This window comes from Falco cherrug, chromosome 4 (assembly GCF_023634085.1).
Source record: "Falco cherrug isolate bFalChe1 chromosome 4, bFalChe1.pri, whole genome shotgun sequence".
Lineage (NCBI taxonomy): Eukaryota > Metazoa > Chordata > Aves > Falconiformes > Falconidae > Falco > Falco cherrug.
This window is the reverse complement of record NC_073700.1, coordinates 100,452,116-100,582,666: the sequence shown is the minus strand read 5'-3', so window position 1 is coordinate 100,582,666 and position 130,551 is coordinate 100,452,116. Positions and strand designations below refer to the sequence as shown.

Here is a 130,551-nt window from a genome sequence, read left to right as displayed (position 1 = left end):
ACCATCTTTTTTTAGTTCTCTGAGACATGCTTAATTCTTTATAAACCCAGGTATATTTATCCACTGTTATAACTGTTGGGATTTTTTTAGGGCATATTTATGCTTGCTACTGCTTATGATTAGGTTATTAGTTTTAGTATAATGATGAAAAATGAAATCATGAAATGCTCTAATATTCCTGCCTCAAATTCCTAAGTCTGCATGTGTAAGCTCAAATAGGACTAGAAAAGCCTGGGCAGTAATAATGGTAATAATAACAATTATTAAATTTATAGGCAGCCAGCCTTTCATCCTGTTTTGCACCAAGAGGAGCAGATATATTTTGGTAATAGTAGAAAAGGCACACAGACTCTGTAAAATGTCATTTAAAATGCTATTTATTATAGCTAACTCAATAAGGAGAGAGTAGTATAGATAATCATAGAATCACAGAATGGTTTGGGTTGGAAGGGACCTTAAAGATCATCCAGTTCCAATCCCCCTGCCATGGGCAGGGACACCTTCCACTAGACCAGGTTGCTCAAAGCCCCATCCAGCCTGGCCTGGAACACTGCCAGGGATGGGGCATCCACAGCTTCTCTGGGAAACCTGTTCCAGTGCGCTGCCACCCTCACAGGAAAGAATTTCTTCCCAATGTCTAATCTAAATCTACCTTCTTTTAGATAAAAACCATTACTCCTTGCCGTATTGCTACATGGCCTTGTAAAACAAGGCCCTGCACCTTTCTTGTAACCCCCGTTTTGGTACTGGAAGGCTGATATAAGGTCTCCCCACAGCCTTCTCATCTCCAGGCTGAACAACCCCAAGTCTCTCAGTCTGTCTTCATAGGAGAGATGCTCCAGCCCTCTGGTCATCTTTGTGGCCCTCCTCTAGACTTGCTCCAACAGGTCCATGTCCTTCTTATGCTGGGGGCTCCAGAGCTGAATATGGTACTCCAGCTGTGGTCTCACAAGAGCAGAGGAGAATCACCTCCCTCAACCTGCTGGCCACGCCTTTTGATGCAGCCCAGGGTACAGCTGACTTTCTGGGCTGCAAGTGCACATTGTTGGGACATGTTGAGCTTTTCATGCACTAGCACCCCCAAGTCCTCCTCAGGACTGCTCTCAGTCCATTCTGAACCCAGCCTGTATTAATATTGTGTTCTGTTAGCTGGTGGGAACCACAGGTGGTGTAGCATCAAATGGGCCTCCAACCCACGCGCAGCCTGTTGGGCAGACACCAGCAGAGGAGATGTTCTCCCCAATTCAGTCATTAAGAGATACTACAGGATTTTCTTGCAACAACTCTATTAATCATTTCCATTGCCAAACAGAAAGAAAGGATGTTCACATGAGAACTTGCTGCTGCACACCTAGATAATGGCAAGGACGTGCAGGAGGCCTAATCACCCATGCCGAGGGGGAGCTGCCTGCAGGCTCCTCCACTACAATCAACTGCAAAGTTTATCCTGTGGCCAAAGGATTTGTGTCACACAACTGCTGTGTGCATACAGCAAAGCGCAGCACCAAACAGGCTGGGCAACTGGGGACATGCAGCATGATGACAGTGGATCATGCAGAGACCAGGAATCAGATTTGTATTGTGATTCCAATGCATATTACTGTTGCGATACCATGCTTGTGTTGTGCCTTCAGTACATTGCTACTATCACTCTTCTAAATCAAAATCATGTGCAAAGCCAAATATATCAAAGAAGTCAATTTGATATTAAACATTAAACTCTCCTTGTGGAATATCTGAAGGAGCCAGGTCAGAGAATATTGGACTCTGACAGCATCATAGACAAAATCTCAATGTGTATATACGTTCTTTGCTGTAGGTGAAGTGTCTTCATGGGGTGCACACAGCAGTCAAAAGAGCTTAATGGCAGCATAATGGGGATGGTACAGAGGCTTTTTTCTGGCTCCCTGCACAAACTGAATTTCATCACTACTAAACTGTCTCATAATCAGCATATTTACACATATCACTTTTACAGCCAAGCCTTGGAAGGGCTTTCTGACCCAGATGTGAATTTGAAATTTCACATCTTTTTAGCAAGCTGTCAACCCATGGGCCACCTCCTGCAGGCCTCTCTGGACACTCCATCATGTTTCTAGCAGACCTTTAATACACACTAGGTATAACTTTGCAAGGCTTCTTGACAAATACATGAGGAAACTACGTGAATTAGGAGCTTTCAGGGTCAGAATTTAACAACTAACAAGAGTTAAAGACCAACCTATACACTCTGAGAAATGTAAGATTCACTTTTGCATTAATTTGTATCCATTTGCATGACTCTGCATAGATTTCTAGAATAATGTGACCTTATGAGGGAATTGCACCCATTCCTGCACATAGTCACAGGAAAAGTCCAGCAGAAGAATCATAGAATCATTTAGCTTGGAAAAGATCTTTAAGATCATGGAGTCTAATTGTTAACGCAGCACTGCCAAGCCCACCACTAAACCATGTTCCTTAGCGCCACATCTACACGTTTTTTAAATACTTCCAGGGATGGTGACTCAACCACTTCCCTGGGCAGCCTGTTCCAGCGCTTGACAACCCTTTTGGCAAAGAATTTTTTCCTAATATCCAATCTAAACCTCCCCTGGTGCAACTTGAGGCTATTTCCTCTTGTCCTGTTGCTTGTTACTTGGGAGAAGAGACTGACTCCCACGTTGCTACAACCTCCTTTCAGGTAGCTGTAGAGAGTGATCAGGTTCCCCCTCAGCCTCCTCCTCTCCAGGCTAAACACCCCCAGTTTCCTCAGCCACTCCTCATCAGACTTGTTTTCTAGACCCTTCACCAGCTTCATTGCCCATCTCTGGACACGCTCCACCACCCCAATGTCTTTCTTGTAGTGAGGGGCCCAAAATTTAACACAGTATATTTGAGGTGCAGCCTCACCAGTTAGTGCCACCTCATCCTAATTACAAACCCAAAAAATAATTAGAGCGAAAGTTCAAAGATTCAAGCAAAACCACAATGATTCCATTCTGGTCTCTTTCAAAAAAGGGGCCGCCTGCTGTCATTTTGGAAGGGTCAAAAATTAACAAACATTATACCTACTGCTGTCATGTCTGCCCACAGGAGTTATCCATGTTCCTGCTGCTAATCACCACAGATGACAGACTGGAAATTAAGGAACCACTCAAATGAAAAGTGCTCTCCTGAATTGCCAGGCTCCTCAGTGAGCTGTATTAAGACAGACACAAGGCAGCTTTCAGAAATGAGGCCAGCGGCAGTTCTCTATAGCTGACAAAATATGTATGTTTATTGAAGAAACAAGTGGGAATAGAAGAAGTACAGCATGCCCAGGGCAAAGAAAAGCATATTTCTGCTCAGCACAAGAGAGGGGTTACCAAAGAATTGTTCTGTGTGAACGTGACCTCTGTACTGCTGCCAAGGGCATTGAAACATGGTATTATGAGAAGCAGCTTTCGTTAAGCACCTCATATTTCTAAGATAAAAACAATAGAGTATATACAGCAAATTTGTTGCACTGAGTTATTTTGTCCCTTTGCCCTCCTATGTGTCATCTCATCTCTTTTACCTGGAGACATCCCAATACACTTTCTAAGTCAGAGGGGCAATGTTGCCTAATTCAGAGCTGGGTACATTCGCCCCACAATGAAACAGAAAATTCAGGTATAGAAAAATAAAATAAGAAAGTAATCTTTTTTTAAAATATAAGAAAATAATATTTTTTAAAAGCTTCTGCTAGAGTTTAAAGTTATTTTTGTTTTCCAGAACAAATGAAGTTGAATTTAGGAACTGACAGCCTGCTAACTGGTCTATTGAGGCCATAAGAGATACTTATTCTTTTGAGCTCAAATTCTCTGTTGGCTCAACTCCCCTGATTTAATTGAATTTTGCAGTAATAAATTTTGCAAAGCTAAACTTCACAGAAAAAATTAAAATTCACTCATTCTTTGCAGAATTTTTTCAAACATTGAAGCTAACAATGTGAACTGATTACTTCATGCAACAAATTCAAGTAACTTTTTCTTCAGTGATAGTTAAGGTTACTACAAAATACATTCTCTCATTCTACGCCTGCAAGTGAGACACAAAGGGAGAGTCTCATACATTCTTCACATCACTTGTAACATAAATAACGCACTGGGACTCTCCATAACTTGAAAATTTAGTTACTGACTAGGAAACCATTTTCTGCAGAGACTTCTAAAACCCTCCCCAACTAGAAGTGTTTTTAAAAATCAGTCTGCTGCTAGAAGATGAAAATTTGGCAACAGAATGGGTATTTTTGATCAAAATTTTCATTCCAAAGCAAAAATATCCATTTCAGCGCCAAATGACATTAAATCAGTCAACGGACACCATGGTGTAAATGTGAAAATGGGCTCAGGTCAACAGGAGAGACCAAAAATATTCCCTCAGCCTTTCCCTCACAGTAGTTTATTATCTGTTGGTCCCAACATGATTGCAGGAAACAGGAAATGTGTATGTGAATCCTGACTGGAGGAAGCATGAACTGGATCTGGGACTCTGATGTCATGGAAAGGAGCTTTTAACAGACCTTATTACTGGCAAAAAGGATAAAAGACCTTCCATTTGCTTATCTTCCAAAGGTGATTTTCCTCTGCCAGTTCCCAAAAAGGACCTTGACACCCACTTGCAGGAAAGAAGGACAAACTGCTCATCCTGAGTGGAACAAGGTGCTTCTCTGTGACATCAGGTAAGGCTATTCCCTCCCAAACACAAACAGGAATGAAGATTTACTCCACAGCATTTTCTCCTCCATTACTTGTGCCTGACATTTCTGAGAAGGATGTCATGAATCCCATTTGGAGGCACTTCTCTGCTTCCACGCACAACCTAGAGAGCCATAGGGACTAACTGACAGCTGCACACTTCACCAGGAGACAAATGCGTGGCAGATACCTCTATTCTCTACTGGGTCTGGACTTGTAACCTTAACCACCGACTGAGCAAGGACAGTAAATGTTGGCACACAGTATGCCCTCTCTGGATACATGTGGTAAGGAAATATCTACGGTAAAACCTCATTTCCTTCCCAGGGCAGGGCTTGTGGTCTAGGCTCTTGGGTTAGACTGGTTTTGCCAGCTAGTCCCATCCTGATAAGCAAGATAACATGGTCTGAGCAAAGAGGAAAAAACACCTATTTTTAAATAAGTGAAAAAGATTTTGTCTCCAGACAAATACTTGCCTTGTAAGCACTTATTCCCAGAGACTTTTTGTGAATGCCTTAGTTTTATATCTAGACTTTCAATAGAAGAGAAAAGTAGAAGGAAAAGAGAAGCACCCATGGGTTTTTCCTCTGCTCTAGTTCTCATTCCCTGTGCTTTTTAGATCCCATTCACCATATCTCTGTCTCCACACTCATCTCTCTGACCTGTGGCAGGGGGTCCTCCAGTGTGCCAGTTCGCTTATGAGGATTTAACTTTCATTCTCACTGCTATCTGGAAAACAGAGGGAGCAGTGCCCATGACATGCCAGCAGGTACTAAGAAGACCGGGAATAATATATGCAAAAGCTTGAAAAAGGAAGCAGATCGTACTTTGCAGTGGTCAACTAGCACAACAGAGGAATTGATCCAATTTAAAGATCCTTTTTTTTTTACCCTGCTGGAAAAACAGGGCAAAGAAAGCTACAGAAAGCAAAGAAGTAAAGTTAGAAAACACAACTAGAAGACAGAACAAAGGAAAAGAAGAAATATCTCTACTTGCAATGAAAGGTCTTAATAGAGAATTGCAGTCATTAGCTATCATGGAGCTCCTAGCAATGCCTCCTAGAAGTAAATTCTGCATTGGACTTATACGCAAAACTCTCAATTGATATTAAGCAACAGAGCAATCAGCAACTTCAGACCAGCACAGGCTCTGCCCCACATGGATCACAGACTGACTTTGAGAAATCATGTGCCACTCCAGGAAAGAGGCATTTTCCTTTGCATCAGTTGTGTGTTCCACCTAGAACCTTGTGTGCTCCTTGGACTTTGGGAGAGAGCTCCCTGCTGTCTGCTGAACTGTCAGAGCACAGCAGCAATGTTCAGGTCTAGCAAAGCACGGTGAATCAGTGGATCAGCCCTCTTTGCCTATGTTTATTTTTGCAATGTCTCATCTCTGCATTTTTGCAATATCTCAACTGTATTTGTGCGCTCATATCAGCACTGCAACCTCCTCTTAGCATAAGACCATATCAGATACAAAAAGCATCCCACAAGCTCTTGGAAGCTTCTGCTAACCTCATGCCAGTGGCACTTCAAAATATAAAACAAACCTACCCCTTCCAGGAAGCAAAAGGAGATTTAAATCAGAACAATAGCTGTGATGGGAGACAACATTGCATTATCACAGAGACAACTACTTAAGGTTTGGCAGCTTCTGATTAATACCAAGATTAGTCTACCTCCCAAGGAAGATATTTTCAAATTGACTTCTATAGGGTTTGGCTGAGGCCCACACAGCACATGCTGCAGACTATTCCTCTCATCCTTGGCTCTCAAAAGTACTAAAGAAATAGGAATGAAGTTAGAAGAAGGAAGAAAGGTCCCAGTTTTGCCCTCTTTTTGCATGGACAGGTTTAATAGGACTTTCAGAGGGTCAACTATCTGTTGTCTTTTAATTTGATGTCTTTTTTTACAGTTTTGATATTAGTATCAAGGTATAATTGCAACATCCATTCTCTCAAGCCTAACTGGCATGGTAATCATAAATAACAACATTGTTCCATTGAGAAGCAGTAAAAACATACAAAAGCTGCAATTTCTCTGATCACACACCCCTACTGTTAAAATACTGAAAAGACCAAAATCTGCTGCAGGGAAAAAAAAAAAATAATCTAGGTTTTCTGTATTGCTGCTGCTCACTGAAATTGCCTTCTGACACCAGTTCAATGCTAACAGCATTGAGCAATATGCTCCACAGGAAAAGGTAACAAAGAAATGATGTCTAAGCAATTTCAGGATCATCTCTGAATTTGATGTCCAGCTGATTATTTTATATCATAATGATTCCTCAGTCCTATTTTAAGCATCTTTGAGATGAACACTTTGTAACCCAGTTAAAATGCTTCCTCATCAGACAGAAATCAATATCCAACAAGACAGCAATGACCTCTCAAATTTTGTTATGCTCACTACAGGAGTGCTTAAAATATTAATCCCAGGGAACCTACTGCAAAACTGAACAGGTTTTAAATAATCCAGCACAGTAAAAGGAGCTTCTAACAATTCATCCAGACAAGAGAAGATTCTCTGCTCCTGAGAAGAGCCTGGGAAGAGAAGATAGCCTGTGCCTCCTTCCTTCACTGAGACTGACCAGGTCTGGGTGGCTGTGCCTATTTTACTTGATCTTGAGACAAGGCAACCCCCAATACCTGTGTGTCATGGACAGAGGGAAGGCAAACCACTCTTGAGAGCATATTTCCTGTGTGTCAATGCTACATAGTTTGGGATAGAAGGGATGAGGGAGTTCATTGCTCCATTGCCTTTAATTCTCCATAGTCCCTTTGACTTTCATGCAATTTGTTCTTGAAAATATGACAGAAAAGCTCATATATATCTGATACATATATATATGCGCATACATACATACACACACACACTTTTACATGTATGTATATTCTTCATATATATATATTCTTGTGTGCACTGGGTCTCTTCACCTGTGTTTCTGCAGTAGGGCTTACAAGACAGTGTTGTGCTGGATGCCACGTATGGCACATAGGCTTGAATCTTTGCTGTACTGGCTAGACATATTATTAATAGTTACAATAATATTAATACATACAGTCCAAGCTATCCAATTACTGCCCACTCCTATTAATTCTCGAGCTAAAATCATTATGCGCAGGCTTCCTGGTGTTCAGACCTTTCTCTGTTGTTAATGCTCTCTCTTTCCATGCTCTCCTGGGTCCTAGGGTTGACTGTGCCAGTCTTAAGAGGGAAGGTTCAAAGTGAGTCACCAGTGTGCCAAGTTTTTTCTTGGGAGGTACCTGCTCAATGTGTTCATGTGGGCAGGGGCACCTGTTCCTCCTTGGTTTGGTGTCCACTTAGCATTACTTTTACATGCTCTTCATTTTTTTGTGGTCATTCATTCTTCCCTCACTAGCTCACAAGTTAGTTACAATAACCCCTTAGTTTTGTTAAACTTCTGCTTAGTTTTGTTAGACTTCTGTCACAAATGGCCAAACCATACCACTGTAGAATCAGCATTAAGCTGTAGCAGAAGATGGTGTAATGGCACCTGATGCTTTCCTGATTCTTGAGCAATGTTTTGCAGTTAGAGCTGAACAGGTTCATAACCGCCCACAAAACTCCCGACAGGCTCAGAAGCCCAAGCTGTGATGTTAGAAGAAAACCCGTGGCCTGCTGCTAGCAATGGCCACTCCATAGTTACTGTGATTCAGAGGAACGTCTCTTGATCTCCTTGCCAGAGAGCCCTCCCAAGGCAAGGTAAGCTCTTGACCTTATGAAATAAGGTGTAAGTGTGAATGACATGTACAGTCTGTGCAATGCTTTCTTCCTCCTTTATGTCTACTCCCTTGACAAGGACCAAGGGTAAGAGTCAGAAGTATCATTATGCAGAGCTTGGATATGTAGCCATCTACAATGTAATATGAACGGCTACATCATCACAATGAAGGTTTCTGACAGAGAAAGAAATCAGCTTGCTAGAAGAGCCATATGGCATGGAGTGCAGTTGTGGATAAAGTTCTTCTATGCAGCCCCAGAAGTAGCACATGCTTACCAGTAAATCAAGACACCTTGAATGATGGCCAATACTAAGAATGAGGTACCAACAAGCAGCGTATCACACAGCTCTCTCAGATTAAATCATCCTTGACTTGATTTCATTCTTCATTATAATAATTTTTCTTAACATTTTGCTAAAGTCCACTCTGCTTCTGCATACAACTTTCTGACCTTCACATTAATGGCCATTTATCAGCTGGGGTTTTTTCAATTCAGAGCAGCTCTAGCTACCTCTGTTACACTCTGCAAATCTGCATTCTAACTTACCTATATTCTTATGTCCCTGGACTTCATTCGATACATGCCTCTTGCCTAGCTATATGTAAGAGTAGCTGGACCTAGAAAACTGTAGTGAAGTTGTGCTCCTACCTTCTGGGACCTTGTCTATAATACTGCAAAACACAATGTGTTCAGCCACTCAGAAAATTCCTCACTTTCCTTTTCTAATGCACCTGAATGGGGCACCAGCTGGCTATCAGATAATTTCCCAGTCCTAGCAAAAGCCAATATAGGAAAGAAAAATGAAGGCAAACTGGAATAGAGGGATCTGGTCTGAGTCAGGCATAAAGAAGCTTACAACAACTTGAAGAAGAATGCAAGAAATTACCTGCTTTGTTGATTTAATAGGTCAAAAATTATTAATCTGGAATGGTGTTTGCACAGGAAAGTGTTCACAAGGGGAACATTTCTCATACCCTCTCCCTCTCTAAACCAGAATGGATTGGCACACTCTCCTGCAAACACTGCAGGAACAAAAATGGGGTTCTCCTGTCCTGATCAGTCAAGAATACTTTATCTGTGGCAGCAGAACAAAATGAGTGCTGGAGAAAGTATCACACAAACTAGGACTTACGGGGCTTCACAATCACTCTAGTTTAGTACTGATTGTTTTAAATGATACATTGGATCACTACTGGAATACACTACACATCACTGATGGAATGGGGAATTCAAATGATGGTTAGCTCACTTGTCTGAGAGATAACAGGTACATAGATTCACCTATTTGGTATTCCAGGACAGGCACCGAGAAATTCTGTACTGCTTAAATTAGAAACAGACTCTGGTCTTTTTTCCTCAGTTGCAAGGGTGATTAAATTCTGAGCTAATTAAACTGGATAGTAATTACTTTGCTTGTTTTAACATGCCCTTTAGAAATTGTACCATTGTAGTCATCAGACTGGTGAGCGCTTATAAAATCCTTCTCTTTTTTTTGCTGTCGGTGGTCAGAGGGAACTCCTGGGGACTCCAACATTTGCATCCATCACTGCTCAGACCCACTCTGTCAGGAGCCAGATGTTCCTGGGCAAGACAGAAACAAAAAGCACCAGACATTCAGGAACAGAGAAACTGCAAGGAAATCTGAAGAGAAGGAAGGCCAGTGACCAAATAAAATTATCCTGTTCAGCTGGTGAATCTGGAATTAGCAAGACAAGAATATTGTCTCCAGGAGAAGGCAAGTATGCAAGTCCTGGTGTAAACTCAGCTTGTGGCTTCAACTGCCTGGCCCATGCAACTGCAGGGCTCACATGGGATTATTTGGATGGCACCGCTGGCCTTTGTACGTGCCTGGAGCAGGTGCCCAAGCAGGGGAGGATCATGGCTTGCCCCTGTCCTCCTCCTTGCCATCTCTGACCCAACTGATGACTGCAGTGATGGGAGGGCAGAGCGGGAGGATGCCAGCCACCTCCAGCGCATCACCCTCTTGCTCCTCTCGCAGGGACGCGAGTAATACTGCTTTCACACTCTCCCCAGCTTATACTTTGGCTTGTGCTTCCTCTGCAAGCCATCCCACACAAACCCAGCCTTTCCTCAGGTAACACCACTCTGCCTTCAGTGGGAGTTTGAGTGGAAATGGAGTAACAATCCGGATTTGGGTTATAGCTTGTGGGAAAACAATTTCATCCGCATGAGAGTTTGGTTATAAATGCATTTTCATATTAGCAAACTATTTAAAGCATAAGAGAAAACATCTCTCTTCTGCTCAGCTCTGGTATCTTAGTCTGTGTTCCAGCCAAGGAGTGCCTGATAAAGACTCAGTATTGTTCCATTAATTAAGATGCTTTAATTAGTTAGGACAGCTAATTTAAATTAGCTCTAGGAATAGTTATAGCCCTCAAGAGCAAAAGAAAATGACTGCACTTAACACAGAAGAGTCTGAGGGAAAGTTCTGCTTTAGGAAAGGCATTCAATCAGGTAGACCAAGGCATCATTGGATGCACAGCTGGTCATTTAAATGCATCTGTTTGTTTGGGGCTTTTTGGTGGGTTTTTTTGAGTCAGTGCTTGGTCTTTTCTGGAGTTACAGTCACAGGTATTTTCCCCCAGTGATGTGACCCCAGCTGGACTTTTGCCTGGACAAAAAGATACTTGTGAGAACCCTGTATTATCTTCATGCAACATGAGAACCAGCAAGAACACCCCCGCTGTGTCTTTCCAGTAATGGGTGTACTTCATTTCCTCTTGCCCTGACACAGTCGGGCAATTGGCAGTTCTTTCCATTACTGCCTTTCTTTCACCACACTGAGGGAGCACACCATGTGAAAAAACAACAAGCTGAGGGCATGTACCAGGGTTGGCTCACTCAACTTGTTAGCGTGTAAGAGCCGGGGTGGAAGATGAGATCAGAAGCCTACAAAGGAGCAGGAGATCCAAGGCTGATGCTGTAGATCACCTGGTTCCTGATTCAGAAATGGGCAAAGAGCCTTTCCAAGGAGGCAAGCTGGACTAGGGGTGCAGAAAACAAACAGATTGTATTTCTTGTTTGTACAAGCTCACTTCTATCCACAGAGGGAAATGGGGAAAACAAGGTGCAAATTTTGATCAGCCATTGTGATTATTCTAATAATAGCTTTGCATTTTAAACTCCCTGATGTGTTTATCACTGCAGGAAGAACTTGTTCTGCAGAACAGGTAGGATTCTCTGCAGGTGCAGGCAAATCTACAGGTTATTGGTCTCTATATTGAAATGTGGCAGTAGGCAGGCTTGTAGAAGGATTTTGACACTAGACATGGAAAAAAGAGTGAAATGTTCTAGCTAAACAAAACCTGCCAGAGCCAGGATAGAGTCCTTATCACTGGCACAGACATGCCTCCAAACCCAACAAAATGCATCAATTTTAGAAACAGCAGCAACTTCTCATCCTTGTACAAACAGCTGCAACCAGACATTATTGGAAAAGCCACAGCACATTTGCTTTTCCCCCATGCTGACATGAATCCTTCACATCAGATGTGAAGCAGAATCCCAAGCCAGCAACTTGGACTTCTTGAGACTATGCTTCTTTTTTCTCAGGAAACACCACTTTGAGCTTAACAAACGCATCACCCTGTCTTAACAGAAGCACAGGTTCCACAGGACATGCATGTAAAACGTAAAACAGCAGATTAAATTTTATTCTGCAGATCAGCTGATCCAATTTCCTTCAGGGAACACATCAAAACAGCGACATGAAAATACCCTTGCAAAAGTCTCCATGGGGTAACCACCCTACATTCAAATAAGGGTGTTGCATTTCCCACTCTCCACCCTGTCAAACATTGTAAATCCCTGTCAGCCCTATATGAGGTACCTCACTCACCACTTGAAGAACCCCAAAGAGCTGGCCAGCATCGATGCAAGGCTGACATTTCTCAACAGATTTTTCAGTTCATCATTTTTCCAGGAAATTTGGATTTGCTTGGGGGGTTCTGTGTTGGTTTTGGTGAGGGTTTTTTCCCCCCTCTCTTTTGTTTTAAAATTGTAATCCGTTGAAAAACCCAATTGCTACTAAATATACCAGGAAGGTCTCTTCAAGCAAACAATTAAACAATTACAATGGAAGATATTAAAATGAGGTTTCTGTGATATGATGGGATTGATTTAAGAGGCATACAAGAAGCTAGTCTGCTGTTCTGTGACAAATGGTTTCCCTGAGAAAACCCAGCAAGTGAAACATAATCACATAATGGAATTGGTCTTGAAATATCACTGGCTCCAGGGTGTGGAAATCAGCAAGCTCCCAGCGACCTTGTATTTAACATCTTTATTCATGATCTAGGAAAAGATAAGGTAAACAGCATAAAGGATAAACTAGTAGACACAAAGGGCCTTCAACTGAAGCAGAGGCTGGCAAGGTCAGGCTTGTTTAGTCCACAGGGAACTCAAATGGAAAGAGATCTGATTAGAGAACTCAAGTGGGTTGTTACAGGCTATAGCAAAAAAGTCTGAGTCATTTAAGGGCAGGACAAAATGGAGTGCTGCGGAAAGGAAGAGCAAGGGAAGCAGAAGCAGAGGAAAAACTGAGCTTATTCATGCAATTTAGGGTCACATGAGAAGTACACGTGGTGCCCACCTGACCATAAGATGTCTAGAAGCCCTTTGCTTCTCAAAACACTGTTGCACTCAAAAATCAGCCCAGATCACCACGATCAGAAAAGCAAGAGTAGAAGTGCAGACTGTGCCTTCCCACCCCCTTCACCTTGAAAAATAAGAACAGTTACTGCACCCCACCACGAGCTGTCCCCCAGGGCCACTGGTAACACCAGTCAGCCTTCAGGGCAACTCTTGTGGCAAGCATGTAGGAAAGCCCACTTCTCTCCAAGAAAACCGAAGTGTTCTTGGGGCCCCAGAGAGTCTGGCAGTGACTGTGGCTCCGGAAGGGATTGATTTCATTCACAAGTGAACATGAGGACCAAGAAATGCTGGGACTCTGTTCCCTAGGACACAGAAAATTGTGCCCAGAAGATGAGCAAAACCAGCGAGGCCATGTTGTGGAAAAACTTAGGCTTGAATTCCACGGCCAGAACTGAAGAGGTAACTTGTGCTTAAAGCAACTACAAAATCTGTTTGGTGCTAAATAACACCACAGGGTGTCCAGCCCTCCTGGAGGCGATGTGGGCTGGAGGAAGCACCCAACTTTTCCCATGTACAGCAGAATGAGGAGATGGTGAAGGAGGTCACAGCCTTATCAAGCAGCAGCTTTCCACCTACAGCCCTCCCTCCCTGCACAGAAACACTGCCAGCAAACCGAAACTTAGACCAGGGTAAGCGGTACCCACGATCTTCCAGCGTCGGGGGGGTTCCAAATGTCCCCCTTACTGGAGGGTGGGGAGCAGCTACTCTCCCAGCTAAAGCCAGTAGGAAATTGCAGCGATGGACAAAATGAGTGATGGCTGCCTGTTTGGGCTTCTCCGGCAAACAATGCCCGGCCTTAGAACTGCCCCGTATTCCCCGTGGAGCGAGAGTGGCACCTGGTGGTCACACCCCCCTTGCACTAGCCACAAACCGATTTTTCATTACTATTTTTTTGAATGCTTGGTACAGTGGAAATGACGGGGGAACACTTTGTATAAAGCAGTCCTGATTAACTAGCTCGGTGACAACTGCTGGCTGCAATTATTCCTGTAACTCACTATTTTTCGATGACTCTCATCATGCAAGTAGCATCAATTCACAATCTATCATTGCAGTGCACCAGCCTCCCTACCCACTCATTATGCTCCTGCGACTGGGAAGGAAGGAATTAAGACCTCTCCTAGCTTGCTAAAAACATGTTGGGTTTTTTTCCCGACTGCTTCAAAAAAAAATAAAAAAATTCAGGGCTTCCTATGCAGGCATAAATAAAATAAGCCTATTTCCAATCAGCTACTAACTGTGCATCTCTAGAGATGCTTAGGGCCACATGTACCTTGGAAGAAAAAGGTTGTTATTCTCCTCCTGTCTGAGACATTCTGTGCCTCGGCAGGACACAACTTCTGTAACTCCCTGCACTCTGCAAACCCTGTGAATAATAGATGCGCTATGAGGCAGACCTTCTGTCAGGGGTGCTCCTCACATCACTGACTTGTCTGGCAAGCTGAATTTTTGGTGCAGAGGGGCTCTTTCTGAGACATGAACAGAAAAACAAGCCCACACAAAGCACTGAACCTGATACAGCCTGTTTTCATTGAATTCAGATCTTGTCGCTGAGTGACTTCCATATGGCTGGAGTGTGTTTCACTAGAGATCAGAGACTGAGGGGCTGTCTGTCCCCTTACTTCTGACAAACATAAACTCCTACTGGATCTTTTTCTGCAGCTAGGACACTGTCTTGCTCCTGGGCAGGGTCTTTTCTAAAAGCAGCTGTACTCAGACTGCTCCCTTTTTGCTTAGATGCGCCCTTTCCTAAAACTCAAAGGAATGTATGGTCTCAGAGACTGGTACCCCTCTGCAGGCTTGGTTCCAGGAGCTGCCCAGCATGTTCAGCAGTCCCTAGGATGGGCAGTGAAGGATGTACACACAGTGGCACTGGCACACAATGTGATAGCACAAAATGTGCTTCCTTAGGAAAACAGACTACAAAATCTGGGGCTGCATGAAACAAAATCCAGCTCTCCACAGCTGTTGTTCTGCAAAGAAATTATGAGAGTGAAGATGAAGCAATTATACAGCAACTGCCACAATGCAAAATCCATCAGGGCTGGCTTTCCTATGTGCCAGGCTCACCTTCCCAAGCACCACAGCTGCACTCAGAGAGGGGTATCTCCCTGTTTGGCGTTGCACCAGCACAGGAAGTAACTGAAGAAAGGGTGACTTTAATGTGAGCACTGCAATCAATTTTAATGAAGACTGGAATCTGCAGGTACAGCCTGAAGACAGCTTCTCTGGCTTTTTTAACCAAGAAACCCTCCAGGTAACAGAAATGTGATAGTACATGATGCATCTCTGATGTATCCTGGAAGGTTCATCTGGTGAAGAAAGCAAAGAAGTGCCAGCACCCTTCCCACTGGCAAGTTTTTTCTCCTGTCGTGCTCCAAGGGTTGCAACCCTGATGCAATGGCAGTGACTGTAGAAGAAAGATTGTGGATGAGGGGAGAGAGATTGCAGGCAGAGCATTCCATCAATGGGAACAAGTGCTAAGAATACAGTCATTCAAAGACTGCAATGTAGGAGTGCAAGATGGAAAGAGAAACAGCTTTGAGGGACAAAGGATTTACTCTTCCTTGTTTCTCCTTGAGATGTGCCTGTAGATGGCATAGGAGCATTAATATTCTTGCCCTATCTTCTCTGGAGATACAGAGCTTGCCCTCAGCCTGCTCTCTTCCCTTCCTGGTTTTGCATCACACAGCCAGAGTGAGGAAGACACTGCCAACCCCTTAACCACAGGCAAGTATCATGCAGCTGTGCTGGACCAGGTTTTGTTGCTGGTTCAAAGATCTGCTTACACAGAAGAGCAGAGCAATGGTAAGCCACAGTGTGAGCTCAATCTGCTGTTGTCACAAGAAGCAATGCTTGAGGGTCAGCCTCTCTTTCTGATACACAGGGATTTTTCTGGTTTAGCTTATGTCGTGCTGAAATGAGTTTAAAACAAGTGAAAAAACAGTGCCATTTTTCCTCTACAACAAAAACATCCACACAGGCCACCAGCCTAGTGGAAGGATTGAATTAAATTTACTCATAACTGCTACAGCATTTCTGCCCAAAATCACTCAGTAGGGATTCATACCGTGTTTTGCAAGGTCTGTGCAGAACCAAGAGGAGCAGTACAGCCAGGGCCTGTTTTAGCATCCATGTCACATGCTTCTGCAACAATTCTAGCACTGCTTATGCAAACAGAGGAATGCTACTGCCTTTCTCCATCCCAACACCTCCCAGGCCATAGCTTCCCTCAGAGCTCAAGAAGGGCAATGGTGCTGCTTCTGGGAAAGCATGTGGCTGTGAGGAATGTTCCTGTGTGGTGGCTGGAGCTATGCGATGTCTTCCACAGGCTGAAGGTTAGCAGCACAGAAATGGCTACAGACATGGCAGTGCAAAAGAAGTACCAACCTACTTCATGTGAAATACACTGCAGGGTTCAAATGTAAAGCCATATGGTTAATAAGACAACTGGAAAATACCATCTGGAACTGAATTTATACAATACATTTCCTGTGTTGAAAGAGAACAAAGGGTGAAAGAAAACAAGAGTGCTCTCAGCATATGGAAGGTAAAAGGATGGGAAGAAAGCAAAGGAACATTAAACTGTAAATAATAATAAAAATTAAATATAATAAAAAAATAAGAAATAGGTTGTAAAATGCACACTACATAGCAGAGCTGCCTATAGACAGCAAGATACAGCCTTTTCATCTGCCAGTCTACATTCAATAGTCATAACTTTCATGGGGAAAAAAATTCTCAAGTACCCGACAGGCCCAAGAGACAACCTGCTTGGTATTTGGAGAGTCACAAGTCCCTGCCAGAGGTGGATGGCAATGCAAACTGGTCCTGTGAAAGAAGCAATCACTTCTGCGGTGGGAGATGCTAATGCACCTTGAGCCAACAGGCCACCGAAACGTCACACTGACAAACTCCTCTTGACACAGCAAACTAAAAGGTTTCAGTAACAAGGTAAACTATTTCAACAAAATCTCCTGTAACTGTTTGCTTTGTATAACTAGAGAATTGCTGTAATTCAGAAGAGCTTTACAATGAGGGAAGTAAAACACTAGGTCATAGGAAAGAAGTCAGATTTTGAACGTACTTACACAAAGACGAGCAGAAATCCAACATTAAGTTGTTCCCACTGCACATTCATATACAAGACAAAATACTGGGCCCCGAGTACAGCCTGCGCAGTATAACCCAGAATTCCTCCTTTGAAAATTGATGTAATATTTGGCAAGATTTTCAAACGAGTTGCTGAAGTCACACCTGCAAGTACTTGTAGGTCTGTGAGCAGAGCAGATGCCCTCACAAGCCAAACCTAAAGCCAGCTGCATGCCAGGACTGCAAGCACCAGGATCTGTTTGCGAAAGCTCTCTCCCACTTTTCAAGTGTCCAGATTTCATGTGCATCAAATTTTTAGCATTTTTTACAAATAGATCCTATATGTTTTTCCCTCCAAGAGTTAGAAAGAGCTCAGGCAGCAAGAAGCTCGTCATGGTCTGTCTGTACAGAACTGGGCTCTAGGAAGTGCAAGCAAAAGCACAACACACTTTCCTCCTTCCGATATCTGATCTGGAAGGGGGATTCACGTGGCTGGCTGTCCCTTCCCTTTGTCCTTTTCTCCACCCCAAATGGCACAGACCATGAAGTGACATCTCAGGACTACATTGAGTGCACAACAGCCAGGGAAAGCTTGGGGATGCCTCAAGAAGGGCCCAAAACTTGCTTTGGCATTGGACAAAGCCATAAAAAAAGGCAAGTGAATACATGCACAGGACACAGCCACTTTAATAGTTCACCTCTTCTAAATGATCACCCACGCTATTTGTGGAAACATGTAAAAACAGAACTGCAAAATGAACGATGGATATTGCTCCTGGTCAGCTGGGTTATGAGCCCTGTGTGTCGGTGGCTGTTCTGTCAGGAAGGGCAGGCAAGGAGGCTGGGTTTCTGCAGGACATTGTAGTCCCTGTTTTGTAGGGAAGGAACAAGCACAGCAACATCAGGACACCTTGTAAAATCATTTGCATTCATTTGCATGAACATGAAATCTCTGCAGACCCACAGACCTTGCACACTGTATTAAGACGCTATCACCAGCTGTAACCATCTTGCAGCAAAAAAGGTTTCATTTCAATGAAATACTAATTGCAAAGGACATCCTGCTAGGGCTCCTCAGGGAGGAGAGAAAAGCAGCGGGGAGGACTGCACACACGGTTCATTTGCATTAGTCGCCCTTATTATTCCTCCAGGTTCTCTTTTTTTTAAAAAATAAAATCAATTAAAGCTCACGCTGTGACAATCATGGGATGGAGAGGGAGTGATGGGGAGGCACACTGAGTGACTGGCAGACATTTCAGCAGGTTTAACTTACCCCACTACATCTTATTTTTTCCTAATTTCCTTTTTTCCCCCTCCTAAAAACTTAAGTAGGATATGCTGAGGACTATATTGCATCTAGGGATAAAAACCTGATGGAAACAAATTCCTGCTTTCTTTGCATAAATAACGCTGTTGATCTCCTCTGCAGACAATGCACAAATAGCTGTGGATATCCAGAGCTTTCCCCCATGTTTGGGAAGCTCCCAAAGAGAAGGCGTATTCCTGACTGCTTACTCTGCACAGGTTTTGTAGTTATATCCAAGGGGAACAATGCTGCCAAATTGTTTGGGGCTTCAAACTGGTTAACATAGGTCTCATGTCAGCAGCTCTGAAGATAGCTTTTGACTCCAGAACAGATTTAATTTTTAAAAAACAGGGTTTCATTTAACAAACTCCTCTCCAGGAGGGTTGATTTTCACCTGAAAAGGTCATGAACCAGTAGAAGTGTGAAATCTAGTAGCACCACCAAAGCTCTGCAGGTTTCTACTCAAATTGCCAGAGGAACCCCTCTTTTTCAATTGGAAACTTGGTTTCAAAGCATGGTCTGCCCATAGTGCCCAAGTATTTTCCTATGCACATACAGCCATTTGGCCGTGACTTGGAGATACATCAGCGGAAAGACATCCAAAGCTTTCCCTCTAGACCAAACTCACTTCCGTGCTGCCTCACCATCAGACTGGCCACACTGCACTACTGGCACCAGGGAGACCCAAGCTGGGGCCCCTCCTAGGGTCATACCTGCAGCATGCCTCAGCAGACCTACCCAGGGCTTTCTGTCCCTTTTCTGGCTCATAGCAGAAGTATTCTTCTTCCATCTCAGGCCTGAGAGTATGAAAACAAACAGCTGTGCCACCTCACAGTGCTGTGGTGAGAAGCTACAGACAATTCAGAAGCTGATTTCTAGTGAGCATGAACACTGGCCTTTGCACCTTTTTAGCAATAAAAAACTATTTTTTTCTTCTGACAGGTTTCAGAGTTAACATTTCTGCTTTAAAGTTTGCTTTGCATGCTCTGTAGGCTCAGGAGACCTCACCTCTATAAGCTGTTCAGTGCTCTCCAGAAGATATCGACCATCTCAATGCCGACTGGCTCAGAGCATGCAGTGCAAATTTGGGTGGTCTAATCAATTACAGCTTTAAGATTTTGTTAAAGAAGGGCTTAATAAAATATATTTTCCAGATAGTTTAAAGCCAAAGCTTACTGTGACACTGACTCACACCAGCAGTGTCAGCCCTTCCAATTCAGCTCTCATGTCTGTCACCCTCATGAATAGCTGAGAGGCTCAATGTGCTGTTTCTAAATTGCCATGGGCTGTGCTGGGGAAGAAATGGGCTGCAGAAGTGCAAAGTGATTGACTCAGTTCAATTAAAAAGTAATCTAAACACTATAAATCTAGGTCTTACCCCAACAGCATGTGATTTAGCATCATGCTGTATCTAGAATAAGCAAGACCAAGTTACACTACGCACACCAAAACTACACTCCTAGAAATACTGGCTACTGCTCCTGGGTCATAGAATAGGCTTGGTATTCAGTACAGGCTATAAAAAATAGAAATGTCAACACATTTTAATTTGAAAATGCTTTTTGGAGGGATTAAATACTTAGCCTTGCAAGTGACAGTGTTTTAAACTGACTCTCCTTCCATAAATTTGACTGTAATTTAGCTGACTACCTTTGCTAATGAAGGTTTTCACGTGCACAAGCCCAGCCGTGAGATCAGGGTCTTGGTCTTCTCATTTGTCAACCAACTGACTCTGTAATATTTAAGTAAGTCTTGCATGAAAAGGGACACAAGTTTTAGGAGAAAACTGCTTCTCTTTGTTCAAAATATACATGCTTTTTGAATGAAAAATCATCACAGTAATTCTTGAAACTCTGTTGAGAAAAACTGGCATATTTTGTGCAGAATGTTTTCAGTGATTTTAGAAGTGTTATGAAAGACTGGGTTGATTGGTTTTTTTAGAAGGTTGTTTTGAGATCGAAAAGTAGCAATTGCTACGGGCTTCCCTACAATTCCTACAAAAGATTTTTTTCTTTAGAAAGAAATATTCACCTCTGCTCACAAGGGGTAGCTTGCAGCAAACCCAAATGGGTAGCACAGCATGCACCAACATGCCTCTCCTGTGGTATCCCTGCTGCCTCACAGCCATCTCTGCCTCTTTTCTTCAGACCAGCGGAAACTTAGCTTTGAAACCTCTTTTTCCGGTTGAAATTAGCCCATGGTACAGAAGCTGCTGGAAGAGGAGAGACACTTCTGGTGGCGTCCACGTTTCCTCAGGGAAAGGGGATGAAAAGCATACACAGAAGCAGATTTTCAAAAGGTATGTTCAGCTACTAGTTGCTGTAAGGACTGAGAAAGTCTTGCTATATAATCCTATGACCTGTGTAACAAGTGAACACGACCCTTCCCTCTCACCCTAAAATATTTAGTCCTATGTAAGAAACCCCCTAAAAATGGAAAATTGCTAGTCAGGAAGGATCAGAACAACATTTATCACTTTATGTGTTTTATGATGAATCTGACTTTGCCCACATCTGCATTGGGAAAACTAAAGCAGGGACTGAAATGGAGCACTGCACACATCATGAAAGGAAGGTGCTGCTTCAGCTCACCTGCTTGTTGCTCTGCCCTCTGTACTGCATGGGTGATGATGTGCCCAGAGAGGCCAGCGCTGCACTGCCAAGGATCCTGTGTGGAATCCTGCACGAGCTGCCTCCCTTCAGGAAGCCAACATGGGCTAAGGGCTACTTTAACTGCATTAATGAACAGTGCCTCACCATTAATTGCTACACTATTCTTAACTCTGCCTTCCGTGGCTGTTTTACTGTATCATATGTATCTATACATTGCTTCAAGAGCGAGCGCATGGGGCAGCCAGCAGCAAGGCCTCCTCCTGCCCCATTCGAGCACCACCATGCCGGGGAGCAGGGGCACCGCCTTCACGCACAGCTGTGCCACCCTGCCAGCCCAATCTTCCCTACGCTCCCGGCCAGGGCAAGCTGCGCTATTTCACTCTCTTGGGACATATTTACAATTTGCCGCTGTTCACACTTCTCCCGGAGCCGGGCAAGATGCTCTGCAGCAAAATACACTGGCTGGAAGCCAGCAGGGCCCGCCCCCCTCGCCACCGCGCACACGGGGCCGCGGGCTCTGCTCGCTGGCGGCACCTCCCACCACGCCCCGGAGGCCGGCCCGGGGCGGCGGCTCCGCTCCCCGCCGCGAAACGCTCGCCCTGCGCGGCCGAACTGCGCGCGGCCCCGCTGCCGCCTCAGCACCCCGCTCTGCGTCGCACCCGCGTGACGCAGAGCCGCCCCGCCCCCCACGACACAGCACCACCGCAGCCCGCCTCCACGTGCGGCGGAAGTCGCGGAGGGGGCGCGGCGCGGGCACCGGCCAGTGGCGGGCGGCCCCACCCAGGCAGCCGCCGGCGGGCGTTAAAGCGGCGGCGGGGCCGGGCCGCGCTGCGCCGGTTGCGGGTCGATGGAGCCAGACGGCGGCTGCTTCCTGTACTATGGGTACGGCAGCAACTTGCTGCGGGAGCGGCTGCTGCTGAGCAACCCCTCGGCGGCGCTCTGCGCCGTGGCGCGCCTGCAGGTGCGTGTGGGGAGCGGGGCCTGTGGAAGGGCGCTTGCCCCGGTGCGGGGCCGCGCCTGGGCCGGGCTGTGCTGCCTGCGGCCGGTGCTGCAGGCCGACCCGTCCTCCTTACCGGTAGCGGGGGCGGCCGCAGCACGGATCAGGTGGGGGGGGTGCCGTCGTCCTTAACGCCGCGGCGTGTGCCGTGATGCCTCGGGCTGCCAGCACTCGGGGCCTGCCGCCGCAGGCGGGGCTGCCTTAGTCCCGGCGCGGCGGGTTTTCCCTTACTGGGCTTAACCAAGCCTGTACGGCTGCCAGCCAGCACCCCACGCGTGGCGCGTTATGAGCCTGGCGTTACGAGCGGGTGCTCAGTCGAGCTTACAGGACAAGTTTCTGGTAGTTCTAAAGGCACGGTGCTTCCCTAAAAATCAAAATTCCTCCTTCCCTTCTGCCACACTGGTTGCAAGCGAGGAGCCTTCCCCGTGCCGTGTGTCAGGCGGGATGCAGGGCACAACTGCAGCTGGCGCTCCCTGCATCCTGCCAGTTCTTCCCTGGTCTGGGGTTATTAAATGTTATAGTACTTCAACTTGGTCTTGATGCAGGCTTGGAAATATGAGCTTGTGCTCATTAAGCTGTGGACGTACAGATCGGTACAACTGCTCCTTGGAGGAGCAAAGCATAGACTGATGCCGCTTAAGGATGATGTGAAAGTTCTCTTGGGGTAACTGGCAGGAAAGGATTTACCATACAGTGTATGAAGAAGTTCCAAAAGCTTGTCATTAATAACCTCCCTATAGCCAGATACTTGGTGTCTCTTGGGACTATAAGTCTGGCAGCTGAAGCCTGCTCCTGTAAAGTGTGAGGCACTTACAGGTACCACTGAGGAGCTGAACATGCTGAGAGCATGGCACCTTGCAGGATCGGACCTTGGAGGCAAGGAGGAAAGCAGCAGTACTGTGTGCTTCTCTTTCAATAAAAGAAAGCCCTATGCTTCAGCTTTCCTTCTGGGCTTCAGGTAGATTTTCAGGTTTCACTGTAAACTTCTTTTGTCACGCTGCAGGTTCAAGAGCTGGCAGTCAGGCGCTAGGTTTTCTAGCTGGCCTTTGACTGGGCGCTGTGCTTCCCCCAACAGTGGCTGGCTTCACTCTCTTGCTTCAAGCTGGAAAATCACTGATGCATGGGAGTGAAGAGCACAAAGGCTGGAGCTGTTTTCTGTTAATTGCTCTATGGTAGTACCACGTTGGCTTAAAAAAGGAAAAATAGCTTGTAAGCAGAGTACTTTGGATGCTGAACTAGAGTATTAAATTAACCTCCCTCTGTTTTTACTTTTTTAAAGCTTTGTTAATATTTAGCCAAAAGCTGTGAGAAATGGGATGTGTAACAAGCATAGGAAGGCTATTACGCTGGTACTTAGAAGAAGGGCCAAAGGCCAAGCTCTTGAGTCAAGTATCTAGTGTGTTTGTTCCCCCTTCCCTGCAGTGCCTGCTGCAGTTGCTCACATTGCTTAGCATTGGGTTTCCTCCATCCAGAATTGGAGTTAACAGCACTATTTCTGTGCTGTCTCTTGCCCTTTCTGGGTGGTACCTGATGGTTTTACACACCTCCTTGCAGGTATTCAGTGCGAGTCAGGTCCAAGAAAATGTAACTGGAGCAGTAAAATAAAAACTGGTGCTTTTTTTTTCCCCTCTGCTAGCACTTGTCTACATCTGTAACCTCAGTCTGTAACTTGACTGGTCTGTTTACTTGTGTGCTAATTACTCAGGCTTGACTGTCTGCAGGGTCTAGTCCAGAGTCATCCTCATACAGTAATCCAGTAACTCTAATATTGCAAAGCCATTTTGCAGCAGTTTGATGAATGGTTGATGACTAGTGTGACTAAGTAAATATTTTTCTAGTGAAATTAGTTCAATGGAGGACACTTAATGGGAAAAGAAAATGACTATTGATGGAGTAAACAGTATAGTTTTGCCAGGCTGCTGGTTATCACTTACACATAGACAAAAATATTTGATCAGTGTTCTGATCAGTGCATTTGTTCTGTGTGTTAGCCTCCAACTGCTCAACTTCTGCAACCTTTTTCCTGTATCTGTTAGGTACATGTGTCTCAAAGTGAATATTTTTAATTTAATTAAAAATAAATTATTAATTTATTTTTATAAATAAAAATAATAAAATTTTAATTACAAAATAAAAAGTGAAAAGAAGGTCATGTGTCTCAAAGTGAATATTAATAAGTATGCACACATATATATTTCAAATCAAAATTATAGCTTAAAGCAGGTGATCATAAGAAATTAGCAAAGCTGTTGTATAGGTTTGGGGTTTATTTTTTTGTTCTTAATCCTTTTTGCGTTTGCCGGATTTTGTGGTTGTGATTAAGCAGGTAGTCTTCCTTCAAGTTTGTTGGGGTTTTTGTTATTTTTCTTTCCCTTCTCTGCTGCTAGGGAAGAAGCCACAAATTGGCTAACAAGTAGGAAAGGAAACCAAGTGTATGGAGTCAGATGGGAAATTAGACTAGAAAAATGCAAACGCCCATTATTGTCTTTTGCTTATACAGTAATATTTGATGTAACTTGTAAGAAAAGAGATACTTGATTTCTAAACAAATGTTTAAACTTGCAAACACTTGAGTAAGTTCACTCAAGGAGGCATATACCTTGACTTAAAAATACCTAAGACTGTTCCAGTTAAGTGATGAGATGGCAAAAAACACTGGAAAATACGCAGGATGGTATTTTATAATTGGGCAGTTCTATTAGTGCATGAGGACAAGACCCAAAGCTCACTGTTTTGTAGGCTTCTTTACCCTTGCTATTTTCCTGGACTTTGCATGGTAGCATTTAAGTCCTGTAACAGTACCAAGAGCTGCAAAGGAATGGGCACCAGGTAGGCATGTCTTCTGAGGAACAAGAAGATGGCAGTAGTCAGTTCCCTCCTTTGTGGCACACCCCATGCAAGCGCCCTTCAGATTGTCTAATGGGAGGCACATTAGCAATCCTTTCACTGCCAACTTGGACAAAAGTCAAGCTGACGTTTCTTCAGCACTGTTGTGTTTATGCAGAATTGGGTATGTGTGCTACCCTTGAAAAAGGGCTACCTCCACTTTCTTCTAGCTACCACCACTAGAAATTGTTAGCTAGTGTTTAGGCCAGACTGATAAGAGGTTTGGATGTTGATCCAGGTCTCTGCAGACCAAGACTCTTCACCAGTAGTGCTCTCTGCTGGACCTCTCTTCCCTTTGTCACAAGGCTGCCATTTCTCATGGGGAGGTGGAGAAGGCTGACTTCAGCCCCTCGTGAGAGAGAAGCTGTATCAGATCCTGCCTATCTGTTCTTCCTCCTGTGGCTCCAACTGACTACTTGCAGACTTTTAGCTGCCCCTTTCATGTCAAGAATAGCCAACAGCTCTTAAGTGGAAATTGATTCTCTGCATTGGTTTCATTTGCAGGATTTTAAGCTCGAATTTGGACATCATCAAGGCAGGACAAGTTCTGTCTGGCATGGAGGTACAGCTACCATTGTTCAGAGTCCTGGAGACGAAGTATGGGGAATAGTATGGAAAATGAACGCTAGCAATTTAAGTTCACTGGATAAGTAGGTGACTTAACTTTTGCTGTCTTCTACTACTTTAGAGAGCAACTGAAAAAGTAGTAGTTAATTTTTGGTAAAGAGCTTTGTGGAAGCTTTGGTGTTGGAATCAAGATGTTTTGGATTTTAATATGTGAATTTCACTTCACAGTATGTGTATTGACTTCTAATGCATTTGTGATTAAAATGTCTTTGTTTTCGAGCTAAAGCTACTTAGGGGTATTTTAATAAGGAGTGGATCTTGATTTGAAGCAGACACATTGGTCAGGCTCCTTTTTTTTAATTCCTGTCCCTTAAATGGCTCTAAACTCTGTATTTGTCCTGTGGCACTTTTCCCATTGCTTTAGGGAGAGTTTCCTTTGAGATTGACCTTGGGTTTGTCACCATACATCTGTAGATTCCAAACGTAGTGGAAAAGGAAGGAATGAGGACAAGACTTTACAGAAGAGAAGATCTTTAATACAGACAAAGGGTCCTTTTGGGGAGGTTATTTTGCATGTTGTCTAAGGATTCAAACTTTTGTGAACTTAAGGTAGATCCAAACAGGGAGCTGGGGTGGTGGTGGTTCTCCCTTTGACTGGGAGAGGCTGCCTGCACCGTTACAATGTATGGTGGAGAATGTTCTCCCTGTGCCTGGTAAGACAAGTCTAAGGCAACCTGAGCAAGTTGTTCCCAGGCTGAAGTCTGGAGGACCACCTAGGTAAACAAACTGAGGAGTAGCATAACTTCTTGCACAGTCTAAGGTAGACCTTAGACTAAGCTCTAAGGACTTAGAACTTAATCTCCAAAACTTTGGCTGGTATCATGTGCTTATTGCAGCTTTTGGGATGTACCTGCACAACATGGTACACAAGGATTGTTTGTTCAGAGCAATTAATCTCTGTCAATTAATTCCAGTAGAAATGTGGGCTAGTGAGGCTAAGGTGGCAGGGCATATTAAACCCACTGAAAGCACTGTAGTAATACAGTTCTCCTGCCACTGGTACTCTTACAATTTTGGTTATGGCTGCACCATGCTGCGTAGACATGTCCTTATAACCTTGGCCCTGAAACTTGGAAGTTCCAGCTTGCTTTTTATTGCCTATAGTGAACCTGAAATACAACAGAAACTGTTGCCCAAGTTCTGTTAGCACATCAGGGGAATACGTGCTAACAGAACTTTCATGTCCTGGTTGGGAGTGTTAGTCTGAAGCAGGAGGGGCATCTAGTTGGTATGCTTCTGGTTGAGGAAAGCTTCACTTGTCCCAGCTTTGTCATCTCCCGAGTTCCTCCTCTGTTGCTTACACTAGCACTTCCCTCCTGCCTCCCTTTCTGCTGACTTCTACTGAAATCTGATCTAGCATGCTTTCCTAAATCATAAACTTGACAAGTATAAAGATCCTGTCTTACAGCATCTGCTCTGATAGTAGCACTGTGTTTCTCCCCACTATGGGGACAGTGGTTTGTATTTTGATTTCCAGAAGTGCTGTTTACATGCTGTAGAATGATAAAGAAGTTTGTGCTTTGTTATCCAGAAGCAGAAAAGGGAATGTGTAATTGACACCTAATATAGTTAGTCAAAATACTAGTAAAAGTGTAGTATATGGGAGGGGAATCTTCTGCTTAGAGGACTGAACTCTGGCTTCAAATGCATTTTGGTGCTGTCTATTGGTCAGATATATTTTTTTTTCCCTCTGTACTTCACAAATCTAAGTTACAGACTAAATTGTGACTTTTCCTCAGATGTCCTAGCAATGATTGTTACTGAACTGTAACATTTTTCTTGCTGTCACACACCTATGTAATTTATTTTGCAGTCTGTTGGCCTTGAATCTGCAGTTAGCTTCCAGTCTCTACTTGCACTTACCTACTTATGTTAACATACTTACGTATGTTAAATAACTTGAAATGGCAGTAAGTTTTTGAAAGAAAGATAAGATGTCAAAATGGTATTTTGACAATTGGCATTAAACCCCATGTTATCACTCATATCTAAAGCACATCTGAAGTTGATTGTGCTATAAAGTCTGTCTTGTATCGCTTAAGCTTCTCATCTACTTCTTACTATTTCCTCAGACTTTTATTGGTGGCTAAATGCCAGTGGTTAAAGACAAGTAGCTTTGTTCTTGAGTTTGGTTTTGTTTTCCTAAGGCAGCATGATTTTGCTAATAAAAAAGTAACAAAATGTTCTTTGCCCTGATTTAGCTCATTGCTGCTGTACAACTCTTGTGCAAATTAAAGGATGTCTTGGATTATTCATTGGAATGTGCATCACAAGTGTTGTGCAGAGTTTCCCCTTATTCAAATTTAACACAGTGGGCAAGATAAAACTTCGATAGTTTCATTATCTGAGTGGAAGGTAACAAATGATATGTGCCTTGCTTGTTAATTCTGATAATCTTGGTTGTGTTTCTCTTGCAGATTACCAGACTTGCACAGTAATTAATTCATAAGGAATATTCTCTCTAATGTTGCAAGTTAACCACTAGTCATCTTTCTTACAGAGCTGAAATGACAAAAGTGAATGCTGCTGCTTCTTTAGAAACTTATTTTTGGATATGAAACAAGTTTGCACAAAAAGTACTGGAATATGTTTTGCTTTATTTGCTTTTCTTTAAGCTTATTAACAGCACAGACCAGTGCCCTGCCTTGAAATCTGTTATAATGAATGCATATGTTTAATTGCACAGTTTGTCTGAAAGATGTCAGCTATTTGGCATGAAAAGAATATATGTCCTTTACAGGCAAGAGGGAGTTGAAGATGGCATTTATGTCCCAATAGAAGTTAATGTCCATACTCAAGCAGGAGAGGTACTAGCCTGTCGAAGCTATCAGTTGAAGGACTATGTCTGTGGTCCCCCTTCTCCTCAGTATAAAAAGGTAGGTGTGTGTCGCTGTAATTTAGGAGGAATGAACAGAAATATATAATGCAGTACTTCTGTCCTATTTAATAATGCTTTGTTTACAGTGGATGGAAGGCATGACTAACTCTAATGTAAAGGTATAATAATGTGGTGTGTGGTACTGTAATGATGCTCACAGAAGATTTCTAGCTCTTAAAAGGCCTGCTGAATCAGTTTTATTTTTTGCCTTAGCTATGCCTTACATGAAGCCTTTAACTTGTAAATTAGTTATGACCGACACAAGGATTTCTGAAGGATGATGTTTACATATATGCAGCAATTCTCTGAAAAATTAATGTAGTCCACTAAAAGGACAGAGGGAAGCTTCTGTGGGGAGAGTACACCACCTGGCTTGTAGTCTTAAGGACACAGATTATCCTTATTGTCTTATGAACTTATAAAAAAGTTCATACCCAAAAATAAGCTGAATACAGAGTCCACCTGCTGCCTTTTACCAGGTGCATCATCAGTGTATCACAGTGTATTCCAGCAACACTGCAGGGTTCCCACCTGATGGCTGGTGAGGCAGAAGTGTTTCAACACTGTTCTGCAACACACCGACTTTATAGAGACACATGATCCAGCCACGCAGCAGGCCTGACCTGCTTAGCTTGTGAGATCTGATGCAGGCCCAACCTCTGGTACAATGACTGCATGTCTGGAATTGTGCAACTGTAGATAGACATCACTGTAACATGTTGACTTTTTCTACCAAAAGCAAAGAAACAGGGCTTAAGCTTGTTAAATCATAAGCATAACACCTTCTCTGAACTGAGGAACTCACTCCCATGAATCAGCTTCCAGGAGCATAGCTAAGGCCAGCTGCTGCAGGACTTGTGAAGAGAAAGCTTGCTTAGAAAGCAGGCTCTGCTGCTTCACAAACCTCCTCCCTGCCAACCTGCTTTCTGTCAAGACAGATCTTCACTAGTATACTGTAAGAGCAGATATCCAATACTGGCAACTTCAGCTAAACATTCCCTGCTGCTGTTGTCAGGGTCAGTTGTTACTTCTCCTCTTCCCTCCCCCCCCCCAGCTCTTAAGTTAACCAGGCAAAAATTAATCGGCCTAAAAACTTAGTATAGGTGACTGCATTGGCGTACAGTGATGTGCATCTATCTACTGTTCTGTACTTTTTGTGGCAAAGGTCATCCTTTTTAGACACCCTATCCTTGAATTTCCTGGCTGTTGAATGCATGAAAGAATATTTACAATAGTGTCAGCTTTTAAAATCTGCATATTTATCTGTTCATTTCTGTGTGGGAACTTGCTGGTGTCTCTTCCAAGCCTTGGCTCCTGAATCTTCCTCTTTCCCTTTCACTGTCACTTCTTTTCTCCTGCACCAATACTTAAGTTTATTTTATATGTAGAAGGAAAGCTGCAGTAACAAACTCTAAGGAATCTGTGCTTTTTCACTAAGTCTATGTTTCTGTTACTACTATAACCTGTCTAGTTATTCAGTGTTGTGCTTTGGATTTCAACAGCTTGGTTTTAAAACTAATTCCAGTAATGTATACTGTGTCTCACTTAGATGTGATTCTAAGGCTGGATAAAGGCATAAAAAGTAATTCTCATCCTCATTGGAAGAAAGAATGAAGTAACTGAATAACAGCTTAATTGTACAGACTTGTGCAGATTAGTAACATTTCAGAATAATTTTGTTGATACTCTTTAAGGTCTTCAGTGGTCTTCCAGAAGCCTTTGGCTATCTTCTAGGTACAAAGAGCATTGTTTGGGATTAATTCTCTTGTTACTGTGTTTCTTCCCATACAAGTAAATGTTTGGAGGAGTCTGTCCTTTCTAACACTATTATTGAAGGCTGCTTTTTTCTCTCCCCCCCCCCCCCCCCCCCCCTTTTTAATTGTAGGTTATCTGCATGGGTGCGAAACAGAATGGCTTGCCAACCGACTATCAGAAGAAATTAGAAGCTATTGAAACTAATAACTATGCAGGGCCGGTGCCAATCATGGAAGAGATTGAAGCTGCTCTTAAAACAAAGAAAATAAATTCTGCATAGAATACCTCTGCACTTGCTTGGCCGTTCACCTTTATTTAGATACCTCTCCTCACTGTGCTGCTCAGCAGTTTCTTTATTTATCAAGAAAAGATGAGTTTGCTATGCATCTACAGTAAGCCATTAGGCATAATTTGCAGTCTGAATATACCAACATTGGTAACTTCTTTGTTTTGTATGTATAGCTTGAGTACCTACTGAAGTTTTTGTAGATTTAGAAATTATCTTTCTGTAATTGTCATGCAGTGCTGCATGCAAATTTTTGCTTTGTCCTGTTTACTGACCTTTTCTAAAAGAAAAAGGCCATCTTAATGAGTACTGGCATCTATTGCCTTCTGAGAAGTAGGGGCTGCAGGATCAGGCCCTTTGTTCTTAAATGTTGTATACACAAGTATCAAGAATTTCAAAGATTTTTTTTTAGATATAAAGTAGACTCAAACCTCTAAACCCTGACTAAACTTTTTCCTCTGCTGCTTTTCTTAATGGTTTAAAGCCCAACCTGTCTGAAGCTATAGAGTTCCAATTCCTGTTTAAAAGAAAGAAAAGTAGTATTTTTTTGAACTATCTACATGTTTTTAAATGTTAGTCCAAAATGCAACCCAGGCAGGCCTGAAGACAAAATACAGCAAAGGATGTCATGCAGAGTATAGTGGTCTTCTCCTTTCTATGTCTAGTAATTGTCATAGGTGAACTGGTTAGGTATAACGAACAGATTTCAAAGAACTTAGATAATGCTAAGTTGTTGTTTTTTTAAAAATTACCTTTCCGACTGGCTTGTTGCTTATTTAGGCCTTGGTTTCACGTTCAGTGAAATCGGGAAGTCTCCTTCCTGTGAGGCCTAGTGCATTGTTTCATGGTTTTGTTGGTCTATTAAACCCCAGATAAAAAGACTTGGCCTCCTTAATTTTTTAACAATTTTTTCCCCACAACTTTGACAGGTCCTGCAAAACTGGAAGCTCTTGTAAGGTTTAGAGTCTTTTATCTTCATTGTGTTTGGCAACCCCTGTAGTTAGTCTGTGGGGGACATGGAAAATCTGACAACCTGGAAGATTCAAACAACTAAACTTTGGCTTATCTTCTGCATGGTGTATCACACGGAGGAGTATAAGATACAGCCAATGTCACTGTGTGACTCTCAGGGGTCCTCAAACCTTTTAAACAGGGAGCTGGCGTTCCCCCCCCCCCCCCCCAACCCCTGGCAGGGGGGTTCTGTAAATACAGGGGGCTGGATTGAGGACCCTTGGGGGGCTGTATCTGGCCTGTGGGGTGTATTTTGAGGACCCCTGCCTTAGATAAACAAATGACAAAGTAACAGACTTACCATGTCTTCTCTGCATAAAATTTTTCTGTAAACTTCTAGTGATGCATAGGTGCTGTCCTGATGTCATAATGCTTGTTTCCAGAGTTGAGCAGGGTGTCTGCAAGTAAAACATGGTGCTTTCTATATAAGCACTGTCTAGTCGGAGTAAATAAAGCTGCACTTAGCACACCTCTCCCCTGTCTATTCAATGCGTGATTCAAGAATATCAGTGTTGCTTATGTAAGCATAAGCTGGTGACATAGGAATGTAACTGGAACATCCATTGGCTATTTGCATTTTTTAAAGGATATAATTTTGGTATGGAGGGCAAAACTACATATGAACGCATGCCTCGACATCAGCACCACTTCTTTTGCTTTACCCTTACCCTGCTTCTCTGGGCTTTGAAATGGGCGTTTTTCGAGAAGAAAACAGTACCTTGACAGCTCCTTGGGGGGAACCGAGAGAAGGCAGCGGCCGCCTCCTGGGGAGGAAAATGGCGGGAGCCCCTGAGGGCTGGGGGAAAGCCTCCTTCGCCCCAGGCGGGATCGCTGGCACCTCTCGGGGGAGGCGGCCGCCTGCCGTGCCGGTGGGGGGAGGAGAAGACGGCCTCCGTGAAGCAGGAGAGGCCTTCGGCCATGCCTGCGTGGGGAGCAGCCGCTTCCCGCCGGGGTGGAGCGACCGTGTGCGGGGCGGAGGGAGGCAGCCGTGGGCCGGCTGGCGCTCCGTGCGCCCCCCCTCGTCTCCGTCGCTTCGCCGCCGCGGTGAGTGGAGGGGAAGGGCAGGGCCAGGGGCGGGGGAGGGTCGCGGCTGGCGGCTGCGTGCGTGTGGGGGCGGCCGCCACGTCGTGAGGAGCGGGCGGCGCGGCGGGACGGGGGCCCCGGGGTGTGCGGAAGGGGGGCGGTAGGCGGCGGGCCCGCGGCTGGCGCCGGCAGAGCTGGGTTGGCGTAAATCGAAAGTTTCTACTTTCCGTAAACCGCAGTTTCTGTGTTACCGCGTGAAGGGCTGCGAGGTGGAAGGGAAGGGCTGCGCCCCGGCGGCTCCCGCTGGCGCCTGCCCCTTGGTGAACTTCCCGCGGTCCCGGATTGAACGTTTTGGGACTTTTTTCGTATTTCTTCATCATGGGCCCCTCCCGCCTTCGGGGAGGAGGTTGCCGTGTGGCAGGCGGGGTGAGGCAGAGTGAGGAGCGGGGCCGGCCGGGACAGGCAGCGGCACCGCCGCAGCTCCTCGACGGGGGAAACAGAGCGAAGCAAAACACGGCGACGCTACCAGGCACAAATACTGTTAGAGGTGCCGGCCGGTGATGTAACTCCCGAAGGCCGTCGGGGAAGGGTGGCGAGGGCCGGGCGGGCGGAGGAGGTGGGAGGGGGCGCCCCGCGGCCGGGCGGGAGGCGCCGGCTGGAAGGTGTCGCTTACCTGCCCCCGCCTCGCCTTTCCCGTAAGCGACGGATAAAACAGTTAAAAAAGCCCCTTCCCTGGATTAAACCAGACCGAGGATCCGCATCCGTGCGCTGACTCACGCGGGAGCCGTGTGGGCCTCGCCGCTTTGCCTCACTCAACGCGAAAGGCGCCGGGAGAGGGCGGGGGGCCGCGGGGGGCCGCGGGGGGCGGCGGGCGGGCTCCCTCCCGGCCGCGGGGCTGCCGACACCAGCCGCTAACCCTGTCCCCCCCGGCCCTCGGGCAGCCCCCGCTCAGGACCCCGTTTTGCTGGATCGATGGATGCGCAGGCACAGCCGAGCGGCGGCGGTCGATCGGTCGGTCGGTCGGCAGGTGGAGTGGCAGAAACTAACTAGGGTTGCTGCTAATGGCCATAACAAAGCTGGGGAAGTAGCGCCGGGAGAGTTGCGAATATGATTCCATCGGTTGCAACTTTAATTCGCTGCAAGTCGAACGTGAAAATAGTAAATAATTGTAGAAAAGCAATTCCATTTTTTTAGATACACCGGTAAATTGTTTCCCCTCTCCTCCACTACTTAAAAACGTCCCCAAACGTTGTATATAAAGTTCTGTTTCTTTAAAAGTAAGCTGTTAGGAGATGTAGCAGCAAAGCCTGTGAGGGATATGAATATTTCTGTAAAAGCCTGTGCCTTTTAAACAAAAGCTTGTCAGTTTACCAGGTGGCGGCAGAAATAATTTCTCCTGTGTTCTTTTACATCTGTTGCTCTTCAAGCAACTAGGGATGGCTACAAAAGCTTGTGCTACAGTCAGAGGTGGGGGAGAGAGGGGGAATCACTGAAAGATGCTGATCTCGGTGACCGCGGGGCACTGCAAAATCGCATGAGTTGTAATGGATTTACCCTGGTGTGATGTTAATGTATGGCTCCCAGGGCATTTATTGATGTACATCATATCGATGGTGCTAGTTATATAAAGATTGTAAACTGGGGTATGATGAGTGTTTTAACTCATAGATACAGAAAATCATTTAGGATCACTACAGGGACTCCGTACAAGCTCTACCAATGCTCCATTTGTGCTATAAAAATAAAAGGCTATTTTTTAGTACCTCTGGGAAATATATTGCATTACTTCTCATCAAAACATGGAGACTTTTTGTGTAGTATATGTGCCTGTTTGGTTCTCATCTCTATAAATTTTTTACTGTTCTTGAACTATGTAAAATAGTTGAAATTCTTTTAAAAGTGAGAGCTGCTGTGTGGAAATCCGTTCTGTCTTACTCATTTGTTATAGTCAAAGACTGGCTGCTGTGGCATGTGTGAAATAAGATGTGGAAAATCAGTCTCTTTTCTGTTTCTCCTGGTGATAGCAGAAAATTGAGTTTAGACTGGCTTGACTGAGTCTGGATTACCATCATTAATGAAAAAGCATGGCAAAGTCTCCAGTTCTCCTTTTGCTGTAATGACCCAGCAGTGGGGTGGCTGGCACTGTATAATAGCTTTTTCCAGGAAACAAACCTGACTTGGAGACACAAGGAGCACAGATTTTCATGTGAAACAGAGTACTATTTTCATACAGCCACCTCTTGAAGAGCAATTGCATTTTGAATACTATGGACAGCAGGCTATGCCAACAGGGACTCTGCCTGCCCTGGGCTGGCACAGAGGTTTGTGTGTGCACTTTGCTGTGGTCCTGCCAAAGCCAGCTACTAGGTGCCATGAAAATCCAGAAGGTATTCCAGCAACTGGCTGTGGATAACTAGGTAGGTGGCATAGGACTTTTTTTTTTTTACCCACAGTTGATTTAGAGGAATATTTTTTGTCAGAATAACAAGACTACAGAAGAAGTAGTATTGACTGAGTTTTCAGCTCTTCAGAAATACCTGGCTTGATCTTAAATCAGGTGCTTTAAGAGACAGTTGTTAATTAATTTGCTCCTTGTATTGCCTTTACTGCTTCATCCTATGTAGTCTCCTTGGGAGGAGCTAGCTTAATGAGGAGTGAATTCCCTCGCTCACCCAAAAGTGGCAATGTTTGTAGCTATTCTTTATGATACTTCAGCTCCTTTTTCAACAGCATTTACATTTGGTAAGACCTTGTGATAAACCAGTGTATTCTTCACTGCCAGAAGACTTGCAGCCCTAGAAGTTGAGCAGGCATAGCAGATTTTTTTAGAAGAGCAAGGAGATCTTAGTGAAAAGAGGATGTGAGAAGGGCAGGGCCAGGAAAGATATAAATGTATATATGCTTGCACAATGCTGAGAATAGAGGGAAGCCAGAAGAACCACTAGATAAAAGTGCCAGTGCCTTTAGGCGGAAGCCATCAGCGCTACTGCAGCTTATTGACATGGATTATACAAAACCTTGCTGTGAGCACTGGTATTTTTACCATACCTCTTACCATGACAAATTTCATTTCCCTTTTTCATTTCCCTCCTTATCCCTGGCCTGATCCCCATCTTGCTTCCTCTTCGTTGTTCTCAGTTGTGCAGGCTTATGATGTGGATCTCTTGCCACGCTTGCTGTTGCTTCTCATGTCACTTCAGCCCCCATTGACGCTGCGTTTGGCCAAGGCCCAGTCTTCTCCTTTGCCTTTACAAATGACAGATGAGCACACTCCTCTCTGGTTCTTTTTAATTTCTGCTCGTCTGTTTTCTGTATTCTTCGCTTCACTGAAGCTGTTGTCCTCAAAATGGCTGAATTTCATCTCCAACATCACTGTCATTCTCTTGAGTAAATAATTGTTTCTTATTTTTCTTCTCAGGAGCAAGAATTCCATTCTGTTCCCACATAGGAAGCTTTTCCCCTTAAGAATCTCTCCCGTTATCTCCCCATACTAGACTCCTCCTTTGCCCAGTTATGTGTCTCGTGTCTTTCCATTCCTCCTTAGCTGTTTCAGCTATTGTATCAAGCTTGCAAATCTTTCCCTTTCTCCCTGTGTAAATACCTTTCAGTGTACAAACTTGAATGATAATGCTCGTTTCTCTAAATGTGTTCACAAGCTGTTGCTGTTAGAACAGGTGATTTGTTTTTACCAAACTTAGCTATGCTTTAACAAAGGATTGTAAGAACCTTAAGGTAGCTTTCAGAAAAAATATTTTATTTATTAGCCCTTTCAGAAATGGAACAGTTCCAGAGATGAGGTGGTAGTTCTCAACAGTGGATTTCTTAGACCTTGGTCAGTGCACTGAGGTGTCTCACATTAATGTATGTCTCAGTCTTTTCTATCAGCGTCCCCATAACTGATGCCACATCAGTCACAAGAATTGCACTGGAATTGAATCCAGCATCTGGAGTCCCCAAGATAAGGCAAAGAACGTGATATGCCCTCTGGCAAGGAAATGCTTTCAACGCATATGTATAAGCTGCATAAGCATTTACCTTTAAACATACAGGATATGTAACCTAGCATTGTAAAACTAACAGATCCTTTAACAAGTGACTTTGTACTTAGTAACCTTGTAATCCCCCACTGAAAAGATCCATGTTAAAGCACTATGGAAGCTGGGACTTTCCAGAAAGAGAGGTGATGGACTTGCAGATAAGTTGGAGACCCCATGATGTCAATACATTGGCCTCGTGTTTTAAAAACAAATAAAAATCAAACCAACAAAAAACCTGCCCAAGCAAAACAGAACTGTGTATGCTAGAATCTTACATGCAGGGTGTTTCTCCAAGAGAACAAGCATATTTCTGGTGCTAATCAGGACTTCAGATGCTGTTGCACCTAGAACTGCTACTGCAGAAGTTCTTATGTTTACTTTAGTCTGAGTAGGACCTGAAGTTTCTTCATATAGCTGCTACACTTTGCTACAAACATGCACATACCTGCCTTTCTTTTAACTACACCTGGCAGGAAGTCTTTCTATTCCAGCACCCTTTAAGGTGTTCAGCTGCTCATGTGATGTGGCATGTGGATGGTGGAAATTTCCATTTTTTTCTTATGAAGAGAGACTGATGAAAATTAATGTTTTCTCTGGTACTGGGTGATACGGGGTTTTTGCCTTAAAGTTAATATTGACACTGAAAATGTCACTGGGTATGACATCATGCACAGAATTCATATTTCCAGCTCTTGACTTCCCTGCTTGGCATTTTTGCACTTTCTACTTTTTTCCCCTGATGCTTAGCCTCACTTTATTTTTTTTAATTTTTTTTTTATTCCCCTCTTGTTCCTCCGCTCTTGCAGAAGGGGAACATGATCCCACCTGCAGCATGCGTATATACACCCCTTCCAGTAACAACCAGGTTCTGTACTGACTTGGTCTTAGGCAGATGCAGGGCAGACATTTTGAGACCTTCTCATCCTTCCGTATTTTCCATGTTCTTGTCCTTTTGCTGTGTTTTTTCTTTCTTTTCTTATCATCTTTGTGGATGGATCTGAAAGAGTGAAGAAAATATTTCCGTTTGTTTTGTACACATGACAGCACTTTGGTTCATTATTATGGTTTCCTAGATGTTTGTCTCAGTTCTCACAAAGTAGGAAGAAAGAACATACATTAGAATAATGTGATCCTCAAATAACCAAAGCACACAGGGAATGTCAGGTAGATGCAGTATCTTGAAAGAAAAGGGTTAATATTTCTATTGCTTGCATTTTAAGGTGACTCTATCTCTTTAACTAAAACCTTGCAAAAGCTTTAGAGTAAATTATGTTTTTCAGCATTGTTTGGTCTTCATGATAGAGTTCATTTATGGAATGAGCTTTCGTGAACAAAGATGTGTACCAGTGTGACTTCTAGGAAGCTGAGTGACTCAGAAATCAGCTACTTTTTCTGGTGGGTCATGTGAATGGCGTGATGAAAGTTGATTTGTCTGAGCTGATGCAGTCACTCATGTGATAAGAAAGTCAGATCATTTGGTTACATTCCCTTTTGGCTGAAGGGAGTTTTACAGTTTCGGAGTTAGCTGTGATCCAAAACAGTTGCGCCGGGCTTTTGCCTGGTCTCAGCTTTTGGAGGGCTCTACTCTTAATGCAGTTACGTGCATCTGTGGAGGTCAGCAACCACAAGTTAGGACCTGTTGGTCTCCTGAAATCAGAGGAGCTAAGCTGATTGCCCCTGTGGTTGTAAGTGTAGACAGGTAGTATCACTCAAGTGCTGTAGTATAAGCTGTGTCTTTCTCCAGCATCAAGCAGAAGTTACACTGATGCACCTGCTAGTATGGAAAACCTGTAGAAATGGGTTTGTTCCACTAGCAGGTCACTTAGAAGAGCCTGTGAGCTGGCAGGGCTCAGTTATAGCTTGTCAAGGGAGTGCTGGGGGGTATTTGGAAAGTTTGCCATCACTGTAAACATCTTGGGAAATTGTGAGAATTTTGTGGCAGCAGAGCATTTACAGAAATGTTGAAGAAGGGCTTTGTGTTTTGTTTCTGTTAATGACTGTAATCAGAATCTAAGAACATTCTTCCAAATATCCCTTGACGTGATGAAACAATAGTACATTTTAGCTGTTACTGGAGGGTGCCAGTAATTGGTGTTGATCATGCAAATTCTTATTGTCTATGTGGAGGTGATTCAGTTGTGATTTTGCGAAAAATCTGCTTTTTGCATGGGAAATTGTATGTGCAAAGTTCGTACCTAAATTAACTTATTGATGAATTGTGATTACAATATGGCTTCATGCCTGCTATATGGTATATTAATTTCAATTCAAAAAAACCCTGTAGTGATACAATAGAGAGCAGTCTGATCCTGATTCCTACTGCTTTATGCCTTGTAAAGAAAAATGGGAAGAAAAGACCATCTAAAAAGAGCTCCAAAGAGCTGGTATAGAGAGCAAGAGTACACATAGCACGCATATTTGTAGACAAGGAGAGAGCATTCATGCTAAAGAGTATGGTTTCTAAACAGCATCTCTACAGCAATGAGAGGGTTTCCTGAGCCATGTCTGATTTAATTATCGCATTGTGTCTCTAGGTGTATGTACAGGGGCTGAGGTCAGGCATTCAAGCCTGTTTGCACAGGCTTTAAATTGGTGTCTTCATTACAAGCTGTATTGTGTGCAGTCTCGTCCCTTTATGAAGATGGAGGTGTGTTGGATGCCCAATGCAGTAATGAATATGAGTTGTGACACCGTCTTCCAGGCCTAGTTCATCTTATGGCGAAAAGGTCTGTGAATTCAGTTATTCCGTGCAATTCCTGCTTATTGGAGGTCCAGATTTGTTGTGTGAATCACTAGGGATGGGTTCTTGTATATTTACAATCACTTATTTCAGTCCTTTCTGTGACATTATTATTTTTCAGATTCTGAAAAATTGTATTTTTAACTTCTATGGTTACACACCTGAATTTCATTAGATTAACCAAACTAAGCCAATGCAATGACATTTTCCCTGTTTTACATGCTGTCTGAACCAAACCAACCACTTTTGGAGGCGTCAAGTGCTCTGGGCCCTTAAGTGGTACACTAGCTCTGGAATCTACATCAGCATTTTCACTGTTAGCATCATTTTACTCTTGGTTTTCTTAACAGAAAGATCTGATCGTTGGTTTTCCTACAGTCTCACTACTGCCTTTCAAACCTGGTGCCCTGAAGATAAGTGCTTTTTCCTAGTTTAGCTAAAACTGTCCCAGGGTTCACAAGACCTCGCTTTCAGGGACAGTTACCGTACTGGCAGCACTTTATACAGGATCTATTGTTGTAACAAAGAAAATGCAAAGTGAATTGCTACTGTAAATTAATTCCTCCTACAAAATTAATTGCTATGAAATATAATTTTATTCCATTTATTTCCTTGTCTAGATATTTTTGGACAGATGCCCTGCTTTGCCTATTGAAACATGAAAAGCTAATAAAAAGTATTAAATTATGCACTAAGAACAGGCAGTTAATAAAGCAGATGCCAGTGGTGGTGTTTGAGGCAAGCTAGAGTAAAGTACTGGTACAGAAGGGAGACTGCCTGCTGTAGGCATTTTTTTCCTGAAACCTGAACAAATAAATGGAAGTACCTGAGGAAGAAACTTTATTTAAAAGTTGGCCATGGTATTACGCAGGGGTTGGAAGTATTCTTTGATGGCTAATTGAAGGATGTATCTGCTTTGCATAAGGTTTAAATCGAGGTTCTAAACAATTACTTTTTACAGGCTCGGTACTGTGAAGGGCAGATTACCTCAGGGCTAACTCCAGGCTGACTCTCACTGCAAATGGACAGTTTGTCAAAGATGAGGCTAGGTGGAGCAGCTTCTTCCTGTCTCAACTATGGAAGGCCAGCTTTGTGCTAACTTGGAGATTTCTGTGGAAAAACCTCCAGGAGCAAGTCCTCTATCCTTCATTACTTTGCTGAAGGTATACCGAGAACTTCTGGTCAGTAGAATCCGAAACACACAGTGTTTGATTGACAACTTGATTAAGAATGGCTATTTCTCCACTGAAGATGCAGAGATTGTTGTCCAGTTTCCAACTCAAGCAGATAAGGTATTCTTTTTATTTCGCTACCCAGCATAAGCTTTTGTTACTTTTAGTTTGCCACTGGGTTTTATGGGCTTATCTGGCAATTTTATGTCTCATGTCTTTTCTAACCTGTTGTTTTGGAGTTTCCCCACCCGTTCCTTCTGGACAAGTGTCTCCAGCATATCGCTTTCCAGCATGGCAGGCACTCCTTGTAATGTCTGTTGGCAGCTGTAAGAATGAGCAGGGTGATAATTGCTGTTCTGTCCTCTCAGCTGCAGGTTTGTCCTCTGATATGGAGGTAACCACATTGGCTGTTAGAGCACAGCTTACTACACTCAAGCCTTTGTTAATGTGCAGAGTATTGCAAGTAAAATCTACTTCAGCATGCTGTGGGACAGATCCTCCTGCTTTAGAGGAGGAGAGACAGAAATTAAATATTATTTTAGAAGTTAATGTTTGTGTGTTGTCCATGTGCACACCTTCCCTTCTCTTTAAAAGACCTATGTACATTGTGAATGTTTGTATGGAGAATTGATACATCCTGGCATATTTGGGGTTTTGATTAATCTCTGGACATCAGTAGCAAAAATTATTTCCTGGTCTTTTGACAGGAGAAAATTATCACATGTACACAGTTGCTCTTTGCGTCATGACTTAAAACAAATTCCTCATTCGTTTCCCTGACCAACCAGTCATGCAGCTTCAGAATAGTGTCACAGTTAGTCAGGCGAACCATACAAAATTCAGAGACCTTGGACTTCACTGACAGTGCAGATTTTCATAAATTAACCATTCTTTCTGGCAAATTGAAATGGTAACACAATGCTCACTCTGTGTATAGGGTCAAAGCTGAATAAATGCACACTGTATGATCATCTCCATTTCTTATTGTTCAGCATAATATACATGATTGTTGTGACAAAGCTGAGGGGGAGGCCATGCATCAGGAGTCTAAGCAGAAACACAGAGCAGGACACAGTAGTGTAAGTGAAGTAGATTCTGTGGGCGCTCCTCAGGAAGGCATAAAATTGCTTTTTAGAGCACACAAGAAAAACCTCAAAGCATGTTTTTTGCTGTGCTGCATGTACCTCACCCTGCTTTAAGCTCACAAGAGACCACAGTCTCTAGAGACCTTTTGTCTGATTTTTAACTTAATTCTTCGTTCATTTATAGTAAGAGGATCCAGACATTCAAAATGGGCCCCCGGATGATTGCTCCGTCTTACAGAGGCTTTTGTACTAGGGTGGCCCAGTACTGGTTGCACACAGATCAGACTCTGGCTCACCTTTAGAGGTGATGCTTGGTCTTGAACTGCTCTAGCCACTGCCTGGTAGCCATTAGTTTTAGTAATTTTTTCAGGCAGTGAGTCCGTTATACAGGGAAAGCCTGCAAAACTGGGTTGCTGTGTTAAAAGGAAGAGTTGTAGGTTTTTGGTTCTGCATTAAGATCCACAGGGAGATGCTGTCAACCCTGCTCTGGATTTGGCTGAATGACAAGTAAATCTAAATGTGACTGGAGTAGTTACCAACCAAAAGGTGAATTTTAAGGCACTGAGAAACCACCTTTTTTTATTACTATTTTAACGAGCTTGGGTTTTAAAATAAACTATTTAGTCAGGCTGAGGAAGTCCTTTGGATTCCCTCTTGAGGAGCAGTTTTTATCCATTCTGTTTCTGGTTAGCGTATGATTTAGCTACAAGTTCAGACCTTAACTTGCAGAGCCAACTCTCTTGCAACATCCAAATGCAATCAGCAAGTGAATTTTGAGATGGTTCAATTGGTTCAAAAGCAAAAAAGCTAGATTTTAATTCATGCTCTTGAAGCACCAGTTTTTATTTTGATCCCCTGTTCCTGCCCGAAAAGGATCCTGAAGCAGTCTACAAGTCTAACTGTGATAAAATGCTATGTATCAATAATCTTTCATGTGGTGTCTCTTCAGGTTCGCAAAATTCTAGACTTGGTTCAAAGTAAGGGAGAAGAAGTTTCAGAATATTTCATCCATGTCCTGCAGAAAGTCACTGACGCTTACTATGAACTTCAACCTTGGCTGGATGAAATAGGTTACATGCCTTCAGAGAATATTCGTAGTAAACCTGTGGTAAATACAGATCCAGGTAAGGCCATGCATCTACATCCCTTCCTTTAGAACTACCCTGCTATGTAGGAAGCTCTGACCAGGTGACATGAGAGTAAGAGAGTCTAGGCAGGCACAGCCAGGGTAAATAATTGTGCATACACTGTGCTTGCTAGCAGTGGTAGCCAAATAATTTAAAGACACCCTGTATAACATGAGAGTCGTGTTGATACATTGCATCCTGTTTTGCTAAGTCAAGCTCTTTCTACATTTGTCTGTGGATATATAGCACAATGGCATAACCACCTTGTGCCAGCTGTAGTATTTTCTAGGCCTCTACTACAATATTAGCAACACTGTGATGTTCTGGTGATGGCATAGCCAGTATTTCATGACAAGTACAGTCAAGAAATGAGGCAGGTTGCCCAGAGAGGCTGTGCAGTCTCTATACTTGGAGGTTTTCAAGATCCAACTAGATAAGCCCTGAGTAACCTAATCTGGTCTCATAAATGACCCTATTCTGAGCAGGAGGTAGAACTAGAGACCTTCTGAAGTCCTTTCCAACCTGAATTATTATGTGATCGTAAATGATGAGGTATAGCAAAAGTCAGAGTTAACATATTACGGAAGTAAATATTTTCCTCTTGGGAGGTTTTTTCATACTATATAAATACAAGCATTACTTTTCCTCCATCTGAAGTGAACTTTCTGTTGCAATAAAAACACAGGCCAACATTGCCCAATAACCGAATAACACAATCACTTGAAAGACAGCAGCCCCTTAAACCAGTGAATGGTGGCTCACACATTACCTCTCATTAGCACCCGAATTTCCCAAGAAAGTGGTGGTGGCAGCACAAATAGAAGTAATCTGCCAAAGGACCAATTTTACATTAGATTTACTTTTGCTTATTATGCCCTTCAGTTCCCAGAGAGGTGGGTAGCTGTATACATAGGCTGTTTAATAATAGTTCACTGTCTTTTTAGTTAGCAGGTATTGCCAGAAACTCAGATATGAACTGGGACGGGATTCTAAGTTTGTTATGTCATATGCTCAAAGGGAAGAGATGCTGCTTGAAGAAATCTACTCTAACAGTGTTATGGAACTGGTCAGTTTTACCAATGAGAGTCTAGGCAAAGTGTGTCAATTAGAAGCCCTTTTTGATGATGCAGTTGGTCTAATTAATGAAGATGGAGAGACTATTTATGTCTTTGGTGATGCAGGAATTGGAAAATCCATCTTGCTGCAAAAGATACAAAGCCTTTGGGCCAGAAAAGAACTGGATGTTGGAGCCAAATTTTTCTTCCGTTTCCGATGTAGGATGTTTAGTTGCTTTAAGGAAGATGAAGCTATATGTTTGAAAGACCTACTCTTCAAATATAATTGCTACCCAGACCAGGACCCCACTGAGGTGTTCCATCACATCTTGCAATTCCCGCATACAGTTCTCCTCACATTTGATGGCTTTGATGAGATCTATTCCAATTTTGATCTCAGTAGTGTGCCCGAGATGTGTTCACCCCATGAACCCATCCATCCCTTGGTGCTGCTGGTAAACCTTCTCAGAGGAAAACTTCTTAAGGGATCCAAGAAAATTCTTACAGCAAGGACAGGAACTGAGATCCAAAGAAACATAATCAGAAAGAAAGTGTTGCTCCGTGGTTTCTCCAGCAATAACCTGAAGGAATACACTACTGTGTTTTTCAAAGATGAGGGGCAACGAAAAATGGTATTGAACCAGTTGGAAGCTAACCCCAGTCTCTGCAGTTTGTGTTCAGTGCCTTTATTTTGTTGGATTATCTTTAAAAGCTATGAACATTTCCATTCCATGTTTGACAGCCACGAGCTTCCAGACTGTTCTGTTACATTGACAGATATATTTTTGCTCATGATTGAAGTCCATCTGAACCGATCTCTGAAAACAAGTTTGCTGAAGAACAACACCAGAAGCCAAGCAGAGATGTTCGTATCAAGAAGGGAAACTCTTTTAGCTTTGGGTAAAATGGCGTACAAAGGGATGGAGAACTCTTTCTTCATCTTTGAGCAGGAGGAGGCCTCAGCAGCAAACATCTCTGAAGGAGATTTGCAGTTGGGTTTTCTCAGGACAGTTAAAGGTTACAGTGGCTGTGGCAATCAGTCCACTTATGAGTTCTTACACTTAACCCTTCAGTCCTTTTTCACAGCTTTGTTCCTGGTTATTGAAGAGAAAGTGGGTGCCAAGGAGTTACTTCAGTTTTTCAATGAATGCTTTTCCACTGAGACTGCCCAGCCTACTTGTCTTCGTATTCCTTGGTTCAAGAAACAGCTAGCAGGGAAGGATCCTTTCCGAAATAATGAACACTTTCATTTTACCAACCTGTTTCTTTGTGGCCTGCTTTCTAGATCAAAACAGAAGCTCTTCAGACATTTAGTTTTGCCTGCAGTCATTAAGAGGAAGAGAAAGATACTCATCACATACCTTGGGGAAAGCATGAAATCCCACCTGAAAGGCCTCACTCGTTCCAGGCTTCTGAAGTACAATCAGATCCAGGTCCAGCCCCACTTTGTTTGGATGCTGAGATGCCTTTACGAGACTCAAAGTGAGAAAGTGGGGAAGTTGGCTGCCAAACGCATGCATGCCAATTACATCAAGCTCACATACTGCAATGCCTGCTCTGCTGACTGCAGTGCTATTTCCTTTGTTGTGCATCACTTTCAAAAGCGCCTGGCTCTGGATTTGGACAACAACAACATCAATGACTATGGAGTAAAACAGCTCCTACCTTGTTTCAGCAAGCTTGCAGTGATCAGGTAGGAGCTTGTGCAAGCAGGTCCTTGCTTATCCTTGGTTTATTCCACTAACTGCTGGGCTGGGGGAATTGATCTCAAAAGAAGAGGAAGATGAGGATTCTTACTGCTGCTAGAAATTAAAGTTTCGGATCTACCGAAATCTTTGTTCAGCTAGTCACAGGAGCAGGGACAAGCTGTGAATTTGGAAACCCAAATGGAAGGGGTGATAAGTCCTTAGAAGCCAGGACTGTTTTAACCTGTAGGTTTAGTTAGCTCTGGCTCAAGTTGTTTTGTCTCAAAAGAGGATTTTTATGGCAGAAAGTGCTTAAGGGAAAAGAAAGGAAGCAGAAATGCTTCCTCCATTATCTGAAGATTGCCTGAGCCTATCTCTGCCCTTGATCATTTGGGGTAAGAGAGGATCTACTATTCACAATAACCCTTGGTCAAAAGCTCTGAATTTCATGCTTTTACATCCTGCCAAGATGTCTGGCTTTCACAGAACAAAAGCTAACATGTAGTACTCCGTGAAAGGATGTAGTTGAAGTCTTTAGATGTGGTTTTCCCCTGTTTTATAAATGAGAATTTATTCCTCCTGGTTGGCTGTGCTCTTCCTTGGTTTCCTCTAGGATTAAATCAAAGGAAATGACACTTGTTTTTGCAGCTAGTTGCAGATCCACTGACCTCCCAAGAGAAAGCAATAAGGAAACTTGGGAGGTAAATGCATAATTATGTAAGACAAAACAAAGAAGAGAAGGACAGACTTTCATCCTTTGCCCCTATCATGTGATCATGCCTTACACAGTGTGATTTTAACACCAACCACAGCACCAAACCGATCTGTTAGGTTGCTTTTTTGTCTTTATGGCTCTTCTGATGTTAGGACTTTATTTCTAATGGCCAGTCTCTGCAGGTCAGGAAATGTTGTTTCTAACAGCTTAACCATCCCTTTCAAAGAAGCAGACTGTTCTGATCTGTAGAAATTGGCTCTGATTTCTCCTGTGTGCTGGTGCATTCCAAAGCAACCAAGTTACTAACCAGCAAGAGCAGGGGAAGCTGTCAGTGATAAGGGGCTCTCAGCAGTGAATGTTCAGGTTCTGAGTTTGTGTAAAAACTAAAACTTGTCAAAATGTTTTCATGGGGACAACTTTACCGAGAAAATGTGGTTCATCAGAGTTGGAATGCTTCATGGGAACCTGTGCATTTAGGCAAGGTGAAAAAGCTTGAGAAGTTAAAAAAAAAAAAAAAAAACCAACAAAAAACCCTCAAAAACCAAAACACAGAACAACTGTGAAAAGGAGTAGTTTTACTCTGTGAATGACCAACGTTCATTTGTTCCAGGTTGAGTTGGGACAATAAATTTAGAAACATCTAGCACACCCATGGGACTGCAGTTCTATTTCCTGGCCAGGGCTTTTCACAACCTTTATTCAGTGAAGCCTGAATGTGTTGTGACTTTCAAGATGCCTGGCTTTCACTAGGTACTCCGAGAGAAGGTTGCAGGAAGAGTAGTTTGGAAAGCTTGCTTTTGTTAGTGTCAAGCAGGATTCTTTCCTGCAATCACAGTAAATACAGGAGGAGGATGAGGTGTTTGTCTCTGATTTCTGACTTTCTACGTTTCGGTTCTGTGGACAGCTTCCAGAGCATTACCTTGGAGATTTGGGGCTTCTTGTTTTTGTTGTTTTTAAAGTGAGCCATAGGAAACTGAGCTCACATTTCCCTTTAATAGCTTTTAATATATGACATAAGGACTTGTTAAAATATTAGAGGAAAATGCATAGATCTCCTGTCATTTTTTAACTGATGGATGACGAACACTTGTAATCTGTATTGATTCAAACTTTCTTTTCATTCCTTTCATTTCAGGCTTAGTGTAAATCAGGTCACAGATCATGGAGTAAGGATCTTGTATGAAGAACTCTCCAAGTACCGAATTGTGACTTTCTTGGGGTATGTACCAATTGGGAGCAAGACACTAGATAATGATACTAGAAAATAAAACTGCAATGCTGACAGTACTGACACAGCAAAGGTAGGGTGGAAACCACAGTTACCTCCTCACTTACTGACCATAAGCAAAGCAGCATTTTGTGTCAGAAACAGTTCAGCTGCCATCCTGTAATCATTCACTGGGAAAAGGACCACAGCTTCCTCCCCTATGACAATGCGTCACAGGGTGGCCTCCCACTGACATCAAACCCTTCTGTCAGGTTACTGAGCCGTGTGGGCATGCTAGTTTTATACCTAAGGCCTTCTGCTAGCTGTGGAGTGGGTAGAGAGAGCAAGAGCAAGAAAGTGTGTACTTTATAGCTAGCACCTTTTGTTTTCTCTGCTGTAAAATGATTTATTTCAACTATGCAAAGCAGATACAGCTTGGTAGAGACTAGTATCGGAAACATACAGTTCATGGTACCAATTTCTGTAAGACCTTATTTAGTTCTTAATCAAGTTGAGACTGGAAGGCATGTTAGCACTGACTTCCTGCTCTTGATTAAGTAGCTACTTAAAAGACTTTTTGAAAAGTGAATATGAATACCAAGAATTGCCGTCTTCCTCCAGTGCCCTAACTTAAGTACATCTGCTCAAGTATCTGATCTTCAGTAATATTTGCAAGGGGATTTTGTGACTTTTAAATGACTAAAAATATGTTCTTCTAGTGTTTTCTCTTCTGACTTCTCTTCTGGCAATATTATTTCTGTACTAACAGAGGAATAAAGGGAAGCTTTGTTTGCTTGGGGAGACCATTTATTTAAAAAATATGTAATATTTTCCCATGATTTACAGTCTGGTCTCCTTGTATTTTATATCCAGTCCTGCACAATATGAATTGTGTATCTAAATAGAAATACAAGCAACTGTGAATGTGTACAAAGCCGTACAAAAATGATAGATCTTATGTGTGCATTCTAAAACATTCAGGTTGTAAATATTAATGTAACAGCAGGAATAACCTATTTTTACCAATGTGATTTTTTTCGTTAAGCTTATACAACAATCAAATCACTGATGTCGGAGCCAGATATGTTGCAAAACTGATTGAAGAGTGTTCAAGCCTTGAATATGTTAAGTATGTTGGATTTTTTTTTCCTTTCTACAGTATTCTAATTAAGGTAAAGCAACTTGAAACAGGAAGGAGCGTGGAAAAAAGACAAAAATTATGTTTCAGATCAAATAAAATGTAGGTTGCAGTTGTATAGTCTTTTACAGTAGTCTAGCAGTGAGTGGCACCAGGTAAAACTCTTGAATCCATAGTCTTTGCTGGAATGTAGTAGTAGTCAAAAGGAGAGCATGAGACCTGTTCTTTACTTAAATCAAATCTGAGCACCTGAGTGAGGCTTAAGTGGTGCATGAACCTTGCTGCAATAGACAAATTCACTTGGATTCAGTACCAAGCTGTTTTATATCCTGTCTTTTACGGGCCATTGGAGTCAGGCTGTGCTCGTGTCATACTTTGTCTCTGGAATTCCCCAAATTCACTTGGTGAGTTGTTCCCTCTAATTCCTGGAACTTCCCCAGATAAGAGTGTCTGGCCATGCACAACAGTGGTTTGACATAAAGGTAGATCATTAACCAATGGTTTAATTGTGACCATAGCAGAAAATAGAGGTAACTAAAGCAATGTCATTTGTTGGTATGAATGTAGCAACTGGCAGCCAGGGACTATTGAGTTCTAGTCCTTGTTCTGCTGCTACCTTGTTCTGAAACCTCACACTAGCTATATCGCTCCCACTTTATTTCCAGAGTTTTGAAAACCAGGAGTGCTTTGGTTCTTTCACTGCTTTGTCACAGTGCTTTGCTTATTTAATCTAACTTTCACAAAAAAAGCCTGTTGGAAGGTGGTCATTTTCAGGCTGCATAGTAATCCCAGAGATTATTTTGAGGTAGAGTGCATATTCATGTGCCTGAAATCAGTCAAACGAGCCAGTATTACTTTATGTGAATGTAGTGGGTTGAGGGCGTTTTGGTTTTGGTTTGTTCTTTATGTCAACGTATATACCATTGAGACTTATCTCTTCCTTGAACTCTAGCCATTTGATACCCCCACATAGGTCAAAAAAAGAAAAGATCTTCTGTAGGGTGCCAGCCAGAGACACTGACTGCTGCACTGACCTATGCCACTGCCTGTAGCCTGTGCTCAGAACAGAAGGACTTGAGCTATTAGAATCTGTGCTCATCAGCTGCAGCCTCCTCTGGAGCCACACACAATTAAGAAATACTCTGTTCCAAGGGCATCGTGAAACATGCTGCGTGTAATTCATGTACTCGGTAGCAACTGCTGATATTATAAACTATATTAAAAACTAGGCAGGAGTTCTTATCTTGAGGACCAGTTCGCAAAGCTCATTTCTGACATCCTGAGCACAAAACTCAAGACTCTACAGTAATATTTGTGATTTGGAGGGCTGAGATGCAAAATATGTAAAAGGCAACACAAAGTGATGTATTTTAATCAAAGGTCAAATGCCTGCAGTATTTTTTTTACTCCAGGTTAATCTTCGATAATTGTAGTTAGCCTCCAGAGTTAATTAGTCTTAAATATTTGTATTGCTTTCTGAGCTGGTATTCTAATAGCTGTACAGTTATAAGTCATGTACCTCATCAATTCATGTATTTTGTGCAGAATAGGAGCAAACAAAATTACTAGCGAAGGAGGGAAGTGCCTTGCCCAGGCCATCCAGAAGAGCAAGACAATGTTTGAAATTGGGTAAGTTCAGTGCTAAGGAGCAGAGCTCAGGACTTGATCTTGGCAAGGCATCTGTAAATCCCTTAGGATTCCTGCTTTCACTCTTACCTTCTCTCCTGCTGTTCCTCCCCGCCCCCAACAGAGGCATGACAACAAACAAGTGCAGAATCGTAGCCACATTTTCCACTCAGAGGGAAAAGAAGGGCTGCTTTATTGTTCTCAAGTTCACACAATGTTTTGGGCTTTTTTTCCCCTGTTCTGACAGAACCTTAAAGAAGATACAAACTAGCAAGAGGACAGTATGTAAAGATAGCCACTTTCCTTATGGCAACACAGCTATTCTAGAGATATTCGGTCATTTTTAAATCTGGATGGGTTTATGACTATTGGCAATCTACCTAGTTATTGAGTGTCATTACAGTGGTCAGACCTTCTGCATCAAGTCTTGATAAAGCAGCAAGCTGGGAGAATAAAAAGGAATTCCTGTCATGCTTCTCTCTAGGCTGTCCCTAACTGGAGAGTCTGCTATTATTGGAGAGAGATCTGAATGTACTCTAAACCTTTAGTCCTTGTCCTCTTTCTCAGCAGAGGTGCTAGTCTTGAGCATTTGATTATTCCCCCGCCCCCTTTGGCAAATCCCAGTTTCTCTTTCCACTTCATAGGAGAACATTTTGCTCAGAAGCTAATACTCAAATACATGGAATTAAAACCTCTGTTTGGCCATCGTGAATCTCACAGTAACCCTGAAATATGAAAATCAGATTTTTGAACAGTCATATTTTTGGCCTTGAATTTTGTTGTTCTACATTTCACGAGTATACTCAACAGCGTGCACACTTCCATTGTCATATAGCTGGGTCTGCTGTGCTGTACTTGCTGTAATTTCAGTGAAGGTCTCTTATTTTCTCCTGCAGAGGAAATTATCACTCCAAATGGATTTAGGATAACCTGGACAGAAATGTTGAAACAGATACATTCAGCATTCACATAACAAACTGCACCGGGCCTAAAGGACAAGGAAATTCTGGGGAGCTTACTGGAAGTGGATGTGTTTAGATACCATAAAGCTCAATTGATTTTAAAAGAGCTGCCAACTAATTACCCATCAAGCTGAGTGTGGCTCTGAGTCATTAAGCCATGATCCCTGTTAAAAAAACTCTCATACCTCAGCAGAGGCTCTTTCAAACCTCATAATATAGGGTGAATTTTCAAAGTGGTTGGTCTGCATAGAAAAGATTTGACCAGACACTGCTATTAAATGTTGATTAAAATCTCTGCAGCTTTTACCACTCTCTTACCTTCTCTTAACGCTTTGTGTTACCAACGGTTGTTTTGCCATTGGTAATACTATTACTTCCGAATGTGTGAAAGAGACCAGGGTCACGCTGTCCCTGGGAAATTTTGATCTTTCCCTTGGCAGCTGGCAAGAGAGGAGATTCCACTTGGGTGTAACACTGAAGGAACTGTAGCCATTTTGCCAGACTGTTCTGAAGGAGAGGGGGAGCTGGTAGAGCAGTTCACTTCAGAAAGTCACCCCTTTGGTTGTGGATCCCCGTGCAGTTGTGTGTCTGGGGAGTCTTTCTCAAGACCTGTACTTTTCACTGTGTAAAGGCTGGTCTGCCCAACAGGTAACAGGAAAACTGCAGCATGGGCATGGGGAGGAAATGCTGAGCAGGAAAATGATAGGATTTAGGACTTGGACTCCTCTAGCCTGTAAGGATACATGGCTGCAGAGGCTTTGCTCAGTGCAACAAGGTGATCCCAAAAGCAGTCATGCTGCAGCAGGCTGTCTCCTAGAGCTGCTTCTGTGCTGTGGCCTTGGGGTGCTGGTGAGTCAGCAGAGGCTGGCAGTGTGGTGTGCAGGGAGTGGAACATGGCTGGCTTGGCAGGGAAGGTCCTGCCAAGTTTCTCACAAGCCTGAAAGACTGTGAAGTAATGTGGGGGGCGGGGGTGTAGAAAAAAGGAGAATGCAATGGTGAGGGGCAGTAGGGCAGCACACCTGATATCTCCTGGTTTCCTCTCTTCGCCAGGATGTGGGGTAATCAAGTTGGAGACGAAGGAGCAAAGGCATTTGCAGAGGCCCTGAGGAACCACCCCACGTTAACAAATGTGAGGTAAAACACCAGCAGAACCAGGCAGCTCAGCATAGCCCTGGCTTTCTCATTGTACTTTGAAGCAATGACTTTTCCCACCAAGCATTAGCTTGGAACACCATCTGGTATCACAGCCTTCGCTGTGTAACCAACAGGGTGCAAGCAGGAGGCCAGATTGAATCAAGAAGACCTGTGCAGCCATTAAGCAAGTTAAAAATATTGCAGGTCTGGCATCCTTTCCTCTGTCTGCACCTCCTCCCCTCATGCTGCACAGAGTTACTGGCATTTGTGAAAGCACATGGTCAGTGGGTGCCGTTTTCATCCAGGAGCATTAGCAGAAAGTTGCATCAGCTGTCACAGAATGAGGCTCTCAAGTGTTAACTCACTGTGAAGTTTCTGTTGTGAAGGCACAGCTTCTACTGAAGTAATTTTTAGGCCAGAAGCCGTTTGGGTAGGGACTGGGGTATTCTTAAATTCAGGCTCAACCTGTACTCCAGTGGAGCTATGACACCACACATTGTGTTAATGAGATGTAGTTCTCGTTGGAGTTCAGTGATTCATCCCAAACGAGCCTACTGGAAGCCCTAGTGTGGGTGAAATTGGTAGCACAGCACAGAGAGAAGGCAGCATTGTAACACAGCCCATCCCCTGCCAGACTTTCAAATGCTGGCTAGGGATTTAAAGATGCATATTGTGGTGGCTGCTCCTGTTTTGGCATCCCTTCAGACAGCTGGAGCACTGGGTTCATGGTGATCCTTTCGATTTGCTTCCCAGTTCCACTGGCCTGCACGGTGTGGGAGCAGACAAGACTCCTTGGTTTCCCCACAAGGTGGCACATGGCACTAGTTTCTTTAGAACCACGGGAGTCTGGGGATCTCTGGAGAGCTTATTGCTGCCACTTCAGATCCAGGAATTTCAGAGCTGGTGCCTTGTCCTCCTTTCTACGAGCAGATAGCCAGGCTTAAAAAGTAACAGCTGAACAGGTGCAGTGACCTAGATATATTTGAAGTTAAAAGCTATCTGAAATAGCCATCTTCCCATAATTGCAGATCCATCCAGATGCATCAGACTTGAAAGAAAACATTTTGAACCTGAATCAGCGCTGAGAGATTCTCAGATGGGAACAAATATGCTCATGAATGTGTTTGCAAAAATAAGGAGGAGTAACTGCTGGTTAGAGCTAGGTTTTGCTGGCACCTGTGCAGGGTGAATCTTCTGCTCTGTGGTGTACTTGCACTTGGGTTCATTTCTAATTTTCCACTGGTTAATTTTGCTTCATGATTTGACTTAACAGTTAGCACCAGTGGTAACTTTACGTGAAGGTCGGGGAAAGATAATCCCGACTACAGCAGTTTACTTCAGCATATTTACCATTTTTAGGCCCAGTCATGATGGACTGGGACTATTTTGTTTCAGCTGAAGCTAGGAGGGACTCCTGGTAACACGTATGTGTGCTGTTGCCTACTTGATCCCCCTTTCTACCTTTTTTTGAGACCTTACATTATTTTCAGGCTGTGGCCTGGCTTTTGAGGTGGGAAATGCTTTTTGAACCCTCAAAGCCTGGAGCATAACTTTAACTGGATGATTTTGCCAATGCCTATTCAAAGAACGAAGGGCAGACTAAGAAATGTTTTGTGGTCTGTAATGGAAAGCATGCATTTACAAGCTCATCTCTATACACAACAGAAGGTGTTGTGTTTGGAAGAAGAATGAGGTATTCAGGTGTCTGAAGGACTTAAAGGACAAAGTGCCCAGTTTGTACAGGGACTTCGGATGACAAATGTCTGTAAAAACCTGTGTACTGCTAAGCACAACTCTTTGTCCTTGTAAAAGCCTTGACCCTCAAAATCACTGGGTGCAACTCTGCTGTCAGTCTCAAGAGTGCAACCCACTGACAGCAAACCTTATGGCCTGCGTGATATACTTGCACTCAGGCTGTAGCCTGTGAACTGTTCTCACTTGTAAAAGTTGTAAGGACTTACTGGTTTCCAAAGTATGTGAGCCTTTGAAACACCCAAATGCTGAACTGCACAACTGGGAAACAGATCATCCAGGATATTCACTAGTATTCGGCAAGGGAAGGGCCAAGTGATGCTGGCTGTTTCTTATGCATTTGTTGTATCTTTAATTTACAGTCTCGCATTCAATGGCATCACAACAGAGGGAGGCAAAAGTATTGCTGAAGCTATGCAACACAACAACTCCGTGAAAATATTCTGGTAATTGACAGTGTGGTCTACTTCTCCTCCTCTTCCTTCTCTAGAGAAAGCTACAGCCTAATTTTATTTCCTCCAATCCCATCACCACCTCCTACTCTCCCCTCCTCTCACCCTCTATGCTTTCACTACCAGCAAGCTGTAAGATACATCCCTTTGGAAGAATGTGGACATGAGTAATGGATCAGCAGCACATGTCCTTTAGGACACATTTCGATGTCCCAATGTCACGCTTTGCTCTGCTCCCTCCATCTTGCTTTCTCCATCTTCTCTCACTTCCGTCGTCTGAAGTCAAGTTCTTTGTCCTCAGTTTTTGCACCTCTTCAGCGTTGTCTACCTCTCTACTTTTTTCCGCTGCACCTTATCCACTTTTTAGACATTAAAACATCAGGAGAAAGTATCATGAGAGCATTGCTCTGAGAAATAAAGATCTGATACTATTGTCTCTTCTTTCTCCAGGACTTCTCTTCAGTGTCTGTTTGTGTCCAACCTTTAGAAATTGCTCAGGGCAGGAACAGCACATCCCCCTTTGGCTGTCTAAAGCTAAGTCACAGACAAGCTGGAAGAACAGGGGGCTGACAAATAATGATAACATCCTAAGTGAACATTTTCTCTCCCACTTAGGTTGACTAAAAATGAGCTGGATGATGAGGCAGCAATGAGTTTTGCAGAGATGCTGAAGGTCAACAAGAAGCTGGTGCATTTATGGTGAGTTACATTCCACAGAGGCACAGGCTCTTTGGCAGTCACTGCATTAAAACCTCACCTTCCAAGTCTATGTAGGTCACAGTAAGCTTTCTGCGCATGGTCTGGATGCAGCTGACTGGTTGTAGATGGTTCTAATGGAAAGTTAATAAAGCTGCTGTCTAGCATTTTGAATTTGCTTTCATCCAGGGAAAAGTTTAAGCTCGTTGTGTGTCCTGGTAACTTTTGAACTACTAATTGATTTCATCTCTCCTTAGGGGAACAGTACTGGCCTCAAACACACAAGTTAAAAAAAAAAAATACAAGCAGACAGCTGAAATAGAATGACCTTATTATGATTCTTACTATTTATCATCATACAATGAAAGCAGCAAGCTCAACTCTTACCCTTCAACCAAGAACCTATATGACAGACACTTAAATACATGTCCCATTTGCCTGAAGTTTTCTTCTAGGGCTAGCGCTTTCACTCATGCAAGGCAGTCATCAATAAGACATAAATCCCCAGGAAACCAGGGATTATTTCTAGCAATCTCAAAGAGACTTGTTAAGCTTCTAAGAAAACACAGCATTGGCTGTTCTAATCCAGAGGTTCACAAGAATTTGTCCAGGGATGGGGTTGGGCAGATGTGGGCTGTGAAACAAGTAGCTGTCCCTTCATTCCAAGTGAGAACATAATAAATGGAATCCCTTTACAAACTTTACAAAGGCTTTGCTAACTACAGTCTAGTATTCCCCATAGGAAGCCTAGTTCCTGCCCCTTAGGAAGTGTGCTAGTTGTCAGAGGTGCCAAGTACTCGTAGCCTTTTTTGAAAGCAGTAGAAGCTGTGGTGCCCATCACCCTGAAGATAAAAAGGCAAGGCGGGGACTTCTTTGCACACAGCTGCAGAATGCTTCACTGAGCAGTTTCGTTTGAATTAACTTCCCCCATCCAAAGCAGCATAGTAATCTTGATACATGTCTTTACCATGGCTCAGTATTGTTCAAGGGTTTCTGCCAGTAGACAAATTTACTTTGCTGGTTATACCAGTGGATACCTCCAAAGGTCACAGTGACCTATACAGATGGTTGACCTTGAGCAGAACCGCAGTATTTTTCCAACAGCTGAAAGAATCTACTGGATCTCCTTGCATTTTGATTCATTTACCAAGCGCAGAAGGTCCTTTAATGGGAATGCCTCCTTGCTTCCTTCCTTCCTTCCTTCCTTCCTTCCTTCCGCCCTCCCTAAGAGATGGTTCAATTCAGTCCAATTTTCAGCCTCATCCTGAATCCTGTAGGATTCATACAGCCAGTCCCATGGAGTGGTACAGCTATGGGGCACACCATGGTAGACTGAAAGGTAAGTACTGGATTAGGCTAGGGTAATAAGTGTTTATATACTCATGCAGATGGAGGGGGCTTTGTTCATTTTTAGCTAGGGGGATGGTCTACAGTGGTTAATAAGAGTTACCTACTGCCTCATCAGTTGTGCTGCTTGAGGACCTTTTGTATCAGTTTTTCCCCTCAGCTCAGATGAGACATACTTTAGAGCTGCTAAGGTGACTTCACTGGGACTTGGGCCTGCTCATACGAGAGACAAATTCAATGCCTTATTTTTCAAAGATCTTGCTGGTCTGATAGACAAGACACAGGACTATTTGGCAACCTCTAGAGCATAACTACTAAAACACTAGGCCTACGCAGGGTTTGTACTCAGAATTTTCTGTACGTCACTTAAAAATGTTTCACAGTGTTCTTACTAAGAAAACAGAGCTAAGAGGTTAGTCTATCTCAAAGAATCCAAATATCACAATCCCATACCAGTAGTAAAGAATTGCTAGCAGAAATTTGTCAGCTATGTAATTAAACTCAGTATCTCCAGAATGCAACCGCATGCAAGATTAAAAGGAAAAAGACTAATACTCTGGGCTCTGTTTCTGAAAGGGCATGTGGGGCATTTGATCAATGCTGTGTACCATCCTCACAGATAGAAATCACAACGGTCGTCTTGTGGCAGACAGCTTTGCTACTTGACATCAAGCTGAGTGTAGTTTGTGCATGCACTGTAAATTAGTTTGCCTGTTAGATTGACATGAAGTGCTTTCTTTTTAGGCTTATCCAGAATCAAATTACAGCCAAAGGGGTGAAGTACCTCAGTGAAGCTCTCAAGGAGAACACAGCTATTAAAGAAGTCTGGTAAAGATCCCTTCCTCAAAGGCTCACTTTGTAAACTTTCTTTCCTTTTAAGACACTTCTGGCATTACTACTTTCCAGCCTAAAAAGTTCACAGCAGGTTTATGTGAGGCAGGGATTGTAGTTCTGGGTGCGGGTTTCAAATAGGTAAAAAGCCTCTGTCATTGAAACACTTCCTTGTGTGTTATGAATTTCAAGCAGTTGTGTTAGTTCACATCTGTTTGTACCACTGATTTGCAGAATGTGTGTATTTGTGGAATTGGGGCCTAAATGTTTAGATTAGGTTTTGCTTGCCCTGATTTCAACTTTTGAATGTGTTCATGCTTTTCAGGAGCTAAATTCCAGCAAGCAGGAGATGGTTACATTTAATTAGCATTACTACTTTGGTTCATAGAATTTGTGCTTGGATTTTCTTTGGGCGATGCTCCAAACACACTGAAAGTGCTAAGCTACAAGAAGATTAACTTTTTAAGATTTGCTTGTTTTAGATTAGATGGGCATAGTCACACATGTGCATTGTAAGGCACAAAGCCAAATACCACATTCCTTCCTTCACCTCAGGGAGCTCAGGAGTCAATAGATCTGTGCTGGTTTTAGCACTGCTGCTTTATTACTGAACATGAAATTTATTTTAAAATATATATATTTGTTTTAGTGAAAGGACACTGAATTCTTGCTTAGAAAGACGATGACTTGCTATCTGAATAGTGGGTTCCCTGGAGATGTGGAAGAGATGCTTTTTTCAAAGGCCACTGTCAGCTTTTGTCTACAGAAGAGGCATCAATTCCCACTTGAATCATTCTGAATCTTCAGACTGAGATCTGTCTTTTGATTCTTGCCTGAATTTTCAGAGGTGTTCCCAAACCAAATAATTTCGTAAGTCTAAATGGTTTAGTAGATTTCAGCATTTCTGAAAGCTCCACTTAACCAGGCTGCTCATTTTCAGGGGCATAAATATCAATGTAGATTAACTTTCTGTAGCCAAACTTGAAAATTTTGCCATAAGTAATTTCACATGAATAACGCTCGAGTACTTAACAGTTTTCTTCCCATGTTGTCATGGGAGACACAAAATTATCTGGAGACTATTTAAATTTCTTTAAACTAGTCCACTGCATGGTAAGAACCTTTGTCAGCTATGTGCTGCTTGCTGAAATGCAAGCAGCCTGGATATCCAGCACCAGTTTTAGTTTAATGAAGTTTAGGTGTCTGTTCCGTTTTTATTTCTGAAGAAGTAGCCTTGTTCCTCATATGTGCAGTGGGAACAGCAGTGCTGTAGCCTGCATGTCTGGGGCCAGTTCCCAACTGTGCGCCCTTGAGAAGCACACAGCTCACACGGCATTGCGAAACTGCGTTCTCTGCTCCAGAGCCTTGGAAAAACAGAAGATGGGCAACAGTCACTCCCTTACTTTTACATCCCTTTTGGTTTTCCTCTGCAGTTTGAACGGGAACCCGATAAGCCAAGAAGAGGCCAAAGCTTTTGACAATGAAGAACGGATCATTTGCTTTTGAATGAGGACTTTGTCGTTTTGACAAGCTTTGTGTTACAAAGGTTACTGCTACACTTGGACTGCAGTTTATAAAGGCGTAAATCTGCAGTGCTCATGGCAGGAGAGAGACACATGATTAGCTGCCTTTTTATGAACATTCTGTGCTCCCTCAGCTCCATCCCTTACCCTGCCTGTTATTCTTAATCCTTCTGGTGAGTGGGAAGTTGCCTGGGTAAATAATTGATGTTTGTATGGTGCTTTGAAGATGAAATGCAAAGTGTTAACAGACCAAATCCAGTGGCAGGTGTATGCATTTTGATAACTGAGTTTAGATTTATTTTGTACACCGATGTAAATAACCTCTAACTTATTTATACACATAAATGTACACACAAACACACACACATATAGGTATAGATATATGCAAGAAAGGGTGCAAGATGCGCAAACTCCACAACCTCACAGTATTATCTGCCTCATAACTGAAAATGAACATAGATAGCTTTACTGGAAACATAATCCATCTATAACGATTGTATGGTACCAATGTTCTCAACATGAGTACCTTTCTCCTGCCTAGAAATAGACCCTTATTTCTCCACTGACTGAATACAAGTAGCATTGTAGACATTGCTTTTGTCTTTTTTTTTTTTTTTGAGAAATGAATACATCAAGCTCAGATTATTTTCAATAATCTTTTTTTTCATATTGAAGCCAATACGTTTTCTTTTATACAACCAAAAATCCTTACTGCTGTAACTGTAAAGGCATAAAAATGGCAGTAAAACACTTCTGCTTAAAATTTCCTGAGGGCTACATAGAAACTGCTGCCTCCTGTTTCCATAGTATTTGTTCTGGGGAGGGGGTCTGGAGATAAATGTGAAAAATTAATTAGCAGACTGTTCATTGCCTTGTCTCTTGGCCTAGACAATGTGCTGGTGGCAGTACACCAATATTAAGTTGCCTAGTTTCAGTGGGGAGGAAAGATGATTGAAAATCAATTGCATCAAGTAGAGATCCCTTTTCCCAGCAACGTGTAAGCACAGAGAAGGATTGAGATTGGCTTGTAAAGCTTTTATTCTATGCTTGAATTAGTGGAAAGAGCAAGGAAAGGGCAGGTATCAATGATAAGGACCAGCAAGAAAGCATTATCCCCCTGCAAATAATTAGTGTTTAGGGAGTGTAACTTTATACGCCCTTAAAAAAAAAACAGTTTGCAAAGGAGTGGGGTATTTGATTATTTATGTGTGTGTGTGTGAGTGCACAAATTAGGCATGCTTTATAGACATAAGCTCAAATTCTACCCCACAATGTGTACAAGGAACCTAAAATGGAAAAGTATGAGCCATTTTCCTTCCTTCTTCTGTGTTACCACCCTCCAAAAACTTGGAGAAACAGTTCTCCCGTTGCTGACTAACCCACAAAACCTTGGTAGGCTGGAAGAAGAATCTCCAGTTAAATTGCCAAACCAATGACCCCTCACCTTCCCATCTCCCAAATCTGCTCCGTAAAGCAAAATGTGAAAAAAGCCTTGCTTTGGAGGTCAGAGTTTCTCTATTTTCTATCTGGTAGCAGACTTTTCCCAGTCCCCAATTCTGTTTACTCCCTTCGGCTCCCTAACACACTTTAAAATACTCATAAAGCTGTTCACAAAACCCACAGTTTAAAAAAACAAAAAAGAAAACCAACTTACTGTTCTTTATTTCCTCCCTGTCCATGGTATCAGCACTGATTTTTCACAGGGAGACAGATGAGGCTTTTAGACTGTGCCAGAGGAAAGAGCTAACTTGAATGATTTCTGCACCTGAGCCATTTGTTTACCGAAGCAAAAGGGCACACAGTTACAGATGAGCTGGATTTCAATTGTAAAAACATCTGTCAAAGCCAGGCCTTTAAAGACTTCACAGCAACTTTAACAAATGAAATACCCATGCACCTTGTCAAGAAGTTGTTCCTGTTTTGCCAGCCTGCCCTTATTGGAGGGGAGGAGATACTGGTGCAGGAAGGGCCTTCACACAGGTGTCATTTGCCCATGTTGGGGGGAAGTGTGCTTCCAGTTTGCTCTAATCACTGAAATATGTGTTCATTTACCAGGCAAAAAAAAAAAATAAATAAAATAGTTTAGAACTCCAGCTCCTGTCTTCGTTTCACTGACAGACTAAAGGAGTACAAAGTGTCTCTGACAGCTCCCTCCAAGCTGTCCAATGCGAACGCTTCTGGCCCTTTTTTGGTTTAGGGCTGCCTTTGGAGCTATTTGTAGCATAACAACCTCAGCCCTGTTGCAAATCCTGTTACATGCCCAGCTGTTAGAAGCCAGCATCAAAGGCAGTGTTTTCAGGGACAGGTGTGTCTACAGGGCTGCAGCAGCCAAACAGCCTCGGAGTAAGTGGTGGCAGGTTCAAGCCAAGTTCCATGTAAGGAGTTTGACACTTGATTCTAGTGCTAGTGACTGTGCTAGTCATAGCCACCCATTTCAGAGGTGACTTAGAGCTGGGAGCACTCATTTGGGTTGGGCTGAAGGTCTGAATACAGCTCAGTCTGGCTTCGGCAAAATTGAGGGGTTTCACAGCATCCTACTCCTAATTCACCCAGGGCAGAGAGTTTGCTTCACACAGCACATCACAGCTTCAGGAATTGTGCTGGGGAAACTGGGTGCTGCTCTGTGAGCAGCTGGAGTTTCCTTTTTTGTTGCCATAGTGTTTCAGGCTGCAGTTCTTCCTTCAAACTCTTATGACTATTTGTAGAGTGCATCAGGGCAATGCATTTTTAGCTTGCAGCAAGAGCCTTGTTTACTAGAATTCAGAGACAACTAACTTTTTTAAGACTCATTTGTAATTTGCTAAGACCTTCTCTGTGTGCGGGGTTATGGTTTTTTCACTTGTCCACTGTGATATTAAACAGCTTTTTAAAAAAACTTGAACAGGCTGTCTGCAAGTGCTTTGGTTTTGCTGAAGCCTTGTCAAGCAGACACTTGGCTAGATCGAGACAGGACTGTGACAGCCTAGCTAATTCTGGCTGCAGATGAGCAAGAGCTGTGGCAGCTGGAGAAGGGCACTCACAGCTGCCACTGTCCACAAGGGACCTTTCCAGCAGCAGGTGCCAACCCAGTTAGAGGCAGTGAGGGAGACCATGACGGTGGCTCAGGGACATGCTGCTGCTGTGCCCCTGTAGTCCTCCTGCCGCACTGACCGCAGGAGCTCGTTGTGTTTCCACCCACTGCTGGGGGCAAAGCACTTGCATTTGGCTGGTGTGAGCTGTGAGTGCTTACTGGTGCCAGATAATAGTGGCCCTTGAGAGAGCCCTGCTGCAACACTGTGCTGTCCCGCTCTTGTCACATACTGCCAGGTCTTTGGGAAAGGATGCTTTCCTGACCCTGGTTTAGTGCTGCAAACCGGGTGTCAGACCTGCATCTCCAGCTGTTAGACCCCAGTTAAAGACTTGCAGGGTGGCACCAGGCCACACAGCCTTTGTTTTTCAAGCACAGCCAGCACAGGGTCCCAATCCCTGCATCCCATGCTGTGGGAGCAGCACTGATGCCAAAAGACGAGAGACCCATGCCTGCTTCCCTGTAGCTTCACCCCGTTCCCTTACCTCAGTTTGGAAGCGGAAAACAGGAGCCCGTTGCAAAGCTGTATCCAGAGCTGCAGTCAGGACCAAAGGCGTGAGAGCCAGGCCAAAGGCAGCGAGGGATGGGTGCACCATGAGCAAGGAGAAGTCACTGCAGAGGCCGCTCTGTTTTCAACTGATGGAAGAAATAATCATAGCAGTAAAAAGCTACAGCTTTAGTAGATTGAAACAAAATAGCAGGATCCTTCCAGCTGAAAATGGAGGCCAGGTCGGGAGCTGCCTGCTGTGCTAGAGGACTCGGGTTTTACTCACAGGAGATGGTTTCTGTTGGCTTGCTGGGGGCTTTCAGTTGGCCCTGGGGGATGGGTGAGGCTTCTAAAAACACAACAGTGTTAACAGTGGCAAGTCCTTCCCTGGGTGGGGACAAATGGTGAAAGGGTGCCAGGGTGTCCCCTCTTTTCATGTTCAGATTCCCTGTGAAGCTCAACAGGGCCAAGGTTAGCCAGTGTTCATCCTGTGCTCCCAGAGGTAAATGAGAGCTGAGGGCACGAACTGCAAAGGTTCGAAATAACTCGGTTCAGGTACACAGGGGGACTCGAAAGCAGGGATGATGTTTCAGAGAAAACAGCAGCTTCGGCTTCAGGAGCATCAAGGCATGAGAGGTCACAGCAGGCAGGTTAGGGAATAAAAACTGGTCTTGTAGTCAGCAAGGGGCAAAGCCACAGCCATAGCTTTATACTGGGAAAGAGGGGGGTGTCCTGTGCCCCCATACATCCACGCTGATGGGGACTTCCCAGGTGACTCACCGGAAAGCAGCAGATACCTAGCAGGGCTGGTGCAGCCTCACCCGTCCGAGCTCGGCACCTCCAGGGGTCAAGAGACGTGTTACGGTGGTAATACGTGAACCCAACCCCTGCCGCGCAGGGGGCCTGCAGCGCTGGCACCAGGGCTGCTGAACAGGGGCCTTCCCGACAGCCCCAGGAGGCCGGGACCCTCCAGAGCAATGAGGAAATGGAAGCCGCAGAGGTGGGCACCAGGTATGGGAAAGGAGGAACCAGATACTTCCCTTGCTCTGGCTGTCCTGCTGGCAGCTGCCACCGCGTTTTCTCTGCCCATCAGAGCTGCTAAGGCAGGGCCAGCAGTCCAAATCCCAGCCCTCCGCCAGCCTGGCCCCCGCCCCAGCCCCACATGTGGGGTCATTCACCCGAGAGCAGCTCTGTCATTTTACTGGATGCAATTTTCCTGCTTTGGTGGGTCCTCTCGTTCCTTGCCCCCGAGCTGCAAACTTTCGCAGCCCTAGCCACTGCAACACGCTCAGGTGGCAGCCACCGCATAGACCAGCGGCCGCTGCTGCCCCTCTGGAGCATCATGCCGCTTTGGAGGCATCAGCAAGGCAGGGTGTCATATGCTTAATGGGGGCATGATTAAATCATCGTGACCTGGTCACACACAGCCCTTTTCGGCAGCCCAGTGGGACCAAAGAAGAGCAGACAGATGCTTTCCCCAAGCTTAGCACCCTCAGCCAGTGACCAGGCTGTGCAGCACAGGTGAGCCCAGATTTGAGCACTTCACTTATCAAGGTGCCGCAGTTCCCCCACCCCAGCCCCCACCACGGGTGGCTGGCCCACAGGGCAGCTGCTGGTGGCACGGTCAGTGGGCCACTTCCCTGCTGCCCCAGAGCAAACCAGTGCCGGTGCGAACGTATCCCCTTTGCTCCCAGAGGGAAGAGAGCCCGAGCTCCAGCTCTAGCAAACCCTTTGCAAAGAGCTAAATTACGCCCAGCCACTTGTGTGCAGGGGGTTCATCCTATACACTGAAGGCAGCAACTTAATTAGCTGCTAAAGCCGCTAAAGCCTCATGAGACTTAGACCTCACGGACGGGAGGAAATGAAGCTGTCAAGTTTTCATGCTCCCATTACCTGCCAGACTAATCCTGAGTTTAGCAGATGTTAATCCTGGCTTGGGTGACTTGTGAAGAGGAAAGCTGCTCCGTTTAGAAGTCACCCAGGTCCGCTGAGGCAGGGAGGACAGCCCCACGGTGGTCATTAACCTCGGTGACAAGGCTGACCAGGCTCGGACAGAGGCTCGACGTTTTCCTTCTATTTGAAGCTGGCCTAAAGCAGCAGCTAGGAGGGGAAGGGTGGGGTGGGGAAAAGGCTTTGTTAAAATTTAAATATATGTTAAAACAAAGAAATCTGCAACTAGGATGAAAATGAAAAGCAGGGCAGGAACTCAACACAGAACATGACTCAAAAGATAATGGGTCAAATCCGGAGAGGCACCAAACACCTGCAGTTTCCACCGAGCTCAGCTGAGGACCCATACCCGTGCTTTTAATATCGCCTCCTCTATGCTCTTGCCTTTATGAGGAGTGAGTCATCTTGCGTCAACAGAGGATGGGCTTTATGCAATTATTTATTTATGTCAATCCCTCCTCCCTGTCCCTGCGCATCCCTGATCTCATCCCCCTCAGAAAATAGATGCTTTATTAAACAAGGGCTGGAAGAGTCCCTTTCACTTGGCTTTTGCTGAGACTCCTTGTTATCCAGCGGCTGGCTGGCAAAGGAGACAGCAGGCATGAGCTGCACAGCACCTTGCAAGCAGTGTTCTCTATGGCCTTATTTGGCTTTTTGGACACAGGCGCCCCTCTTCCTGCAGGGTGGGATGGAGCTGGGAACCTCCTCAGCTAAACAAACCCACCAGGGGATGTTCGAAGAGACCAGCAGACTCCAGCCGGCACACCCTGCCCCCCTGCCCCAGGCACAGACATTGCTCAGGTCTTGTACCCTCAGGAGGAGAAAGATACCAGCACAGGGCACTCAAAAGCCAGGGGAGAAAATGCCCCCGTTTAGCTCCAGCTGCTGCAAGGGACTCTCCTCTCCCTCCCTGCCCTCTTTGCCACAGGCTGCATGTTTTGCTCCCCTTCCTGCTAAAAGCAACACAGCATCCAGAAGCAGACATGGACCGCCGGCTGTACCAAGCAACAGGGTGCGGTAGCGGGGCCAGAAGCAGAGACACCTGCAGCACCGCCATATCACTGGCAGTGCCTGGGAACCAGCCCGGGGCTGGCACTGCTGCCCAGTTCACCCCCCAGGGCAAGCAACCTGGGGCAGAGGTGGCATGTCCCATGTCCCAGCCGTAGGCAGGAGGGCAGGGCGTGACACCAACAGATGCCACTGATTTAAATTCCACACATGAAATCCTGTACCTACTGAACTGGAATGACTTCCAGCAGATTTTCCTGATGCAAAGCCAAACACGGCTCCAACAGTTATCAATTGCTTCTATAATACAGCTCAAGACAGAGAAGAAAACCACAGGAAGTACTGGCAGTGAAGGAATTTGGTCTCAGGAGGTGATTGAGGCAGGGGAAAAGTACGCTAGCAGGAGATATGAACATGTTCCTTAGTATTTACATCCAACTGCCTCAGTGCAGACCTGAATAATTCATGCATTAAAACTATCATCTCCCACAGAGAGAATTGTGAGGATCATAACTGTCACTGTGCTTTAGTAACGGGTTTGGCTAGCCCTGGCCACACCAGGAGAGGCTTCTCTCAAAAGTGGAGCAAGCAAGGATGGACACACATCCTTGGAGGAACGTATACCATAAATCCTTGCATCAGATTCCACCAGCAGCTATTACCAGCCTGCCAACAGCACACACACACACACACACACACACCCCGCAAGCGGGGAGCAGCACCCTGTTGGCAGGCAATGCACAAACGTAAGAAGAGACATTCCCTGACTGGAGAGTGAACTCCTTTCATTTTTCACACCTGCACTCCAGATAACCTTGGTGAAATGCACTTTGGTTCTGCTCAGACCACCCGCAGCTTCCCAACTAGTATAAGGGGAAGGGGTGTGAAACCACCCTCTGCCCGCAGCAGACTTACGCCGTACACCATCCAAACCCGGCATCTCCTCAGTAGCACACGGCTCATCTGCGCTCCAGTCCTCATCTCACTTTCAGCACAAGGGGCTGCAGCTCCTCAGCTGCTTCCAGGGTGACCAGGAAGATCTGGAGTAATAATGCAGCTGGCCAGTGTCTCCCGCATCCACAGCCACCAGTGGTGCTGGAGGCAATCCCACCTGTTCCTTAACGGCAGCCACTGCCCCGGAGAGGTTTCGAGGCAGCCAGGCAGCAGCGCTCCGTCCTTGCCAGGGAGCCCAGCTGGAGAACAATTTAACACCCTCGGTGGCTCTGGGCAGAAATTCCCAACTCCAGCAACAGGTCTCTGCAGGAGCATGTCATAGTAGCCTCCTCGCAGCTGCGTAGGGACAGACAGGAGAGTGTTGGTGACCTTTGGGGACAAGGAAACCCACAGACTGCGCAGCCGCAGGTACACTGGCAGGGAGTCAGTTTTAAAGAGGAAGCTAGGAAGCGTTTCGGGAGGAAGCTGGGGGTACTTGGGTAGAGGAAACTGCTTGTTGAAGGAACAAGCAGTGTATTAAGCCAGCCTGACGGAGCTTACCAGTCCCTAGGTGATGAGAAAGGGCCGTTCGCCACCCCTTCCTCCCTCTTTTTTCTTTTTAAACCACCCATGATTTTCATACCTCCAGACCTGGCAGCTGTCATTTATGCTAACCTTGAAGGCCATCATGTCTGCTGAAGACCACCAGAGGACACATCAACCAGAGACACCTCACCTCCAGCCACACGGGGAAAAGAGCAGCTACAGCAGCTCTGCCCTGCCGAGACCCTCCTCTGCCAGCTGGATAAAAACCCATCACAGAGCTGCTTTGTGGGATACGTGAAGAGTGAAAGGGGCTCCAAGAGGGGCCAGAGGCTGGCCCAGGGCATCTGCACTCCCAACTGCAGAACTGCAGACAGGCAAAGTAGTTTTCTAAGCTGCTTTTCTAGCTGTGACTATACACCATACGTTGTTTTCCCTTCCTCTGCTTCAGCTTGGTCTGCAGCACAGACATACAGAAGCTCTGCCCCAGCAATGCTTCTTTCACTAGTACTTTAAAAAAAATAAAAATCACCTGGAAGTGTGGAGAAAACTGTGCTTCAAAAGATTTATTACATATATTTGTACATATTTTACATGAATGGAATGTTAAACATACAACCTAAAAATCAATAAAAAAAATATTTTCATTCATGATTATGTACTGGCAAACCACTGAAAAGAGTACCTTAGAACAACTTAAGTCAACTTGCAATCATACTGTTCAATTTAAAGAAAAAAAAAAAAACCACAACAAAAAAAAAGGTGGTTTACATTAGACATTGCAAATTACATTCCGATTTCTGGTCTGGGTAATGAAGGAAGACATCTTGTCCATCACCACTGCACGTACGGGTGGCATTTCAGAAGACAGTTCAGAGTTCCCTCTAACTCGTTGTAGGCAGGGTTAGCTCTGTGGGAAGAGGCGTATAAAAGAGGGGAATATGTACTCTGCTCCCTACCAGCAGGTACCTGCCAAAGGGTAGGGCGAGCCAGAATGAGATTTTTCATTCAAGTGATAAGGTTAATGCTGGATCAGCACTCGTTCAGTGTGATGCCGCAGCTTTTAAAATTAAGCAGTTCATTAAAACATCCCCTCTACAGCTAAGCCACCTCCCTTCTTCCTTGAAAGTTACAGTGCTTTGGCAATATCAGCTAGGAGGGAATTCTTGACTGTACGATATCAAAAAAACTTCAGCTTCATCTTAATATATACAGGAAGAGCACAGAATCACGCTTTGATGTCTCTTCCTGTTAGCATTTCACACCTTGAGAGCTTGTGACCCGTCGTGTTGAGAGGTGTTTACTATTAAATATAACAAATTAGCCATAAAAGGGACAGATTTGAGGGAAAACAAGAGGAACAGGATTCAGCAACAGATTATGTTCTTGCAATGTCGGGTTACTTACACTTGAAACTCTGCCAGAATCAAGCAAATCCTACTTATCATTGCAAAATCTTTGCCAAAGCACACCCAAGGGCAAAAGTCTCTCAAACAAACATACATAGATTAAAAGCTGCCAGAAAGATCAGCTAGCGGGCTTGCTGCCTTTTACTTCTTTGCACACTGGCAACTTACTAGATCAAAGACAGAACCAAGTCCAACCTTTTTCAGGTGCAGGATATTCCTATGCTGGTTTACCTGAGCAAGTCTTCAGCAACTAATAATGCCCCACAGTGAGGTCATTTTACAGTTTATCCCACCATCAGCTCTGACGTACTTAATTGAGAAATGACTTTACAGAACACGATGCAGCGATGCAGCAGCTTGGGAAGCCAGCCAAACTGTGCAGTAAGATAACCAAATGTAGCTTGAGACAACTTGAGAGTAAGGACTGGGGTTTTTTTCTACCCCCCCAACAGGCTAAAACATCTTCAACTTGACTTTAGAAGCAGGTTAATTTACATGGAGAAACATCAGAAGATTTACATTCAGGAAACAAGTCCTGGACATAGTTCTGTCACAAATTTCTCACGCAGAGTCTTTTGAATGACAAGAAGTTAAGTGGTATGAGCTGATGACACTGCTGCAGGAAAAAACACATCTGGCTGGGTTGTAGCAAACCTGTAACAAGTCCTCCTCTTCCAGCTACAACCTTACGTTACTTTTGTTGATGCCAATGGAAAGCCTGTCCAAAGACTGAGAGAATATGGCCTAAAATGTATCATGTCTTCAGCTAGGAAGAGAAGAAATTGATACTAAAATGACTTTTAAGCTTGGAAGGGTACAAAGTGAATCATAAAATATAGCACTCATCAAAAAATGAAACAATCCTCCACCGGCAAAGGCGAGCTGGAAGATCCCACAGCAGCACTTCTGCACTCCTGGGGACACGGTAGTCTCTCAGCAGGGAGCTCCCAACTGTACAGCAAAATGAGTAGGTACAAAACAGCAATACCAAACTTGCACACAAATATTCCCTTTCAATATGGGGAATCAGCTGAAATTCACAGAAATTCAGAGAGATCATGGCCTATATCAAAATCAACATATGCTTTGTTGCTGTTTGCGTAGAGATAGCAGTAACATTCAAGTGCCAAGTTCCCTGCTTTTGGCGGAACACAGAAGAAATGGAACAAGTTTCTGAAGCCCTCACATGGAAAAGGCAGTGTACTAAAAGCACTCGTAAGCACATCTTATGTATTAAACATTTTTCATCCGGAAACACCAAAGACCCAAATTTATGTATAAAAATTATCTTTCCCGCATTTGTTGAGATTTTAGTCTTCTGGGAGTCAGTTTCACCAGCTCTCCAGCCTTTCAGTGAAGTCTTAATTAAAATCCAATGCTTCTAATGTTAAGAACTAGGATAAATGTATAAAGCTCGAGATTCAGTCATAAGCCCCCCTTTCCATCATAAGGGGGGGAGGGGAGGGAAGCAGGGGAGAGGAAAAAAGAAAGTCACAAGTATCCACCCATGTCTTTGTACATCACCTACATATTTCCCATTTCAAAATACTGCAGTAAACTTACCCTTGAACACGAAAGTTAAATTGATTACAAATAAGACCACCCGTTTTAGGCTTTATTCTTCCCAAAAATAAAATACCACACATTTGCAGTGTGCTTTGTATTTTCGCTTTTATGTCCCACAGACCTCATCATTGAATGTACACATTGAAAGAAAAGTAGCTACCTCCTTCAACTGGGAACTGTTATTACAGACATACTAATTTATAAGAGACAGGACAAGGGGTGCCCTGTGCTGACAGTAGCATGGCTCTCTTGGTATTGTATGGGATACAGTTATATACAACCCAACGCATAGCTACCTCCACTATAAACTTCAAAACACAAGTTGCTACGCAAGATACATGGGTATGTTACAAGTTCAGAGAAACCTCACATTTCAAGACAGCATGGAGTCTACTCTTCCCCTGCTGGCAAGCAGCATGTTTATGGCAGACCTGAGTATGGGAATTATTTCACACCCTTACATACTTAGGGAAGATACAGGTCAAACGACAGAAAGTACTCAAACAGCACAGAATTGGCAATCTCAAGATACTTACAGGCAAAGAAGCATATCGCACCGTAATCTGAAGTTATTGCTTCTTGTGGACAATTGTGGTATCCCTTGATCCAGACACACTTATTTGATGTTTACTTTCCCTTTCTGAAGCACGATGACTCAGGACCACTGTGAGGCTGTTTTTACAATGAAGGTGTTTCCTATGACTAGAGCTACATCTATAGCACGGTCATCGCCAGCTGACCAACACAGCTGGTGATAGAAAGCTTATGTAGGTGAGTTTCCACAGGCGTTTTCAAACCTAAGCATCACTCTCATGCTTCCAGGGTCATTCTAGGCTTGGTCTATATTTTTGACACAAGAAAACCTCCCATAGCCTTTCAGAAGAGATTTATGGATACCAAGAATGCCAAACTAGGATCTAAGACTGACCTCATATCAGTTCCTCAAATAATCCAAGGTATTGCTGCTCTGCTGTGCTGATGGAAGCAGCAATGGACTCTTGCCACACATCAGTGCAATTGCTAGTGGCATGCTTTTCAAACGCTGGTCCTAAACGTAGGACAGCAGTGATAACCACTGGATCTTAAAACCAGCTACCTGCATCTCAATACAGAAAATTAAGGTTTTGGGAAAAAAAAACAACCAACCAACCAAAAGCAAAACCCCAAACCAAAAAAAAAAAAAAGCCAACAGTAAATGAACTAAAAATATGAACTACCAAAACCGAGCTTAAATTGTAAACAGATTATAAAGTTTATAATATTTACGTACTTAAACCCCAAGCCAAAGGCTATCTATGACCTCAGAGCACAGGACACCAAAACACTTACCTACCCCCTTTACTTTATTACAGGTGAGTTTCTGTAGGCATGAAGCCAACAGTAAACATTAAATCAATGCAAATGCAAAAGCTGTACTTTCAGAAGACAGCAGGAATTTAAAACATTGGAAAAGTGGGCCTGCAGGCAACACCACTATTTGAGTATTACAAGTGCTGTAATTCCTCATCCCCTCCCTCGCCCCCATGATAATACAAGGCAACACAAGTAGTCTTGGATGAAAAGGAAACTGTACAGGGAACACCTGCACATTTGATGTGACTACAGAATTGAAAGTGTGACAAAATGATTCTGCTCCCACTGAAAAAGAGAATACAATAGGGCCCCATAGTTACAGGTTCAGCTGAAACCACTGATGCAAGCCCCAAAATGTAGAAATCGCACTGGTGATTATGACAATTATCTAGTTTAGACTCCTTTAGATTTGCAGCATAACAAAGGCATTTTACAGAGCAACATTCAGGAGGATATATTACCCAGGCAAGAATTGCTCTGCAAACAAGATAGTTTAGTAACATGCACTGCACTTGTTCTCCAGATAGCAGCAGTTGCTCCTGTTCTTTGCCCTTTTTGATATGAATCACAGTAGCAACAGAAAGAAATATGTACTTAAATGAAAAAAGAGCAGAATTATTTATGTACAAGAAAAATGTTCAAAGTGTTGTGCAATTTCTTTTAACCATTGAAACCCACTAAAAATGCTGTCACTAATAAATAGTCATAAACTCTTCCCTGTGCTGTGAAATTCAGAAGCTACTATGTTTAATTCCTGGGGGAAAAAAAAAAAAAAAGTATGCTTCTACACCCTGATACCTGTTCCAGTTTACTGTTTTTTTTTCTCCTCTCTTGTTTTTGAACTGCGATACTTTATGGGAACGAATACTTATCCACAGTTTTGCTTGGTGTACCCCCCCAGAGACATCCTGTGTTTAGTGGATCCCTGATGATACCAATATAATACAGTAAAATAATAATAATAATAATAACAATGATAATAAATTAGACAAATGCAGGTGCATTTTAAAAAAAAACAACCCAAACCACACTGTCAGATGCTGGTCTCCACATGAAGAGACCATAGAATTAGACGCAAAGTACTACAGATCCTGCCATCAAAAAAACATTTAAACAAAGAAACAAAAACTTACACGTGTTTTAAAAATTGAAACACAAATCCCACCTCGATGTTATCTCGCCCACACCTATAAAAACCTCTTACTGTGCCCACATTTGCAATTATTCATTTACACCTCAGGAGGCAGCTTAGAGATGAGAGAAGTACAATAAAATAATTACCTGAAACATTTTTAAAAAAATACCCGTTAAACAAATTACCTTAACTGGCAGCACTTAAAATTGGTAATTCTTATTTTTTTTTCTGTTTAAAAAAAAGTTGCATAGCTGTAAGATTTTGCTTTGCTGCATTTTTTTTGTTTGTTTTTACTCACAAGCAGTAAAAGAGAAGTTTAAGTTACTTAAATAGCAATACAGTGTGCAGATTTCAACAATCCCTATAGCTTGATCAATATAAATTAGTTACCTGTCTTGGTTTTACTCTTTGGACTGCATTGTGACAAAGGTTTAGTTACAAAATTTTGAAATATAGTATTCCTATGCAGAGAAGTTTATGTTTTCTGTTCTTGAAAAAAGTGAAGAACATAAAACAGGGTGTGAATTCAGTAAATTAAGGTCACACTGTTAGATTATATTTAGTTTGCCATTTACTCCAGCCAATGAGAAGGTGAAAACGTTCCCACTCGAAACCGGGGCCATCCTCCTGCAAGGGTCTCAGATCGCACGTATCGAACATCTCTGCTTCCACTTGAGGCAGTAGGAAACATGTCCAATAACCTGCTTCTTCACAGAACCAGAAGTTAGGCTGAAATTAGGAACTTTGGCCTTCGATACAAAATAGTGTCAGCAATGTCTGTGGGGAGTCGATTGTTACAGAATGTGCAGCATTTTCAAAATCCCTGTGTGTCCTTTGCATGAGTGTTTGGTATACCAAGCAGTACTGGCAAGTAACTGGTGTCTGCAATGCTTTTTTCCATGTCACTGTTCATCTTTGCCTTTTTCAGCCACAAAGAACTGTTAAGTCTCAAGCCAGGCACGCTGTGTTCAGCAAGGGAACCTCACATCTCCTATGATCAGTGGAAGCAGCTGTTGAAAAAGCAGAAGACCAAGTACCATCACTTCAGCTATTTCAGTATATGACACACTCAAATAGCATGGGCACAACTACCGTGTTTTCCTTCCCCTTTTCCCTAAGCCCCCAGTTATCACCATCTCTGCTGTCAAAAAAAGCAGACAGAATTTAACATGAGGTTAGACACCCATGAGCATGTACAGAGACAGATGTGTTCATATACAGTATGCAGGCTTCTTCCACAATACAATTTTTGGGGGGCAACATAGGAAACGTGTTTGTTTATTAATTTTGACTAACACTGCCCTGAAGTTAAAACAATTATCCCTGTAGCAGGATACCTTCCCTCAGACTTCTTCTCTGCTACCCTTTTGACAACGATAGCACTGCAATGTGACCTGCAACGCAGATTCGTTAAATGAGATGAAAAAAATGAACAAATAAATGCCAATGAAGTCTTCAGATTATTTTTTTCTTAATTTCAATAGAACAATAAAACCAAACCCCCAGCTACCAGCCAGAATTTCAGACATCTCCATTTCCCTAAGAATTATGATGACTGTCAATGAGTTTTGCAATGCTTAGGGGGCAGTAATTTAATGCAAGATAAAGTTTTCGAGCTAGTCAACTAAAAGAATAAACCTATCCTTTAAACCTTTGTCACTGATTGCAGATCTGCAATCATTAACACAAAACATAAGCTGGAAAAATGTGAACCTCTGTAAGATGGGATGGATAGAAACATGTTTACATTTTTTATTTTTTTATATATTTTAAACACTCTGGAATGCATTAACATGAAAGGGGGTTTGAAAATACCTAGTTTTAACTTTTTCATATGATTCCAAAAGCTTTCTGTCAGAAATAAATGCCAGTACTCATGGAACAATCCAAAATTACACAATTGTATTATTTTAATTTTGTTTCACTTCTAGAAAAAATACTCTTTAAAAAGTTAATGCTAAAGCTTTACTGGCACTAACTTGCCATTTTCCAGTACTAAAACTGGAATGCATCATTTCAGACCATGTCATATAAGGATGCAGAAACCTTTTATATATTGCAGTATACATCAATACTTACTGATTAATATTGCAGTTCTGAGACACAGTAGAAGATCCACAAATTAAAAAAAAATAGCATAAAGAGTTATCTCAGATAATTAAGATATTTATTGTTGAAATGTATGAGTCTAAAAATAAGTATTACCTAAAAACATGAATCTTGTCTTAATCTGATGGATGCTCAGGGCAAGATCTATTTACTTCAAACCATTCATCTATGCAGCTGTTGGATACAAGACAAAAATTAAAACAATTGACATTAATACCTCAGGAACATTTAGCACTAAGATACAAATATAAATTGGTTTCTCATAGTTTCAAATACTAGTAGGATTTTATGTTATACAAAGAAGTACATGTATATACACACATCCCTGGAAAATTTAATAATCCCAAACCACACAAATATTTGGATATTAAACACTGTTGAAAAATTTAATTTCTGAACTGTTAACATTTTCTAAGGAAGCATTTTACAAGTTACTATCCAGCTTTTATATACAGGTTATTTCACTACTAACATCTTGCTTATATCATTCATTGACATTTTACTTCCTGTAGTTACAGACACTAGTGAAAACAAATATGAAACAGGTTTAAAAAGTGTCCTCTCCTCTCCCTCCAAGTCTATCAGCATTTCACAAAACTTAAGTACATGCAAATCTAAGCTCCCTCCCTATACAGGTGATTTTGCCTTATTTTTCCTGTGGGCTTTCATGCAAGCATGAGTAGACTACAGTAGGGAAAAATGACTTCAAAAACATTGGTGGAGATGCAGAAAGATGTAATTTTAAATACATCTTTAGTGTTGCTCCTATTGTTTCTTTGTTGTTCATTTTTTGAATATAAAAAGCAACTAAATTTTAGCACTCTTTTAAGCACCCCCTCAGAGGAAGTACCCAATAAATATAACCTTCTGGAATTGTATATGCATCCGGAGGAATACTTGCCCTTTATGATATATGCAGAGGCAAGGCAGCCGTGCTATAGTATCTCCTTGCTGCAGCTCTTCCAGGCATATTGCACACTCCCCAGCATCTTTACTCAGCACATCCTCTGAAGAAAGAGCACAAAGTTTAATGGTTAAAATGCAGACTGCTACAAGTGAAATGTTGTTTATTTGGAACATCGAGGACAGCTACAAAAGATACTCTTTGTCCTGCAGAAAGCCCAGTCAAGGTGAGGATCAGTCCCACACCAGCTGACTGAAGATTCCTGATGGAAGACCACTTAGCAGGTCAAATTAAAATATGGTTAAGATTCATTTCTCGCCTGAACAACACAGCTGTAGCTCAAAATGAAGTCAAGTAGGAAGACACCAATAAGCAGAAGAGGTGCAGCCATAATCAACAGCCAGTATCCCTTCGGAGTTTATACTCTCCCAGCAGATCCATACCCCACCACACAGGCTGCTTTGATCTGACCTGGGAAACCTGCACTCCGAACCACGCAGCCACAGCAGACCCATGCTGTGCCGCTGACCCCAAGAGCTAGGTAAGCACTGGACATGTTGGATTCTTCATACAGACAGTATGTAATGCCTTCAGGGCTTTGAGGATTCATGCTGGGTGGGTTTTTCCTAGCTGTACCTTCTTCCCTGTGCTCAGTTTTTACTGCGGAGGTTAAGTTCAAGCCTGAATCTAACATTTCTCCAGACAGGACACTGCAGATGGTTATCTAGATAAAGATATTCTTAATTTCTAAACACTTATCTAGTGTATCACTTAGCCTATCATTCACTTTTTCTACTCTTCTACTTATTTCTCCTCTATACATCTGGTTTTCTTTTACCAGCCTTGCCGGAACTCATATTTCACATCTTTAACCTCCTCCTCGCACCATGTCAACATGTTCTACCACATCCCATCCACTTTTTCCTCAATGTAAAATATGCAACTGCTAGCAACAGGAGTGGGAGTTTTCCATCAGGGAATGATAGTGTTGTATAGCTCTAAAGACCCTGAATTCCTGGAGATACTGAATTCTTTGCAGCATTAACGGGTCCCCAAAAAAAGGAGGAGAAAGTAAGTTACTAGGAATGCACAAGAGCTGGCTCTCATAGAGAAGCTTCTGGGAAAATATATTATTTTTTAATAAAACCCTACTCTCTTGGACACTTCTCTTAGCCAGAACATGGGATGCAGAATTTGGTCTTAGCACAAAGCAAAACAGGAGCTCGCCTTTGCCGGGATCAGGTTAGCAGTCCCAGTTAGACATGACCTTGTACAGCGCACAAAGCATTCCCAACAAGGAACCATGTAGCAACCAAGCTGGCACTTTCTGGCAGAGGTGCACACTTAGCAAAGTGAAGCCCCCACATGTTCAAACTTCCACAGTTTCATGGGAAAAGCTTCCCCTTCTTAACCAAAAGGAGCCTGAAGGGACTATTTATGTAGAGTACAGTTCCCAGGTATGACTGAGAAACCACCAGCTCTACGCTATTCTCTCTGGTGGCTCCAATACTCACCACTACAGCATTCCAAATGCACAGAAAATGACAAGCAGACAACTAAAAAGTTATTGTGCCAGCAAAAAATGAAATGAAATTAGGTCTACCTTGTTTCCCTGAGAACGACAGCAAGCCGTCTTGCAGATGCGTGGGTTACTAAAACAGTGCTTATTTCAGTCTCTGCTATACTCACTGGTTATGCTAAAAATACTGTATAATACCACGTGTGGCATTTTGAAAATATTCAAAACAAAATAATAAACAATATATATCCACCACAGTGAAGAAATAAAAAATGTATATTACACACAGTAGTATTATCAGCAGACATCACATTAAGAAATGTATTTTGTCGTTCTATTAGAAGCTGCAAACTTCTGAGAACATTAAAGGTACCCAAGAGACAAAGCAATTTATAACAATACAAAAGATCTTTAAGAACTTTTATCTGTTGTTACAAAATCCTGACACTAAGAACTTGCCCAGAAGAGGGTGCTAAGGATAAATACTTCCTTGAGGTTGCTGGGGTTTTGTTTTGGTTTGGCTTTTTAATATGAAAAGTTGCTTTAATATCTGACACCAAGAGGCAAAGATTCTCCAGACAGCATTGTCCTGCTACAGAGATATTAATCTTTGCCTAAGGCACTCAGACACTACGCCCCTAGACTGTCTCTTTGCACAAGTACTTTGCCAAAAGTCCAGTGAGCAGACCTACTCTCTTCCCACAGCTAGATTGCAGGAAGAGGTGCCATTAATAATTCAAACATGTATCATATACACAGAGCATACTTGTTAAAAAGTTATTTTTCCAGGAGTCACTTTAGCAGATCAGCAGGTGGTACCCAAAACAAAATGGCACTAAGATACCTCCAGTGAATTAAACCCCAGCCTCCATCCCTCAGCGCTCTCAAGAGAGAAGCGTTTAGTCAAGCTTTGATGACAAAAGTTAAAAATCTGTCCAATAAAAATACAACTTATAGAAGAAAACATTCCCGTGAACTGCATTCCCATCATTCTCTATTGTACAAGTCTGGCTTATTGTGCACTCCCCAGGCTGAACAACGCTTGGGTCTGAACTCCCGCTGAGCAATTTAACAAGATTCTGCACCTTTTGGCTAACGCTAGGGCAAGGTGCCAATTCAAACATTTGTATTGCCCACCAGCCCTGGCGTAAGAGTCTGAGACTCCTTTACTTCCCTCCAGTGCTCTCCCCAATGGCCACTGGCCTCCCTCTTGCCAATACTGGCCCTACTGCACAAGTCCTAGGCAAACAGCTTGCTGCTCTCCCTGGCTTCATCCCAGGCTTTCCCACTGGGATGAGCCGCTGGGCACACACTGGGCTTTGTCTAGTCACGTCAGAAAGAGCTGGTGTGAATGCTGACAGTGGCTGGCATGGCTGGGGCCTCAGAGACATAGTTCTGAGTTCTGTCACCCCTGCAGAAGAGACTTTGTTAACAGGTCTCGATGCCTTTCTTCCTCTGAAATAACACGGAGACAGCATTCCCTACTTCTTCTGTTAACCTTACAAATCTTACCAGGTTCATGTGCAAGACAAAAGCACTAATACTGAAAAAATTAGTACAAAATACCCAACTGCTATAAATGCCCACATGCAACTTGGCACTGCACATTAACAGACTCCAAATCCATGTAATTATGCTCATAATTGATACCACACATAGAGTGGTGACAGCAAACCCAAATCCTTCATGGACCTATGACACTTAGGGACTGACTCCCTTTTTAGGTGATTTGGATCACCAATCCCAGATAAAGAAAAAGGAGTAAAAGGAAAAAAAATTAGACCTGCATCCGGTTAGAATTTGTTCTGTACTTGTTCCATACAGCACTCTCCTGTACCAACACTGGCTTATACCAGATGGAAGTCAGTTTAAGGGCCATTTAACGCCACCTTTTAAACATATCTGTTACAGAAAAATGTGTAAATCATTTTGCACAGAACCACTGCAGCCTGAACTGGTTTTTTGTTTTCATATCTTCCTGCAGCAGTGATTCAGCAGATACATAGTATTCTTTTTCTTTTTCTCTTAGGGGAGAAAAAAAAAAGAACAGTTTGAGATTTCATCAATGTTACGATTAAAACATTTATGTGAATATTACCTAAATGGAACTGGGAAGAGGAAATAAGCAGAGGCCACATTTTTCCATTTCGCCCACACATGGGTACATACACAAACACTCGCCGCACCCCCACATCCATCTGCCTTGCACCAAATAGTAGGTAAACACTCCTCCGCCTTCCCAGCTATTTGAACAAGTACTCACTAGCCAAAGGCTGGTGTCAAAGATGAAATCTGGCAAAAGAGCGTAGTATTTCCCTCCTGTGTCTACTCAAGTACTTCTTCCTCCTCCCCTCCTCTATCCCTGGTTAATACTACTACTGTTTTAACTTCTGGTCATCAGTAATTTTTCCTCTTAAAACTCTACTTTTATCTTTACCGAAAAATACATTCTACTCCACTCCTACATTTATAGCACAATAGGCAGTACTGAATTAAAATACAATCAACCTGGCAATTTTGCACGTACTTTACCAACTAAAAACTTTTTCTGGAACTTTTGAAAAATATATCCAACAACTATCAAAGCCACCAACTGCAGCCATGGTTAAAATCATAGGCAATGCCTGTGATAAAATAGTTTGTCTTTAAACAGAGGACAGCAAAAGCATGTGCAATACATATCTTACGGATTAAGTCACTAAAATCTGTGCTACTACTTTTTGGTTTTTCTTTTTAAAAACAGACAGATATGGCCCTCGGCTCAGGAAACACCAAGTCACAAATCACAGAGATGGCAATAGTATATGGGGAAATATCACCTTGTAGCTGCAGTATTTTATTTCTCTCTAGGCATTCACTGGGAACAGAACACGAAGTTAGAAAGACCTTTGATCTAATCCAGTATGACAATTTTTCAAAATACTTGTATTTTTTCTAAAACTTAGCAGTTTAGATGTCTGTGGAAGGTGCCATCACAGCTAGCATAATAGTGAAGGACACCACAAAAGTACACCCTTTCAGGAACACGACTGAAACTTAATTGGAATATACTTCTGAACAGTATCTTACCAGCACTGTTATTGGTAAAACAAGACCTGTAAGAGGTTAGAAAAAATATTGATGAAACTTCCTTTAGATAGTACACATTACCATATATCTGTTACAAGTTCCAGAAATAATTCTTCCAACTTCCAAAAATACCAGAAACAGTTCTTATTGCTCTAATACAAGCAGCTCCTCTAGATCAGATTCAAAAGGGAAGATTTTTAACATCTAGTGTTAATACTTGAGCCATGGTGAAGTGGTTTCCAGGATTCACAACACCAGAAAGTTGAGCACGTGGAAGTTCAGAATTCAGCTCTCCTGACTTCAATCGAAATTCCCTTTTATACTGCTGAAAAAACTAATACACATATGCTATTCAAACAAGCACTTGTTGCAACTTTTTGTGCACTTCTGACAGGCAGAATAACCCCAAACACCATTGCATGACTTGCATGGTAACACCTGGAACTTAAGCAATGTAAAAACATCTTCCCCACCACAATAAACAAAACCATAACCTCTCTATACAAACTAACCAGCTACAACACGTGATACTTCCTCCAATACTGACAGAGTTTGATGAATTTGGGGAGTGGGGTCGTTTGGCATTTCATTCTTTATCTCTTGCAATATGGTAGCCCATTACTGGCCTGAATTCCCTGTTCAAAGTCCAAGAATTATCCTAGTTTTTCCCTTCCTTCTCGTCTTGCTGAGTGTTGGTCCAACACTGAGATATCTATATATGAACAGAGACTTCCTGCACAAACGTTGCCTATAATCTTCGGTGCTCCCTCCTCTTAAGACAAAAAGGTAAAGGGGAAGGAACACACAAAACAAAGTGAAAGTCACACAAGAAAAATATTGGCAGAATCAGGCCTAAGTGGCAATACTTGTATCACAACACACACACTGAGCTAGAGAAAGGTGGCTGCAGAAGTTTCATTGTTTCTCAGCTACCCCAATGTCTGAAAAACTGGATTTAGATTTTTGTGGGACATTCTCAGCTTTCAGAAGCCAGTTCTGAGAAACAGCTAGATGCTTCCTGTTCAGACAGATAAAGATCAGGTGAACAGCAAAGAAAAAAATACTCACTTTTTGTTGAATAAAGATAGAAACTGAAATAGTAGCAATAGAAATACATTTTAGGGAGCAGGTTGAGTATAAAAGCCTGTATAGTCCTAGCTACCTGGATGAATTCTAATTAGGTAACCTAAATAACATAGAGGGGAGAGGGATTTGTGCACCGAGGGAAACAGTTCTTTTGTAAAGATGTTTGCTTCAGTGGCCACAATGGAATTTACCCACAACTTTTAAGATACATGGTGTCAATACAAGCTACAGTTCTGCAAAAAAAATTTAAATCCCAGGTTTAAATAAAAAACAGCTTTCACACAATGCCGAATTCAGACACCTTGCTCATAGACAAAGTCAAGCTTGCGTCCCAGAATTCCCAGCAAAGAGCTAGGCTTTGAAAAAAGGCCAAGTAGTCTGCGAAATAAAGCTCCTCGCTTCCGAGCAACAACGTCCACAGCCACTCCTATGCTGTTGTGATCAGTGTACCAATTTTCTCAGTCCATATTTATACTTCTGGTAGAAGGTGCTGGGTGGCATAGATACCTCTACAAGATAAATTTTATCAACCCAATTGGACGTTAAAAGTCTTGTGCTCCTATCTTGAGGCATTGCCAGAGTGACTATGCGTTTCCACAGTGATTAAAGATTTGTTCTTGATACAGAGACAATTATCTGATTGACTCCAAAACTTCTGCTTAAGCTACAGTCTTTCCAACTTCTGTTTAATCAGTCTGCTTGCAGTTTGAGACACCCTTGAACACTAAATCACCTCAAGACAGTTAAATGACTTTCTCTTGTTGCACTGACTTCTAAAGATAAGTTCTGCTCACCACATTTGTAAGTACCATGTCCTTAAACTATCAAGTTTTAGTCTAGAAAGGGCCAAAGAGCTACATCTGTTCACAAACAAACCACAAATAAACACTCTTGTCCTCCAGAACGCAATGTAGAGACTTTGTGCCAGCCTTACCCACCCTGTACTAAGTCCCCATTCCAACTGAACTGATGTATATTTGTGTTTTGAATGACCCATGGGGTACACTTGCTCTTGAATAGTCTTCCTTGGCATGCTGTGTTTGTCCCAAGGCTTCCCGTGCCCCCCTTCAGAAATACTATTCCTGAGAGATGAAAATACTTCTAAATATTGTCTCATCCAGAGGTGACTGGGTAAAAAAGCCTTGAGTGCAACAGTACCAAACTAGTGCCCCCCTGTGAAACCCCATTGTGAATGGTGCACCCCAGCACATACTGTCTGAAACAAAAGCTGTTTATTGCAGTGCATGGAACAAGGAAGCTGCCTTTAGGCTGTTTTCTTGGGTTTTAATCAATATTGGATGACCTCTCAGGTTATCGGGTATTAATCTTGAATGTCAGGAGTTAAATCAAAAGTAGCATGTAAAGGGGCAAACCCACAAGAAATGAAACAACTGCAAAATAAGACTCCTTAGGAAACAGTGCAAGGAACAATCACTTTGGGAATATCTCCTCCTTGGCTCCATCGGGTAAGAATGATTTACACTTCTCAAGGCTGAGTTTACCATCAAAGAGGATCTTACACCACAAATATGCTACAAAAGAAGGAGTGGTTGAGTAAATGGCCAGGGGCAACCAGCATGTATTGCTGACAAGGAGTTTGCTGCAGCTAGAGGACTGTTTCTTACAGGCAGCTGGAGATAGCTGGAATGAAGGAAACTTACAGAAGCAGGCAAGAAAGAAGAATATCAGTGCAGGATCCACACATGCAGAAATTAATCATTTTTATTCTTATTTCTTATCTTTGAGAGCAGAACAAAGCAAAATATTTAAGGGCTACTTATATGTACCTGCCAATCTGTACCAGTACTAAGAAATGGCTATGACAGTTGAAAATGAGTTTAAGCCTGTTGAGAACTTGGGACTGCAATCTAGAGGTCCAGTCCAAAGGAGGCTGAACCATACAGTTCCCCCCTGAGCAATAGGCAGAATTTAAGTCTTGTCACTAAGGGGGGCACATTCAAGAAAAACAAGAGAGGCCTGAAGTCCAGTTTGCTTTGTGTAGCAGTTTACTTCACCAATGGTAAAAAGCCCAAAACAAACAAGCAAAAAAAACCAAACCCAAACCAAACCCCTCAAAACTCCACCGCAACCAACCAGGCATAAAACCCCATGAGTATTTATCTACAGAAGCTTCCTTCTGGGAGTAAATCACTTGGGAATCAGTTAATAAACTAATGAAGAAAAGACCCCACTGTGGTCAGGAGGAGGGTGAAGAATTCCTTTCTTATACCGTGCAGAGACAGTTCTCTTCAAATAGCTTTATGGTCAAAAGAAAGACTTAACTATGATGCTGTAAGTCTGTTACAACGAGCAGCTTTTCCAGATCAAGAGTGGACATTAACACCAAGTGTTCACAAAGACTGGGAAAGTAAAGCAGAGCATGGACGTGGCAGAGTAGGTACAACAGAAGATGGTTGTTTGATCAAGCTGAAAGACAGTTCTAAATTGGAAAAGATCTTGCAAATGCAGGGCATTGATGTGACAGTACAAAAGGATCCCCACCGAGGTTAGGAGATCCCTCTTGCTTTGCCAACTTTTTAAAGCGACTAAGCTGATTTTATTCCCAACAAGGAAGAACAAAAAGGTTGCAGAAGACATTTTTTCCAAATGGCAAGGTTTTAACCATCCACCATCACTGAAACCATGGTCAGAAGCCAGACAAATTGCTTTGTAATGATTTTCAGTTAAGAATTTTCATTCCAGTAACAATTGGCAATAAACAGTGCGATGGGGATGTGTTGGCCTTGAAATCTGTGGGAACTCTCATGCACAAAATATAGGTGAAGTGGCCGCATTAGAAACCTTCATGGAAGGAAAGGGTAGAGCAATAGCATCCCTGAAGAGCAAAGGCAGAGGGCGAATAAAGAGAAAAAGCTCAGATGCAGTTAGCTACCCTGTTACTCTGGGCAACTTAGATTACTAAAATGGTGACTTGTTTTGAAGTTGGATGTAGGATTTGATTCAGTGTTTTGTTCCCTTTGTCCTTTTTCACATTCCTATTCCAGGCTTCCTACAGGTGCCCTGAGCACAACTAGTTTTGCTAAGTCTTTTTTCCAGTCTTTTAACATTGGCCAAATAATTGACTCATTTCTTTGCAGGCCTGTAGAAGACTTTGGTTTGATCTGATGCAAAATGAATGCATAGGGTGCACTAAGGAAGATGGCATGAAAGATGGAACTACAAGCCTAAGCTCAAAACAGGAGGAGAGGCGAAAAACAGGTGTGTCTGACTAAGACACTATTCTTAGGGAAGATACAATGCATTACTGAGCAACACACAATGAAAACACTGGTGCCAAAATTCAGCGTGCCTAAAGTCTGGCTTATTAGCCCCAGTGCCAGGTGCTAGGCCTACAGGGTGCTTTTCCCAGCAGGCTCGAGATCACTCCTCTCCAAGTTAGAGCCATGTCTGGTGTCAATGTGCATACCCAGAACAGGGGTATAAATCATAATTTTTACTTGTCTGCTTTTTCAATTCACAGCAGACAGATTGCTTTTTACAAGCTATTCCTATTTTAAATGCAATTATCCTGGTGATACAGATGGAATGCAAAACATGTCTGAATGCAAAAAGTTCTGATAACATCAAATACTGAGTTGGAGTTCTCAAAGTTATCTCTGTTTTTCTGCTCTACACTAACCTGTAATCCAGTATTATAATTTGTTCCAGCAAGCATAGAGATACAGTACTTCTGGTGCTAACAGGTACCTACAAGTTTTTACTATCCTAGTAAGATCGCAAGTATACGGATCTTTAATTTCAAGGCGAAAAACCTCAACAAAGTGCCAATAAATCTTCCTTTGTATTTTAAAGCATATAGCATCAATGTATAGATCCTAGCAATTTAAGTTCAAGAAAAAACACACACATAATTTCAACAGCATTCAGCAATTATGATAATTCACAAATAATAATACAAAAAGATTAACATGGGAGATGTGTCAAAAAGAACCCTCCAAAAGTCCCCAAAGACAGTTCTCCGGTATCTGTTCAAAGTTTATGCACACAATCTGGCAGTATATTTCTACAGCTATATTAAGTTTTATTTTTATTCTCATTTTTGAAATCTAAATTTCAAAAATATTGGACATCATTAAGACAACAAGGAATTTCAGCTAATAAAGCCATAGACTGAAACAGACTTACTTGGAACTGGGGAGAAAAAAAAAAAAAAGATAAAAGTGTTAATCAAACAAATCCTCCCCCTATCTCTTCATTCCAAACAAACATTACTTATGGGCTAAAAATTGTCAACGAAAATGACATTATTGCTTAGCTACACGAAGGCTATCCAATACCTAAACATTATATGTGAAGTCTATCTAATGAAACTTTGCACAAGAAAGGAGGGGATGAGGAACGTGGTCAAAATGAAGAAAATTTGATATGGCTTTAAATTATGGATAGCTCTTAGTGCAGGGTTAAAATGGAAGTTGCCTGAGGTTTTTATCAGCAAACTTTAACAAGGTTTCATAAGAGTTAATACAGTTCAGCACTAAATGAAGTTCTTCCTGTTTCAGTGTGTTAGAACTTGGGGTTATTTTTGCAGCTGAAGAAATCTGTAGCCATGTGAGACAGTTACGCAAACTTCGGGAAGCAAGGAGGTTCCTCCAGGGATGGTACAATAAGCAGTATACAATCAATTTAATTCCTGTCAATAGGCAGTTTACAGCTTGTTGGAGAATCACTGGATTTTGTTAAAAATACTAAAACCTGGTAATCTTTTCTCCTGTGTAAGCAGTGAAAATAATCCCCAGTTTAAAAGTGAGAGTACTCTATCACATTAACAGTGTTTTCACCCAGCTTGTTTCTACAGTGTTAGGCTTGTTCTACAACTGAAACACCCTGCAAAAGCAGGGCTGACTTCTTCTGTCATTGAAGAGCTGAGACTGCAACTCAGAAGCACAAGACTATTTAAGTAAGCAAAGGGTAGCAGGTTTTAAAGCAACTTTTTAATCTGAAGGAAAAAAATAAATTGCAAATGACATTTCAGGTCATTCAATTGATCTGCCCTTCAAACAGTTTCTAAGCAAGAAGTGCCTCTTACTCTTTTATATTTCTTTAGAAAAAAAACCCCTAATCTGTGAATAATCTGTTCTAGTTCCTGCAAAACAGTGAGGAATTCAGGGAAGGAGATACCATGAAATTCCTACACAGATCACTCAATCTCAGCAAGATGTAGTTTGACATTTATTTTTAAAAACCTGAAGATTTCAAGTAGTTTTATTTCAAAATCCAGCCACTGAAACTTACTCTCTGAGATTAGGGAATGCTGTATATTTTCATGGGTTTTGTTTCCACAGAGCAACTACAAAAAAATAAGTCAGTTTGCCACTAACGAACGAGTAAAATCTCAAGGTTTTAGAGGTATCAGCTTTAAAGACCACAGAATTACCATACAAAACCAGGAACATTATTTCCCCCGAAGCTAAATTCCCAGCAGTCACAAGACTGCAGCAGTTGCAGACACGATTTATGACATCCTCTGAATGACCTCTCAGAGCTAAAGACTGATTAAGTGTAAGACATGGAAGGTAGCTCCTGTCTGCCCACATCACATGATGCAGTCACAGCACAGTAAGCGCTTGCTACCAAGCAAACAAAACTGTCCCTTAGCTTTCTACTGCATGCAGCACTGCACTGCCATTATGTAAGAGAAACACAATGACATACAGCACAATATATTGGGTCCCCTTCTAACCCGATCTGAATCACTCCTCATGTCACGCGCAGATGTTCTTTGCAGCACTGGTTCACAGGTGTATCTGTCATTTTCTAGGACAAGAATTGTCATTTGACTTTAGCAGCACTGTCAGCACCAAAACCAGACAACGACAGCATCTGAGGTTAGGCATAGCTTATAAGGAAAAGAAACAACTTGAGCTATTCACCACATGAATGATCCTATTTTCTCTATTTTTTTTCAGAAACAAGCAGGCTTGTTCTATAGTTGTCAAAAGCTTTACTGTATTTATCCAGTGCTGCATATAAAATATTCCTGCAGCACTGTATGCATTTATATAAAGAAGATTCTAACGTGTTGAGAAAAAAATTGTTGCTCCGCTCTCAAGAACTGAATTAAGTATGAGGTGACATGGCAGCGGTTTTGGCCAGGAGTGATTTACGATGGCTCTGACGCAGGCAGTTCAGTCCAGCAGATTTAGGCCTGGCTCAAGGGAAAGTACACAGAGAATCACCCAGCAAACATCTTTCTCCCTAAAGGTTCATTAAAAGAGTAAATCACACTTGCAACAAAACAGAAAAGTTCAAGACGTGAATGGACGTGATCCCTGCAGTGTGCCCTCCTCAGCAGGATCCAAGCATGTCGGCCTTACTTCATTACAGCAACACAATTCAGAATCATGTATTGAGCATCCCCAACCCGAACCATGAAAGTGAGGTGTCATAGCTTCTTTACAAATCTGTGCCTCCCCTTCTCTTACATGAAATGTAAAACAAGTAATATTCACCTCAACCACCACCACCACTAAACCCCTGAGATTCTCTCTTACCAACATAAATGGGGCAGTCTGCATTTCTGGGAACTGCCGTTCCAGACATTCAAAGCACTTCCCTCTCAGTTACACTCTGTTCCCATTTTAGGGCCTTTCTTCACAGCCACACCATTAGAAATACATAGCTTGCTTTTTTGACTCCATAGCAAAGGGTTGACAGTTTGGAGGGATGATAAGGGACTGCAGCCTCTCAAAGTGCTGCAACTCCATGCTATCGCAGACTGACCCAATTCATCCAGTGAGACTGAAATGGGGTCACTGAAGCAGGTCCTGCCCTCTTTAGGAGGTAGATACATGTTGAACTTGGGCGTATTTTTATTTAGTGACATTTGTCAGCATTACTCTTTAAAACGAACAATCTCCCTCCCAACAAACCCGCACTATAAGAGGCTGCTTTTCGCACTATAAGAGGCTGCTTTTGCAGCACTGCTCTTCTGTGAGGTAACAAAACCGGCTGAAGGAGAGATTTGGGATGGTTGGAAGCAAACACAGCTTTACTGAACAAAAGGGAGGAAGAGCTAGTTTGCCACTGTTCGTCCTGGCAGTCTGCCTGGTTTGGACGCACAGTTATCCACAGCCTGCACTGGTGAACACCAGTGGAAGTTTCCTCTTTGCTCAAACATTACCAACAATTCCCAAAGGGAGGAAGTAGAAACGAATCAATATATTTTAATATAATTGTGTTCTTCAAACAATTTCCCGCCCTAAAATTGTAACAATGATTCACAAGACAAGCTATGAAAAGTCTGAGCTGATACTATACCAATTCACAGAATAACAACTGTTACTCAAGAACTACTGAACAATTTTAAAGCATCAAGGAAACTGAATGAACCTCCTACATACTCTGGAGGATGTTCATGAGTACGTAAGATCAAAACAAGAGTAAATGTCAGGTTTTTAAGTGCAAGCACAGGATGAGTGTCTGTTTATGTGTCCTGTTAAAATACTTACACAGCATGCACACCATCTAGGGCAGAGCAAGAAACCAGAAACTTTTAGCCAAGAATCTTGTTAAACGCCAAAAATGGAAGAATTGAGAAATCCCATGGAAAATTTTATAACTCAGATTAAGTGGAATGAAAGAACTGATTTGCTTTAGTATTATTTCGTACTGCTTTGCTGAAAGTCTAGTCCTATTAAAGGATGAGGACAAGGAGGAAGGCTTAAGCTTTTCCAGACAGACTGGCAAGATGCCCTTTTGAAAGGTCTTTTAGGGCATGATCTCAGGAACCCTGGCAGAGAAGTGAACTTTAAGTTAGCAATGCTTTTCATTCAAGACTGAAGTTTTGAGTGCATCAGAGTTGACAGGATCATCCCTGCTGAGTAAAATAGTCTCCCTTTTTTTACGCACAGACGTGACCAAGGAAATCAAGTCACTGCAGTGGGTAGAACTACCAGAATCATGTATTTTGGTGGTTCAAGTGTTAGGTTAAGGTGCACTATTTTTCTTCCCTTCTACTGAGCAATATAAACTGAGTAAGTTCCAGCACAAGTAGCTTGTCCCAAAGATGCTGAAGCAGCCACCAATCAACAGAGCTTATAGCTTGTGTTAGAAAAAATGAGGCCAGTCCCATTCACAAAGAATATTTCCAAAATATTTTTATTTAATCCTTTAAGTGACTCATGCCAATCTTCAAGTCTCTATTTTTGATCAAAATACTTATATTAACAGCTGCCATTTAGATGTTGACATCTCCTCTGGCAAGATTATTGCTCATAGAGATTTCCAGCTCAGGATTCTCACTCACATGCAGGTCTGTCTCAGCATGTGGCAGTACCAGCATTTCTGTTTCCTCACAAGACAAAACCCAATAACCCAAACTGATTTAGAATAAACAGTATATTTAAATCCTCATGACAAAACCCTGCTTTCCATCCTTGCTAACCTAAATCAGTTGCACTGTTGTGGCCAGTCACTTTGAATTCGGTTAGACAACAGAGGAACATTTGGCTAGCTGTGCCTGGTGTTAGATTTGAACACCCCAGCAGACAAAGTGTGTTGCTGGACAAAAAAAGCACATGGAGTTTCACTCATGTTTTCCTTTCTGTACACCTACCTTAATTCTTCAATATCCTGTCCGTAACAGTCTTTCCACACGCTAATCCTCCATCCAAAACAGAGCTGGATAAATGTTGAATACAAAATCAGATATGTAATCTGTATTATCTTTGATGGGTCCTCTGCTCTTTTTGGGGTATGACAGGGCTAAAAAATTCACTATTGTAATTTAAAAAGAATAATTGCAAAGCTGTTACCTTGAGTAAGGAAAAAGCCTCTAGCAGCTCATGCACTGGATGTCTCAACATTCTCCCTCTCTGAAATTACACTAGCGTAAGCTTTTCCCCTTAAAATGAACCTCAGCAAATACATTGGCCAATAATCAGACCCACTGCCGCATTGGAATGAAATGCAGAGTAGTCTGAGTGAAAGCAACACTGATGTCAGAGCAGTACCACCCCTGAGCAAGCGGCTTTGAGGAGACCTGCTTAGAAAGTTTCCAGTAGACCAGCGTTCCAACACAAATTGCTGACTTGATGAAACCCAAAATATTCCACAGGAATGTGCTAATTCAATCAAAACTTTTGAAAGAGGACAGGCTGGCTTGCCAAGCCAGCCAACCAGTCTAGTGAGCTGACTGGCTCTCCCCAGCTCTCCAGGGTCACTGGCTTCCCCATCTGGCCAGGTGCCAGGCTGCTAGTCCCTGCTCTTACAGGGACCCTTTAATAATAATGATGATAATGATAATAAAAAAAATGAAGAATAATAATAAAGTCTTATAAAGTGTTCTGAGAAACAAACAAAGGAATTTTAAAATGAAAAACAGAATTACTTCAGAACCACTGCAAGGTTTCTTTGGTTGCATTTGTTGCAAAAGCATCTAAAACTCGTGCCCCTGAAGTCACAAGTCTCTCCTATGGATTCTCAGTTTTTATAAAACATCTTCCAGTGAAAAAAAAAGCATCAACACTGAAACAACAAAAATGAACAATAATTATATTCAAAATCTAAATTTCACCAGATAGGTCTAATCATCAGCAAGGAGCTAAAGGCAAGTGGCTTCCAAAGCACTGAGTGAATTCAAGTAAATGCCCCTGCCTGACCAAAACACAGGGCTACCTTGTAAGCAACATCTTTTGCAGAGTAGCCCCTAAGTGGGCTGCCTGCATAACTCACCATGGCAACTCCAACGAGATGGTGCAAGGGGTCTCATTTAACACTTTGGGGAAGCTCAAAGGTACAGGTATGGCTATATAATATTTTAAAAGTGGTTTTCAAAAAAATCTGTCAACTAGCAAGTAACCCACTTTCTTCATAAAACTGGCTTTTGGCAACCTGTAGCTAACCAGTGCCAGGACCTACTCTGGCTTCTCAGCAACTCAGCAAGTAACAGTATGAAGAGAGTTTTTAATTGCTAAGAAAAACATGGCTCTAAGACAGTAACACCAAACGCCACAATGTTTTTGCACAATTCCATTCATTTAACCAGCTTTTGTATCAAAATGCCTAGATATCGGTTCATGTGTGAGCACTACCAAGTAGTTTATGTGATGTGGAACAAAGTTCCATAGAAAAAAAGAAAGAGCTCTTTTTAAATGCCAAATTGAGTCAGCAATGAGATCTCTGTTGCAGGCAAGTCACATGATTTTGAAAGAATAAGGCTAATAAAATGTACTGATTTATTTATATGAAAATCGACACAACTTCCAGCATAGAACTGGGACAAGTTTGTGACCACTCTCAGAAAACACATGTAAATCAGACAGCTGCCAGAGTTTGCAGTTCACTGACCCTTCCTACTGCCAAATGCAATGCACAAAGGTAGCTCAGAAAGCAATTAGAGATTGCCTGGGAGGACTCATTAATGTTTTTTAACTTCAAAGCACAACTAAAAAGTCTTATAACGTTTTTCTGGGGAAGACTGTATGCCTCAGACTCACATTTAAAAAGAAAGAAGGTCTCTCTTCTCAGAATGACAATATACATACAATTAGCTCCCTGCTGTTTCTTAGAAAGAATAACTAAGACATTTACAGTATCATGAGGAAACATCTAGAACAGAACTAGACACAAGCACAGTTCAATCCAACTGTTCAGTTTTTAAACACCTCAGAACCTGCAAAGTCCCTTCAACTACTAGCAACACAGAATTTAAGAGAGAAAAGGAGGGAGGGAAAAAGATAATTTTCCTGCTAGTGGTAATAGAAGTGGGAACCAGCAGTGATCAACACAAGCACATGATGACTAATTGGCTCTATTTGAGTATGTATGGCATAAGGCCAAGACAGCAACGAGAAAGTAAAGCATAAAGAGATTCCTTCCATTTTGGAAGACTTGGGTATCCAAAGTTGATAGCAGCATCTTTTCTTCTCTCAAGCAAAACTTGAGGTGTCCTCCTTACAGCTTATGACAAAAAGGCAGATCCATCACCGGCGTTTTTCTTCTTCACAGCAAACAGCAAAGTATTCAAGAAAAAAAAGCATGCATATAGGCATTCATATGTAATTCTGGGCCTGCAATCATGGCAGCATTAAGTTACCAATCTGCTACTTAATTCTCTTTCATTATGTTTGTTAAAGGGATCACAATCATACCACAAAGTAACAACTGAGCACTGTACAACTCTGAAGTTATATACTCAATTTCTTTATGAGGACATTTAAGTGATTTAAAGAACCAGCTATAGGCTATAATTGAAGATTTAGTCCACGAATCCAGGAGCTAACCAACTGGAGTTAAAAGGATCAATGTACAATTCTATTAAGTTTATGAGAATGAGACCACACTTCTAAATAAGTGTGTCTTTCGAACCAGCCTATGTAATGTAATAGTTTTCTCCTTTCAAACTTACATAACAATTTCCTAGAATGAGTTTCTGAGGCTCTCTATACAGCAGACACACTCCTAAACTGAGAAATGACATGTTGCTGGTAATAACTTATATTCCCTTGTCCACAACGGGTTTTGTCGCGTTGCAGATTATCCAGATAGTGGCTTCAGGTGCTACTCACAGGTTTTACTTCTGCTCATTTATCTGGAAGTTTGCTGACTTAACAGATGGTGCAAAGGTAACAATATGGCCCAAAGGAGCTCCAACCAGCAGTGTGCCAGCTGAGAGAAAGAGTGCAGGGGAAGAAAAAAAAAAAAAAGTCTTAATATGGCACTGTTGTGATACAAATGAACATCACAAACGCTACCGAGGGGTTACACCTTATGTAATTGCTGCACCTCTGAAAAAAAGTTAGTCAGCTGAGTGGGCTCATATGTACACGTAGGAAGCAACAGGGGTAAAGGATTTCAGTCAGCTTTTACTTTGTGGACAGCCCATCAGCTGGATTACTGCCAGAGGCTGTGCTCTGCCAGCTTGCCTCCTCCTGCTCCACCCTAACTGATCCCAAGTGCATTATCTCTCTCTGACTGGGGCAACTAGCCTGCTTCACCCTAATGCTGAGCATCCATCAGTACAGATGTCTATCAACTTATCTTGGAAAAATGCTCAGTCCTGAATTAAAAAAGGCAAAACAAAGAGAAAGAAAGCCCACTCTGTTAGATGAAGTCAATCTTCTCAAATACATATGTGGTAACACCAGGAGGAAAATAAAATACTTTTCCCAAGTGCTGTGCTTTGAAATGGATTTCACAACTCTAAGTATATGATTCTAAATTATTTTTGTAATTAAGGGCCAGCATTATTGTTATCCAGACAAAGAATAAGGTGGGCTTAACCATCTTTCAAGTCTTGTTCCAATTAAAAAAAGAACACAAACTATCAAAAAAAGCCCCAAACACCATCCACACCACCCCCAGTGTAGGGTACCGTAACAGCAAGGTGCCAGGAGGGTCAAAGACCCCATAACACTGCAGGTTATTTACGCAAGAAATAACTTATGTTGGAAGGGACCTCTGGAGGTCTTCTGGTCCAGCCCTTCACTCAAAGCAGAACTAAGACTAAATTGCTTGGGGCCTTGTTCAGTCAATTTCTGATTATCCCCAAGAACATAGGCTGCACAACCTCTTCAGGTGCCTGCTACTATGTTTCAGCACCTTCATTATGTAGCATTTCTACCTTACATTGAATTAGATTTTTCTCTGATGCAACTTGTGACCGCTGACTCTCAACCTGTTGCTGTGCACCTCCAAAATGAGTCCAACTCCCTTTCCTCTACAATTTCTTCCTGACTGCATTCTGTTATCACATATTCCACATCTGATGACTGGTGAGCAATAAGCTAGTTCAGGAGGCACTTAAAATTTCCTGATGGTAGGGCGGCTCTGCCAAAGTAGGCACTAAGATTTCAGGAAGATTTTCTACTTCCTAATTTTCTGAAACCTTTGTGTGTGCTTGCCATAGAACTGAGCGTCAGCCTAAGCCACAGTGATAGAAAGGCTTGATCCCAACAGTGGCAAAAGTCCCGTTTACCTTGCATCAAAGGTTGCCTAGGAGAGCTTAACAGCAGGGGAAAAAACAGAGCTGCCACAGGCAATTCTTTTGAAAATAGCAAGTTTCACTGAAATAGCAAAAACATACATAACTACGAGTCCTTATGAAGTATCACATACACAATCAGCTACAGAAGAAGAAAGCTCTTCAGCACCTTCAAGAAAGGGTTTTCTTGAATAATGTGTACATGCACAATACATCAAGTAACAGTCCTTAATAATGTCCCCTGAAGAGGACCTGATTGACCTGCCTCACTACTTGATGTCCTTAGATGAGAGGACATTTAAGCTACACATATCTCAAGTGGGCACTAAACACACACTGACCAATGTCTGATCTTGTGGTCAAAATATGAGAAAACCGCGCTCAAGTACGTGCAATTTTACACTTGCAGATCAAGTCGACAGTGTAAATTATACTAGCATGCAGTATAAAAAAGATGAAGTTCTTCGGAATTAATTTGAAAAAATAAACTACAAGCAAAAAACATACATGATTTCTGAGTCCACTGAACTAGTTACCAGAGTATCTTTCTAAATAAAGAATCATTATCACTCTAATGTTTAAAATCAATAAATAATTATCAGCTTACTTCTTTCTTACCATTGTAGGTTATCCTTGGTTTTGTCAAACACATCACAAGATGCAAATCCATTTCGTCAGAAGATACAAATTTTGAACATACAGGGCACTTGAATCCTAAGGAAAATAAAAATATGTTAAGTGTGAGTACACTTATTCAAGGCATAAACTATTACATATTCAAGCCAAAAATCTATTCTGCCCACATTAAAAGAAAGAAAATAAAATTGTTTGGCAGCTTTCTAGTTTTGACCTGACATTTCTTACATGAATATAATTCCCTTGATTTCAAAAGACCTCAGAATGGACCATTGTTTCTGCAAATTCATTTGTTGCCAACTGGAAACATGTCAGCACCTCTGGAACACAAACTTTCCCAACAACTCTAAGAACAGTTTAAGACAGGAGCAAGAGGATAATATGACTCTACTAAAACAGAAATTAGCAATGTGTAGAGAACATAGCTATTAAAATCTGAACTTGGGCAGGAGCCCTGAATTACCATCTTCATTTTTACCAGGAATAGCACTGAAACTTTAACAAAGGATCTCAGTTTTACATCTTAGCACTCAAGCTGCAGCATCTTTTACCCGTCTGGGGCACAGGGAAAACATTAACTCAGGGGTGTTGCCTCACCTACTGAATCACTAATATTTCCTGTAGCACTAAATTTGTTCGACTTCTCTCATCCTAGCCAAGCATGACCTTGTTTAGCTTTTGAGGTCACAGCCTGAGGCAGTATGGGGTAAAGAATAATTAAGACAGTCTGGATTGTGATGCAACTACGTAATAGTCCATGACAAAACTGCTTAACACCTTAATTTATGTCATTACCAAAGACAGCAGTCTTCCAGTTAAAAGACAAGATCGGTTGGGCAAGTTTCACAGTCCACAGAAGTCTGAGAAAAGTCTGACTAATTTTGATCTGCTGAATAATTAACACATAAGTGAGACAAAAAGCCACCAACAGGGATCTTGATGCATAACAGCTGTTAAGGAGTATACCTACAGGACAATCTATGGCAAAAATATCTAATTCCATGCTCAGTGCAAAGAAACAACTTTTTCTTTGATGCTGTTGAAAAGTAACGATGCAGGCATGTATAAAAGGCCACTGCACCTTCCACCAACATCCACATCTGGGCCTGCTCCCACATGTTTTAGTTTGTTGCCCGTTGCTTTATACTTCTAACCTTGGGAGTTCACAATAAACTGACTCAGTCAAGAATGACAAGAAACTTGATGCTGCACTTTCAAGTTACTGATGCCTGAGAATTTTGATCTTTACTGTTAATTATTATCCAGATGTAGGTCAAGCAACTAACCTGAAGCATTAGTACTTGATAGAAGTAATGCATTTCATTTATCAAGGCAATGTTTTTTATTTCTTTAGTGCAGCTAATAGGACACAAGTCAAAGCAGACAACTGGTAACACCCATGAGGAACTCTGAGCAGCAGCTGAACATGTACTGGAAACCACTTCCTCAGATAAAGTACAGTCCTGATTCTTCACATTTTAGTCATAAGCAATTCACATCTGTTTCTTTTTGTGTCAATCTTACACTTCAGTTTAAGTATTGCTTTTTTCTCCTTATTTTTAACCCTCCTCCTCCAACCTACGTCTTTACAAACAACAGTTACGGCCACAGGTTAATAAGCATACACAGCCAAACACATTTTTGGAAAAAACAAGTTGAAAAGATTAATGTACTTGTAGAAAGCTTTGTCAATGACCCTTCGGCCATGCAGCCTCCTTCCCACAGGCTGCATCTCAACATGACTAAAATTGAAATTAGTATCTCTGTTCTCCAAACACTCAAAACCACCCACAACTGTTTTGTCACAGTTTTCTTCAGAAACTGACCTGGGGTAAATTTTCTCTCAACCTTTATCAGCCTAATGCAGCTGATGACTCTTAAGCCTAGTCAAAAGCTACTAAGATCCATGCAGTATTCTCATTTATATGCTTCTATAAGGCATAATTGGCAAGATATTTTGATGTGAAAAGCACATAACTTCCTTATATGCTGCAGCCTGAGTCCTGCTGTGCCAGAAGGGACTGTTTGCATTACAGCAAGTTAACATTCATGTTCACGGCTAGTTAAGCACCGGCACAGTCATTAACAGATTCTCTCTGCTTTCTGGACAGAACCCTTCTAGCTTATTCCCTAGGGTCATCAGCACGTCTAATTGGGAGGGACAGGGGGCAGGGAAAACCATCAATAGGTCTTCAGAACCACTGCTAAAGTTAACAGTGTTATTAAGAAGGTACATACCCAAGGAATGCTTGGAAGGAATACTTAAATCCAAATAAAACAATAGGGAGAGTTTGGGTAAATTATGATGATGATGGTAATAATAATAATGCTTTTACTTGAAACCATACTTAGAGACAACTGTGAAAAATTTTTCTGGTTATCCACCTAGAGTATTCAACTGAATGCACTTATACTCCCATGTACCTGCACCTAAACCTAGCAAACAGTCTGCATTTTAGCAATGCAGTATTTTAACAATACGCTATCTTGCGGCTTGTCTAGTGTCAAGGAGGATCTGAAGGTAATAGTTAAAACAACTACAAATACCCTCCTGACACAGCAAGTCTGGGACATCTGACTGCTGTAGCTCTACTCAGTGTGCAAAACAGCACACTGAAGAACCCAAAAAGTAGAGGACATCACACTTAACTAAGCCTTATGGACCAACTTAGCTGCCAGTGGTAAAGGTAAATTTGTGGAAAAGATGTTTTTCCAGTGACCAGCATCATCTGCATGCCCGAGATTAGCATAACAGCAGAAAAAGAGCCTTGAGCTCACACCACTTGGTGAAACATGTTTCAAATGCAAGTGAAATCCAACTTTCCATTCCTTCACAATGATCTGCTGCAACAACCAGCTCCTGGATTTAACCATCTTCCCCAAGAGATACACAGTGTATGTTTTGTGTGAAGGAAATGGCAATTTCCAACTCTCTTTGTAACCCCAAAGAACAAAATATTTTGAGTGTAGACACAATATTTATTTTTAACTGTATTTGGAAAATATAAGTCAACAATCAATGCTGCCCACAAGTCAGTTAAAGGTCCTTAAAGAAAAGCTGGTATTTTCCCACCTTTCCTCAAATCAGAAGCCAATAGTTTCATGACCTAGTTTCCAATTAAGTACTCTGTAAGAACAAAGACTCTATTGTACCACTGCCCAGCAGGCTAACAACATTTATAGCCTATGTTTGTTTTTACCACCAGTCTTAAGGAACAATTCTGATAACTTCAAGAAAGTGTCACATGACTTTTAACAATCAGCAACAGGTCAAAAATAACTTGTGCTCTACGTGACTTGTTTTACTGAGTTTTGCAGATAAACAATGCATTCATGACATCTGGACAACAAAGCTGGAGTAGTCAACAGAGGAGATGGCATCATGTGAAGTGTCCTCTAAAAATTTAAAAACAAAACAAAACAAACAAAGTGTTCTCTTAAACCTCTCATTCTTTACAAGGAGAGAGCTAATGTATAATTCTAGGTAAAAATCCAGCTCTTACGAAGGTCTTTGTTTCACAGCATCCCTTATCCTCATGCAAAATGAGGAACTGTCAACTTTGTATTAGGATTGTCACTGTCAGGATATCACTGCAAAGCTGTCCTTCCTTCTCCCACAGCAGAGAGGACATTGTCTGTGATACAGCCTAAGTCAGGGGAAGAACCACCTCTCACCCCATTCTCTTTCTGTACAGCAGGAAAGAGCCGAGTACCAACACCGAGCTACCACACGCCTCTAGCTGACTTCTACAACTGCATGCTTACGAGGCAGGAAGACAAATTCTTACAAGCTCTCATCATCTACTGTCACAATTCTGGCCACAATACTGAAAGTAACACATTACTTAAAACCATAATTCTGGGAAAAAGTACAATTACAACAAAAGAGCGAGAACAGACAGTTGCAGTACAGCTACTAGAAAATCCCAAGGTGGCACAGAAAGTTTGGAATACTTAAACTTGCATAAGTGGCACAATTTAAATCTTTAGAGGGAAATTCTCTCTCTCATTCTCTCTTGAATGTATCACTTTCCTAAGACGACTCCGTTTTTTGCAAATAAAACACCAGTTCTCCAAGAAATCCTGTCTTCTCTCACATCCCTCTACTGAACACATAACTTTCATCTCTGGCAGACTTGGAAACTGTCCACAGGGACAGGTCAATGGGTGGCTACTCCCTCTACTCATACCAATTTCAACCTCTTACTAGTATCTTCCAGTGTTTGCCTTCCTTTGCAAACATCAGACTGTTAAACTTGCAGTTCAGTGCATAGTGAAGCAAACAAAAACCATCCAACAAATAACAAACTCCTGGGCCTCTATTATTTTTTTTTTTTCTTTTTTTTCAAAATCGTGTTGGCACTCATTCTGGAATATCTATTTTGTGGTGGGGAAAAAAAAAGAGCTAAGAGCTTTCAGATAATACAGTGTAGAGTGTCACAGAACTGCACATAAAGAAAACACGTTAAAGTGGTATTAGACTTTCACAGAACAATGGATGATGCTTTTGGTCAATATTAAACAGTTGTAGCAAGAAGTAACCACAAATAAAATCTGCACCAATGTAAAAGAGTGCATCAGCCTGATCAGAGTAACTTTCAGCAGAAAACATCTCAACAGGAACACTGCCGAAACCCAACTGAAAGTATAATGACAGCAGCTGTTCTTTTAAAATAAGCATGCAACATAAGTAGTGTTTTAGGGTTTTGTATCCCTGTGTTTTCAAATAAGATGGATAATGGTTCATATTTAAAGAAGTCATAAGAAAAGAGAAATCCTTGCATACACATATTTTCTATCATGTATTTGACAAAAAGAAGCCTGACAAATGTTACTTACATACTTGGCACTTGTTCTCCAGTACTTAGAAAACTAAGCATAGACAATCTTGAACCACAGCATCCAGTAAATATGATGGTATGAGGGTGGTATGAAAGATTCCTGTCACACAAATAAAGCCTGTGTAATGATGCTAAAACAAAACAAATAATCCCATCCCCACAGAAAACAGAAAAGACCTCACATAACCAGAGAAATGTGTTAGAAAGCACCTCAAGAGGTCACCAAGTCTATCCCATACTGGGAGACTGAGTTAAACATACTTAGAGGACTTAATCTACCCTTAAAAACCAACTAGTGAGAGACTTTTAGTAAGTCATCCTAGACAACCTAGAATGCTGATCAGCTACTCCTAGGGAGTTAGAAAAATCTTATCTCTAATCTGGCAGCCTTCACTTAGAAAAATAGTTGATTACTTCTTAATGTGCTCAGTAGACATGGAAAACAGGCGGTAAGAGCCGTCAATATAAAAAAACATGTTCACACTGGAAAATGTGTGCCCTTCATCTTTTTCCCCAGCCTGAAAAAAAAAAAAATAGTTACTCTAATATTACTTTCCTCACAGGCCCTGATGCCCAAACCTTTTATTCCTATTGCTGTCCTCTGGACTCTGTCCAACTGTAACATACAGCATTGCCAGGAACTGGGCAGAGCTTTCAGGCTAAGACTTCACAAATCCTAAGCAGAAATTAATAGTTGCCTATCACATCATTCTGTTATGCTAGGTGTATATAGATCTATCTATCTAGAGAGATATCTCCTTCATGTGTGTATATAGGTATGTACATTTTAAACAAACCAACAGATTATTGGCTTATTCCTCTCATGGCCTATAACGATCCCCAAATCTTCAGCAGAACTGTTACTAGCCAGGTCCCATTTTTAGTGGTAGGTTTCATTTCTCCTCACATTTAATAATTCTTATTTGTCTTTTTTAATCAATTATGAACACTTTCCTAACATGTTAAAAACAATTATGAACTCCAATTTTGCCCTCCATAATGCTTTCAGATCTTATGAGTTTGGCATTATATTTCCTTTATTAAAGTGCCCATCCTCCAAAAAAAGATGATTGAAAATGAACCCAAAGTAGACCACTGTGATACTTGAACTGCTCTCCTACAGCAGCTACAGTATTTTTTCCAACTATTTCAGCATCCATCTACTTTTTCACCTAGACCATACTAAATTTGCTAATGAGAATATAAAGCAGAATAGCATAAATATTTTATTAAACTCAGAGTCTAATGCCTCTACTTCTTCCACTTCTTCCTTTCGTATTCGACTGTGTAGAGGACCATGAAGTGAGATTGTAAGAACAGCAGAAAAATAGGTGGAAATAATTCAGATTCTTGGTGAAGTAAGAACAGTCCTGGTCGAGTCAAACTTCTGTTACTCCCTCCTTCTCTAAAGTACTTTGTAAAACTTAAAGAAGAGAAAAAAACCCCTCCAGTAAAGACTACATGGTCTATTAAAGTTATGTGGCCACAGAATTCTCCTCTTCTCCTCAGACAGCTGAAATGGAAAGACAGGATGAATAATTCCTTAAGCTCAAAACTGTGAAGCTTTGTACATACATGAAAGTGTACTGCTTTACCACAGCTACCATCTTACCTGGCAACTTTATCCTTACCATCAAAGAGAATATGACTATTATTTCACACCTAACTCAAGAACAGAGAATTGACATTTTAAAAATGTCTTTAAGTTGGAAGGTAAAATAAAAGACAGCATTACCAGTTCCTAAGGAACTCTCTACAGAAGAATTTCTAGGTGCTGTAGCTCCCAATACAAGTGGCGATTCAGAGAAAGTTCTCTATTTTATGTACAGATTTTTTTTATTAAGGGAGAAAGTGTCTTGGTGAAAAGATACATCTAGTTCTCTAATTTCCAGTTCTTCCCTATGCTGACAATGGCCTAAGCTGGGAGAACACAGCACCATCTGGAAAGACTTCTGGAGATGGAAAAGAAATAAAGAAATACTCCCTCAAAACAATACAAAGTTCCAAACTCTGTCTTTTCTATGAAACTGGACCAGGATAAGCACAAATAATTTCTTCTCAGCACTTACTGATTTTGTGCTTATAATCTAGAGGGATTTTATTCCCCACTTTTGTGCCATAAAACTCAAGTAAATACACTTGTTAATTCCTTGAGGGACACAAGGGATTTTTCTCTTGTACTTCCTTTGAGCTCCCACAGCACTGAGTGGGAAAGGGGGGATATATAAATGAGGAATAAAAACAAACCTGAAACTTATTTTAGTTAAGGAACTTATGGAATAATTAGAGAAGATATGTGTGGATAGTATTTAATCTCCTAAACCAGAAGTTAAGACAGACAGAATCCTACTACATAACTTCTTTTTAGCTCCCTTCATCTTGGTAATTGGGAAAATGAGATCTTCAGTATCAATCGCTGAAAAGTAACACAGTACAGCATGAAGAGAAATTGAACAAGACATTTTCTCATTCATACATAAAGCCTTTATCAACTGCACAACTTCAGGTGTCTAATACTAATGTAAAAGTAACATGATGATGATTATAAACGACAGTTGCACATTTTTAGAAACTGATGCATAACCATTAAAAGACAGAAAAAGAGCCCCATGCTAAAATATCTTGCAAAAAAGAAGACGAAAGTACAGGTAGGAAAGACCTGGGGAAAGATTGATTTTACCTCTTAATACAAAAATAAGAACAGCTGTTATTAGAAGAACAGCTTTTTAAGAGGGATGTTTTAGACTGATGCAAGCACCCCACAAAAGGAGGAGAAAAGACCTTCTTAGCTCCTGTGTTTGCAGGTGGATGTTACCCCCCCCATCCCATCATCCATAGGGACCTGCAGTCAAGGCAAATGAGACTGCTGAAGACTTCTTCATCCATACTCCTAGAGTCTTTGCACTTTCAAATTGACAAGCACACAAAACAAGAACAGTTTGTGAAGTGACTTGTAAGTTATGAATTCACTCTTTAACATACTACTTTAGTAACTGCATTGCAGATGTGACCACCCCACACACCCCAGCACAAATCCATACCACAAGTTTCTCAACAGAACAGAAGCAGCCAAAGATAGAAAAAGTGTGACTATAAACTTATGTTGGGAGTTTCATTTTGCAGTTGTAAAGGCATGCCTCTTTTCATGTCAGACAGGCTCCACCCACACCTTAAGTCCAGATGAATTTAAAATTTTGCTTACTACATTTGAGAAGTCTATTTTCAATCAGTGACCAAACCCTCCACTTATAAACAAGACTTTCCCCAGAAGAATACCATTAATTTCCATAGAGTCTTTCCCAAGGGAGGGGGGCAGGCAAGAGAACCCAAGGGAACACACTTTCTCTCTCTCTCTCTCTCTCTCTCATCCACGTGTGGTGACTCCCTTCCAAAATCTGAATCAAGTGCAACAAAGGAAGGATTTCCCTCTCTCTTATGTCTACCCATCCTCAGATCTCTGGCAAGCAAAAATAAGAGCAATGGCCCCTTCTAGCCGCACTGGCAGGGTAACACCAGTAGTATGGGAAGAAACTAGCCCTATCGCCATTTCCAAAGTTTCTCTGCACAAGCAGGGCTCTTGCCATTTTGAAGAAATCTGGTGGAGCTGTATGGAGGACAACAAAGTTGTCTGAATATGCAGTTAAGCCAGACCGGACACATTTTGGAGGCCAATCAACTACCTTATTCAGAAAGCAAGTAGGCCAGAAGGCATGGTCAACAGTTTGGGGCACAAACGTATTTTATTTACACACAGCAGGTAAGTTTAACCTGTCAAACAAGTTTAGTTCTTGTATTATCAGATGATGACAAATAACTCACTGCAGGCCAGCTTGGAGGTCTGAAAACTTTATGCAAATGAAATGTCTTAAAACTCTTACTTAGAGATATTACATATTCCCATTGCTTTTTTTCTTCTTACTCACCTATCACAGTTCCATGAGGAAGAATTCTTCTCTCTCATTCCTAGTCTCCCCTGTACTATACTTTTTTTTTTCTTTCTTCCTTAATTTTTCTGCTCCTCCAGCTTTCTCTTATTGCCTGGAACAATATTTTCCTCCAACACCTGCAAAAGGTCTTTCCACTCATTATTTCACAATGGAAGTTGTGAAAGATAGACAGGATAATGGTGTTCTACTGCCAGAAGTAGGCTCTTCTGGAGTAACTGAGTAATTTGGCAAGATAACTACAAATTTTTAAGTACAGGGAACAAGTCTGTCTACACCCCCCTCCTCTTCTTCACACTGTCAGTAAAGTCACTACTTTTAAAAATACACTAGGGTTAAAGAAAAAGTTTCCATTAGAAATCACATCATTTAAAAGGAAGTATAAGAAGACCTGCCCCAAGATCAGAAGAAAGAACAAAGTCCTACTTTTTGAAAATGCAGAGACATAAATATCTTGAAAACTTGTACTGTACAATGAACAAATCTGATTAAAATTACATGAAGCATGATACTAAGAGAGGAAAGGGTGGCTACACCATGCTGAGAGGATATTTAATGATAGCTAAAAGGGAAGAGGTATGATGTGAAAATGGCTGAATAATGATTGACAAGGATGACTAAACTGAACACGTGAAACAGAGCATCTTGTTGGACGCAGAGAAGTCTTCTGAGCAAACTGGCCAAAATGCATACGAGGTCTTGCGAAAAAAAGGAATGGGAGAGACAAAGTAAACACTGCACTCGAAACGCAGCAGACAGAAGGAACAAAGGAGCAAGCCCCAGGAGAAGGCAGCATCTTCGAAGACAGCACAGATAATGATGCTGCTTGAAAGCATGCAGAAGACAAAGTCTCTCAGAGAATCTGAAAACTATTACTCTACTACACAAACAAGGCGATAATGGAGACCTGAGAAAGCACAGCATTTACAGACAACTGGTCTGTCATCTACAAAGTTTTTACCAAAGAAGTGAGGGTAAAAAAAAATAAGTCCTCACTAAGGCAAAACTTTGTAAAGTCTGATTTAGTTGAAATACTTACCAATAACCTACTTGTTCCTGCAGAAATAGAGGTAGCAATGACAAAGAAAAAAGGGGAAAACCAATCAATGACAAAAAAGTCAGAATGCAAAATTATTAAAGATTACAACTGGGAAGAAAATATGTAAATAATAAGGTAAATTATGTGGGATGTTCCCAGGTGTTTAAATATTCATTCCAAACATAATAATGTTTCATTTTTTGACAGCAACCTGAAATTACATATAAAATGTAGTTGTAATTACGTTTATCATTCAGTACAACAGAGGAGTTATACCTAGTAAAAGTACAGTTTCAAGAAAGGACAAATATTTCAAAGCATACTTGTTTTCTCGTGCTTTTCATCTCATTTTTAAATCACACATGCAAGAGTTTTTATTACCTAGGCACAACAGCAGACTTTCCTGAATTATTATACTCTGTATTTTCCCTCTTTAGCTCTCAAAATAGCAGTCCTCCACAGAAGGTACCAATTCATTAATTTTGCAGGGAAACATCTAACCTATGGACTAATCTACTTTCATTCACTTGAAGCTAGTGAGACTAGAGTATGGTTGGTTGGGTTTGGTTTTATTTTTTTTGCCAGAGTAAAGGTATGATTTATGAATAAGGACCGAGCCTAGTAGAAAAGTCCAGGCTGAAAAATAGCATTTACCCTCAGCACAAAGGAGTAACTTTTTAAAAGTACCAGTATCCCTGTTTCTCATAAAGCGGCCTTTTGTTTTTAAATGGAAAATTCAACTTGGAGAAGTTTACTCTGCATTGACCACTCCATTCTTCCAATGTGGAAAATATTTACCTTAGTGTATGTACTAATGCAGAAACTAGGATGTAGAAGCCAGACTTCTAACAGAATAACTAAAGAGAATCTTACAAAATAGAGAGAAGACCAAGGGTTACAAAACATATAATTTCAGAAAGGTGTACACTGAAATTGGATAACTAAATCCTTCAGTATTAACAGAACATGTTTAAAATTATGTGCAAATTTTGATAAAATGTGAGAGCAGTTTTTAAAGTTTGAATGAGGCACATTTATGTGTTATACTAACTAGTTTCGTAAACCCTCCTATTTCTAAGACAGAACCTTTTAATAACATTTGGGGATGTATCACAGTGAAGAAAGCATGCAAAATGCATAATAAGAGGAATAGTAAAGAAGATGCATAATTGGTTCAGAAAAAGACAGAACTGAACCCATGAAGAAATAACCCCCACCAAATTTTCTTAACTATTGTCAGTAAAAAGCTGAAGAAAATCAACCTATTGACTTACATGCTTTAAACGTATCAGTCATGACAGATTTGTCTATATTTACAGCCTTTTACCTCTATTCAGAGAATACCTAGCACCCATACCATATTCTGCAAAATATTACAAAACATCCATAAATCACAAGCCAACCAAAATTTCACAACATGCCACATCATTCCTACCACAGCAACTAAGTCGGCAATGTAATTCTTGCTTTTTCACAGTTAAGATGCCACTGTTTGAATGCATTGTTAAGAAATATTTTGTGTACCACATTTTAACTGACCTTTGTAGAGAATGCCACTGAACATTTTCCATTTTTCACTGTTTACAACTGCATTGGTCTATCAAATTGTTGAGAAATTTGGTTAGTTACCTGTTTTAAACATCTACATTTAGAATCTTGTTTACATTATCCAGATCATGCTGTAAGATGTACATATGCATGCACACAGAGCATAGACTGTAAATAAGTTATAACAGGGATGTGCAGTTGGAACAAATTAGTTAAAATTATATTTTGACTTTTCAGCAGTTTAAAAAAACAACATGGTAACTCAAACGCTTTTACTTATCCAGTTATGGCTATTATGTAAAGTAGTATATACTTTCATTGTTTTAATCATCCATAATGCTACTAAGGTAAAAGAACCTGCAACTATTTCAGTAGTATGTTTTGTTCTTCACTGTTCAAAGAAAATCATGACCTGTCATTTGATATATATATAAGCATTAGAAATGAAAAAAGCAGACACCGTCTTGCATCTGTTTGAATACTGAGATAACATGAAACTGCAATATGCTAATAAGTTATATTTTAATAAAAAAGGGGTGATAGTGTGTTTTTTTAGCACGACACTACAATACATTAATAAATTATATTTTAATAAGAAAGGGGTGTTGGGTTTTGTTTGTTTTTTAAACAACTGACTAAAAAGCGATCATGGTTAGTACTCCTGTTTCAGGAATGCTAAGATCAGGATCATAGCATGCCAAGTGCTGCCATTATGTTTGTTCGCATGTATGTATCAGTCCCTCCTCCCAAGGACTTGCACTCTAAAACAGACAAGAAAAAGCAATGGCTACAACAGCAACAATGTCTCCATTATATACTTTAGAAAGGCAGTAAGAAATTTGCCCTAGTTTACACAGAAAATCAAACCACGCTCCTAAGTCTCTAGGTGTCACCTTATATAAAAATGCCTGTTTGCCCACAACATGGAGACAAGGGTCACAGAAAAAGGAAACCATGACTTAAATTTGTTCCGCCTTTCCATGTAGCACTGCCTCCTTAACCAACACTTTACCTAATGAGCTAGCATGGCTTTATGACAGATCCCTAAAACCAGTGACTGAGTAGTTAAAATATAAACAATAAAACGCTTAAACATAAAAAAATTAATAATCTGGTTTTGAAAGAAGAGAAAAGCTCTTCAGAACAGTTCTTGAGGGCTACGCAAAGAATGCCAGAGTTTGAGCCTGCACTCTTCAGCTCATTCATCCCTTCACCTTCCTCCTGTCTCTTGGCTGCACTAGTCCCTTTGCTCCCACTGTCCCGTCCTGCCTGTGGTGACAGCTGGTGGGGACCAGCCCAAGCCAGCAAGATGCTGAGCTTTCCCCGTGGTGCACCAGAGCAGCCTGTTGCACCTTGTATTAGCCAGCCTGCCAGCAGCATATAAAACAATTTGGAGACTGGTAGGATCAAACCAGCAGCTAGAGGGCAAAGACTAGTAAGGTGCGTTTAAGTAAACCTTTCCATGATATAAACAAAAAAGCCCCAAATCCCACACTAAAAAACTGTGGCCTTCTACAACAAGAGACAAGCTAATGAAGGATGCACCCCAAATGTGTACTACATACATACTTCAGCAGCAAACAATTTATTTAAAGAAAAAAACAACTTGAAATGATGCACATTAAATAACCTAACACCTAGCCCTTCTCAAACAACTAGGATTTAATTCTCTTCATCTCCCGCTTTCTTAAAGTGCAAGGCACTCACTAAAAATAAATTTATGAATCTCACATCACTTAGAGTATCTAAAGTCCTGAGGTAAGACTACGCAGGACTACTACTATTTGAATGCCAAAATGATTAGAGCCTAGATTTATATCTATTTTCCCACTGTAGCCTTTCATTCTAGGTTGAAAAAAAATCACTTCCCAAAACCTTCTGTGAAAGAAACAATAGTTCTTGAAAGGCATTTTCAGTTAAACTATTCTCCAAGCAAGAAAGATTTTATACTGCTAAGTACTTGTGTACTGAATTGTCACATTGTGACTTTTCACAGACTAGGTTTTAAGAACTGCAAAGAATTATCATCATTTACAGGCATTTTTGTTTTAAATTACATCTCCTCCTTTATCTATGAGGAGTGTTAGTCCTTCAAAAAGACTTCTATTTCAGTAGTACTTTCAACGTCTTACAAAACAAAAATCCCCACAATGCTCTTGAAGGATAACTCACACTCAAACCTTGTTATCAGTTTTCTGGGTGGCTTGCTTATTCTGAATTTCAGAAAAGGTCAAAGTAGCTGTTTCTCACATGGGCATCAGCCTAAATTCACTCCTTTCATTGTAGCAGAAACCCTCAGCAGAAGCCCTCAGAAGACAAGTCCATCGCACGTGAGTGTAGTAACAGCAGCTGTGATATATTTCACAGTATGGCCACCAACAAATTACTGAGATTAAGCCAGGCATAAATCATGACCTCTGGTGAAAAAGACAGATTTGTTCCAGTTCTTCCACGCTGAACTCTACCTGTATTAAAAGACTACTGAGAAGTAAGCCACAGGCATGTAAAGGACAGCCTCTGCTTCCAAGCTTTGTTGCTTCATCAAGCAACTTTTTTAAATTTCCCTTTAAGTACCATAACTCAGGAACACCTTATAAAAGCTCCCAAAGGAAGCCTGACATCCCTGTCAGTCATCACAAAAGCACATTTTTCCTCTTTCCAGCAGAGGTCTTGCCACACTTGTCCTTTACAGCAGTTGTATCAAATCAGAAATCGTAAACTGGGAGATGTGCCTATAAAAGAAACCTACTTTTACTGTTTTTCCATGGAGAAGAAGCAATACTTGATACCATTCCTGGCTTTGTACAGTCAAAATTCAAACATCTAAACTTATCTCTTTGCTTTCCAGAGCTGTGTAGACATTGTACCACTCATTTTATTAATCCTATAACCTACAACAGCAGTTTCTGGCTTGGAAGACCTCTCCGCAGGGCAACAGGCAGGCTACAGAAGACTTAACAGCTGCCTGATCTTTCAGGGAGATCCTCCAGCTGTAGGTTGAAAAATGAGTGAACACTGAACTTGTTCTATAAACAGAAGACTTAAGCCTGACACCCTGTCTGTCTGGTACTTCCCGCAGAATGCCGTGGGCCAGACTGAAATTCTGCTCTTGGTGTAATACAGACCTTCGCTAAAACTATCAAAACCATCCAGAAGCTGGCCTAAAAGGAAAAGTACAATGCCATTGGAAGTGTTATGTTATACACATGGGAATATAAATATTTCACACATGAGAGTATGTTATTGGTAGAAGTCAGCCTAAACACAAACCTGCCTTTCTTCACTATTGTGTAGGTAGTACAATTTTTATTGACAGACATTCAAAACAAAATTGAAAATTAAGCTCTTAGTTAAGGAAGGGAGTTCACAGCACTTAACAGCTATGCAATGACTTCCAGAAAGAAAAATGAAAACCACTTTGACTCATTCATCACGTTTCTACCTACAACAAAATTCACACAAACTGCACTAGATCTTGAGACAGGCTAATCCTGTTACACTGTCACCTAGTTACTCTGGAACCATACAGTGACAGCTTCAAGAGGAAAAAAAGTTCATTTAGGCTCTAAAAAAAAGAAATAAATCAATGTTTCAGATGCATTTACATCAATTCAACATGTTCATGTTATTCAAGCTACAACATAGGTGGAATTATAAATCCTGCAGTATGTTATTGTTGCTCTTAACCCAGCCTGGTGTCTCACAAAGTTGAGGGGTAGTACCATTCAGCAAAATAAAACAGCAAGCCTTCTGGAATAAATTCAAAGTACTAAAAGAACAATATAGTCTTCTAATCTATTAATATTCTGGCAAGAACATGCATACACAAATCTGAGTCTTTAAAACCTATTTAGACCAAAATTCTAATCTCAAATGTACCAAAAAAAGAAAATCTTTGTAGCTGTCCATATTAACAGACAACTGACTACTAGATGAGCAATTTATAACAGATACAGGGACAACTCCTACCGCCCCAGTTATGACAACTTTTATTATCAACTCCTATTCCCTCAGAGACAGAAAGAAATTGAAAATGATGCTAGGAAAAAAAAAAAAAAAAAAGACCAACCCACCACTATCAGCTTTTGTCTCGCACTGGCTAATCTGTTAAAGTAGGTTTTAGATTTATTTAAATGTAAATAAATACCCCAACCATGTGTCCCCCCCCATCCAAGCAAATATGAATAGTGTTTCATTTACTATCCTATCTCCGTTATGTTTCTGTACTCAGGGAACAAACAGTTCTTATACCAAACCTACGAAATCAGAATGCCAGGGAAATAACTTCTAGAATGCGACTTCAGTAAAAACCTTTGACCTATAAATAAAATCACGTTATATATCATCTCTCCAATGAAGGAAGTTTAAGGGGAGAAAAAAATACATTGAAAAGTGCAATGCAACCCTGGAAATTACCCAATAGCTTGCCACAGTTCCCAGATATACGGCTGAGGTCCAACCCAAACAAAGCAAAGTTACCCATAAGTTAGGGACAACCAATTTTGAAACACAGCTTTTCCAGGACATTAAGGAAACTCTAATGTTAATTTTGTTTAATGATGGTATTTCCATTTTTCCTTTAGAAATTGAAACGCATGTACTCTAACACTTGAAAATCAAAACACGTTTATTTTGTTTCCCTCTTGAAATTCACTTTATTTCTTCCAGTAGGGAAGGAGTGCAAGATATGCATGTGGCCTCCTTTTATATTTGCTTTGTAGCAAACTGAATAAAAAGCTGCTGATGTTCTTACAGAAGCTAGCATAATGGTATGGTAGCATACTGAAAGGTCTTCAGTACAAAATGGAAATAAAATTTACTTAGGATTCCCACCCCTAAGGAAAATCCTGCAAGACATTTGTAAAAAGATAACAGTTAAGTAGGAAAAAAAGCACATACTATCTTAAATAAACTGCACTTAATGATAGGGAAAAAATATTGAAACCACATAGCTCTCTGCAGCAGGGTCATAAAAAGAAAGGAAAAAGGTCACTGAAGTATTTACAAACCCTGTTTTCACACATGAATCAAAGTATTACTGTGTTTTCCATCTTGGCTTTGAAAGCCATTAAGCGAAATTAATTATTTACATGTTTTGTTCTTTTTCCTCCACACAAAAGATGGATCTTATCTTGTTACCTCAGCATTACTAGATGCATAACTATCCCTTTCCAAAAGTAAATATTTGAGAATACTGCTTTCTAGATTTTAACCTCTTGTCAAGAAAGACTAGTGCTATTTCAAAAAGCTAATCTTTCAGTGAGCCTCCTACTGCTCAAGGCATCTTTAATACTAATTTAAAACATATCAGAAGTTTCTCCAGGTTTTTAATCACTTAAGGTCAAATATTTTAATAATTTCATTTTAAAAAGTGGTGTCACATAGTGTCAAAGAAAACTGAACAGGCAGCGTGACAACAGAAAGGATCTGTATAACCTCCATTTTCTTTTTCTACTTCCACTTACTGGAAGGAACCAAGCAGGGAAGTTCAGTTGAAACTACAAGACTAACAAAAGTTTTAGCAGAAAATGAGAACTAGCTCCAGAAAGTCCTTAAACAACATGAAAGAACAAATAACAGAGATGAAACTAAGAACAAGGAAGCTAGCTTACCACGTTTGGGAAAGCTGTGACAAGAAATCTATTTCTTGGATAAAAGTGAACAAATAGATGAAGATTGAGCTTCTGAATCCCAAGTCAGATTGGGGGGGGGGGGCGGGCGGGGAGAAGACACGACAACAAACACACCAAAAAAACCCAACAACAACCCAAAAAAAAAAAAAAAAAAAAAAAAAAGCCCCAGATAACCAAACCAAAGAAACCCAACAGGAACACATAGGAATGGTAGGTATATGAGTCAGATTTAGAAAGAGTTACAAAAAGCCTTCCAGGGGAAATCCATCTGGTCTACTCTCAAGGCTGTCAAGCTGCTTTCTGTACCGCTGGGAACCCGGACAAGTGAAAGTCTCTCACAAACTCTTGATCTTTGAAATACAATTCAGCAGCCCAGCCAGAAAGCTTCGGCCCACCACGAAAGGCACTATTCTTGCAAGGTACCCTGCTTCACCTGCCGGCTCGGGACGGCGGCGCGCGGCGGGCGGGGCAGCGGGGGCAGCGGGGGCAGCGGGGGCAGCGGGGGCAGCGGGGGCAGCGGGGGCAGCGGGGGCAGCGGGGGCAGCGGGGGCAGCGGCCGCGGAGGAGGCCTCCCCTGAGCTGTCCAGGGCGCGGGTGCTGAACAGCTCCCGCCTGGCGCGGCTGGCCCGGCGCTTCGGGTTTTCCTCCGTTGGGCTTCTACAGAGTGTGCACTCAACACCGAACAACTCGTCCTCGATTATTCGTCTTTTGTTAATCCTGTTATTAAGTGCAGTTAGCTAAATACCACAACGACACAAGTAGATCTATTAATAAATGAAGTCTGTCTTCTGCAGCCAGGCCAGAATCGAGACCTTTTAATGTTTTTTTAATGGTCTGAAAGCAAGATTCATGGCTTAAAGACACAAAGATACTAATTTCAGTTTGTGCAAAGGATGATGAGGAATATGCAAATATATAAAAAAAACCCCAAATCCAAACACCGCAACCAAAAACCCACACAAACCTGAAATGCTCCTCTATTTATACAGCACTAGTGCCAATTTGCATACACAGTCACAAATGTACTTTTGTCTGTGTTATAGAAAGGTTGTTCACAGCCCAATAAGGTGCTTTGAGTTTTAAAAGAATAATTGCAGCTGGCTTGCTTGTTTATAAAGGAAGAAGTTGCTTCAAGTTTACTAGCTAACACAAATGGTAGTAACAGAGAACTCTCTACATAAGTCTGCTTTTAATTAATTGTTTTATCAATCTATCCTTGAATCTGGCTAGGCAGACAGTCACTGACAGGAACAGCAACTTACACTTAAGACAGTTACTTTATTGTTAAATGTTGTCTGCTTCATTACCACTCTAGCCCTTTTTTGTCAGGCACATCTAGTGAATCAGAGCCTTCTACAAGCCTAATTTGAAGTAAGCAAATATAAAAACTGAGATATAATAAACTGTAATAGTGCAATAAATGCCCTTTCAGTTACATTTCCATGTTGAAATCATATCTAATAGCTAGAAAGATTCAAGTACAATTAAAAAGGAAACAAGAGCCCTTCACATTTGTAATGAAGAAAGAACTACTGTTAAGAAAAATGCATCAATCACAAATTTCTGCATTCAAATTTGGAAATCAATTGTGAAATTAAGTAATTTGCTTATAAGGAACATTTCCAATGGCAAAATTAGTTGTCAAAATAAAATACCCAAGGAAATAGATGATTTTCCATTAAGAAATTATTAAAGAATAGATAAACATCATCTGCTTGGAACAGGCTAAACCCAGCTGACCCCACATTCCATGCCAGGAAGGAACTGTTAACCTCAAGGTCCCTTCAAGTGCTATGATCATGAGCAAAGAGATTTTCACCCACACATCACTCATTAGAAATAAACGTGTTCTTCTTGTAACCACTTTTGTGTAAAGCTTTGTGAAGAAAAGACATTGTATGCCTACTAGCCTAAAAATAATCATAAACATTCATTTATAATGTCGAGAGCAAGGCCTGTTGTTTTCCAACAGTGTGAGAAAGGAGAATGCAGTGCTGAAGTATTGGATACAGCAGTAACTGACAAAGTATCTCTCCTCTATACCTACCCCTCTACAGACAAGTACTTAAGGTGATATTCTTAATCCTCAATTACAGGGTTCAATTGTCATACCATTCACTGACTTTCACAGTTAAGAAAGCACCATTAAAATTAGCTTGCCGTTTAGGAGTTTCTCCAGAGGGCTATAAATCTAACAATTTAAAGATGTGAATACTGAGATTACAGAAAGAGCTCTACTCCTTCAGTAGAGGAAGGAGTCCTTGTCAGTTATATATGAAAATTCCTGACAGATGCAACTATGGTCTTCAAGGCAGATGTGTAAGTATAACAAGAGTTCTGCCCTTGCTAGACTCACTGACTTCAGCAAAGCTGTCCTCATAGTGTTTTAGCTGTACCAGTAGCTTAAAAACATTGTAACTAGTACATTTGTCATCACTGCCTGAAGGAGCACAAAGCTAAACATGTCAGAGAAACTACAGTAGAGAAAATGCAGGAAAAACAAGGTACTGACTTGAAGCTTTTCTTAGACTCCTACTACTATATGAAATTCCACGTCTGAAATTGAATTACAAGCACCCAATTTTTGTAAATTTACAAAATTTTTAAGGCATAAACAGAAACCCGAAAGGATTAGAGTTTAATATGTTGACATTTAACTTCCAGGTTTTAATGCCTTGTGCTATATGCACAGCATATTTACATGGTTAGATCTTTGAGGAAGCAAGCTTAACCAGTTTTAACTTCTGCATGCTTCAAAATACTAACAAAAAGAAAAATGTACATCACAATTTCCAAATTTCTTCCTTTATTACAGTAGGGTTTGACAGCTTTCTGTTAATGTTCAACCACTGTGCTGGGAGGAGGCAGTTTTACATCTAGGAAGTAACAGTGATGCAGTCTTCAGGTCAATGAACCAACAACATACAGGTGGCAGGCCACGGGACAGAAACCTTGTGCACCCTGTGAGGGTTGCACTGAAAAGAACTCTGCTTTGGCTAAAAACAGGTCGCTTTTTAGAAAAGCAAGCCCAGCCTGCTGCAAATAGTACTCACAAACGGATTAACCAGTATACAGAAGGTCAGAAATTTCACATTAGCCCCCTCTTTTCCAAAAGAAAGCTTTTGGGGAAGCTGGCTAGTATTTAGACCGGTTATAATACACGCATTAGAATTATCAAGAGAATGAATCCATTTAAAAAGTCACCTTGCACTATTACTAGATAAAACTAGGATAAATAACTTAAAATCCCAAGTAAATATAATACCCAAAATGAAGTGTTTCTAGGAAAAAAAAGAAGAGTCCTAAACTAAGACACATTTATTTATTTTTTTAAAGGAACATTTTTAAGAAACAGCTATATCAGTATTTCTGCATATTTATTTTTGTTTCTAATAGCACTTCAGTTACTAATACAGGTGTTGTGAGTAAGGTGATTCATCCACACAGAAAACAGCAAGAGGGCAGAGAAAAGGAAGAAAAAACGAGAGGCTCTCAATAAGCTAGGCACGCACAGCTTTAGTGTGTCACAGGATCACACTTCAAGAGGTGGGAAAACAATTGTATCTGCACACATATCTGAGCATCCAGATTCTCTCTAAGTAAGAGTAATACACTGAACACCACCATTCCATAAGGACTCCTCCTCTCCCTTGCTTACAAATACAGCATCCTCTTCAGAGGATTTCCCTTGAGGTTAAAGTTTCCTGGGTTGCTTATGTTTTTCACTCTTTTTAATTTTGCATCTTTGTGGATAGTGTCAGGCCAGCCATGTGTTGAATACAAAATACAAATATTTTTTTTCAAACATTCCAAAGAATGCTTGCATGCTACAGCTAACAAAGTTTTACAATTAGAATTAGGCTGCCATGGGACACAGCTGTTGAATGGCCCAGAACCAGTCCAAATTGATGATGGGAAAGGAAGGAAAAAAAAAGACAAAAAAGTCCCTAGAGATGCATATTATAATTGGTATTTTGCAGCACTTTTTAAAATGCAGAACATTTTACAAATATTATAGCTAAATAGAAGTAAAGATGTTTAACTGCTTGCAAGCATTTAAGAGCCTTCCTCAAGGAATTATGCAAATTATGCATCCCCTCAGCATACTTAACCTGCAAGCTATTTGTTGAGCAAAACAAGGGGGAAAATCAGAATAGTCCCCAAACTGATATCATCTCATCTAGACCAGAATATCTTCAGGTCTCCCATACTCAGCTCATTATATCAGAGCTGTAGCTGGAGTAAGTTTCATTATTAAAAGGCTGTATAGCTACACTAACCCAGCACCCTGTTTCTCAGCATAATTAGCAATCCAGACACGCCACCAAACCAACAACTTGGCTGCATAGCTTCTCAGATTTGAAAAGCCAACACCATTGAATACCATGCTACACCCTCATTCAATACCACACTACACCTACACACTACCCTGCCATTTTCATTAGTTAACTAATGAACAACGGGTAGAATGGCAGAGATGGAAGGAACAACCTGTGGACAGCAAAATACGAGAACCACTCCTCCAGTATACTTCAACAGGGATCCACTTCATTTTTGGATGCTTTTGGCTGCTTCTAGCTTTGCTGCCGAGTACGTGTTTTTCATCAATAAAATACCAAGATAAAATACAAAATCTGTATGCCAGTATTTTCATCGGCAAATTAAAATTCAGCTAAAATGGAGGTCAGTATCATTAACTCACTACTAAAAAATCAGGCAACAGCCACACATAAGCAAGTATTTTGCAGAGAAAGACTGCCATGTGTTACAACAAATATAAGGCAATTCATATTCGGCATTGATAAAAGACTGCTAAGAATATTATTTTTTTCCATGAGTTAGAAGAAGTTAAAGACATTAATTCCTACTGACTTTTCTAGTATTACTAAAAGCAAGAGCTGCAGCAGAGGTCCTGGAATTTTTTTTGTTCTGTCACTTAATAATAAATAAAAAAACCAAGGTCAAATATTTTAAAGGTTTTTTTAAACAAATATTTAGCCCGTAGTCAAAACTACCTTGATCAGAGATTACAGCTAGCCAATCCCTAAAAGAGAATCAATACTGGCCAGAATCTAAAAACTGGAATGCTTTTGACAACCACTCCATGACCTCAGGTTCCACGACAGCATAAACTTGCCTTATCTGTGTGGACAGGAACAATCTCAGCACTGCTCTTGGCTCAAATGGTCTTCGTAAAGCTTAATTAATAAGTGAGAAGCCTACTTCTCACAAATGAATGGATCTCCTTAACATATTAAACTGTTTAAGGTGATGGAATTACATCGTCTGAACTTAAAACTCTTTTGAACATTTCTTCTGAATAAAGCTTTAAAGCCAAGTATGCAATCATTAAATACATTTAAAAGGTTAGTTGCCTGCACACCTGTAGAGGGAATTCACATATGCCCACCCAGCCCGCTAGAAGGAACTCTTGCCCTCCAGCTCCAAATGTGTCCATTTCCTTTTGACCATCAGCTGAACACAACTGTGTGCTTTACAACTGGAGAGGCACAGTGGAGACACAAGGGAGAATAACCTGGGTTGAACACATCATCCCCCTCGCTTTGTACAACATAAAACACATTATTTGCATTTCTTTGTTTGCAGCAGAGCTAGTCTCACATTTCCAAGGAACACTTCCTCCACTCCCTAGTTGCACACTATCACTGGATCTTGGTCTTATCAAGTGTGTGAAAACCAAGGTTTATTTTAGCACATGTTTTATTATGCTAGCAATGGAATCTGTATTTCCTCCAAATTGGAAGCTGTTTCAGTATTGTATTTTAATTCAAAAGCATTTTAAACACTTTGGGTTTTCACATCCATGGTTATGAAGAAGCCCAGTATCATCTGTCTTTGAAAATGTTATCGCTTACAAAACACACGAATTCACAGATACGAAACATTCCGATATAAACTAATCCAAGGCTGAGCTGTAGAACACACAGTGAAAGCTAACTGAAGAGTAATAGAACTCAGTCCTTAAGAAGCAAGGCAAAGCCAGTACACTTGTCATCTGGTTTCTAAATGTTAATCATCTAGTATCCCAGTGTTAGGACAGCTGAATTAGATATTCAAAGGGTGTTTCTTTGATAGCATGCTGCCCTTTCACACATGTGAATTTCATGCTGTTTTCGTTCCCATGCTATTCTGGCAGATCCTTTCTCTTCAGCCACCGACAGTCTTATGGCTCTATTGCACAGGTGGAGCAGGTATTTTATTTCTTTACACAGCAGTTTAAAAATATAGAATTAGTTTTACAATTGTGTTTTATTATTTTGGAATTGTAATTTGTTAATAGATTGATACAGCTATAACAAAGTGGGGTCTTTTTTATTTTGTTTTGAACTCAATGTACTTGTCATATATTTACTAGTACTCCCAAAAGAGAAATCCAACAAGTATGTATCCACACAGATCTGACTATCTCTAATAGATATAGCCACATGGATAAGGGGATGAAAAACCAAACCCAAACACTCAAAGCAACCCTACTTGATCATTAAGGTTGCAAAATCACAACACCAGAAAATTAAAAACCTCCAGAAGAGAGTTGCATAGGTAACCCTGTATTTGGGCACTTCACACCTGAACTCAGTAATACTACCTTTCAGGATACTTCATCAAAATTACCTCTGAAGATGAATCACACTTACCCAGTTTAAAAGACTACAGGAGCCCTGAGCCACTTGCTGTACAAGCATAGCATCCCTTCCAATACTCAGAATGCAGGTGTGTGATTTTAAACTAATTCTTCCCAACGGACAGAAAAACACCCAAGAAAATGGACAGCAAGTCCTGAAGTCTGGCACCTTAGGCTATTCTAGTCATCCGTACTGCTGCAGAAAAGACAATGAGAAGAAAGAGGACTGCCTCATGGTGAAAGCAGTTAAATGACATACAGAACTGCACTTTACTACTGTCACTGTTCTTTATATTCTGGAGATTGTCCACCATTATCTCTCCGAAACTTGCTTGGCTGATGATGCTCTGCTCTCTTTGGTAGGGCCACAGCATTTTCTCAAGACAGGCTAGATTCTTCCCCATACTGGAACTTCAATCCATATTCATGCTCAAGAATCAAGGACGGGTGATGGTCTTCAGTCCACAAGAAGTAAAACTCCTGATAGCTGCAGGAAGTCAGGATTCAAAAGCAACATGACTTTCAGGGAACTATCTAGGATTGTTGGCAAGAAGACAGTTTATTTTGTAAGTTTTCTGAAAGACTATCACCAGATTGGTCCAGATTTCATTATGAAAGAATTTTTTTAAGATTCTCAAAATACTGTCGTGTGTTCAGGCAATATGCAGAAAGCACTTCCAGGCAGACCTTTCACTGCACATGGAGAACTTCACCAGTTTTAAATTTCTTTCATGAAGGCCACGTCTGCTGGTGTACACTATGACAGTTTTCATTTTAGCAGTACAGAAGAACTGCACTTAGGTTACGCTCAGCACAATTCAGCAAGAACCCATCTTTCAATTTTCTATCAAATTCAATACTCAAAGACAGATACATCTGTATTTTAATAAGACATGGGTCTCTCCCCTTTTTGCATTGAGTCCTCATGATTTAAAAAATGTGATATGTGCCTTAACCATATTTCAACTCAAGCAAATGTATAGACACCTATGCTTTATGAAAAAAAAAAAAAAATCCTGGAGAATCATAACTAAAGCTCAATTTTTTCCCACAGAATAGCCTTTAGGCATGTTCAGGCAACGTGCTAGTACTGACATAACAAATAATATAATTTACTAGTATTGATACTACTCCAGACGCTCAACTAACCTCTCCTATCTAAACACTCCACCTTCAATTTTTAAAACCATAATGAAATTGCAGCATAAATCAATCTGACATGGGGACCAATTATGGGAGCCTGACTAGGAAGTGTTTTGGAACACCACTAGTTTTAAAAGCCATTTACAGTTCAAATATTGCTAAATAATTGCTTTATATAAATGACACTTCATATGGAAAGCCAAATAAATTGCAACAGTTTATTTATTACTTGCCAATATTCTTAGGTTAATTTATTGTAAGTTACTAGAAGACATGCAAAGTGCATGCCAGATGAGAACTCTGTATTTATAGCACACCGAGTCAGTCAGCAAACAGAATCTACTAAAAATATCCACAATGGTATGCAGCACACCCACCCTTTGGGGACTATTCACAGTCTCTGGTGGTCTGATTTTTAGACAGAGCAGACAAGGAAGAAAACAACACCCAGGTAGCTCAGTTCCTAAAGATGACTAAGAGTAATGGAGTCAAATCCCACACAACAATTCATATTCTGTTTGGCAGGCAGGCATCATGAGCCCTACAAGATTTTCCTGCATGCTTCCTGATGTCTCTGGGTCAACAGTATGCAATTTCCATGCAGAAAACAGAAGCGTGTCCTGAGTGAAAGTGAGAACCAGCCTCATTTTTTTCTGTGGCTTACCCTCACGTTTTTGCAAGTGTCAGGAACTTGCAGCCTACCAAACAACAGACAAAGAGCTCTGGATGCACACTGAGACATCCTTATGAAGGTCACGATGATCATTTACCAAGGAAAGGTGGCAGTGGGAACATAGGCACTTGCTTAGGAAATATCTAACCAGAGAGTAGACAGCAAAACCACTTTCCTGGATGCTTAAGAAGTGCTGTTCTGGTTTTACTTAGGTAACTGTGTTTTTTATACAAATTGTTTTCTTTTGATTGGTAAGATGCAGGTCTTTAAAGATATTCCAAAATAGAAACACAGAGCACTCGGAGGTTTCTTACTGTTTCTTTTCATGCATTAAACATCTGCAAGAACAGCATGTTCCATTACCTTCGTAAATGAATGCAATCTGTAGAAATGACCATACAACTCTCCTGAAAATAATTAAACCATTAATGAGCAGCAGACAGCAGAAAAAAGCTTGAAAAAAATATAGATTTGGTTCATGCATCTGCAAATAGAAGGGAAAACCTACTAAAAAATCTTCATAACATTATTCAAAACTTAAGTTTCATGTAAGGCTATGACAGCAAATGAAGAACATTTACACAATGAAGTTTTCCACAAGCAGCTGGCAAGAACACGAGAGAACTTACCCAAACAGATGGGTAGACAAAGTCTTTTAAAAATAGGTTTGAATTTCTAGCAGCTACAAAAGGCTTTCTTTGTAAGACAAAGAAATTACTTGGGAGGTTGTTGAAGACTAGTCTGCAATTATGTGAGAGAACATGAGGAGAGGCACACTGTCAGGATATCAGGGTTGGACAGGTATTCAGAAGACATTAAAGGGGAAGGCCTTTGTTTGAACTGGCACTGCAAATGCTCAATCAGGTATTTTCGCTGTCTTGATAGCCAAAAGAAATATTTATATATGCCATTACAATTAGGCTGCTTCCTTTTCTTCAGTCTGTTAACTGTTTACATTTCTCCCCTAAATGCAGTGCTGCCATTTTTATTATTTCACTTCTCCTAACCCCTTTTGTTTACCAGGCAAGAGAAGAAAAAGAAGGCCTCCAAAGATCCTCTACCACTCACTTTAGTCTTTACTCCAGTGCTTCAATCCTCTCATTATCACAAAGACCTGTCTCCAACTGAAGGCAACAAAACAGCTCCCGGGGCTTCACTAGTACTACCAGAAGATCCAAACAGTTATTTTAGCTCATTTGTCCAAACACTTAACATTTGAGACTAAAAGCACTCTCCTGGCTGAGCCAGAGCAGGTGGGTGGTGGTGCTGGACTTTTTGATACTTTTCCCTGTCCCCTCCTTAGGGGAGCTTACATCTCTGCTGCCAGCCAGGACCAGTATGCTGCTCGCTGTATGTATGGGGGAACAACAGAAGAGCCCGCTAAACACAGCAAGACTGAGACCCTGGAAAGAGATCAGGTTCCTCAAACCCATCTGTCAGAACAGCTCTTCTGAAACTCCTTATCGATAGATTTATCCTTGGACTGCATTCCTAGCACGCTGGATCTTTCAATCTGTATTTTGGTTAATGCAATGGTAATACATTTCTAAAACCTCCTGCACCTTCAGAGATTTCAGAAGTGACTCTTCTCTCTCACTTTGGAGTCAACTCATTGGTGTCACCGAAGAGAAAATGAGGTATACATCTATCTCCTCCCCATATCTGTGGCTGTTGTGAAGTTACATTTACATGTACAGACACATTTATATTTCTCTCAGCTTTCAGATCAGTCTCCATTTTAACCTTCTACAATCAGCAGACCTCAGCCAGCCTCTCACTGTTACTGCTTTCATTTTTCCAAAGTGGACAAACATGGATATGATTGTGTTTCACTGGTGCAGCCAAGTAAAAAGAAATAAATCAAAACACCAAAGCAGAGACAGTCTCTTAGCTTTCGTTGTTCTGCACCTTGTAAGACCTATGAACTGCAACAGCAAAACTATCTGAAAATGCACATAGGAATTTTTGTATTCATAAGAGCAAATAACAGAAAAATGTTATTGTAACTTTAAAACAAGGCACAATTTGTATGGAAAAGTTATAGCTTTTATTGGACTAAATCTTTATACTCTTTCCTCATTCTGAATGGTTAGGAAGTAATTTAGAGAAACATATATTGTATCAAAGGTTCACCGGCCTTCCTCAAACACCAAAAAAAAATTCCAACTGTCAGGAAGAGAAAGTACGTCAAGCAGTATATCAAGGCATACAGGCTCAAATTGCAATAGCAAATTTCACTGCTTTTAACGTGATTCACACACAGAGGGCATCCCAACAGTCTCACTGCAAAGCACATTTCCCAACACTTCTCCCAAGTCAGGGCGCAAAGACCTCAGAGCTACAACTTTGGCTTAAGCAAAACAGGAGCAGCATTGAAGTCTGAAGTGTTCAAGAGTTTCACAATTTCTTAAAGCAATAGTACTTCTGTGGCACTGGGAGGGAAGGGCAAGAGAGTGACCAAAAGACAGTTGTATTCCCTCCAAAAAAGGTGTGAGAAGGATGAAGAGAACCTCGAGAACATACTCAAACGTACCATATAACTAAACAAATCAGATGGAAAACAAAACAAGATGTGGCTGTTTAGGCAGTCTGAGAGGTGTCTAAAAAGTTTCTTTTCCGAGACTTCACATCATTCTTGTACTGATATCTACTTCCCACAATCACCAAGTCAGTTAGGTTATAACCTGAGGCTTTTGTGAACCTTCTTCTACAGAATGAAGAATTCATTCATTACTTCTACCAGCTATTATTACAAACAAATGCTACTATAACATACCTAGAAGGTTCTACCCATATTATGTTATGTATATTCAGTAGCTGGTGATAAATCCTGCACAGTAAAGTACTTTATAAAAAAGCCTGATCATTATTTGGTGCGAGAAGAATGTAATAAACTTCCTTCTCCTAATCGAGTTGAACAGACACAACTTAATCTCCAAATTATTACCCCAAGTCTTGACATAGGCCTGAAAGCTGTCAACAATTGTATCTGACAACACTATATATTTAAAATCTGTCTAGAAATGCATCATATGAAACTGTATATAACACAATCTGAGATTTTGTATAATATTTTTACAGTTTCTGCTCTATCAACTCTAATGGGATGGGGCCAGGCTCTTTTCAGTGGTGCCCAGCGACAGGACAAGGGGCAACGGGCACAAACTGCAACGTGGGAAGTTCCATCTGAATGCGAGGAAGAACTACTTTGAGAGTGACAGAGCCCTGGCACAGGCTGCCCGGAGAGGTTGTAGAGCCTCCTTCTCTGGAGACGTTCAAAACCCACCTGGACACGACTCTGTGCAACCTGCTGTAGGTGAACCTGCTTTAGCAGGGGGTTGGACTAGATGATCTCCAGAGGTCCCTTCCAACCCTGACCATTCTCTGAGTCTGTGAACGAAGAACTGATGTGGAAACTTATAAGACTCAATACGCAACATTTCTGCTATCTTTACTTGAATTTTTACATACTTTTCCCTAACAGACTTTTGAAGACAAAAACAAAAAATATTTAAAGGCTTTATTCTTGGCCTATAACAACATTCCCAGTAAGAGATTTAAATGTGAACACCAGAAGGATACTTATACTAGGTATTTTCACTGAAAATTCTCCCTGTTGCGATCACCCAGAAACAGGATTACAAACATGAAGTGGGTTCTGAGGAGGTGTCAACATTTTCAATGAGGGAAGTAGCACATCACTTAGTTACCCAAAGCAAGAAAATTCTACAAGACCTTCCATTTTTAGCTGAATCAAGGCTGCAAGCATCATTGACAGAAACAAACTAGATTGTAACTACAGCCCTAGCTTTGGTGCAGTGTTGACAGTCTACACAGGGATACTTACCACCTAAAAACACAGTGGAAAAAATAACTGCGGATCTCAGTGCCAACTCTTCTACACACTGTTTTTAACAGAAGGTAAGAACATTTACTTTGGGGTTGGGAGAGAGGGGAAGTCCCATTCACTGATGAACAGAGCCGGAAACAACGGGTCAAAATTCCCCAATAACAGTGTTTCCAGCTTCCTTTAAAGCGATACTTAACACTGTGTTGCAAGAAAGTGCTTGAACATCATGCACAGGTTTGACCTCTGCATCTGGGAGTGCCATAGGATCTTACGGAATTTGGGTCTCGCTCTGCTTAGTACTCCAAGCCTACTCCAGACACACTTGCAGCACAAAGTTAAACACACGTATTTTTTTTCCTCTTCTGTGAGCCCAAGGGCCCAGTTATTCAGTGAATTGAACTCTCCCTGAGATGAGATGTAAGGTTCCATAGCATTAGCTACTCCATTATATGTTGATCAAAATAGTGCACTAGCCTGAGGTTAAGAAAGGAACGTCAGACCCTCACAGTCAGGAAAGGCTATTGTTACTACAGTTCCTATTAAAGGAACATAGAAAATACCTGATCATACTTTCCAATACATTAGCATACAATAACATAATACTTTTTATATTCTCATTCAAATGGCATATTAACAAGCATAGTATGGATTTAAGTATGTTACATTAGAGAGTTAATATTTATACACTACTTCAGCATGCAAAGCTGCTCAGTAAAAGTGACAATGGAGTATAATTCACTAATAGTAAATTAATTACAGTAATTTAACAAATGCAACACCCACATGTCACTGGTTGATGAAGCCAAAGCAGTATGCCTAAAAACATAAATAGCTGGAGATTCAGTTGAACTTATGGAAGTTATTCTTGATCTTTTTTAATTTTCAGGGAATTGCTATGCTAATCCTCCAAATCAATTTCAGTAGTTTTCAAGATAAAAAAGAAGCAATTTGGCTAATTTGCAAGTTACAAAACAAGGGACGGGACTTCAAGCATGCTTATGATACACAAGATAAATGCCAGATACCACACCTAGACAAGCTTGAGCTCGTTACCATCAGGACAAAAACAATGTTTCAAGTTATTTTTCACCACGCTGATACTGCTAATGTATGATCTCCAGTGGTGCTACTTGTTCCAAGCACCTAGGTATTAACAAGACATCAAGAAAAGACACAGCATACAACTAAGCAAGGATGCCAACATTCAATATAATACGGAGTAATTTATCACTGATATCACAGAATATTTAAATTGAGGAAAAGAATAATGTTTCAAGTGAGGCCTTCTTCACAGGTGTTGCAGTGTATGATTAAAAGTTACTCATCCCAATCAGAAATACCAAGATTTTTAGAAGAGAAGCAGCAAGAAGATTCAGGACCATCTTGTGACCACTTTAAGAACAGTGTATTTTAAAACTTGCTACTCAAACTCCTAACACGTGGCATTCCTTATTTATTAGTCAGTAGATTAAGACAGTGTATCTCTCCTAGCGCTCTTCTTGCATAGGAAAACCCAACAAGCTTTGCATCATTTCAGTCTCTATCCTCTTTAATATGCCAGTTTCAGAGACTTGCAAAAGACAAAAGATGGTGTAGCACAGCAATTAATAGATTATCACATGCCATAGAAAAGTATGATCAAATTCAGAGTTATTCTGAAGAGACCTTTCTGCATCTGAATGAACAGTTTCCTAGGTTACTGATCCTCATCGCTGCATTTACATTTAATCCATTCCCTCCTGGCAGCAAGACAGGTTGCAAGACCATGTTTAAGCATGGAGGAAAAAAACCAAGTTTTACCTTTGACCAACAACTGGCTACATGTTTTAATGACTCCCTTGTGCGTAGCACAAACTGCACAATACTCCATGATAGGGCATCCTTTCATCACTGGGAGAAAGGCATGCACCTCCTTCCCCCACAAGCTACCTGGTTGGTACAGCAAGCATCCTTGCAACAAAGCACTCCCATTGAGCAGCTTGCCACTATGAGAATAGTTAAGTTTTCTTATTTTCTTCCTTTATTACAGTAGGGTTTGACAGCTTTCTGTTAATGTTCGACCACTGTGCTGGGAGGAGGCAGTTTTACATCTAGGAAGTAACAGTGATGCAGTCTTCAGGTCAATGAACCAACAACATACAGGTGGCAGGCCACGGGACAGAAACCTTGTGCACCCTGTGAGGGTTGCACTGAAAAGAACTCTGCTTTGGCTAAAAACAGGTCGCTTTTTAGAAAAGCAAGCCCAGCCTGCTACAAATAGTACTCACAAACGGATTAACCAGTATACAGAAGGTCAGAAATTTCACATTAGCCCCCTCTTTTCCAAAACAAAGCTTTTGGGGAAGCTGGCTAGTATTTAGACAGGTTATAATACACGCATTAGAATTATCAAGAGAATGAATCCATTTAAAAAAGTCACCTTGCACCTTCATGTTTGACATACAAACAATGACCTAAAGGTTATTCCTTTAGAATAAGGAGTATCAAAAGTAGTCAGCAACTTTGAAAGGAGCTGGCAACTTACAGGCAGATTTTTAACTTTAAGGTAAAGAACACAGGTAGTAAAAAGTCCTATACTAGCCCTATTCACCTCTGTATCACAGGAGGGGTGGGGGGGTTGGTGGTGGGGAGACAACTTGCTCCACGTTTAATATAACCCTTAAAGGGCCTCAGCTTCTTGGTTAACTCAGAGTTTAGCTGAGCGTTTCTCCTGCCTCAAGAGCACATACGGCCATCCTCAAGACTACACCAGACTATGGGGAACCGGTGCGGCAAGCCCGTACTCCAGCGGCACCGACAGCTATCGGGCTCCCCTCTCCTCTTAGGGGGAAAATAAACAGAGAAACTTACTTTAACTTCTGTTTTTCTTAATCGACTTTCAGATCGGGGAACTCGAGAACTTAAAAAGAGGAACAAGCATCAGCCACATATTAATCAGTACCTAAAGAGGGGTTTGGTCCAATTTTAGAATAAACGGCGGAGACACATGATCCAATTAAATTCTAATTATGTAAGTAGTAGGCAAGAGTATTTACACAGGCACTGATTACTGCTATTAAAGCCGCCGGCCGGTGGGGCTGCGCTTCCTCCTCACCGTCCCCACCGCGGGGTTCGTTTCATTCTTAGCGCGCCCCCCCCCCTCCCCCTTCCAGGGCTCTCGTTACAAACAATAGGAGACGCTGGCCTGGAATCCCCGTCTCCAAACCGTGCCCCCCTCCGGCGGACACCAGCCTGGAGGAGCCGCCGCGCTCCCCAAAGTGATGATTCATTACCCGTCCCACCTCGGGCCGGGAGCCGGAGGAGGCGCCCCCCGCCCCGCAGCGGCGGGAGATGCAGCGAGCCCCCCGCCAGCCCCCCGCCGCGCGGGCTGGCCCTTACCTCCGAACAGGTGCGGCGAGAGGTGAGCGGGCAGCGAGCCGATCACTAGCCGGGGGCCGCCGGAGGTGCCGCCGCCGCCCCCCGCGGGCCGCTCCCGGCCGCCCTCCTCCGGGGTGCTGTTGACCGAGTCCTGCGAGCCGTAGGGGCCGCTGCTGTGGGGTATGTTGAAGGCGGACTGCGCGGCCCGGGCCCCGGCGGCGGTGGCCCCCCCTAAGGACCTGCTCCGGGGCGCCGACCCCGCGGCACCCCCCGCCGCCGCTCCTCCTGCCGCCGTCGCCGCCGCGCCGCCGGGAGCGGCATGAGGCGCCGCCGCCAGGTGCGCGTACCGCCCGCCAGCGCCTGCCGAGCGCCCGCCGGTCCCGTTAGCGCCGCCGCTGCTGCTGCTGCTGGAGGAAGGTAAATCCCCGCCCGAGTACGCCCGGGTGCGGCCGTTGGCGGTGGTGGGGCTGCTCTGCTTCGCGCCCATGGTCCCGCCGCCGCCTGGCGCTGGCCGGTGCCCTTCGCTGCCGCCTTCCCCCGGCGCCCGGGGGTGGCGGGAGTCCGGCCCCGGCGGGGGCGATCTGAGGCGCGGGTTGCGCTGGGGTGGGGGGAGAGGGAGCGCCGGGGGAGGGGAACGGGTCGCTCGGTGGGTCGGTGTCGAGAAGGGAGAGCCGCCCGCCGGGATCCGGCTCAGCTGGCGGCCCCGGCGCGGCCGCTGCTCGCGGGTCTGGGGCGCCACCATGAGCTGCTCGGGACGGTGCTGGCTCCCGCCGCGCGGCCGCTCGGCCCCGCCGCCGCCGCTGCTGCTCCTGCTGCTGCTGCCGCCGCGCCCGCCGCCGCCGCCATCCTCCGCCGCCGCCGCTGAGCCCTGTGGGGGGCAACGGCGGCAGCAACGCCGCCGAGGCCGCTCGCTCGCCCGCGGGGCGCCGTGCTTGTGCCGCGGGAGGCGGGAGGGGGCGGTCACCCCGGCGCAGCCGCTCCTCTACCGTGTCGCCATACTGGGGGCGGCACCAGCGGGCGGGATGGGGAGCGGTTACAGCGGCAGCGGCCACCGCCTCTCCTGCCGCCCCCCCCCCCCCCTCCCTTCCCCGCCCGGCGGGGGACCGGCCCCCGGCGGCGCGGCGCGACGGGCCGGGCCCGCCGGCTCACCCCGCCCTCTGCTCCTCTCCTCACGCAAGGTGCGGGGCAGCGCCAGGTGGGCGGGCGCTGGACGAGGCCGCTGCCGGGGTAGCGGGTCTCGCGCCTCTCGGAGGTCCGAGTCCCCAGACGGGGCCGCTCGGGGCTGAGGCGGGAGCCTGCCGGGACGCGGGGGGGCGGCTGCCTGCTCGCCCGAGGGAAGTCGGCGGGGCGAGCAGGCCGGCCGCCCCGACGAGGAAGGAGTTAAAAGCCGAGCTGCCGGCGGTGGCAGGCGAGCGGTGGCGTTTGCGTGCCGGGCTCGCCCGGCGGCCCTTGGGGGCAGCCGATGGCGGTGCCCGCGGGCCCCGGGCGGGAGGCGGCGGCGGCCCTCGGGGCTGCGCTCGGCGTCGTGTCCCGCCAGGTGAAGGAGAGGGGCGGCAGGCGGCTGGGCGGAGCGGGCAGGACCGGGGTGGCGGCACTCGGCGGCGTGCCCCCTCTTGCCGCGCTGCGTCGCATCTCGGTTTGCCGTTGCAGCTTCGGCAAAGCGCCCGGATGGCCGGCCCCCGCCGCCCAGGCCCCGCCGGGCGAGCGCGGCTCCCCGCTGCTCGGTCGGGCCGCGCACCGCCGGGGGGCGGAGGGCCCGGGCCGGGGTTCGTCGGGGTGGCCGGCCTGCGGGCTGCCTACCCTTGTCGGGAGCTTTCCCGGGTAGGGGACTGCCGACCTGGGCGGTTTGCTGCGGGCCTCGGCTCTGCGGGTGTATGCGGGGGAGAAGCTAGACAAGGAGGGTGAAAATTCCGTGTATCTTTGGCCTACGGGCGGTACAGAAAAATCTTGCAGACCTCAGTCTCCCACTCAGAGGAAACACTCCCGTTATTGTTGGTGAGAGGCTTACACAAGGACTGACCGACAGCTGAAAATTTTGGCCCTGTGAATTACACCCATTTGGATAGCAGGCTGGGTTTGCTCATGACAGCACTACCAGGGAGATAAAATTATTTTTTTCTTTAAATATATGTGATACTTAATGTCATGTACATGGAATTTATGTGAATGTGATTCCTACAATCGGTCATCCAAGGTACACTGCTTGTTTTTATGGATTATTGTCTGCTGCAAAATAAGATGGGTCACCATGAAGCAGTGCTATACACCATCTCAGGACTCTGTCATATCATCTAGGCAGGCATTCCAACTGCAATCGTGCCTGTGTCACAATGGCATAGCACCCAAGGTATTTTACAATTAACACAATAAAACGGATCAAAACCTTAAATAATATACAAAGTATTATGTAATATTTGTACTATACATATTACATGTACATGCATGGTATCTTTGATACTTGTCCTCAGACACAAAGGAGGTGCAAAGGCCTCCCTTTTTCCCCTGCCTTTCTCCATCTCAATTACAACTGTATGTGGTCGCTTTCTGGCATCAGTGTAGCTCACAGTTCAGTTTGCAAGAAGAGGTACCATAGCTGGGGATGGCGGAGGAGATTACCAGCCCTAATTCTTCATTCAGACACTGCTTTTCTGGATAGCTGAGACACTGTGAATAATCTGAACCCCATTTAGAGAATGCTGCTGTAAACTGTTGCCGGTTTCAGTAAGAGGCGGTGATTCCACAGCTGTCTTGTGAACAGCTTGGTCTTTTGTGTGCTGGGTGACGGGCAGACAGCTGGGGTCGATAATCTGTCGTCCCAAGCTATGCTGTCCCCACTTGTGAATTATAAATTGCAGTCTCTGCTATCGATGGTAGATACCCCAAGGTAGGTCTACCCATGAGTGCTTTCTAGTTCAGTTTCCTACAGAAAGTGTGAATGTGCTGTCTGCTCTAGCACTGGTTACTTTTGAAATCCATGGCCAGCTTCTGTCCGATCTTTCAGAGACACTAACAGTATAGAAAGTAAGTGGTTACATAGAAGATAGAGATCCTATTAACGTTCCCACAGAAGGGAAAACTACCATAGAAATTCCCATCTTGCTAGATTCCAAGAATCTGCAGGGGCAAAGGATGTTGCAAACATGACTCATAGTTTCTGCTTTGCATAGAATGCCTGTGGCATGACCAGCCCTATCGGGACAGGTTTAGAGGACAGCATGCTCAGAGTTTTATGGAGTTCTTAAAATTTCCATTGCTGAGTAGTAGTAGTAGTGGAGCTGGTCAGCTG

The 130,551-nt window shown here is 42.2% G+C and overlaps 3 protein-coding genes across 18 annotated transcripts; 2 read left to right on the top strand and 1 right to left on the bottom strand.

The window, feature by feature from the left end:
* Positions 1-21,469: 21,469 nt before the first annotated feature.
* Positions 21,470-30,565, top strand: GGCT (gamma-glutamylcyclotransferase). 3 transcript variants are annotated; one of them, XM_055707910.1, is made up of 4 exons: positions 21,865-22,091; positions 25,518-25,663; positions 28,381-28,516; positions 30,404-30,565. In XM_055707910.1, exons 1-4 carry the CDS (start codon positions 21,978-21,980, stop codon positions 30,551-30,553), a joined length of 546 nt encoding a protein of 181 aa, XP_055563885.1. In that variant the 5' UTR covers positions 21,865-21,977; the 3' UTR covers positions 30,554-30,565. The 3 variants fall into 3 exon arrangements, with proteins under 3 accessions (XP_055563884.1, XP_055563883.1, XP_055563885.1); XM_055707909.1 differs by lacking the exons at positions 25,518-25,663; positions 30,404-30,565 and having other exon boundaries at positions 21,470-22,091; positions 28,381-28,514; XM_055707908.1 differs by lacking the exons at positions 25,518-25,663; positions 28,381-28,516; positions 30,404-30,565 and adding an exon at positions 23,131-25,511 and having other exon boundaries at positions 21,470-22,091.
* A 1,828-nt stretch (positions 30,566-32,393) lies between these two features.
* On the top strand, positions 32,394-60,955 carry NOD1 (nucleotide binding oligomerization domain containing 1). 13 transcript variants are annotated; one of them, XM_055707905.1, is made up of 13 exons: positions 32,775-33,140; positions 39,165-39,356; positions 40,332-40,662; positions 42,577-42,751; positions 43,936-45,502; positions 47,345-47,428; positions 48,462-48,545; positions 50,100-50,183; positions 52,193-52,276; positions 54,391-54,474; positions 55,096-55,179; positions 57,268-57,351; positions 58,788-60,955. In XM_055707905.1, the coding sequence occupies exons 3-13, from the start codon at positions 40,447-40,449 to the stop codon at positions 58,858-58,860; spliced, it is 2,619 nt and encodes an 872-aa protein (XP_055563880.1). In that variant the 5' UTR covers positions 32,775-33,140; positions 39,165-39,356; positions 40,332-40,446; the 3' UTR covers positions 58,861-60,955. The 13 variants fall into 13 exon arrangements, 9 of the variants coding, with proteins under 9 accessions (XP_055563875.1, XP_055563880.1, XP_055563878.1 ...); XM_055707898.1 differs by having other exon boundaries at positions 32,776-33,140; positions 43,699-45,502; XM_055707900.1 differs by lacking the exons at positions 32,775-33,140; positions 39,165-39,356 and adding an exon at positions 32,394-32,614 and having other exon boundaries at positions 43,699-45,502.
* Positions 60,956-67,416: 6,461 nt separating this feature from the next.
* ZNRF2 (zinc and ring finger 2) lies at positions 67,417-128,200 on the bottom strand. Of its 2 annotated transcripts, none has more exons than XM_055707906.1 (5): positions 127,287-128,197; positions 94,577-94,672; positions 75,339-75,444; positions 74,534-74,611; positions 67,417-73,338 (listed from the first exon to the last, which is right to left on the bottom strand). In XM_055707906.1, exons 1-4 carry the CDS (start codon positions 128,005-128,007, stop codon positions 74,554-74,556), a joined length of 981 nt encoding a protein of 326 aa, XP_055563881.1. In that variant the 5' UTR covers positions 128,008-128,197; the 3' UTR covers positions 67,417-73,338; positions 74,534-74,553. The 2 variants fall into 2 exon arrangements, with proteins under 2 accessions (XP_055563881.1, XP_055563882.1); XM_055707907.1 differs by lacking the exon at positions 67,417-73,338 and adding an exon at positions 73,346-73,722 and having other exon boundaries at positions 127,287-128,200.
* Positions 128,201-130,551: the final 2,351 nt, after the last annotated feature.

Coding starts and splice junctions, on each gene's coding strand:
- GGCT (XM_055707908.1), top strand. CDS start 21,569: ATGCTCTGCAGCAAAATACACTGGCTGGAAGCCAGCAGGGCCCGCCCC. Junction 22,092..23,130: donor GCGCCGTGGCGCGCCTGCAG/GTGCGTGTGGGG, acceptor GTCACGCTGCAG/GTTCAAGAGCTGGCAGTCAG.
- ZNRF2 (XM_055707907.1), bottom strand. CDS start 128,007: ATGGTGGCGCCCCAGACCCGCGAGCAGCGGCCGCGCCGGGGCCGCCAG. Junction 75,445..94,576: donor ACCAAGGATAACCTACAATG/GTAAGAAAGAAG, acceptor CTCTTTCTTCAG/AGGATGTGCTGAGTAAAGAT. Junction 74,612..75,338: donor CTCTGCATATATCATAAAGG/GCAAGTATTCCT, acceptor TGTATCCAACAG/CTGCATAGATGAATGGTTTG.
- NOD1 (XM_055707900.1), top strand. CDS start 40,447: ATGGAAGGCCAGCTTTGTGCTAACTTGGAGATTTCTGTGGAAAAACCT. Junction 40,663..42,576: donor TTCCAACTCAAGCAGATAAG/GTATTCTTTTTA, acceptor GTGTCTCTTCAG/GTTCGCAAAATTCTAGACTT. Junction 48,546..50,099: donor TCAAGCCTTGAATATGTTAA/GTATGTTGGATT, acceptor TATTTTGTGCAG/AATAGGAGCAAACAAAATTA.